At 42.8% G+C, this 121,896-nt stretch overlaps 3 protein-coding genes across 8 annotated transcripts in view; 1 reads left to right on the top strand and 2 right to left on the bottom strand.

Moving 5' to 3' along the window:
- Positions 1-8,082: 8,082 nt before the first annotated feature.
- Positions 8,083-65,703, bottom strand: immt (inner membrane protein, mitochondrial (mitofilin)). Of its 2 annotated transcripts, XM_080198300.1 has the most exons (14): positions 65,459-65,703; positions 58,492-58,565; positions 56,555-56,744; positions 52,826-52,937; positions 48,705-48,848; positions 40,407-40,532; positions 38,741-38,877; positions 35,119-35,222; positions 33,211-33,346; positions 32,078-32,207; positions 15,491-15,714; positions 11,503-11,634; positions 10,956-11,085; positions 8,083-8,922 (listed from the first exon to the last, which is right to left on the bottom strand). In XM_080198300.1, exons 1-14 carry the CDS (start codon positions 65,495-65,497, stop codon positions 8,315-8,317), a joined length of 2,286 nt encoding a protein of 761 aa, XP_080054426.1. In that variant the 5' UTR covers positions 65,498-65,703; the 3' UTR covers positions 8,083-8,314. The 2 variants fall into 2 exon arrangements, with proteins under 2 accessions (XP_080054426.1, XP_080054502.1); XM_080198376.1 differs by lacking the exon at positions 40,407-40,532 and having other exon boundaries at positions 65,459-65,702.
- Positions 65,704-74,928: 9,225 nt separating this feature from the next.
- Positions 74,929-91,042, top strand: mrpl35 (mitochondrial ribosomal protein L35). Its single transcript, XM_080197346.1, has 4 exons — positions 74,929-74,990; positions 79,201-79,393; positions 87,618-87,759; positions 90,640-91,042. The coding sequence occupies exons 1-4, from the start codon at positions 74,966-74,968 to the stop codon at positions 90,826-90,828; spliced, it is 549 nt and encodes a 182-aa protein (XP_080053472.1). The 5' UTR covers positions 74,929-74,965; the 3' UTR covers positions 90,829-91,042.
- Positions 91,043-101,828: 10,786 nt separating this feature from the next.
- The window catches only part of reep1 (receptor accessory protein 1), an 82,919-nt gene continuing 62,851 nt past the window's right edge, over positions 101,829-121,896 (bottom strand). For 2 of the 5 annotated variants that reach the window (XM_080197941.1, XM_080198085.1), the window contains 3 exons: positions 121,013-121,048; positions 107,216-107,361; positions 101,829-104,154 (listed from right to left, as the gene is read on the bottom strand). In XM_080197941.1, coding sequence (XP_080054067.1) covers positions 104,083-104,154; positions 107,216-107,361; positions 121,013-121,048 — 254 coding nt within the window. In that variant the 3' untranslated portion in view covers positions 101,829-104,082. The remainder of the gene's footprint in view (positions 104,155-107,215; positions 107,362-121,012; positions 121,049-121,896) is intronic. The other 3 variants (XM_080198013.1, XM_080198160.1, XM_080198190.1) reach the window with 2 other exon arrangements.

The following is a 121,896-nucleotide window of genomic DNA, read 5'->3' as shown; positions in this document are numbered from 1 at the left end:
AGATTTCCATTAGTTCAGTGCTTGATGTCAAAGTGGCCTGTTGCTTGAGCTATTTATACTTTAAGGATAGTCTGGAATGTTCTGTGATACTAAATGAGGAAAGAGAAATTATTCAGACTATTGACTTGCTTCATTAGTGTTTTGTGTTGCTTGGACCCTACTAAGTATCAATTCTATTACTCTAAAGAAATACCAGTCTGTGCCTAATAAAGTCTACTTATGTTATACTTTGAATGATAACAATTCAACAACATAATCTTTAGCTTTTGCCTGTAAGTCAGTTGAATGTACCACAAACTTATTGGGCCAGTTTCATGATGAAGCAATGAGGTGTTTAGTGGAAGTGTTTGTTGTGACTGTGACTTTTAAAGGTTAGTAATAATATCTGAAACTAATAACAGTACCAGGGACCTGGGTTTGATTCCCAGCTTGGTCACCATCTGTGTAGAGTCTGCACATTCCCTCCATGTCAGTGTGGGTTTCCTCCAAGCACACCGGTTTCCTCCCATAGCTCAAAAGACATGCTAGTTAGGTGCATTGGCTATGCTAAGTTCTCCCTCAGTGAATGCAAATAAGTGCCAGAGTGTGATGATGAGGGGATTTTCACAGTAACTTCATTGCAGTGTTAATGTAAGCCTATTTGTGACACTAATAAATAAATTTTAAAACTTTAAATTTAAACTCTTGATCAAAGTGAGTTATATGTCTTAGCTCAATGAAAGCTTATTGATATAGTGTCTTTAGTGTACTAAAATGTCCCAAGGTGCATTTAAAAGTGACCAAAGAGGTAAATGAGGGTAAAGCAGTTGATGTGGTGTATATGGATTTCAGTAAAGTGTTTGATAAGGTTCCCCATGGTAAGCTACTGCAGAAAATACAGATGCCTGGGATTGAGGGTGATTTAGTGGTTTGGATCAGGAATTGGCTAGCTGATAGAAGACAGAGGGTGGTGGTTGATGGGAAATATTCAACCTGGAGTTCAGTTACTAGTGATGTACCGCAGGGATCTGTTTTGAACAAAGAACAACACAGCACAGGAAACAGGCCCTTCGGCCCAACGAGCCCACGCAGCCATCTTAACATTGTGTTTTTCCTCCTCCACCCTTGACCCATGTCTATGCTTATGGTACCCCCAGTGGTTTTGGACCACTGCTGTTTGTCATTTTTATAAATGACCGAGATGAGGGTGTAGAAGGATGGATTAGTAAATTTGGGGATGACACTAAAGTCGGAGGAGTTGTGGACAGTGCGGTTGGATGTTGCAGTTTGCAGAGGGACATAGATAAGCTGCAGAGCTGGGCTGAGAGGCAAATGGAGTTTAATGCGGAAACGTGTGAGGTGATTCACTTTGGAAGGAGTAACAGGATTACAGAGTATTGGGCTAATGGAAAGACTGTTGGTAGCGTGGATGAGCAGAGAGATCTCGGTGTCCACGTGCATAGATCCCTGAAAGTTGGCACCCAGGTTGATAAGATTGTTAAGAAGGCGTACAGTGTGTTGACTTTTATTGGTAGAGGGATTGAGTTTTGGAGCCATGAGATCATGTTGCAGCTGTACAAAACTCTGGTGTGGCTGCACTTGGAGTATTGCGTACAGTTCTGGTTGCCGCATTATCGGAAAGATGTGGAAGCACTGGAAAGGGTGCAGAGGAGATTTACCAGGATGTTGCCTGGTATAGTGGGAAGGTCTTATGAGGAAAGGCTGAGGGACTTGAGGTTGTTTTCGTTAGAGAGAAGGTTAAGAGGTGACCTAATTGAGACATACAAGATGATCAGAGGATTAGATAGGGTGGACAGTGAGAGCCTTTTTCCTTGGATGGTGATGGCTAACACGAGGGGACATAGCTTTAAATTGAGGGGTGATAAATATAGGACAGATGTCAGAGGTACGTTCTTTACTCAGAGGGTAGTAAGGGCATGGAAGGCCCTGCCAACTTTAAGGGCATTCAAATTGTCATTGGTTAGACATATGGATAACATTGGAATAGTTTAGGTTAGAGGGTCATTAGATTGGTTCCACTGGTCGGCGCAACTTCGAGGGCCAAAGGGCCTGTACTGCACTATAATGTTCTATGTCCTATGTTCTAAAATTTGACACAGGAGTGGGTATTAGGCCAGAGAACCAAAAACATGGGCAATGTGGTAGATTTTAAGGAACAAAAAGAGATAGAGGGGAGGGAGTTAGAGCAGGAATTTCAGAGCTTAGGAAATTGAATGCATGGCCACCAATGCTGGAGCAAGTAAAATGGGAATGCTGAAAAAGTCAGAGATTCCCACTGAAGAGCTGGAGAAGGTTACAGAGATAGGAAGCAGCAAGGCCATTGAGCAATTTTAAAATAGGTATGAGACTTTTAAAATTAAGATATTGCTTAACTAGGAGCCAAATGTAGATCAGTAGGCATGGCAGGCCTTGGGGAGGTGGTGGCGTAGTGGCATTGTCACTCAATCTGGATTCAAATCCCACCACGGCAGAGGGTGAAATTTGAATTCAATAGAAATCAGGAATTAAGAACCTACTGATGACCATGAAACCGTTGTTTCAGAAAAACCTATTGTTTGTGGAACGTGGCTGTAGCTGCCTGAGCCAGCAATTATTGTCTATCTCAGAAGGTATTTTCAGAGTCAACCACATTGCTGTGGCGTCTGGAGTCACATGTAAGATGCATCTCGTGCATTGGCTAAGATAAGGTGGCAAAGGAAACTTAAGGGATTGAGTGGATAAACAATGCAAACATTTAAAGGATACATGGATGAACTTTAACAACTGTACATCTCTGTGTAGCGTAAGAGTAAATTGGGGAAGGTGGCTCATCCATGGCTTACAAGGGAAATCAGGGATAGCGTTAAAGCCAAAGAGGAGGCATATAAATTGGCCCAAAAAAGCAGCAAACCTGAGGACTGGGAGAATTTTTAAATCCAGTAGAGGAAAAAGGGTTTAATTCAGAAGGGGAAAATAGAATACAAGGGTAGGGTTGCAGGAAACATAAAAATTGACTGCAAAAGCTTCTATAGATATATGAAGAGAAAAAGACTGGTGAAGACAAACGTAGGACCCTTACAGATAGAATCAGGTGAATTCATAATGGGCAATAATGAGATGGCAGACCAGTTGAACAAATACTTTGTATCTATCTCCACTAAGGAGAACATAAATAACCTTTCAGAAATACTAGGGGACAGAGGGTCTAGCGTGAAGGAGGAACTAAAATGAAATCCTTATTAGTCAGGAAATTGTTTTGGAGGAAATTGCTGGGATCAAATTTCAATAGGACCCCAGGGCCTGATGCCCTGCATTCCAGAGTACCTGAGGAAGTGGCCCTAGGAATAGTGGATGCATTGGTGATCATTTTCCAGCATTCTACAGACTCTGAAACACAGTTCCAGTGGATTGGAGAGTGACCCCACTTCCTAAAAAAAGGAGAAAACCAAGAATTGTAGACCATTTAGCCTGACATCAGTGGTGGGGAAAACACTGGAGTCAATTATTAAGAATGCAGTAACTGAGTATTTAGATCGCAGTGACAGGATCGTCCAAGTCAACATGGATTCACTGAAGGAAAATTGTACTTGACAAATCTGGAATTTTTTTGAGGATGTGACCAGAGTGGACAAGGGTGAGCCAGTGGATGTTGTGCAACTGGACTTTCAAAAGGCTTTTGACAAGGTCCCACACAAGAGATTAGTGAGGAAAATTAAAGTTCATGGTACTGGGGGTAACATATTGATGTAGCTAGAGAACTGGTTGGCAGACAAGAAGCAGAGAGTGGGAATAAATGGGTCCTTCTCAAAATGGCAGGCAGTGACTAGTGGTGATGTGGATATGCCAGTGTTGGACTGGGGTGGGCACAATAATGTCTCACACACCAAGTTAAAGACCAACAAGTTTATTTGGTAGCATGAAGTTTTGGAGTGCTGCTGCTTCATCAGGTGAGCAGAGAGCTGGGTTCACAAACGGGGCATATATAGGCACAAACTCAATTGCAAAATAATGGTTGGAATGTGAGTGTTGGCAAGTAATCAAGTCTTTACTGGTACAGCCAATGCAAGTGGAGAAAGGGACGACGACAGGTTAAAGAGTTATGAATTGTCTCAAGCCAGAACAGTTAGTAGGATTTTGCAAGCCCAGGCCAAATGGTAGGGGTCACATATAGTGTGACACGAACCCACAATCCTGGTTGAGGCCGTCCTCATGTATGCAGAATTGTGGCTATCAGTTTCTGTTCAGCAATTCTGCGTTGTCATGTCTTGAAGGCCTTACATCAATTGACAGGTAAGGCTGACAACTTAGGATTGAGGATTGACAGGTGAGGCTGACAACTTAGGGCATGGATAGGTATGTGGGACTGAAACATGCTAAGAGACAAGATTGGCAGCTTAATGTTCCATGGTATAGGTGCTTTAGGTAGGACACAGGTGGAGGAAAGAGAGGAGGGGGATTAAGGGGAGCATCATGGCAGTAGTCAGATGAAATAACTGAGGGATCATCCAGCAAAGCTTTGTGGATAGATCTAAGAAATAGGAAGAGGATGGTGACCTTAATAGGATGGTACAATAGGCCCTCAAATAATCAATGGGAATTAGAAGAACAAACATGCAGGGAGATTTGGAGGAGTAATAGGGTTGCCGTAGCAGGGGATTTTAATTTTGCCATAGTGTTAAGGGCTTAGATGGGGTGGAATTTGTTAAATGTGTTCAGGAAATTTCCTTATGCAGTATGTAGAGGGTCCTACTCAGGAAAGGATAAAATTTGACCTACTCTTGGGAAATAGGGCAGGGCAAGTGAAGTGACTGATGTGACGGTGAGGGACCACTTTGGGACCAGTCACCATAGTTCTATTAATCTTAAAATAGTTACAGAAAGGGACAAAACTGGTTCACAGGTGCAAGTTCTAAATTTGGGCAAGGTGAGTTTTGATGTAATTAGACAGGAGTTGCAAAGGTTGATTGGAGTAGTTTGTTTGAGGGCAAAGGGACCTCTGGCAAGCGGGAAGCCTTTAGAAGTGAAATAGCTGGAGTTTAGGGTCTATATGTTCCTGTTAGGGTGAAGGGCAAAACTGGCAGGAGTAGGGAATCCTGGATGACAAAACATATTGAGGTTATGGCCAGGAACAATGAAGCATGACTCAGGTACAAGCAGCTGGAATCAGGGGATTCCCTGGAGATGAATTGGAGATATAGGAGTATACTTGAAAAAAAGTTAGGAGGGCAAAAAGGAGTATGAGGTAGATTTGGCTGAGAGGATTAAGGTGAATCCAAAGGGATTCTTTAAGTACGTAAAGGAAAAAGAATAACTCGAGAAAAAAGGATCCCTCAAGGACCAAAGCTGACATGTGTGGAACCACAGAAGATGGTCAAGGTTCTGAATGAATAGTTCTCCTCTATGTTTACCATGGAGAAAGACATGAAAACTTGGGAACTATTGGAGACAGTTCACATTACAGCAGAGGTGACAGATGTATTAAAATGTATGAAAGTGAATAAATTTCCTGGCCCTGACCAGGGATATCCGAGAATACTGAATGAGGCCAAAGAACAAATTGCGAGAGCTCTGACTAAGGTATTTGCATCAGTTAGCCTCAGGTAAGGTATTAGAAGACTGGAGAATAGAAGATGTTGTGCTCTTATTTAAGAAGGCTGCAAAGAAAAAACCTGGGAATTATAGACCAGTAAGCTTAACATCTGTGGTGGGTTAAGTTATGAAAGAATTCTGAGGGGTAAGATATACAGGCATTTGGAAAGACAAGGATTAAGAACATAAGAAATAGGAGTAGGCCATCTAGCCCTTCGAGCCTGCCCCGCCATTCAATAAGATCATGGCTGATCTGTCGTGGCTCAGTTCCACATTCCCGCCCTCTCCCCATAACCCTTAATCCCCTCTCTTATCAAAAACCCATCAACCCGCATCTTAAAAATATTTAGCGAGGTAGCCTCCACCACTTCAACGGGCAGAGAATTCTAGAGATTCACCACCCTTTGAGTGAAGAAGTTCCTCCTCAACTCCGTTCTAAACCGCCCCCCCCTTTATCTTGAGGCTGTGCCCCCTAGTCCTACTATCCTTTCTGAGCGAGAAGAGTCTCTCCACCTCTATCCTATCCATCCCATTCATCATCTTATACGTCTCAATGAGATCTCCCCTCATTCTTCTAAACTCTAACGAGTACAAGCCTAGTTTATTCAGCCTCTCCTCATAGCTCAACCCCCTCAACTCCGGCATCAGCCTAGTAAACCTCCTCTGCACTCCCTCCAAGGCCAAAATATCCTTGCGTAAGTACGACGCCCAAAACTGCACACAGTACTCCAGCTGCGGCCTCACCAATGCCCTATACAGCCGCAGCAAGATCTCTCTACTTTTATATTCGATCCCCCTCGCTATGAAGGCCAGCATCCCATTCACCTTCCTGACCACCTCTAGCTGGGTTTTTGCGACTCATGCACAAGGACCCCAAGGTCCCTCTGCACCGTCGCCTGCTGCAGTTTTTCGCCACATAAGTAATAATCCTTCCTACCATTATTCCTACCAAAGTGGACCACCTCGCACTTGCCAACATTAAATTCCATTTGCCATTTCCTGGCCCATTCGCCCAGCCTATCTAGATCCTTCTGTAGACTCTCCACACCCTCCGCACAATTTGCCGTTCCACCAATCTTGGTGTAGGCAGTATGGCTTTGTGCATAGGAGGTCATACCTTACAAAGTTCTTTGATGAAACGACCAGGAAGGTTGATGAGGGCAGGGTTATAGACGTAATCTATATAGACTTCAGTAAGGCTTTTGATAAAGTTCCACATGGTACGCTGCTCTGGAAGATTAGATCACATGAAATCCGGGGAGAGTTTGCACATTGAATATACAATTGGCTTGATGGTAGAAAGCAAAGGGTAATGGCGGAAGGATACTTGTCGGACTGGAGGCTTCTGATTAGTGGTGTGCCTCGGGGGGGTCAGTGCTGGGGCTACTGCTGTTATCGATATCAACGATTTAAATGAGAATGTACAAGGCATGATCAGTAAATTTTCAGATTTCACTGAAGTAGGTGGTATTGTAGACAGTGAGGAAGATTATCAAAAATTGCAGCAAGATCTTGATCAACTGGCGAAGTGGGCCAAGAAATGGCAAATGGAGTTCAATACAGATAAGTGTGAGGTGTTGCATTTTGGAAAGTCAGATCAAGGTAAGGACTTTCACAGTGAATAGTAGGATCTTAGGGAATATCATTAAACAGAGGGACCTTGGAGTTCAGGTGTGTGGAACTCTACAAAGGTGGGGTCATAGCTGGTTACGGCAGTGAAAGAGGCTTTTGGCATGCTGGCCTTCATCAGTCAGAGAAGTTATGCTGCAGTGGTACAGGATGCTGGTGAGACCACACCTGGAGAATTATGTTCAGTTTTAGTCACCTTGCTATAGGAAAGATGTATTAAACTGGAGAGAGTGCAGGAGAGATTTACAAGGCTGTTGCCAGGACTCAAGGAACTGAGTTATAGGGAGACATTGGACAGGCTAGGACTATTTTCTTTGGAGTATAGGAGACGGAGGGCTGATCTTATAAAGGTGTATAAGATCATGAGAGGCAAGGTTAAGGTGACTGCACTCAGTCTTTTTCCCAGGGTTGGGGAATTGAGAACTAGAGGGCATAGGTTTAAGTTGAGAGGGGAAAGATTTAATGGGAACCTAAGGAGCAACATTCTTCTTTTTAACACAAAGGGTGGTATGTATGTGGAATGAGCTGCCAGAGGAAGTGGCTGAGGCAGGAACATTGACATATTTAAAAGGCCATATTTAATTGGACAGAAATCTGGATAGGAAAAGTTTAGAGGGATAGGAGGCAAGTGCAGGCAAATGGGGTTAGCTTAGATGGGCATTCTGGTCAGTATGGACCAGTTTGGGCTGAAGGGCCTCTCTCTGTGCCATTAGATCCCATGAACAGATTTAGGTTGCTGCAAATAAAGGGGTCACTACAGCCTTGGTTGGTAGAGGGGAAAAAAGACAGAATCTAGGGACACACTATCTGATGATTCACTATCACTTGAACGAGTGTCATACTTCAATATTATGTTTTTTTTAAATACACAATATACAGTTTCCATTTATTTTTTAATTTTGTTTTATTGATATGTATCTGAAGGGAAAATCAACATACATGAGTTGAAATGATTATTTGGTTCAATTACAAAGTCCAATCCATAAAACTATTATACCAAATTACAAACACACAACTTACTTCATTTTACCATACAGTCTGTGAAGTCAGTAACATAATGCTTACAGCGTTGGACTCCATTTTTCTGTCGTGATGAGGAGGGCTGTTTTCTGTTGAATTATTGAACTTGTGTGGTACCCAAACCGACCGCATTGGCATAAGCTGAAAGGATTTCTATTACTTGCTTTGTTTCAAGGGTCACACGAGCTTCTGTCAGCCAGTCTCGTGCCACCCTTCTTGGTTCCCCACGCAGTTGGTTGACAAATTTAGCTGCCAGCTCTAGGTCGCCATGTTCAATGCAGAATGAAGCATACGATAACAGTCTAAATGTGTCCAGGTCGTCAGGGTTAAGTTCCTCGGGGGGCTTTAATACGCGGGGCTCCATTAATAGGAAGGACTGCAGGTAGGACAGGAAATATTGATAGAGGCTATTTCTCGTCTCATCTATCATGGCCACACGCCGTGCTATTTTCCGTACTGCATAAAACCGATGACGTAATGCCTCCTCACTGTATACACCACGGGAGAGACATTCTTGAGGAAGAAATTTAACTAAGGCCTGTGTAAACTCATCATTTCCACAGCTATTCGTAATAGCTTCTAGGGCCTTCTGTAGAGGTTCTGTTGGACTATCACCAGAGGCCGTTTTTAGTGTGTATTGCAGAGCTTCTATGGAGAGCCAAAGTTGATGTGCCTTTCTAGCCTCCTCCTCAGCAATTGCATGACCTAAAATGAAGCAACATTCATAGTCAACAAAAACACTAAGCTTTCAGTTGTGGATATATATGGAATATATTGTTTGAGAAAATGAGCAACAATGATACAGCTTGACTCCTATTTTCTAGTTCAGTGCTCTTTCATGTGATAAGTTCGGGAACACGTTTGATTGCTTACTCCTAATCATACAAACGTTCAACTTGCATAAATGCAAGAAAACATACCAAAGCACTTCACAGAAGCACTCCAAAGCAGTATATGACACCGACCCTTGTAAAGATATTGTCGGTCAGCTGACTAAAAAAAACCTACTTCTTTGACCAAGGTCAAGTAATGTCTTAAAAGGAAGTAAGGCAAGGAAAAGAGGTCTGGCGAGGCTATTTCATGGCTTGAGGCCCAAGCAATCGACGGCATGGTCACCTAATGGTGAAGTGATTAAAATCAGGAATACACAAGAGACTGGAATTAGGAGAAGGCAGATATCTCAAAGAATTGTGGGCTTGGAGGAGATTACAAAGATAGGGATAAGGTGATGGAAGGATTTGAGGACAAGGATAAGAATTTTAAAACCAACAACCCAAAGCCAATGTAGGTCAGAAAGGACAAGGTGACGAGCAATCTGAACTTGGTGCAAGTTAAAACCTAGACAGCAGAGTTTTGAATGACCTCAGGTCTAGAGGGGAGAATGTGGGAGACTGGTCTTGAATGCACTGGAATAGTCAAGTGTGGAGGTAACAAAGGAAGAAATCAGCTTCAGTAGTAGATGAGTTGAGACAGCGGTGAAGTTATGGTGTTGGCAAAAGGCAATCTTAGTGATTGCAATAATATGAGTTCAGAAGCTCATCTCAGGATCAAATGTGACCCCACAGTTTTAATCTCAGACTGCTGCCAGGGAGTAGGAAGAAGTCAGTACTCAGGGAACAGAGTTTGCAGAGGAGACTGAAAACAGTGGCTTCAGTCTTCACAATATTTAATTGGAAGAAATTTCTGCTCATCAGTACTGAGTGTCAGATAAACATTCTGATAATTTAACAACAGTGGGGGAATTGAGAAAAGAGTTGGTGAAATAGAGCTAAGAGTTGTCAACATTCATGTGAAAACTAACGTGTGGCTTTGGATGATGTTGCTAAGGAACAACAAATGGATGAGAAATAGAAGGGGGTCAAAGAGAAGCCATTGCAAGTGATTCACTGGCTAAGATCAGATGGATTAGAATGGAACCAGATGAGACCAGCCTCACATCTGTTGCACAGCTGGGTGAGAATGGTGTAGTCAACTATGTCAAAGGCTGTAGATAGGTCAAGAAGTCCGAGAAGAGAAAGTTTACCTGTATCACAGTCAAATGGGATGTCATTTATGATTTTGATAAGAGCTGTTTCAGTACTGTGACACAGGAGGAAACTTGATTGGAGGGATTCAAACAGAGTTCCGACAAGGTGGGGACAGATTTGGGAGATGAGAAGATGTTGAAGGATTTGGGAGAGGAAAGGGAGGTTGGAGATGATGATAATTTCTTTGTGCACAGCTCTTTCTCCAGCTTGCTGTTAAAAATTTAGAAAGTAATTGTGTATGTTTTCACTGCAACATTATTTTTGCTTTTTACTTATGATAGGGATTGGGCATCTTGAATCAGTGCATGACCAGCAAGGTAGTCCATATCTCTGTTGTCACTTGCCTTTTACTTCCGTCATACTCCTCAAACTCTGGAGCATTCTCTGATCCTCTGCTCTTCTGCTGCAGCTATTTACATATCCCCAGATATCCCCAATTTTGACTTGTGATTTTTTTTTCAACAAGAATACAATATATACCAATGACAATAATGCCATTACACCTGAGGCCATTTCCAGCAGTGGGTTGACAAATGCCAAACAGCCTATATGAAGTGGGTGCAGGGATTAAGTTTAAGAAACAAATTATCTGGGAAGAACTAAAATGGTGACTCTTCACCCATAATTTTTCTCAGAAAATGCTGAATGCATCTCAGCAAGTGTCTTGTAAAACTCAGGCAAAATATTTGCTAATGACAAGTGATCACTCACTTTCCATTGCTTGTTCAATACCCTTCAACCTGGAATAAGCTGCATTCATGTCCAGTGTGAAATTGTCCAGTTGCTCCTGAGCCAAGCGTCTGAATTCAATCTCGTAGTCAGATATCTTCTGTTGCAACTCCTGAAAATAAAAACAAATGCAATCAAGTAAACTAAAACTTAAAATTAGATATTAAAAATGCACTGAACTGCCCTTATCTCAACTTTAATTGGCCACAAACACATTATTTTACTCAAGGTTGGAGCACAAATGCAAAAAGAATCAGTGATATTCTTCCCAGAGTGAAATTGTGTTTTCCAGAGAATGAGAAATCTTTGATGTGATTGTCAAAAGTGAGAAATGTGCGTGTGGTCACACAAGCAATTTCTTACCCAAAGTTACTAAATACTGATATAGAAACCTTTCAGAGGAAATCAGGCCCCTTTTTTGTAACTTGGGAGCAACCAGACATAATATGAAGAGCAAGCTTTGGCTAGCTTTGAAGGTTTAATTATTTTATTTTGTCATAAGTGGTTTAATATTCAGTGTACATTTTACCTCCTGATATTTTCCTTTGATTTCCTGTTCCTGAACCTTCAGTACCTCCCTCAGATGATCAGTGTGAGCAGCAGCTTGTCTGCGTAACTGGGTCCGCATCTCAGCCTCCATCACTTCTCGTATTTCTTCTGCCTGAATTGGAAAGAAAATTGTGCTCAATTGAGTTTAGTTTGACATTTCTTGCCTTCACTGCCATCACCTTAAAAATAGAGTAGTCTATAACACAGCTGATATCAACGTTACTCAACAAAACATACAGCTGCAGCAGTGCAAAGGTGACCAGGTTAGTATTCTTTTCATTTAGAGGTTTAATTTTTCTTTTGCTATGACTCTGCAATTGTTGACTGCAGCAAAACCATTGTCTCACTTTTTCCTTTATCTTCCTCTGCTTCAAATGTGTATCGGCATGGTGGCATAGTGGTTAGCACTGCTGCCTCACAGCGCTAGGGATCTGGGTTTGATTTCCAGCTTGGGTCACTGTCTGTGCAGAATCTGCACATTCTCCTTGTGTTTGCGTAGGTTTTCTCCAGGTGTCATAGAGTCATAAAGGTTTACAGCAAGGAAACAGGCCCTTCGACCCAACTTGTCCTTTTTTAAAAAAACCTCTAAGCTAATCCCAATTGCCCACATTTAGCCCATATCATTCTATACCCATTTTACCCATGTAACTATCTGAATGCTTTTTAAAAGACAAAATTGTACCAGCCTCAACTACTACCTCTGGCAGCTTGTTCCAGACACTCACCACCCTCTGTGAGAAAAAACTGCCCCTCTGGACACTTTTGTATCTCTCCCTTCTCACCTTAAACCTATGCCCTCTAGGTTTTAGACTCCCCTACCTTTGGGAAAAGATATTGACTATCTAGCTGATATATGCCCCTATTATTTTATAGGCCTCTATAAGATCGCCCCTCAGCCTCCTACGCTCCAGAGAAAAAAGTCCCAGTCTATCCAGCCTCTCCTTATAACTCAATCCATCAACTCCTGGTAGCATCCTAGTAAATCTTTTCTGCACTCTTTCTAGTTTAATATTATTCTTTCAATAACAGGGTGACCAGAATTACACACAATATTCCAAGTGTGGCCTTACCAATGTCTTGTACAACTTCAACAAGACATCCCAACTCCTGTATTCAATGTTCTGACTGATGAAACCAAGCATGCCAAATGCCTTCTTTACCACTCTAGTTACTAGGGTGCTCCAGTTTCCTCCACAGTCTGAAATATGTACTGGTTAGGCAAACTGAGGGAGAATTTAGCACAGCCAATGTACCCAAACAGGTGCCAGAGTATGGCAACTAGGGGATTTTCACAGTAACTTCATTGCAGTGTTAGTGTGACACTAATAAATAAACTTTCAAACTAAACATATCCAAGCTCATTTCTCTTTCCAAAACTGAATCCAGTAAAACCAGTCATTCATTATTCAGCCTCTCAGTTTATGGTGAGATCTATTAATATAAAAACACATGGGCATAACTTATATCAATTTTTAAGTTTCAAATCTCCTTTTGGGCTCCACTATGTATCCTTTCAGCCTCTCCTCCATCCTGTCTTATACATTGAAATAAATGCTTCACATATCCAGGCTATTCCCTTCAATTATCTGTCTGTAAAAGATATAAACCTTCAAAGCAAAACAATAAAATGAGGAAATCACACTGTTTGGACAGTAGCGTGATCAGGATGGGAGCTGAAACATTGCTTAAATCTTCAAGTCACAAAAGTTTTTTAAAATACAAAACTATATTTTGCAAACTGCTCCTTTTTTCATTCATTCATGAAGCATGGGCATCACTGGCAAGGCCACCGGGAGGAGGGTGACTTACTCCTCCATCCAGCCTAATCTCCAATCAAAGAGAGACTCAAACAACAGTAAACCAAAGCACTCAAACTTGCACTCAGGCCCTGCAGCCAACAGGATACTACATCCCCAGGAGAACCAAGTCTCAAGGAGGAGTCGTCCAGAAGCCACCAGAAGGGGACATCTTGGGAGAGAGTGACCTACTCCCCCACCCAACATACCCTCCATTTGACCTGGATGAACACAGTTACCACTGCCTTAACCTACTCAATTAAGCTAAACTAGGAATAACAACACACCAGAATAAGGGCCAACAAGCCAAGGATACTTACATCACTCTTATGCATTGAACAAAGCAAACTGTCCTTGTCTCCAGGCACCCCAGAGGTGCTACTTAGGCCTCACCATTAGCGAGATTTTAACCATTTCCCCTCTTCAAAGAAAGCCTAACAACAGGATGATATACCCACCCTACATTCCATGAGCTAAGTAATCACCATACTACCTGCAAAAAACTAGCAAATATAGACGACCAACCCAAGAAAGGCTAAGTGTTCAAGGATTAGCCAAACACATCCAGGCATACACCAGTACATACTTCCCCCTACTCCAACACCATCAGAGGTGCCAATGACAGAAAAAAAAAAGTATTTTCCAGGATACATGGACCTTCAAAAGGAGACAAGTAAGGATCCCTTAATCCCAAAATAACCAAAGTACGAAAGAAAAACACGACATCAATAGTTCTTAAGGGGGTTTTCCTCATCCACAATGAGGTCTTAGAAGGCCATACTAACCGCTCCTATACCAATCCACCTATCTGCCACCTTGCTGTGGCACAATTCGTCTTATCTATAAATAAAGGGTACCAAAAATATACTCCCTCCGCAAATGCAAGGATTACAGCACAGAAAAACAGATAAACTGCACAATCCTCACATCGTACAACAAACTCAGCACGCCCCCTAATAGAAAGGAGACCTACAAACAATCCCCAAACAAGGAAATATCTCCATATGGAAAACATTGAGACGCAAGAATTAGAATTTGACATAAGGCTGAAGCATGGTAGCCAGACCCCCTTTACTCACCCTAATCCCCCGCTACCACACATCCAAACCAAGACTGAATGCAAACAGTAATGCACATTAAACTAAAGCCTGCCTCATTCCACCATTGGAGCACACCAGTGGATGAATACCAAAGAGAAAAACAATCCTGATTTTCATAGTGTAACAGGAAAAAACAGGCAACAAACATCTCCGTGCTCATATATCACACACCCATTTCAGGCTAAAAGACAATATCACAAAATCAGGAGTATATATCACAAGGGAACAAAGTTCAGGATTAATTACGAACTGCAAGATAAGACCCATGGAGATACAAAAAGCCAAAGCCACGATAGGATCATTAAGGAACATTCAGGATCCATCCAGAGTTTCATCAAAGCTTCTGTACCTCTGCCATATCACTATGCCAAAGCCGTGATAAAGAGAAACTTAGGCCCCAGGAGGTGGAGAAGACCAGTCTGGCTACCTCCACCCCTCTTGACAAATACTGAGGACACGACAATGAAAGACAGTGGCTTGAGTCTTCGAATGATGCCAGGTCTTGAAGACTGCATACGATGTGATCTATCAAACCCAAAATGCCCGAGGAGCTTACAGTACAGTACATAAAGAAGGGTTATTTGGCCTAGTTCTTTAGAAGAGCAGTCTTGCTTAGCTCCACAACCTGACTTTTTGTCAATACCTCTGCACATTCTTCGTGTTGTCTTTTAAAATTTATTTACAGTATTCCAGTCTCTGACAATTCAGTGAAGGAGTTGTTCCTCATCCCCCTTTTAGGTCTAGTGTCAATGATTTTGCATCACAACCACTAGTTCTCCAGAGTGAATTTTTTTTTCTTTATCTACTGTATGAAAATTGCGCATCTCAGAATCTTCCATTCTGTCGTCTCTTAACCTGCTCTCTTCAAAGGGGAAATCCTGTTGTTCCCACCTAGAACATGGTGCACTAGCAACAGGTCACCCCCGATGTGTCATAATAGTAATCTAAATTACTGCTGCTCTGACTATTACAATTCTCTGCAATACATTCTGAAAATTTAAGAAACTATACTTTATGATGTCTGCAGATTAGTGGCTAGTAAAACACATGCAGAACTGGGCTTGTGTCGTACCTTTTTGTCCCTTTCAAGGAGGATTTCTGATCGATAGTGCTCCAGGGCTTTTGACACTGCTGTTTCCAAATTTTTCTTGTGCTCCAGTTTCTGATGCTCAAGCGCAGTTTCAATGCGTTGCTGCTCCCGCACATTCCGTTCTGCTAACTCTCTGTTCAGCTGGTCAATGCGACGGTGGGCATGGGCAATCAATGAGTTAAGGTCATCAGTGGTCAGGTGGCCAGCTATAGTTTGGAAACACCATTAAACAAAGAGCATGTAACAAGTATACTCTGGAGAACAAACCATTCATTTGGGATATACAGAGTGTATACAGACAAAATGTTTTACAGATTTAAAATGTCAATTATACAATTGCATGCCAATTATTCCACATGCAGCAAGATATATGCATTTGCACAAATCTCGATGTAGCAGCTCACATTTGAAAACTCATACCTCAGGAAATGTTATTTACACATTAGCATTAAGGGGGAAAAAAAAGCATAAAATAAATATTTTCTGGGATCATGATATTTTAAAATATATTTTCACTAAAGTACTATCTAAATATATTAAGAGTAATTAGATTTTGTAAGTGAAAGCATTTTGTATATTTCCTTTGAGAAAACACTCTGGAAAAGCATGAGAACCTACATTTTGGCCAAGTATCACAGACTGTTAGAGTGCAGCAAGTGGTCATGTGCATCGTCTCTGCTTCAGCTCGCCGATTGAACAATTTCCCTTCTGCCTTCTTCCCATAGCCCAGTATACAATTTCCCTTCTGCCTTCTTCCCATAGCCCAGTATACACTTTCCTTTTCAGATAAGTCGTATTCCCGTTTGAATGCCTTGAATGAACCTGCCTCCATCACACCTTCAGACAGTGCATTCCAAGCCTTAATCACTCAGTGTGAAAAGGTTTTCATGTTTCTTTCGCCAATTACTTTAAATCTGTGCTCCCTCCGTCTTGATTCTTTCACAGTGCGAACAGTTTCTCCCCATCTACCTTCGTAATCTTGAACATCTCTAGCTAATCTTTCAAACCTTTGAGGAAAACAGTCCTAAGTTCTATCTACATAACTGGAGTTCCTCATTCCTGCATTCTCTCTAATGGCTTCAGATCTTTCCTAAAGTGCCGCTATCTAGAACTGGATGCAATACTTCAGCAAGACTGAACTAGTGTCTTATAAAAGTTCAAAATAGCCTCCTCGCTCTTGCTCCTTTTAATAAAGCCTAGGAAACCATATGATTTATTAACTGCTCTCTAAACCTGTCCTATCACCTTCAATGACAAATGTACACATACACCAAGGTCCCTCTGCACCTGCATCCTTTTAGAGTTGTACCTTTTATTTTATATTGTCTTTTCATGTTCTCCCTGGTAAAATGCATCACTTCAAACTTTTCTGCACTGAACTTCATACAAATGAGAGTTTATCTTTCCATTCCACCAATCTGAACATTTTATTTTGAAGTTCTACGCCAGCCTCTTCAGAGTTCACAATGCTTCCAAATTTCAGAAATTGTGAAATTGTGCTCTATACACCAAAGTTTGTCATTAATGTACATCAGGAATAGCAAGGATTCCAACACTGACTCCATTACAAACCTTCTCCAGTCCCCCAAAAAAATCCATTAACTACTGCCCTCTGGTCCCTGACACTCAGCCAATTTCACATCCATGTTTCTACTCCCCATTATTCCATGAGCCATAACTTTGTTCACACGTCTGTTGTGCAGCACGGTATCAAATGCATTTTTAAAGTCCATGCACACCACATTAACAATAATGCCCTCTGCCATTTCTTCAAAAAACTCCAGGAAATTAATTAAGCACAAACTTCCCTTAAAAAATCCATGCTGGCTTTTCTTAAGCAGAGTGGATATTTCTCCTTTTTGGGCATTCTAGAACAAGAGGCCATAGTTTTAGCCTAAGGGTTGGCAGATTTAAAACAGAAATGAGGAGCAATTACTTCACTCAAAGAATCATCATCTGTGAAATTCTCACCCCCCCACAATCCAAAGACGTGCAGGTTAGGTTGATTGGCGATGGTGTACTGCCCCTTAGTGACACGGGGACTAGCAAGGTAAATATATGGGATTATAGGGATAGAGCTTGGGTGGGAATATTCTCGGTGCAGACTCGATGGGCCAAATGGCCTCTTTCTGTATCGCAGGATTCTATCATGCTATTCTATGAAATTGCACTGAATGCTGAAACACTGAACCAATTTGAGGAGATAGGTAGGTTTTTAATTAGTAGGGGGCAAAGGGTTTTGGGGAGTGGGCAGGAAGGTGGAGATGAGGCTGAGATGGGATCAGCCACGATAGCATAAAATGGCTCAAGGGGCTGATTTGCCTACTCCTGCTCCTAGTTCTTAATTAACCCACATTTGCTCACATGATTATTAATTTTATCCCGGATTATTGCTTCTACAAGTTTCTCTGGCAAAGTTAAACTGACTGGCTTGTAGTTTAGCTCGTTTATTTATTAGTGTCACAAGTAGGCTTACATTAATACTGTAATGAAAATTCCCTAGTTGCCACGCTCCGGCGCCTGTTTAGGTACACTGAGGGAGAATTTAGCATGGCCAATGCACCTAACCAGCACATCTTTCTGACTGTGGGAGGAAACCCACATAGATACAGGGAGAACGTGCAGACTCCGCACTGACCCAAGGTCGAAACTGAATCCAGGTCACTGGTGCTGTGAGGCAGCAGTGCTAACCACCGTGCTGCCCTGGTAGTTGCTGGGCTTATCTTTTTGAACAAGGGTGTAACATTTGCCATTCTCCACTCTGACACCATTGCCAAAAATCTAAGTAAGACTTAAAAATTATACCAATGCCTCTACAGTTTCAACTCTGTTTTCAGTATCCTTGGATGCATCTCATCTGATGTTGGTGTTTCTTCAACTAAACTACAAACAACCAATGTAATACTGCCTCAATATCTATTTTAAAGCTTTTTAGTGTATTAACCATCGCCTCTTTCACCGTGGCTTGGGTAGCATCTTCTCCCTTGTTACAGATGTGTGGAAAGTATCCACTTAATACTTCAGCTGCCTTCTGCATAATCCCCTTTTGATGCCTAATTTGCCCCACTCCTGCCTTCATCACGCTTTTACTATTTATATTGTTATATATATATTTCTCAAGGGCAACTAGGGACGAAAAAAAAATGCTGGCCAGCCAATAATACCCATGTCCCACAAAATGAATAAAACAAAATACCCATTGAAGATTTTGGGATATTCTTCCTTTGCTTCTCTTATTTGCTTTCGCACTTCACTTCTGAACCTTCTATATTCCACTCAACAAATTTAAACCTTTTTTTGAGGATGTAACCAGTGGGATAGATAAAGGGGAACCAGAAGATGTCACATACTCAGCTCTCCAAAAAACAGTTGATAAATTGCCACACAAAAGGTTATTAGGCAAAATAAGGATTCATGGAGTTGGGGATAATATTTTAGTATAGTTGAAGGATTGGTTAACAGATAGAAAACAGAGAGTGGGTATGAATGGTGCTTTTTCAAGTTGGTAGACAGTAAGCAGTGGAATGCCACAAGGATAAATGTTGGAGCCTTGGCTATTTAAAATCCATATTAACGATCTTGAAAAGTCAAAGCAATATAACTAAGTTTGCTGATGAACATAGTTAGATGGAAACACAATCTGTGGGGAGAACACCAAGAAACTGACAGGTTAAGTGAGTGGATAACAAGATGACAAATGGAGTACGGAAGTGCAAAGTTATTCACTTTGTTTGCAAAAATAGAAAAGCAGAATTTTTTGTTTTAAAAGGTTTGAAATTTGTATTTATTGAAGTTGAAAGAGTCTTGGGTGTGTTTATGCAAGAATCATAGAATGTGAGCATGTAACTACAACAATCAATTAGGAATACAATAACGCCTTGGTCTTTATTGCAAGGATAAAGGCCATGTGCACAAGAATAAAGAAATCTTGCTACAATTGTACTGAGTTTTGGTGACGCCACATCTGGAATACCGTGTGCAGTTTTAGTGTCCACATTTAGGAAGGGATAAACTTGCATTAGAGACAGTACAGTGAAGGTTCACTAAATTGGTCTCTGGGATGAAGTGGTTATCCTATGATGAGGTTGAGTAAATTGGCCTACTTAGTCTAAAATTTAGAAGACTGCAAGGCAATCCCATTGAAGTATCAAAATTCTGAAGGGGCTCGATAGGACAGACACTGTGAGATCGTTTCCACTGGTCAGGGAATCTAAACACGGAAGCACAAAGGATTAATTATTTAGGACCGAGATAGGGAGAAATTACTTCAAAAGGGTTGAGAGTGTTTGGAATTCTTTACTTCAGGGGACTGTGGATGCCCCATTGTTGAATACATTTAAACCTGACAGAGATTTTTGGTCTCTCAGGGAATTAAGGGAAGCAAAGTTGAAGCCCAAGATCAAACAAAATTGTACTGAATTGAGGAGTAGACTCAAGGGGCCACATAGTCTACTCCTACTTCTTGTATTTGTTTATTAGCACACTTTTTCTTCATCTCTATCTCTTTTGTCATCCAGGAGCTCTGCACTTGTTAGTCCCACCTTTTCCCTTTGAAGGTATATACCTTGACTGTACCCAAATTGTCTCTTCTTTTAAAGATAGCCCTCATCTTCAGCCATCATCTTTCCTGCCAATTTTTAATTCTATTTCATCGGTCCAGATCCATTTTTGCCCCCATTAACAATAATCTATGGTAACTGCAGCAGCAAGATAGAAATCAGATGTGTATTATTCACCACACAAAGGCAACTAAAAATCATTTCAAGGTCACATTGGTTACAAAGCAAAACGGCATAAATTCAAATTGTTATTAACCTGAATATTAGACAAAAGTGACATGTGCACAAAAGACAACTTAAGACATTAGAAACGGGAATTGGATCCAAAATAGAATTCATATTAAGGTAGCTTTTCATTTTGGAAAATGTATTACTTTATAATCAGCAAAAGTGTGTTACTTTCCTTTGCACAGGACAATAAATGTAAAGATCATGATCCAAAGTCTGCAGGTTCAGTATAAAAACAGAAAATTCTGGAAATACTCAGGAGGCCAGACAGCATCTGTGGAGACCAACAGCATCATGTGCTGGATTTTCAGGGCTGGAAAGAGTCTATGGACCATTTGAAAAAAAGACAGATACAACACAATGTCAAGATTCCCACTCCCATTCCTGGCACCCCAGCCTTTCCTAACTCCCTGCACTTTACATGGAGTCTAGTCAGCTTCTCAAGGACTCATGGTTCATAACCCCTCAGAGGAAGCATAGTATGCATGTGGGGAACAGATCTTACTCATTCTCCCAAAATGCCAAATCATCTACCCTCACCCACCCCAATGGATACCCTCTATGTCGCTTGAGACACTTTCACCTGAGGACTTGCATTCAGCCAGGAAACTTAACAACTCCCAATGAATCACTTCTAAGATAGTAAACATAGGCATAGAAGATAAGAGCAGGAGGAGGCCATTTGGCTCTTCGAATATGCTCTGCCATTCATTACGATCATGGGTGATTATCCAACTGCATAATCCTGCTTTCTACCCATAACCTTTGATCCCATTCATCGCAATGATGAAAACCCAGCCCAATGTTTCTGGCCAGAGTTCTGATGAAGCCATCATCGACCTGAAACATTAACTCTGTTTCTCTCCAAAGATGCTGCCTGCCCTGCAGCAGCAAGATAGAAATCAGGTGTGTATTATTCATCACACAAAGGCATCTAAAAATCATTTCAAGGTCACATTGGTTACAAAGCAAAATGGCATAAATTCAAATTGTTATTAACCTGAACATTAGACAAAAGTGACGGTGCACAAAAGACAACTTAAGACATTAGAAACGGGAATTGGATCCAAAATAGAATTCATATTAAGGTAGCTTTCATTTTGGAAAATGTATTACTTTATAATCAGCAAAAGTGTGTTACTTTCCTTTGCATAGGACAATAAATGTAAAGATCATGATCCAAAGTCTGCAGGTTCGGTATAAAAACAGAAAATTCTGGAAATACTCAGGAGGCCAGACAGCATCTGTGGAGAGCTGAATATTTCCAGCTCTTTGATGTTTTTAGTTCAGATTTCCTTTAGGTATCCTGCTAGCTTGTCTGCCTAGTTAACAGGTCCTTCTAACACGATACATCATTTTGGATGCAATCTTACCAATATAATGGTATGCTAAGGAAAGTAACTTCACTGTGTATTGTGGATTAGAAGTATGAAGTGTCCTGAATTAATGCATGTCACTGTAATTCTGGATGCAAGAACTCCAAGCTATCAAGTCAACAGTTAAAGTAGCTTCTTTATTTGGCTCTCAGCAAAATTTTCAACAATAATGCCTAGGTTCCCAATTTTGTTGTCAGTGACAGCATCAAAAGCTGTTAATTCTTATAATAACCAGGGACTCTTACACCCATGGACCAGTTTCCTGGCCTGCAAGTTCCAGTCTACCACTGTTTCACAATAAACAGCACTTTCTTTACAAATTATAGAAATAGAGCAACTTTGAATAATAAAAACGTAAATATATTCAAAATACTTTGCCACCTCTTTCAATTTAATCTCACAAACATTTCAATACTTTCTATACATTTTTTAAAAAACTTTTTACAGTTTCCATAAATTCTCTATTTTTTTTTGGAAACCCAAACAGTTTCCTTGAGTCTAGTTGGATTGGAAGTGGAGGAGGATCACAATACTTCCCGATTTACAGTGACAAGGATTCAAAAGTCCCTCACTTTACTGCGAGTTCTTAACTATGTAGGGATTTCACATTCTGATAAAAATAGCTAAAATGCAGTTGGTTCATAAAGAGTATACAACAAACTAGCCAGACTCACCTAGATCAGATACTTCTGCAATGAAAAGGGTGGGAAGAATTAATACAGGTTGACAAGAGCACCACTATAAACTGTTACGATGTAAATGAGAGCACACACTAAACATTCACATCAATAAAAAGCACTTCATTTTTTTAAGAACATACAAAGCTTCCAAATTAGTTAAGAAAGGCAAGATATATTTAAAAATGAGATAAAGAGGAATGTTAACTCAAACTTAACAGAACAGGATACTAAAAGCTGCATAAATTAATATCCATCCATAGCTAGTTACCATTGTTTACACCAGCAAGGCCAACAAGAAATCTCCAACCAAGTTGCAAAACTTCAACTGCAATACACACTAAATTTAAAAGAGAATTCTCAGAATGCGAACTTTTTTATTTTCTATTTGTTCAAGGGATGCAGGCATCGTTGGCAAGGTCAGCATTTATTCTCCAACTCTAAATATCCTTGAGAAGGTGGTGGCAAATTTCTTTCCCAAAAGGACATTAAATGACTAGTTGAATTTTCTGGTGACTTTTACTGGTATCCATTTTTTATTTCTTTTCTTCTTCTAAATTGAACTCAATTCCTCAAATTATCCATTTGTATCTGAAACCACATCCTCCAGATTATTAGTCCAAATTACTGGGCCACTGGTAGCATGACCACTACATTACTGGGCCGAGGCCTACATATCTCATTTGTCTAAGCCTAGGCACAGATTGGTCAAGGCTTAGAGATCTCACTGTTCTATACAGTGTAAACAGAAATACTGCGCAGGTTTAACCAACTAAAGTCACATAGTTTATTAGTACCGGGTATGTGAAAGATTCTTCTCCGGCCACTGAGTTCCTACCAGTCAATGTAAGGGCTGAAGAGTTATTTGGACTGGAGTGAGAGGAACCCCAACATCATTGACAGATGACTAATTTCAGAATTCAACATGAGCTATGTTAGCTAGTCAACGATCCTGAAGTAATGCCAATCAGTCTAATACAAGCAGTTGATTACCAATTTTGCTCAGGGTCTACCCCAGTCTGATCTCTGATCAATGTCATGTCATCCAGAAGCTAAGAGCTACTGTTAACCGATACCATTCCATAGAGGAATGTAATTTGTTTATCATTAGGCAACTAACCATTAGGTGTTCCAGCCTTTCTCGGGGCAAGTCAATAGAAGTCCTGAACAACAGGGTTCACCACATAACCTGGGAGTGCATTACTGCCACCTTGAACCCAGCACCAGTTCAAGGTAAGCACTACAAATCAATAAAGGCAACACCAAATAATGGATAGATGAGCTTATATTAATTTACTAAACCTCTAAGTAACATCTCCAGAGTTGCCATTTCAGCTTATCGAATGGATGTTTGTCTTAAAGTGGAAATAGGACCAACATGGAGAATTTGCTTGTTGTCTTTGATATGCTACACATCCAAGTGGAATGCCACATATACAAGACACATTCAACTAAATAGGTCCTCATTTCTACAGGTCTATGGCAAAGTATGTGCCATCAAATAATTACTCCACTGTAAGACTGCCATGTAACAGGATTCAAGTTGACTTGAGATCTCCCTTCCTTAGTGGAATATGAAATGGAATATGAAATACGAAAGTAAGAAAATTAGTGCCTCAGCAATGCAGAGCTTAGGTCAGATTAACTGGGAATTGAAATATTGAACTTCTAGAAAGATTTACTGGTCTCAAGAGGAGGTATAGTAAGATACCAGGACTTTAGGGGTTAAATTAGTCACTCTCTCCAGTATTATTGTCCTACAACCAGAAAGATGGAAGATGAACTAGATAGATCTTGTTCATTTTACATCAAGCAATTCCTGTGTTTCTAACTGAAGGTAGAATGTAAGAACACAAGAAATAGGAGCAGGAGTAGGCCATCTAGCCCCTCAAGCCTGCCCTGCCATTCAATAAGATCATGGCTGATCTGAAGTGGATCAGTTCCACTTTCCCGCTTTCTCCCCATAACTCTTAATTCCCCTGTCTATCAGAAACCTATCAAGCCATGACTTAAATATATTTAGCGAGGTAGCCTCCACCACTTCAACGGGCAGAGAATTCTAGAGATTCACCACCCTTTGAGTGAAGAATTTCCTCCTCAACTCTGAACTAAACTGCGTCCTCTCCCCACTTATCTTGAGGATGTGTCCTCTAGTCCTGCTATCCTTTCTAAGCGGGAAGAATCTCTCTACCTCTACCCTATCCATCCCCTTCATTATCTTATACGTCTCTATAAAATCTCCCCTGATCCTTCTAAACTCCAACGAGGACAGACTCAGTCTATTTAGTCTCTCTTCATAGTCCAATCCCCTCATCTCCAGTATCAGCCTAGCGAACCTCCTCTGCACTCCCTCCAAGGCCAATATATCCTTGCGCAAGTACGGCAACCAAAACTGCACACAGTACTCCCAGCTGCGGCCTCACCAGTACCCTGTACAGTTGCAGCAAGACCTCCCTACTTTTATATTCTATCCCCCTCGCTATAAAGGCCAACATTCCACTCACCTCCTTGACTCCTTGCACCTGCAGACTGGGTTTTTGCGACTCATGCACAAGGACCCCCAGGTCCCTCTGCACCGTAGCATGCTGCAGCTTTTCGCCTTTTAAATAATAATCCCTCCTACTATTATTTCTGCCAAAGTGGATAACCTCACACTTGCTAATATTATACTCCATCTGCCAGGTCCTCGCCCACTTGCTCAGCCTACCCAGCTCTCTCTGCAGACTTTCCACACTCTCCACCAATTTGCTTTTCCACTCATCTTCGTGTCATCAGCAAATTTTCTCACTCTATACTCAGCCCCCTCCTCCAGATCATCTATATAAATGGTAAATAGCTGAGGCCCCAGCACCGATCCCTGGGGCACTCCACTAGTCACCAACTGCCAACCAGGATAGCACCCATTGATACCAACTCTCTGCCTCCTATTAGACAGCCAATCCTCTATCCACACTAACACCTTACCCCCAACTCCGCGCACCCTAACCTTCTGTAGCAACCTTTTGTGAGGCACCTTATCAAACGCCTTTTGGAAATATAAAAACACCACATCCACCGGTTCCCCTCTGTCTACCGCACAAGTCACATCCTCATAGAAATCCAATAAATTCGTCAAACATGACTTCCCCTTAACAAATCCGTGCTGCGTCTGCTCGATCAAACCATTCTTTTTTAGGTGCCTCGCTATTTCTTCTTTGATGACGGATTCTAGCATTTTTCCAACTACAGACGTTAAACTAACCGGCCTATAATTCCCTGCCTTTTGTCTGCTACCTTTTTAAACAGCGGCGTAACATTAGCCATTTTCCAATCTTCCGGCACTTCCCCGGAGTCCAGCGAATTTTAATAAATAATTACTAAGGCATCCACTGTCACCTCTGCCATCATCCTGATAACTGGATGCATAAACTTGGTTTATATTTCCAGCAGTTTAGAAGATTGAGGGGATGATTTAAAAGTCACTAAAGATCATGGATGCTGGATCAACCTAATTCATAGAGACTAAGATTGATATATCTTTGTTAGATAGGGACATCAAGGGATCTGAAGCAAAGTAAATAGAGTAAACAGACTACCCATGATCTAACAATGGTGGAGCTGCCACAAGTATGCTACTCTTGTTACCAAGTTTCTATATTATGAAATATTTCAACAGGCAAGTTTAACAGAAATCATGTTGCCCAATGCTATGCTTTCATTAAACAGAAAAACATTCATACCAACCACATCCAATATAAACAGCATGATTTATTTAGAAGAAATTTCTGCTTTAGATGTTCTAAAAAATTTCTTTGTAATTAAAATTCATATAGAATCCTAAATGATGAATTAATGCTGCAAAGTTAGCATTGGTGTAAGCCATTTTGGATTTGCATTGCATTAAACAGCTAACTATACACTAGATGTTAGGATCCAAATTAATTCCAAAATAGGATGAAATTTTTCCAAAAAGTCTCACTCCATTTTCAATGTCAAGTAGGGAGTCTAGACTCTGCGTTCAGGTTACATTGGCAACATAGAAATCTGCTTCAAACAGACTAGAGTTGCAGTGCCAATTCTATCCCAAGATGGATGCTGTCTATGCACATATGCAGTTCCAGTCCAGCAAATTTTGCCTTTTCATGCATGACTCGTAAATGACAGTGTCTGAATTTAGTTCAACAGACCCTGACAATTTTGAATTTTGGCCATTGACCACCCAGCTCAAAGAGTTATTGATAAACCATGTTCTCTCACACATTTAGTAACTGATAACAGCTATTAACAGAAATTTATATTCACATCCATGCATCGATTTATTTTTGTTACTGCCATTAACTTTTTCTCATCCCTATCTCGGGGGGATTCATACCAATGCATGGTGTCGCTGGTTTCAAAAGTCATAAATACATTTTAGTGACTTCTTTATGTGTGAATCTAGACAGCAACCGTCTTAAGATTTCTGATCTTCAGCCCACAAGTACATGTTCTGATGGGAACTTCTGGATATCAGTCAAGACTTGGAACCATGGCTGACTTTCACCATCCTAGCCTTTGCTGATCATCCCTAATTGCCCTTGAGAAGGCAGTGATGAGGTAGCTTCTTAAACTACTGCAACCCATCTGATGTAACTAGAGCAATACTGTTAGGTAGTGTATTCTGGGATTTTGACCCAATGACAGTGAAAGAATGGCAATAGAGTTCCAAGTCAAGATGGTGTTTGGCTCGAAGGGGATCTTGCAGGTGGTGTTCCCATGCCCTTGATGCCATTGTACTCTAGGTGGTAGGGGTCCTGGGTTTGGAAAGTAGCTTGGTGAATTGCTTCATTGCATTTTTTTAAAAAGGTGCACAGTGCTGCCATCACCCTTGAAGCCGGAGGAAGTGAATGTTTAACATAGTTGATGGGGTGCTGATTAAGCAGTCTCCTTTATCCTGAATGGTAGAGCTTCGCAAAGCATTGTTGGAGTTGCCAGTGGTAGATATTCAATCACACTCCTCACTTATGTCTTGTGAGAGGTGAACAGGCTTTGGGGAGTCAAATGGTGAGTTACCGCCTCAGAATTCCCAGCCTCTGATCTGCTATTGTAGCCAATGTACATGTATGGCTGGTCCAGTTAAGTTTCTGATTAAAAATTATCAAAAAAAACTAAGGGAGGGTGATTTTTTAAAGAAAATAAACAGGCTTATTAAGCCAGAGTGTATCAGATACTCAAGGTTATTTGACAAGTATGGCAGCAGCCATGCAGACCGTCTTCCGTATGTACACTGTGGTTGAATCTGTTTATTGTTCTGTGGTTAGGCTGATGCTAGGGGATCAGCAGTTTCTTATCTGTAATTCACAAGGTTCTGTTCTCTACTGTTCAACTCTCTTTTCAACCTGGTGTTAATGAAGAATATATCTCTTACTGTACTTTGTCAGCACTTTCTCAAACATACATCTGTATTAATGGCAACACTTCCTTCCTCACCCATTTTAAACTTAATTCACATGATAGATTAAAATTGTAAGAGTCTATTGTTTACATACAGTTAACTACTCCACCAGCTGTGTTTTCATGCACAAGTGGTTTGTCTTTGCATAGTAAGTATGTTTGGCTTTCAGACACTCTCTCTTGCCTGACTACATTTACTCCAGCCCCATTCCAATTAACCCTTCATACTTTCTACTCATGGCAAGTTATTCTAAGTTAGTTAACACCTTACTCACCCCCACAGATAGCACAAAGTATGTTTTTTAAGGGTCCAACATTTGCTGTTAACAGTAATATTTATCTTCGTGTTTCAGCATCATCAAGGCATGTTTCAAATTAACTAGAATTATTTTCTTTTTAAATTTGTTGATAATCTTTCCATATTTCATTAAGGGAAGCTCATGGGAATAAGATACAAAATATCACCAGGCGATCACTGGAGTTGTTCCAGTCACTGTCCATTTACCTCACCTGGCTTCCGTGGTCTTAAAAACTGTACAAGAGCACTGTTACTACACCAGTAGGAAATTTTCCACTTCTAAATCAGCTGGTGTTGCCTGGGGGCCATGCATTAGAGGTAGTACAGCAAAGCTTCTACTAGATTGTTCCTGAAATGAGGGGATTGTCCTATGGCCAGAGGCTGATAAATTGGGTCCTTCTGGGATTTAGAAGAATGAGAAATGACATAGTTGAAACATAAGATTGTGAAGGGATTTAGCAGGGGAGACACAGGAATTGTTTCCCATGATTGTGGAATCTTGATTTAGGGCCTCAGTCTCAGGATAAGTAGTTGATCATACCCATCATGTATGTGCCAGCTGTTTGCAAGAATAATCCAAAACTACCCTGTCACCATCCTGCTCTCTCCCTCTCCACATCCCTCTACCTTCCTCCACTTCATAAGAACATAAGAAATAGGAGCAGGAGTAGGCCACCCAGCCCTTCGAGCCTGCCCCGCCATTCAATAAGATCATGGCTGATCTGTCGTGGCTCAGTTCCACTTTCCCGCCCTCTCCCCATAACCCTTAATCCCCTCTCTTATCAAAAACCCATCAACCCACGTCTTAAAAATATTTAGCGAGGCAGCCTCCACCACTTCAACGGGCAGAGAATTCCAGAGATTCACCACCCTTTGAGTGAAGAAGTTCCTCCTCAACTCCGTTCTAAACCGCCCCCCTTTTATCTTGAGGCTGTGCCCCCTAGTCCTACTGTCTTTTTTGAGCGGGAAGAGTCTCTCCACCTCTATCCTATCCATCCCATTCATCATCTTATAAGTCTCAATGAGATCTCCCCTCATTCTTCTAAACTCTAACGAGTACAAGCCCAGTTTATTCAGCCTCTCCTCATAGCTCAACCCCCTCAACTCCGGTATCAGCCTAGTAAACCTCCTCTGCACTCCCTCCAAGGCCAAAATATCTTTGCGCAGGTGCGGCGCCCAAAACTGCACACAGTACTCCAGCTGCGGCCTCACCAATGCCCTATACAGCTGCAGCAAGACCTCCCTACTTTTATATTCAATCCCCCTCACTATGAAGGCCAGCATCCCATTCGCCTTCCTGACCACCTGCTGCACCTGCAAGCTGGGTTTTTGCGACTCATGCACAAGGACCCCGAGGTCCCTCTGCACCATCGCCTGCTGCAGTTTTTCGCCCCGTAAGTAATAGTCCTTCCTACCATTCTTCCTACCAAAGTGGACCACCTCACACTTGCCAACATTAAATTCCATTTGCCATTTCCTGGCCCATTCGCCCAGCCTATCTAGATCCTTCTGCAGACTCTCCACACCCTCCGCACAATTTGCCATTCCCCCTATCTTGGTGTCATCAGCAAATTTCGACACCCTACACTCAGTTCCCTCCTCCAGATCATCTATATAAATGGTAAAAAGCTGAGGCCCCAGCACCGACCCTATTTTAAAATGCAATAATTTCTGTAACAACTACTAATTCTGGCAAAGTAGTCCATGTTCCTTGTGACAAATTTCTCATGCTGTGACACCAATGAAGCAATGATAAATCATTCCTTTCCAAACCTTCATCAGGTTCTGTAAATGTTGGCAGATGAAATCAATGAATGAGCAATGAATACAAAGAGGACCAAGTTCTTGGGCTTTCAGAGCTGTACATGACTCCATGGATACAAGTTAGACAAGGGATCTGTTTTGGGGCCACTGCTGTTTGTCATTTTTATAAATGACCTAGATAAGGGTGTAGAAGGATGGGTTAGTAAATTTGCGGATGACACTAAAGTCGGAGGAGTTGTAGACAGTGAGGATGGATGTTACAGTTTGCAGAGGGACATAGATAAGCTGCAGAGCTGGGCTGAGTGGTGGCAAATGGGGTTTAATGTGGAAAAGTGTGAGGTGATTCACTTTGGAAAGAGTAACAGGATTACAGAATATTGGGCTAATAGAAGGACTCTTGGTAGTGTCGACGAGCAGAGAGATCTCGGTGTCCATGTGCATAGATCCCTGAAGGTTGGCACCCAGATTGATAAGATTGTTAAGAAGGCGTACAGTGTGTTAGCTTTTATTGGTAGAGGGATTGAATTTCGGAGCCGTGAGATCATGTTGCAGCTGTACAAAACTCTGGTGTGGCCACACTTGGAGTACTGCGTACAGTTCTGGTCGCCGCATTATAAGAAGGATGTGGAAGCATTGGAAAGGGTGCAGAGGAGGTTTACCAGGATGTTGCCTGGTATGGTGGGAAGGTCTTATGAGGAAAGGCTGAGGGACTTGAGGTTGTTTTTGTTAGAGATAAGGTTTAGAGGTGACCTAATTGAGGCATACAAGATGCTCAGAGGATTAGATAGGGTGGACAGCGAGAGCCTTTTTCCTCGGATGGTGATGACTAACATGAGGGGACATAGCTTTAAACTGAGGGGTGGTAATTATAGGACGGACGTCAGAGGTAGGGTCTTTACTCCGAGGGTAGTAAGGGCGTGGAATGCCCTGCCTGCAGCAGTTGTAGACTTTAAGGGCATTCAAATGGTCATTGGATAGACATATGGATAATATTGGAATAGTTTAGGTTAGAGGGTCATTAGATTGGTTTCACTGGTCGGCGCAACATCGAGGGCCGAAGGGCCTGTTCTGTGCTGTAATGTTCTATTTTAGTTTCTGGTCTTGCTCAAGACTTATTAATTCTACACTCACACTTTCAAGCTCAGTCCAAGTTAAGTAACCTGATTGTGTATCCAATTCTTCAAGGAAGTCTTAATTATGTTCCCACCCCACACCCTCTTAAATTGTTTCCTAAATAAACATAAGTTCAATTCCCAACATTAAAACTGAAATTTACACTTTATTAGCTCATGGAAAGCATGAGAAAATAAATTAAAAGTTTCACAAACCTGGCTGTACATGCCGCAGAAACAAAGGTTAATGTTATTAATAGACTCTTTTACTGCTTCTTACTACAGATAAAAACACCTTGCTTTGTTGCTGCTTTGATTATGTGTAAACTTCTTTTGATGCAAATACTTTCATTAAAGCAAATACAGCTGTAAAAATTTTCTACTGATCTTCAAAGAAACAACGGCAACTTGACTGAAACCTTTAGCGTCTTAAGGGGTCTTGACAATGTGGATGTGGTAAGGATGCTTCCTCTTGTTGGGGAAGCTAGAACCAGATTATTAGAAATAAGGGTCACTCATTTAAGACAGAGATATGGGGGCAGAATTTTCAGATTTTTTTGGGTCAACTTGGGTGGGACAAGCAAGCCACCGCCAGCTGTCCCCGTCACACGATCATGATGTTGGTCCCACAACATCATGCTAGTGGGGCGGGTAACTCCAGTGCTCATCCCCTACTCCATCCCCAGAGTCCAGAGCACCTTCCCCATGGAATCCCTTGCTCCCCAGCACTGCCCACGGGCCGTGCCTAGTACCTGGGCATCATCCCCTTCCTCAGGGACTGTACTCACCTCCACCCTCTCTGCCATGATCCACGGGGATAAAGAATCCATCCATCCATTCCTCCCCACCCCACCCCCACATCGGAGTATTTCTTTGTCCCTCTTTGGAACTACATTCCTCAAAAGGCAGTAGAAGCAGAGTCTTAGAATATTTTTAAGGCAGCAGTCGATACATTCTGGATAAACAAGCAGGAAAACGGTTATCAGGAATAGGCCAGGATCATACTGAATGGCAGAGCAGGCTCGAGGGGCCAAGTACCCTAGTCTTCCTCCTAACGCCCTAATTCAAAACAACATATAATTCTCTCTCATGTTAATATGGGTCACTGTAAAAGGAAAAGAAATGTATAAATACTGTACTTACTGAGATTTTTCCAACCAGGCTTTACATCTGGCGTGATGCTCTCCAGTTCCTTCCTGAATTCATCCCTAGCCATAGCCACCAGTTCACTGTACTGAACGACTATTTTGGCTTCTGACTGAGCTGCCTGCACCTAAACAAAAAGCAGATATTTCAACAAAAACAAACCAGAATTACTCAAATATGGAAGACAACACTGCCAGAGAATATTGGTTTTAAAGGATAAGACCGTCATCAGAATTCTAAGTGTCATTCAATTCTGGGGCTCCAACTAGTTAAATCATAGAGTTACAGAGCTTTGCAGCATAGAAAAGGCCCTTCGGCCCATCATGTTTGCACCACATCAAGCACCTATCTATTCTTATCCCATTTTCCAGCACTGGGTCCGTTGCCTAATGTGCGATAGAGTTTTAAGTGCTCATCTGGATTTTTGTGATTTGTTTCACACGATACTTCAGTCAAAGTTAAGTTAGAAGCTAAAGTTTATTTATTATTCACAAGTAGCATTATTCACACGTTAACATTGCAAAGTTACTTTGAAAATCCCCTAGTCGTCACACTCTGGCGCCTGTTCGGGTAACGGAGGGAGAATTTAGCGTGCCCAATGCACCTAACCCACACGTTGCTCGGACTGTGGGAGGAAACCGGAACACCCGGAGGAAACCGACGCAGACACAAGGAAACGTGCAGACTCCGTACAGACTGTCACCCAAGCCACGAATAAAACCTGGGTCCCTGGTGCTGTGAGGCAGCAGTGCTAACCACTGTGCCATCGAACCTGACAAAAAAAAAATCAAACAGTTGACCTAGTTACTCAAGTGCGCAAGCGGGTCTGGTATTACTGTTCACTCTACTAATTAGTTGATTGAGATTAAGACTGTAAAACGTAGGAACAGATGTAGGCCTCTCGGCCCACTTAGTCTCCTCTGCCATTCAATGAGATAATGACTTATCAGATGTGATAATCCTCAACTCCACTTTTCTGCTTTACCCCAAAATCCTTGATTCCCTTACTGATTAAAAATCTGTCTATCTCAGCCTTGAAAGTATTTAACAATCCAGCCTCTACAGTCCTCTATGGTGAAAAATACCATGTATGCACTATTCAACTTTAAAAAATGCACATTGCTTATTACCTTCCTTTCCATGTGATCCAGATCCACCAACATGTGGTTGAGATTCTCCTCTGCAGCCAGGAGTTGTGGTCTAACAGAAGAAATCTGACTCTGTCTGGCTTCTTCAATTGTGCTCCGAAGATTGTCTAACTCTTCTCTGAAATTAAACAAAAGGAAATGAAGGACATATGCCAAAACACAAAAGGCATGGCACATTTTGGTTAGTCATGCTGAGGCATGACTGTCATCAGCTAGTCAATACATCTAGCTGCATGTAAGTTCCCACTTACCAAGAAAGGTTAGTATTCTTGCTCATTCCATTGTAAAATTTCCTTTGACAACACAATGCTTTGGACTCATTTTAGCATCACGTTATGGATTAATCAATTTAGCAGATGCATGGTCAAACAGTAACATTTCAGTATACATCTTCCATTTGCTCTTCACATGTAGCATTTTTGATTCCCTGGATTCTACAAATATTGTTTTGAACCCATCATTGAGAGGACCGCACTTGGACCAACTCCTTCACTAGGAGACACCTAGCCATTACTCAGTGGCTGCGCATAGAAGTTTAATTACCTAGAAAATTATCTTTTCCGTATCCTGATTGTGCTAGTTTGTTGACACTGCTCTTTTCTGCACTTCTCTTTTCATTGGTCAGTGGATCAACAATGCTTAGTGTTAAAGATCACCAATATCAGTTCAGATTCTTTTACGAAATTCAAGGGTTATTAGGACGTGCAATTTTGCAGATTTAGGTTTATATTATCTTTCTAACAAAATGGATAAATATTAGAAGAATAAAAGAAAGGCACGTGGGAAAGGGGATTTTGTGAGGACCAGTATAAAGCATGAGGGGCTAAATTGCCTCCTTGTGTATCATAAATTTCATAATTCTTTAATCCAAACTGCTTTATAAGTGCTTTTCCTGGCATTTACTGACTTCTGTTCATGCTCATCCAAATTTATATTGGAAGATTTATCCATAATGACCTACAAAGATAAAGCAGAAGATTTGTACAACATTAAAGAAAACTTTAACCCCAATCTGCTTCACTTGATTTAGTTAGTTTACCCATCTTGAAACCTTACACACTTAGTGCTAAATATTGGTTGCCAATATCATGATTTTGCTGTAAAGTATTTAAATTTAAATTCCAAGGTATTTACTAAAAGGCACAAAACCCAAAGCTTTGAACATATAGAACTTTTACTACATAAAAATCAGCAAACAGTCAACACTATCTATCTTATGGAATTTGGAGATGGTGGGGTCTCTACCTCAGTTTACCGTAAGTCTATCTTTACTGGTCAGTATACACATTGAGGTTCTTACAGTTCCACATGTTGTAAGGTAGGCCACCATGCAAACTTGATGCTGAAATGAGGCACACCAAAGACATCCCATAGGATAATGCTACCCTGGTCAAATCATTTTGCGCAGTATGTTGCGTAAACTCACGAACAGGCCTAAGGCTGTCACTTTCAGCTCTGAAAAGTGCCCAGTCCACCTCGGGTTACCCTGTATGGGCAATGCATCACAAAAGCTTACGTGGTTTCATGCCGCTACAATACAGTAGCAAAACGAGTGGTATTCACTACTAACAGGATGCTACCATCAAGCCAAAAATATGTTCTGTCTATCACACAAATAAAGAATATATGTCATATGAATTTCAGTTCCTTGTTCTTTGCAGACAGAAAGAACATGTACACACACTGGCAATTTACTGCGGATGCCGGAAATCTGAAGTAAAAATAGAAATTGCTGGAAAAAACACAGATTAGCCAATATCTGTGGAGAGGGAAACAGTGTTAACATGGAGTCTGTATGTCTCTTCAGAAAAAAATGATAAAAGATAACTATCATTCTAATACAAAAAGAACTTGAGTTTTTAAAACAAAAAATAGAAAACTCAAACTTACTTGGCTTTCATCATTGCTTCATTGGCTCTGTTTACAATCTTGCTGCGGACATTCAGAGCAGTTTCCAAGGCTCGCCATTGTTCTGACTTTCGTTCAGTAGCATTCTGGTAAGAACATATTTAATCACTAAAAGAAAAATATTTTCTGCATCATATACAGCAAATCTGAAAGGTGACTTTTTATGTTTCAGACACTTACTACGTACTGCTCAATGCTGCTGCACAATTATTTTTATTAATTGGGGCACAAGGAAGTTATGTTAAACTTGTATAGAACACTGGTTTAACCTCAACTGGAGTACTGCATCCAGTTTTGGGTGTCACACTTTAGGAAAATGTGAAGGATTCAGAATGAATGTAGAACAGATTAGTTCCAGGGATCAGGAATTTTAGTTACATAGATAGATTGGGGAAGTTGGTTCTGTTTTTCTAGAAGGAATTTGATAGAAGTATTCAAATTTATGGACAGAGTAGATGAGAAAAAACTGTTCCATTTGGCAGAAGGGTCAAGGACAAGATGACACAGATATAAGGTAATTGGCAAAAGAAGTAACGGCAACATGAAAATCTTTTCACTCAGGAAGTGGTTAGGATCTGGAATGTACTACTTGATAATGTAATGGACACAGATTCTATTGAGGGATTCAATAAGGAATTGGTTTGCTATATGAAAAGAGAAGTGTGTGTGCACAGGGCTACAGGGAGAACGCATGGAAGCAGCAAAAGGGAAACTGCCTCGACAGAGGTCTGTGCTGTAACAATTCTGTAAACACTGGAAGGGCTTTAGTGACACATTTTTCCAGTATCCACTGTGCAAGTACACAAGAAACTAACAAGATGGACTTGATTATAAGAAATCCATATGAATATATGACTACTTGGCCCCTTAAGTTTGCTCCACCATTCAGTAACATTATGGCTGATCTGATTACGTCTTCAACTCCACATTTTGCCTATCCTTGATAGCTCCCCTGTTAATTAAGAAACTATCTACCTCTGTCTTAAAAATATTCATTGGCTTTGTTTCCACTGCTCACTGGGGAAGAGAGTACTAAAGCTCCAATTCATATAGGAGCTTTGAAATAAATGGCAGAACCATCAGGCGCATAGACAGAGATCTGGGAGTACAGGTCCATGGGTCCTTAAAAGTGGCAGCACAGGTGGGAAAGATGATGAAGAAAGCATATGGCATGCTTACCTTCATTGGCTGGGGCAGAGTATAAAAGTTGCATTAAATCTTGGTTAGGTCACATTTGGAATACTGCGTCCAATTCTGGTCTCCACACTACCAAAAGGATGTGGAGGCTTTGGAGGGATTACAGAAAAGGTTTACCAGAACGTTGCCTGGTATGCAGGGTATTAGCTACGAGGAGAGATTGAATAAACTGGGATTGTTCTCCATGGAAAGATGGGGTCTAATGAGCAATCCGAAAGAAGTTTATAAAATTATGAGGGGCATAGATAAGGTGAACAATTGGCAGCTTTATCCCAGGGCAGAAATAACAAATCACAAGGGGGCACAAGTTCAAGGTAAGGGGAAGAAAGGTTCAATACGGATGTACAGGAGGAGTTTTTTAAAACAGATTTGTTTTTTAAACAAAATGGTGGGGCCTGGAATGCACTGCCAAGTGAGGAGGTTGAGGCAGATATGTTAGCGACATTTAAGACTTATCTGGATAGACACACAAACAGGCAGGGAATAGAGGGATACAGGCAGTTGGTCTAGATAGGACAACATGATTGGCGCAGGCTTTTTGGGCCGAAGGGCCTGTTCCTGTGTTGTATGTTCTTCGACTCACGACGTTCAGGGAAATTTCCTCATCTCCATCTTAAACGGTTAATCCCTTATTTTTAAAACTATATTCCCTAATTCTAGTCTCTCCCAAAAGGGGAAGGTTTCAGCATCCACCCTATCTAGTCCCCTTAGTGTGTTTAACTAAGAATGAGTTCCTTTAAAGAGCAATACAGGCCCAGCTTGTCCAACCTTTCCTCACCAGATAATCTCCATCCACTCCCCTCCCTCCAAGGTACCAATCAAGTGAACCTTCTCTGTATTGTTTCTAATACATAAATATATATTCCCTTAAATAAGATGACCAAAACTGTGCACAGTACACCAAATGTGGTCTCACTAACACCCTGTACAGCTGTACCAAACCATCCCTACATTTATATTCTATTCACCCTGCAATAAACAACAACATTCCATTTGCCTTCCTAATCATTTGCTGCACCTGCATGCTATCTTTTGGCGATTCTTGTACCACGACACTCAGATCCCTCTGTACTTCACGGCTCCGGGATCTCACTCCATTTAAGTAATATGCTCCTTTTCTATTCTTCTTGCCAGAGTGGACATGTTCATATTTTCCCACATTACACTATATCTGACAACATTTTGCTCATTTTCTAAACCTATATATGTCTCTTTGCACTTCTTGGGGGCGATCCTATTGTTGCAGCCCACTGGCTAATGGGTGGAGCAAGCCAGTAAGATCATGTGAGATCCAAGAGATAAGGTTCGCATCCGATTTCTCGCCCCTTGAGATCTTACCTGCATATGATTACCAGTGAGGTCAGCCTCACGCTTATTTATGGCGTAAAGCTAAATAAGTTATTTAAGTTTAATTTGCATAGATTTATCATGCGATTAGCGAGCCCAGGAAGCTACAGTCTGGGCTCACTTACCTCTGTAGCCTCCCCAGGAGAGCTTCTCTCCAGCAAGAATCACAGCTGGTCTCCAGTAAAGTGGACCAGTCACGGTGGCCTCGCCGGTAGAACTGGAGGCTACTGGGGACCCCCACAGAGGTCAGGGGCAAGCGGGGGATGCCCCTTGGGCAGGCTAGGATGACAAGGGGATGGGGCCTACTGGGGGCCACTGTGCACTCTGCAGTTGTGCTATGTATGGGGAGGGAGGGTGAGGGTGGAGAGTGCCATCATTCTGCAGGTGAATGGGGGGGGGGGGGGAAGCGTTGAGGCCGGCTGCAGCAGCAGAGACCTGACAGATATTTTTCTCAGACCTGTCAGGCCTCTGCTGGTTGTGGCTGCACATGTGCAGCCACGGTGGTGTGCACATGCACAATGGCACGCTCTGCTGCTACAGCAGGCCTGCTGGTGATTTAAGTCCCATCCCCTCCCCTACAGGCAAGGAATGGTTTAGCCTATTTCTTTCCTGCACTCAGTGGATAAGATGCTGGATTTAAACTTGCCCAAAAAAGGAGTAAGGAACTCTCTCGTTTCCCATCTGTCCTGGAATTCGAATTCCTTTGGTAAGTTTCCCCCTTATGTCCTCTTCACAACCTACTTTACTATCTAACTTTGTGTCATTCAGCAAATTTAACAATATACATTCGGTCCCTTCATCTAAGTCATTCATATAAACAGTAAATATTTGAGGCCCCATCACTGATCCCTAAGCAAAATCAAAAATGACCCATTTATGGCTAGTGTCTATTTCCTGTTAGGTAATCAATCCTGTTAATATGTTACCTCCTACACCATGAGCTCTTATTTTTCGTAGTAATCTTTGATGCGGCACCTTATAAAATGCCTTTCTGAAACCTTAAGAATTCCTTACGATATCATCTCAAATTAAAAATTCACATTCTTCTTCAATGGTTTACCTCAGAATCATCCATTGCTTCCTTTAACCTCTGGGCATGCGACGTAATGGCTTCTATTGCTGAATCCTGAGCTTCGATTGCCTTGAGTGTCACTTGGGCACTTCTCCCAAGGGCATCCTCCAAGATTGATGTTATTTCTGCACAGGAGTAATGTTTACAAACACAGCATTACAATAAAATTTTCGTAAACACTTAATAAAATTACTAGTTTATCTCCAAGCACCACCTGCAGTCATTAATAATAGGGTATTCAGTGAAGCAGAGTGGGTTCACTGGTTTATCTATGAAGTTTAATGTCTTTGGAACTCTGCCTCAGGAGGCAGTGAAGGAGGGATTATTGAATATTTTTATTTATGGCAGAGGTAGCAATAATTTTAGGCAAAGGAATCAAAGGTTATCAGGACTCGATTGGAAATGTAGAACCTGAAACATAAACAGATTAGGCATGATCTTACCAAGTGGCAAAAGTGGCTCAAGGGACCAAATTTTCTATTTTGTATATTTGTATGCAAGTGGTGCTTCTTCCTGCAAGTCTTGGGGATAGAGAAGTGGCAGAGCTTTTGACTGTGGAGCATCACTGTTAAGTCTCAGCTTGTCCTTAATCAACTCTTACACATGCATTTTCTATCAGGAGTTAATGGAAAGCAGTCACAATCAAACCAAGGCAAAATTAGTAAAAGCATAGTTAAAAGTTTATTTATTAGTGTCACAAGTAGGCTTACATTAACACTGCAATTAAGTTACTGTGAAAATCCCCTAGACCAGGATTGAACATGGGAGATTCACGCTTAATACCACTCCACTGATGGTGTAAAAGTCAAATACTGTGGATGGTGGAATCTGGAACAAAAACAGAAAATGCTGGAAAATCTCAGCAGGTCTGACAGAGCCCTATTCTGGCAAAGGGTAATCTAGACTCGAAACACTGACTCTATTCTCTCCCCACAGCTGCTGTCAGACCTGCTGAGATTTTCCAGCATTTTCTGTCCACAGATGATGTATTTACCAAAGTGAAACATCAAGGGAGGTAGGTTCTAAGTTTCAAATACAGAAAAAGTCCCTGGAAGCACAGGAATCTAATTTTATCACTCAGGCAAAACAAAAATAAACATCAGCAGTTTGTGAAATGAATTTTGTGTGCATTATCAAAACTGCCTGCCCTTACAGGTGGACATAAAAGATTCCACGGCACCATTTTGAAAGATAGCAGGAGAATTCTTCTACTGGCCCAACTATGTTTATCATTCAACCAATATAACTAAAAAAGATTATCTGGTTCAAAATCACACTGCTGTTTGGGGGACCTTTCTATGCACAAGTTAGCTGCTGGTGTTTCCTACAATATAACAGTGGTTGCACTTGACAAGTATTTCTTTGGCTGTGAAGTATTTTGGGTTACCCCGAGTTCATAAAAAGCATGACATACATGCAATTCTTTCTCTCTTATTTAAAGGAGGCAGTAGCGAGTTGCAAGAGGCTGTAGAATCCTAATCCTATGAGTTGCCACCTTCAGAGGTGGATGGGAAAAAAAAATTAAGAAAACAGCCACCAATGAAACAATGCAGGTGGTAAACTATCACTATCGCAACTGGGGAATGATATGGATGGCTCATGTTAGTCGCAAAATCTGTTAGAAGTAAAGCAATTTGAAATTGATTTTATTTACCAACAACTTTGATGTTTTGCTCTCTATCTTGCTGAGCTAGGTGTTTTTCAACCTCCTGAGGTGGACGTTCTTCTATTGCGATGTGTTGCCCCTGCAAGGCTTCATTTTCACAACTACAGCTTTCACCTTTTAAGAGCACAAGGACATCACATTTATGACCAGAAGGTCACTTTGCACCATAAATGTGTCCTTTCTTTAAAAATTATGTTACCTCCTCAAGATCTTGCACATATTTTCTCTCTCCAGAAAAATTATCTACTTGTTTTGCACTTTTACAAGTTATGCTTTACCAAAGTAGCCTTCAACTTAAAATGCTTACATTTAACTGAGGATATTTTCGCTAGAAATGGCAGTAAACTTGCTGGGTGATAGACCTCCAAGTGTACATCTTGATCTAAAAAACTGTCTCTACTGCTCAGTTTCCAATTTTGCAGTTCTTCTCCCTCGTTTAATGAAGTTATATAGATGTCAGTTAGGAGCTCTCATCTTCTAGAAAAGATGGTGATGCCAGCTACTCCTCAAGGACTTTGCTTATTCCAAAAGTATCTATTTATGAAAACCACATCATAACCACTTATTAATTTTATAACATCCAGCTAGTCCTTTGATTTTCTTTATTGGAAATCGATTTCTTAATTTAAAGAACTTCAAATCAGTGAAGTATTAGCTCTCTTTCATTTTTCTCCAAAATCTAGGTCCTAATACAATTCCCAATGCTTACAAAGGGCATATTGGGATTAACATGATTTTCCAAATATGAGTGAATGGCAGAGTCAAATCTGCACTGCTGTAATTCTTGTGGGCTTTGCTAATCACTAAAACACGAGCTAATGATGAATGTAGCTTACATCCAGATCCTGCACTGAAGTGCCATTAGAAATTGATGCCAGTAAAGAGCAAATTGTGGGAAGGTCACATGGCAGCACTCAGATTTCCTAGATTCCTTGTCAGGGCTTGAATATCCTACATTGTTAAATTCTGAACTGAAGATTAACAAAATAGCCAACACATTTAATAAGCAGTGTCTTTCTAATTAACTCTTATGGTAATGGAAAACGATTAGTGCTTTTGTCCAATATATGTGATTGCCTATGATCAGCATGGCATGGACAAGAGGTGAGGACCATATCTTTTAAATACAGCAATATTATCCTTAGTTCACACAAAAACATATACAATAAGTTACATGTATTATAGCACAATTAACATAGAAAATCACCCAAAAGGTGCTTCAAAAGACTGTTATCAAACAAAATTTGACACTGAACTGTGTAAAGGGATTAGGATAGCTGACAAAAAGCTTAGTTAAAGAAGTAGGATTAAAGTTGCATTTCAGAGAGGAAAGGGGCAAGGACACAGTGATTTAGGAGGATCTTAAGGCCTAAGTAGCTGAAGGCACAGTGATCAATGGTGGAGTAATGAAAATTGAAAATCCACAAGATACATGTTCATTTTGCACACATAAGCAAGCAGATTCTAAACTTGAATAATGAGGATATGAAAGTAGAGCGAAACTGAACTGGCAAATATGCTCGAGGGATAGATCAACAAGTGTTCAGTGGCACACATTTAAAAAGGTATTTCAGAATACATAGAATAGACACATTTCAACTAGAAAGAAAAATTCCGAGGGGGGCTCATCATTTCTGGTTAACTAAAAAAGTTAAATGGAAAAGAAAAGCATATATTTACACATAAACAAATGGCAGGTCAGATGATTTTACAGAATATAAAAAACACCAAAGAATGACAAAGAAATTGAAGTCTCACAACACCAGGTTAAAGTCCAATAGCTTTATTTGGAATCATGAGTGATTCACCTGGGGAAGGAACAACACTCCGAAAGTTTGTGATTCCAAATAAACCTGTTGAACTTTAACCTGGTGTTGTGAGACTTCTTACTGTGCCCACCCCAGTCCAATGCTGGCATCTTCACATCAAAAAATTGAAAAGGAAGTAAAGTTAGAGTACAAAAGAAAGCTAGCTGGTAATATAAAGATAGACAGTAAGTATACCTATTGATACTATTTATTGATACTTAGATAAGAGTTAACAAAGTGACCACTGGTCCTGTAGAAAGTAGGTCTGTGGCTTTGGCAGATGAATTGTACAGGTAGTTTGCACCTGTCTTCACTGCAGAGGATATAGGTAAGATCCCAGAAGTAGCTGTAAATTAAGAAATGGAAGGGAACAACGCAGGAAAATTCAATCATCAAAGAGATATTGAGCAAATTGTTGGTCTGTGGGCTGACAAATCCCTGGGTCTCACAGGAATGATTAATGAGATAGTTGATGCATTGATTTTAATTTTCCAAAAATCTCTATATTTGGGGGAAGGTTTCATTAGATTCAATTAGATCTAGGTCCTACTACAGTTCCCACTGCTTACAAAGGGCATACTGGGATTAACATGATTTTCCAAACATGAGTGGTGAATGGCAGAATCAATCTGCACTGCCGTAAGTCTTTGCTAATCACTAAAACACAAGCTAGTGATGGATGTAGCTTACATCCAGATCCTGCACTGAATTGCCATCAAAAATTGATGCCAGCAAAGAGCAAATTATGGGAAGGACACATGGCAGCACTCAGATCTCCTGGATTCCTTGTCAGGGCTTAAATATCATAGAAACATACAACAGCACAGCACAGTACAAGCCGTCAACCCTCGATGTTGTGCCATGCTTTGTCCAAACTCAAGATCAAGCTTTCCCATACCCTGTCATTCTGGTGTGCTTTAAGTGCCTATCCAATAACCGCTTGAAAGTTCCTAAAGTGTCTGACTCCACTATCACAGCAGGCAGTCTATTCCACACCCCAAACACTCTCTGAGTAAAGAACCTACCTCGGACATCCCACCAAATCTCCCACCACGAACCTTATAGTTATGCCCCCTAGTAACAGCTACAACCACCTGAGGAAACAGTCTCTGCATGTCCACTCTAACCACCCCCCTCATCATCTTATAAACCTCTATTAAGTCGCCTCTCAACCTGCCCCACTCTAAAGAGAAAAGCTCCAACTCCCTTAACCTTTCCTCATAAGACCTACCCTTTAAACCAGGCAGCATCTGGTAAATCTCCTCTGCACTCTCTCCAGTGCTTCCATATCCTTCTTATTGCAACGAGACCAGAACTGCAGACAATATTCCAAATGTGGTCTCACCAAGGTCCGGTGTAGTTGCAGCATAACCCCATGGCTCATAAATTCAAATCCCCTATTAATAAACGCTAACACATTATAAGCCTTCTTCACGGCTCTATCCACTTGAGTGGTAACCTTCAGAGATCTGTGGCTGTGAACCCCAATATCTCTCTGTTCCTCCACATTCCTCAGAACCCTGCCGTTGACCCTGTAATCCGCATTCAAGTTTCTCCTACCAAAATGAATCACCTCGCACTTATCAGGATTAAACTCCATCTGCCACTTTTCGGTCGAGCTCTGCATCCTACGAATGTCTCTTTGCAGCCTGCAAGAGCCCTCCACCTCATCCACTACTCCACCGATCTTGGTGTCATCAGCAAATTTACTAACCTACCCTTTAACCCCCCCTCTTCTAAGTCATTGATAAAAATCACAAACAGCAGAGGACCCAGCACTGAACCCTGTGGTACACTGCTGGTAATTGGCCTCCGGTCTGAAAATTTTCCTTCCACCACCACCCTCTGTCTTCTATGAGACAGCCAGTCACTTATCCAATCAGCCAAATTTCCTTCTATCTCACACATCCTTACCTTCTTCATGAGCCTACCATGGGGAACCTTATCAAATGCCTTACTAAAATCCATGTATACGATATCAACTGCACTAACTTCGTCTACACACTTAGATCCTCAAAGAATTCAATCAAATTTGTCAGGCAGGACTTAGCTCTCATGAAACCATGCTGACTATCCCAAATTAAACTTCCAAATGGTCATAAATCCTATCTCTCAGGACCCTTTCCATTAACTTACCAACCACTGAAGACAGACTAGCTGGCCTATAATTACCAGGGTCATTCCTATTTCCTTTCTTGACGAGAAGAACAACATTCGCCACTCTCCAGTCCTCTGGCACAATCCCTGTGGACAACGAGGACCCAAAGATCAAAGCTAAAGGCTCCGCAATCTCATCCCTTACCTCCCAAAGTATCCTAGGATATATCCCATCTGGCCCAGGGGACTTACCGACCCTCAGGCTTTTCAAAATTACTCTAGCTGTGGCCTCACCAAAGTTCTACACAACTCCAAAACATGCTCTCTGCTTTTGTAATCTATGCTTTGATTGATAAAATCAAGTGTCCCATATACCATTTTCACCACCCTACATACCCTTAGGCTTTCTCACTTCTCTGGACAAACATACCAAGATTCCTTTGTTCCACAGAACTTCTGAGTGTCCTACCATTCATTGAGTACTTTCTTGTCAAATTACTCCTTCCAAAGTTTGTCATCTCACACTTTTCAGGATTAAATTCCATCTGCCACTTATCTACCCATTTGACCATCTCATCTATACCTTCCTGTAACCCAAGACACTCAACTTCACTGTTAATCACCCAACCAATCTTACTGATCCTATACCCCACATTTATGTCATTTATATAAATGATGAACAGGTGGCCCAGCACAGATCCTTGTGATGCACCACTGGTCACTGGCCTCCAGTCACTAAAGCAGCTGTCTGTCACCACCCTGTCTTCTACCACTAAGTTAGTTATGAATCCATCTTATCAGATCATCCTGTATCCCACGTGGGACTTTGTCAAAGGCTTTGCTAAAATCCTTTACTATATCAGCTGCACTATCCTCATCCACACACTTGGTTACATGCACAAAAAATTCAATCAAATTTGTTAAGCATGTCCCCCCTCTGACAAAATCATGCTGACTAACCCTGGTCAAATTTTGCCTCTCCAAACGGAGATAAATTCTCTCCTTCAGAATCTTTTCCAGTACTTTTCCAACCACAGATGCGAGACTCACTGGTCTGTAGTTCCCTGGCTTGTCTCTACATCCGTTCTTAAATACTGGGACCACATTAGCTGTTCTCCAGTCCTCTGGCACCTTCCCAGTGGCCAGAGAGGAATTAAAAAGTTGGAGATTTGTCCACTTTTAAGTCCGCCAATACCTTGTCCCTCCCTATGACAATTTGCTCTAGAACCTCACAGTCTGTCTCTGAGTTTCATAACTACCTCCTCACTGCTCTGGGTAAAGACAGATGTGAAATATTCATTTAATACCCTATCAATGTTCTCTGTCTCAAAATCAAATCAAAAGATTGAGTTTGTGGATATTAAGGTGGAGGATGTGTTAGAACTTTTGAATTCTATCAAGATAGATAAGTCGCCGGGACCAGATGGGATATACCCCAGGATACTGTGGGAGGCGAGGGAAGTGATTGCAGAGCCCCTGGCGATGATCTTTGCGTCGTCAATGGAGACGGGAGAGGTTCCGGAAGATTGGAGGATTGCGGATGTAGTCCCTATTTTCAAGAAAGGGAACAGAGATAGCCCGGGAAATTACCGACCCGTGAGTCTGACCTCAGTGGTTGGTAAGCTGATGGAGAGGCTTCTGAGGGACAAGATTTATGAGCATTTGGAGAGGTTTGACATGATCAGGAATAGTCAGCATGGATTTGTCAAGGGCAGGTCGTGCCTTACAAGCCTAGTTGAGTTCTTCGATAATGTGACTGAACACATTGACGAAGGAAGTGCCGTGGACATGGTGTACATGGACTTCAGCAAGGCGTTTGATAAGGTCCCCCATGCAAGACTTCTTGAGAAGGTGAGAGGGCATGGGATCCAAGGGCCTTTGGCCTTGTGGATCCAGAACTGGCTTGCCTGCAGAAGGCAGAGAGTGGTTGTGGATGGGTCTTTTTCGGCATGGAGGTCAGTCACCAGTGGAATGCCCCAGGGATCTGTTCTAGGACCCTTGCTGTTTGTCATTTTCATAAATGACCTGGATGAGGAAGTAGAGGGATGGGTAAGTAAGTTCGCTGATGACACGAAGGTCGGTGGTGCTGTGGATGGTTTGGAAGGATGTCAAAAGTTGCAGCAGGACATAAATAGGATGCAGGACTGGGCGGAGAAGTGGCAGATGGACTTCAACGCGGATAAATGCGTAGTCGTCCATTTTGGCAGAACCAACGGGATGAACGAGTACACTATCAAGGGCAGGAGTCTTAGTAGTGTTGAAGAGCAGAAGGATCTTGGGGTCCGGGTCCACAGGACTCTTAAATCGGCCTCGCAGGTGGAAGAGGTGGTCAAGAAGGCGTATGGTGTACTGGCCTTCATTAATCGAGGGATTGAGTTTAGGAGTCGGGAGGTAATGCTGCAACTTTATAAGACCCTTGTCAGGCCTCATTTGGAGTACTGTGCGCAGTTCTGGTCGCCTCACTATAGGAAAGACGTAGAAGATATTGAAAGGGTACAGAGGAGATTTACAAGGATGTTGCCTGGACTGGGAGGCATGCCTTATGAAGTTAGGTTGAGGGAGCTGGGTCTCTTTTCCCTGGAGAGACGAAGGTTGAGAGGCGACCTGATAGAGGTTTATAAAATGTTGAGAGGATTGGATAGGGTGGATTCTCAGAGGCTATTTCCCCGGGTTGAAATGGTCGCTACGAGAGGACACAGATTTAAGGTGCGGGGAGGAAAGTACAGAAGTGATGTTAGGGGTAAGTTTTTCACTCAGAGGGTGGTGAGTGAGTGGAATCGGCTGCCGTCAGTGGTGGTGGAGGCGAACTCGCTGGGGTCTTTTAAAAGACTTCTGGATGAGTATATGGGGTTTTATGGGATTGGGGGTTATAGATAGGTGTTGATGTGATCGGCGCAACTCGTGGGCCGAAGGGCCTGTTTGTGCTGTAGTGTTTATGTTCTATGTCTCCACCTACAGATTTCCTCCATGGTCCTTAATGAGCCCTATTCTTTCCCTGGTTATTTTCTTCCCATTGATATACTTATAGAATATTTTAGGATTTTCCCTACTCTTATCAGCCAGAGCTTTCTTATATCCCATTTTTGCTTTCCTGATTGATTTCTTCAGCTCCATCCTGCACTTTCTGTACTCCACTAATGCCTCTGCAGACTTACTCCCCTTACACTTGTTAAAAGTCTCTCTTTTCCTTCTCATTGTATCCTGAATGTCTCCAGTCATCCATGGTTCTCTGTGTATGTCACACCTTCCTATTACCCTAGAGGGAGATGTGGGCCTCTATCCTCCCCATTTCATCTTTGAATGACCACACTGCTCTTCTGTAGATTTCCTCACAGGTATCTCATTCCAGTCTACCTTGGCCAGATCCTGCCTTATTTTGTTAAAATCTATTCTCCCTCAATTCAAAATCTTTTTCTGCAACTTGTCTATTTCTGAATCCATAACAAATTTGAATTGAACCATGTTGTGGTCGCCATCACCAAAATGCTCTCCCACCAACAGATCAACCATCTGTCCGGCTTAATTCCCCAGAATTAAGTCCAGCACTGCGCCATCCCTTGTTGGATCCTCTGCATACTGACCTAAAAAGATTTCCTGTATACACTTTAAGAACTCTACTCTATCTAAGCCCCTAACACGATGGCTATTCCAATTAACTTTGGGGAAGTTGAAATCACGTAATATAATTACCCTCTTATTATTTTTACACCCCTCTGCAAATTGCACACATATTTGCTCTTCAATTTTCCACTGACTATAGTGAACACCTAGTAACATAGCGGTTCTTTTTTTATTCCTAAGCTCTCCCCACAAAACTTCATTTGATACCCTCTCCAAGATATCATCTCTGCTCCTTAATTAATAATGCAATGCCTCCTCCTCTTTTACCGCCTCTTCTGTCTTGTCTGAAGATCCTATATCCCGGGACGTTGAACTAGAGCACAAAACGTAAAACGTTTTACATTTTACATGCTGCTTCCCTTGTAGCAGCAAGTATTTCAATCTACCCATTTTGTTTCACATGCTAAATCATCATGACTATAACTGGCACATTAGTGATCTTTCTCTCCATTTAGAACTAGCTTATTGCTGACATGACACATGTATTCCCTTTCTCGGTTTAATACTACAAGCAGAAATCCTCAGATCTCAGGGTCCAGGTGATAGATCATCAGATTTGTGTGACTACATGACAATATGCAAAGAAGTATTTTTTATATTAGTTTCTTCACCAGCAATTGTAAAGAAAGATAGAATAGCCAAGGTAATCAAAATAGGCTTTAGAATTAGTTGCCTGGTGAAACTGTTCTTTAATTGACTAAGACATAACGTCTGATGAATCAGCAGGACTTTCTATCGATAAATATGTCTCTTTACTTACCACTTGGATCACGTTTTTCTTCCATTTTATGCTCTGGTTCACGCTCCTGAGGTAGGGTAACAGGTTCATCTTGGACGACAGGAGCAGGGACTGTTGGAGCATCACCAACAGCAGAAATAATTGCAGCTGCATCTTTGGAGGAACCTGAAAGTAGGGTGGGTTGGAGATGGGCAAAAGGGTTAAATAGCTTTAATATTATGCTCTGTATAAAACATCTCAAAGAAATGCAGTCAAGTACTCAACTCACTTCTATGCTAACTGATTTCAGGTTTGACACTAATTACTAGGTATTATACCTTTTAAGACTATCTTTAAGACACTTCCCACATTGCACAAGTGATTGTTCAAAGAAACCTGAATACCACAATGCACTCTTCCACTCAGCTTAATTGTCTTCCTGCAGATGCATTTTTCCATAACATTTTTGTCCAGTTTCTCTTCCTCTAAGAAAACTTATTTTCTTTCAGATTTTGACTCTTCCCTTCTATGTCCTTCTCATTCTCTTTTCAGTACCCTGTTTTTCCCGTTCCATTCCATAGCTGTCCACACCATCATTTTTCATAGTGATCTAACTCTCCATTGCACAGGATTTCATTAAAAAAAACTGGTTTACTTTAATCTCTTATGCTCTTTGTCCTCCTTCTTTGCTTTGTTTTCCTTTATTCTTCATGTAACCTGTACTCAAACCTTGAAGTTTCATCCTCAACTTTCAAAAGCTTATGGTATCCTAAACCAAAGAAAGATTTTATCTGAGCCCTGCGCTGATGCTAGAAAATGGAACAGAAGTTCCTTCTCCAACCTACACTCACCACCACAAAGACTGGGAAAGAACAACACTTGTGTTAAGCACCTCAAGTGTCAGTTCTCATCTCAAACACATGGTCCAAATCAACTTCTTAAAATCAATCAATCAATCCCTTTCAGGTTTGTTTCCCATCAGTTGACCCACAAACACTTAAGATCAAACATGAGCAAGTTATAGCTCTATTAGACATATTTCCTGCCGGGAGCAAAAGGCACATTGGAGAAAAGGATGAAGCAGGAAGAGGAATCACAGAAGCACCAAATACTTGCAGTTACTTGGTAGTAGGGAACTTGAGTATTGCCCAAAAAAAAAGCAACATATTGTGCAAGCTTTTCACCTCACACTACGGGAAAGCAATGGTCTAGTAGTTTAATCCAGAAACTCAGCTAATGTTCTGGGGACCTGGGTTCTCACCGTGTTGGAAAGGGGAATTTAAATTCAACTTAAAAAAAACGGAAATAAAAATTTACTGATGACCATGAATCCATTGTCAATTGTCAGAAAACCCATCTGGTTCACCCATGTCCTTTAGGGAAGGAAATCTGCCATCCTTACCTAGTCTGGCCTACATGCAACTCCAAAGCCTCAGCAATGTGGTTCACTCTCAACTGTCCTCTAATGGCCCAGCAAGCCATTCAGTTCAAGGGCAACAAGGATGGGCAAGAAATGCTGGCCAGGCAGCAACGCCCATGTCCCACAAATGAATTTTAAAAAGGACAGATACAAGAACACCAAATTTCAAAGAGAACAATAATTTTTACTGCATGGAGAAGTGCTGATTGGTTGGCAAGTGGTTTCTGATGGATTGAGGTTTGCTATGGAAATGCAACAAAGAACAGTTATCCCCCAAGCATTTTTTAAATTCCAAAAAGGCAAGTCAACTCTAGATTGAAGTCAGCTTTCTTTTTTTTTTGAAAGGGGGAGACAGGGCAAACTAAAGGAAAATAGCACTGCTCTCGACTGTTGGTAAAGTCCTAGATGGGTTAGTTCTTAATTATTCTCGCCAGTTACTGAGAATCCCAGTGTGGCTTTTGAACCACCATTGAAACTGACATGATCTTCACAACAGGAAAAGTGCAGAGAGTAGACCTCGCTTTCTACATGGCTTTCTTTGATCTCTCAGAAGTTTTTGACCTGGTGAATTGGATGGCCCTTTGGCAAGTGCTAAAGCGATTAAGGATGCTCAGCTAAGTTCACAAACATCATCAGTTCCATATTTCCCTACATGACAATTTGCAATTGAAAATATGGTGCAGTGACTCCAAAGACTCTACACTGTCAAGGCAGCGTCAACCATGGCGTGTCTCTGCACAAACACCATTCTCAAATCTTTTTGTAAGAACTTATTACTGATATTGCTACACCTGGCTGGAATCCAACTTAAAGTGCACTAATGGTAAGCTCTTCAACCTCTACTGACCAAAGAACAAAACCATATCAACCACTTCTGTAAAATGTTACGATGCAGAGATTGATCCCCTTTTGAGAAGCCATGCCAAATCCTCCAAAAAGGAATCCCTCACTTTGTAATCTGCTAGAAGTGTTTGGGAAGGTATGTGAACTATTCTTCATTAACGTTTAGAGGCTGGCAGGAAGCCACTCTTTCCCTCTCTGGGTCTTGAGAGATGGCAGCCCTTCAGCTGAACGCCAGGCAGGCAGTTGAGTTCCTCTTTATAACTCTCAATGACCTATCAATTTTCCTACACCAAGATTGGTCTGATGCTGTCAGCAACAACAAATTCAAATTTGATAGGTTCCTGATAGCTGAGTGTCTTCTTTAAACTGATAGGCTGCCAAAGATCAAAGCCTGTCACTAAGGCAACCCTGACGCTTAGTCCTCGTTACAAATGTTGTAATCTGTGTACCCTGTAGACATCTGCATTATACACATCCAAGCACTAAACACAAAACCTATTTTTAAAGGGACCATACTTTGCAACAAATAGAACTGAAGTATTCTGATATCACACTAAGAATGCTCACCCTGAAGAACTACAATAGATAGTTGATGAATTCACAGAGCATACAATAGCATGAGACTTGCCCAGAAAACTAAGACGGTCAATGTTCTATACCAACCCACACCAAATGTATCAAATTCAATGCCTTCATCTGCAATTCCTGGTGAAGTGTTGGAAGTTGTCTCTCACTTCCCATATCTCAGAAGCTATTTATCCCAAAGAGTTGATATTGGTAAAGTAGGACACTGCTGAATCTAATGTGCTAGCTCAGCCTTACTTAAGTTACATATTCAAGTCTGAGAGTCATGATATCTGACCCAGCTCTATACCCAAGTCTATCAGACAGTAGTTTTCCCCATGCTTTGTTTGGTGCTGACCAATTTATAAATGGCATAACTAGGCCCTAGAATATCAATGCTGTCTTAGAAGGATCATGCAAATCAAGTGGGAGGATATAAGCACAGACATGAGCTTCCTCAAAGATGCAGACATGACAAGCATAGAGGCCATGATAATCTCACATCAACTGAGATGAACCAACTCATGATTTCCTAAACAGGTGACCTACTCAGAGCTTTGGCAGGATACCAATTCACATGGTGCCAAAAGAAGTATTTCAAAGAAAATCTCAACACTACCATGAAGGTCTGCTCTATTAACAACAACAGATGGGCAGCAGACAACCAATTGTGACCAATATGGTTACTCATCATCAAGAATGGTGTCAAGACCTTTCAATCAACAAGAGTAGTCACTGAATGAGAACAGAGAGAGAGAAAGGGCAGCTACTCAAATCAATAATCTGTTATCACCTCTACCAGCCAACAACCGACGTCCATACTGTGGGAGAGCCTAAAGCCTATGTTAGGGCTTACAAGCCATCTGTGAACATATGAGCGACACGTCACTTCAACCCAGCCATCTGCAAGGTGAATCACTTTCAATATGAGGGTTTGCCAACGATAGGATTAAATGATGTAGAATAACAAGAGACATACGTGAAGCATAAACACCAGATGGACAAATGCCCTGATCTCTCAGTAATTCTTTGTAAAGATCAATTATTAAGAATGTTTGCAAGGATCAAAAATTAGCATTAAAGCACCAAATTTTCTGAGATCCATATATTCAAGACAGTCAACATCAATGAAGCATAAACTGACTGATATGTTCCTCATATGTTTACACCATACTCTGATCAAACCTATTACCAAAATCACAATTCAAATCTGAACATTTTAGATAACAATACTCAATAATTTATTACCAAGTAGCTCTGTGCATTTAGCGTATATTTTCTGGCAATGCTAAGTAATAATATGTGTTGAAATCATTACTACTTGGTTCAGAATTACCTTCTATGGTTGCTTCAAGGGGTGAAGCTTCATTATCTTGCATGGATTTCGGCAGTGTGGATTCTTTCAATATTTCAGAGGACGTTGATACTTTCAGTGGATCTTCCTTGTCCTTAAAACAGTAATTTAAATGAAGCATTAAACGCTGACACTCTACACACTTCAAAACATAGGGTGGGAGGAGGAGCTGGGCAAGATGCTCTTTTGGAGAGTCACTGTAGACACAATGCACTGAATGGCTACTTTCTGCACTGTAGGGATTCTTTGGTTCTAAGACCTATATAACCAAAAAAATCTTGATCCTAAGTATATATTGGAGATGGCCACTCATATTATAATTTGTAAAACAAGCTCAACTTGTGTGTTTGTCAAAAATACTAAGCAACACCAGACCCACAAACTACATTTTGGCAGAATAAATTCTAGAATTCTAGCTTTGATAAATAATGAATCTTCAAATAGTTATCCACATTCTTGGATCTTGCAGGGGCTGAGGAACAAGACAAGAAAACACAAATGTGCACAGACAGCTTTTTGGGAAGTGCCAGAATAAGACCTATTTCAGTCCACAGGTCGTTTGCCCTTCTATGTAATGTCTAACTCTGCAAATTTGTTTCCGAAGGATTCTGCCAATTAATAATATTTTCTTCACATATTAGAGGGCTGACACACTTTTCACATAAAAACATCTATGGATCAGAAGAGAGACAAATGTGAAACAATAAAAGGTGAGGACATCAAGGTGAGGAATTGGATCTGTGCCCCATCTCAAACATGTGTAAGTACGTCCCACATTCATGAGACATGTGGAGCCTATAAGCCTTTAACAAGCCAAGTCATGAAGCCTAGACAGCACAGAGCTACTCGTGCTTATCGAGTTTTTGTATGCACGTATGACTATTGAGAGGAGTTCCCCAGCATCACAAATGTCAGTTTTCAGCCAATTCGACTCATTCCACATGATATCAAGAAACAGCTGGTGGCACTGGATATTGCAATCCTGACAATATTCTGGCAATAATACTGAAGACTTGTGCTTCAGAACTTGCCACGTCCCTAGCTGAGCTGTTCCAAAATAGCCACAACATTGGCATGTAGCCGGCAATGTGGAAAATTGCCCAGGTATGTCCTAACAAATCCCAAATCCCAACCTGGCCAATTACCACCCCATCAGTCTACTCTTGATCATCAGCAGTGTGATGGAAGGGGTCATCAAGTGGCACTTACTCAGCACTAATCTGTTCATGGACAGTCAGTTTGGATTTTGCCAGGGTCATTCAGCTCCTGATCTCATTACAGCCTTGGTTCAGACATGGTCAAAAGAGCAGAGGTAGGGTGAGTGACTGTCATTGACATCAGGCAGCATTTAACAGAGTATGGCATCAAGGAGGCCTAGCAAAACTAAAATCCATGGGAATCAGGGGAAAACTCTCCACTGGAGTCATATTTGGCACAAAGGAATATGCTTATGGTGGTTGGAGGTCAATCATTACAGCCCCAAAGCATCTCCACAAATCACAAGGTAGGAGTGAAATGGAATACTCTTTACTTGCCTGGATGGGTGCAGCTCCAAAAAAGCTCAACACCATCTAGGACAGAGCAGCCCGCATGATTGCTACCTCTTCCACAAACATTCAATCCCTCCACCAAACAGTGGCAGCCATGTGCACCATCTACAAAATGCACTTCTGAATCTCACCATAGTTCCCTAGGCAGCACCTTCCAAACCCACTGCTACTACCATCTAGAGCAACAGATATTTGGGAACATCACCACTTGAAAATTCTCCTTTAAGCCTGACTTAAAAATATATCACCGTTCCTTCACTGTTGCTGTTTCAAAATTGTGGAAATCCCTCCCTAACAGTGCTGTGGGTGAACCTACATCTCAGAGACTGCAGTGGTTCAAGAAGGCAACTCAACACCACCCTCTGAAGGGCTACTTAGGACAGGCAATAAATGCTGGATTACTCAGCGATACCTCACATCCTGTAAATGAACAAATAAAAAGCATAACCTCACCTGCAGTATTACATATAATTCTTTGATTTGATTTGTCACAAGTATGAGTATACAATGAAAAGTACTATTTCTTGCACTCTATACAGACAAAGCATACAGTAATAGAAAAGGACAGAGTGCAGAATGTAGTGTTACAGTCATAGCTACCATGAGGTTCATTCAGAAGTCTGATGGCAGCAGGGAAAAAGCTATTCTTGAGTCGGTTGGTACGTGTCCTCAGACTTCTGTATCTTTTTCACGATGGAAAAAGGTGGAAGACAGTAACTCCGGGATGTGTGGGTTCTTTGACTATGCTGGCTATTTTTCTGAAGCAATGGGAAGAGTAGACAGTGTCAACGAGTGCGAGGCTGGTGTGAGCGATGGACTGGACTTTGTTCAAGACCCTTTGTAGTTTCTTGAGGTCTTGGATAGAGCAAGAGCTGTACCAAGCTGTGATACAACCAGGAAGAATGCTTTCTATGGTGCATCTGTAAAAGTTGGTGAGAGTCATAGCAGACATACCAAATTTCCTTAGTCTCCTGAGAAAGCAGAGTCGTTGGCAGGCTTGGTGGGTTATAGCGCCTGCATGGAGGGACCAGGACAGGTTGTTGGTGATCCAGACACCTAAAAACATGAGTCTCCATTGATGTAGACAGGGGCATGTCCTCCAACATGGTTCCTGAAGTCGATGACTATCTCCTTCATTTTGTTGAAATTGAGGGACAGAATATTATTGTCGCACGAGTTCACCAGATTCTCTATTGCTTTCCTGTACTCCGTTTCGTCATTGTTTGAGATTTGACCCACTACTGTTATCAGCAAACTTGAAAATCAAGTTGGACGGGAATTTGGCCACACAGTCAATAGTGTAGAAGGAGTATAGTAAGGGGCTGAGGACACAGTCTTGTGGGGCACCAGTGTTAAGGATGTTCATGGAGCGATTATAGTTAAGGATAGACTAGAGAAACTGAAATTTTTACCAACAGCTAAGAAGGCCAAGAGGAGATTTGGACTGCGAAGGTTTTAGTTAGATTAAATAAGGTGAAACTGTTCTCAATGGCTGAAGGGATTTGATAACTAGATGGTCTAGATTTAAGATGTTTAGCAGAGAAACCAGAACCATTACAAAGAAAACATTTTAAAAAAACAGAACACTTAGGATTTTGAATGCACTACCAAACGTGGTGGTGGATACATAGAATCCTACTGTGCAGAAGGCAGCTAATCAGCCCATCGAGTCTGCACCGACCACAATCCCATCCAGACCTTATCCCCAGAGCCCCATGCATTTACCCTAGCTAGTCTCCCCGACACTAAGGGGCAATTTAACATAGCCAATTCACCTAACCCACCTATCTTTGGACTGTGGGAGAAAACCAGAGAACCTGGAGGAAACCCACGCAGGCACGGTAAGAATGTGCAAACTGTACGCAGACAGTGACCCAAGCCAGGAACTGGGTCCCTGGCACTGTGAGGTAACAGTGCCCCTTACTTCACAACAGATTCCATAATAGCCTTCAAAAGGATTGAATAAATACTTGAAGGAAAAATAATGTAGGAATTTCAAGAAAGATTAGAGGTATGGGACTAAGAGGGCTGCTCTCCAAAAGAGTCAGTGAAGACTTGCACAACCTCCGTCAATACTGTGTCATTCTATGATTCTATGAAGTCAACCGGAATAAACAATTGCAGAAATTTAAATTTCAATAGCTTATGCAAGCATACATACCTGTTTCTTTAATACAGGGAGGTTATATGGTGCAGGACCAAGAGCCAACTCAAATACTTTATCAGAGTACGGGACGGTTTTCTCTATATTCTTTCGAAATTTGGGGTCCCACTTTGCATACAATATTGTACCACCGAGGCCACCTCCAATAAACAGGACACTTCCTCCTACTACTTTGCCTGCTGAAGTACTGTTAAAGACAAAAAAAGGAAACAGACAAATGCAAAGTAATACATTTGAAAAAACTGCTTAGTTACTAACTTATTTACATAGACGATCTGGAGGAGGGGGCCGAGTGTAGGGTAATGAAATTTGCTGATGACACGAAGATGAGTGGAAAAGCAAATTGCGTGGAAGGCACGGGAAGTCTGCAGAGAGATCTGGACAGGCAGAGTGAGCAGGCGAGGACCTGGCAGATGGAGTATAACGTTAGCAAATGTGAGGTTATCCACTTTGGTAGAAATAATAGTAGGAGGGATTAATATTTAAAGGGCGAAAAGCTGCAGCATGCTACGGTGCAGAGGGACCTGGGGGTCCTTGTGCAAGAATCGCAAAAACCCAGTCTGCAGGTGCAGCAGGTAATCAAGAAGGCAAATGGAATGTTGGCCTTTATAGCGAGGGGGATAGAATATAAAAGCAGGGAGGTCTTGCTGCAACTGTACAGGGCACTGGTGAGGCCACAACCGGAGTACTGTGTGCAGTTTTGGTCACCATGTTTGCGAAAGGATATATTGGCCTTGGAGGGAGTACAGAGAAGGTTCACCAGGCTGACACCAGAGATGAAGGGGTTAGCCTATGAAGAGAGATTGAATAGACTGGGTCTGTACTCGTCAGAGTTTAGAAGGCTGAGGGGGCATTTTATAGAGACATATAAGATAATGAAGGAGCTAGATAGGGTAGAGGTAGAGAGATTCTTCCTGCTTAGAAAGGATAGCAGAACTAGACAGCACAGCCTCCAAATAAGATGGGGGGGCTGCAGTTTAGATCAGAGTTGAGGAGGAACTTCTTCACTCAAAGGGTGGTGAGTCTCTGCCCATTGAAGTGGTGGAGGCTACCTCGCTGAATATATTTAAGTCACGGCTTGATAGGTTTCTGATAAACAAGGGAATTAAGGGTTATGGGGAGAAAGCAGGAAAGTGGAACTGATCCACTTCAGATCAGCCATGATCTTGTTGAATGGCGGGGCAGGCTCGAAGGGCTAGATGGCCTACTCCTGCTCCTATTTCTTATGTTCTTATGTATTGTAATATTCATTGATAATGGGAGCCGATTTCTGTCTAATTTTACACATTATTAGATACAGGTAGCAGAAAACGTCAATTGGCAAGGGCTAGCTATAGGTTTGTCACAAAATACAAAGCAATGCATCTGCCGAAAGACACTCAAATAAATCAATTTGAACAACAAACTGGATTTACTTTCATGTTGAAGTGCACACTTTTAAAGTGCATTCTGTAAAATTACACCAAATGGTTAACTGATCTCGTTTTTGTATTGCTGGCATTTATCCAGGGATGCATATTTTTCTGTCTTTGCAAATATAAGTGGAATTTGCTTTCTTAAAAAATTTTGAGAATTAATATGCCTTGTAATGCTTAATCTTAGAATTAGAGTTCTATAATTCAATACAGAAACAACAACTACAACGATCAAAAAAATAGCAGCACTGCTCCAATGTTCTCAAGGGCCAATATTGTACCTAAATTATACCGTCTCTTTAATACCATGCAGAGTGAGCCTGGGTCTTTCCTCCACAATACCAAAAGAGCCAAAAGGAAGAGGAAAGAAATCATCAGACTGATATTTCACTCCTGCACTTCACAAAATACCAACAGGAAAGGTCCAAGATCGGATGACTGATCTACCACACATTAAAGGAACAGGGAGTAAATACTCCACCTTAAAAAAATTTTTCATTATTAATAATGTATACATACCCAGCACTACTTCCAGTTGTATACCCACGGCATTGTCGCAAGGGACGGAGCTGTGATTTTCCACAAAGGCACTTCTGTGGGAGAAGGGAAGAGGAAACAGTTTTATAAAATTAGAGAAAGTCTCCAGTTGAAAATTGAACCTTGTTGTTCCTCAAAGTATTGTATTTAAAAGGTTTCATTTTGCAATATAGTGTAAATTGAGTTTGAGTGATTGGTTTGCACAAGTCTGCACAGAACATCACACCATTAATTCAGCCAATATAGGAAACATTCAGAATAAGTAGCAGCATGGTAATAGAACCAGAAACAGATATCATTCTGGTAAATCACTGCTGAATTCGCGCCAGGGCTTGATTACCTATCTACCTAATTAACCAATTCTGTACCCAGGTTATCATTGGCTCTTTAATATTATATGCCTCTATTTTCTGTCATAGTCCATTATGAGGTTCTTATCAAATGCCTGCTGCAAGTCTACGTCTACATGCTTTGCAAAATGCCTCAGAACTCCTCTACATGTAGTGTATTTGGCCATTATTATCCCACCCTCTCCCACTTCTGAATTCATTTAAGCTTTCCACATTATCATTTGCATAAATGCTCACCTGTCATTAGTCCATTTACTCCCCACAGACTAACTCTATTCGGATTAAAATGTCCTAGGCCTTGATTCCCCATGTGCAATACCACAAGTGATTGATTGGCATTTTAAACAATACTCCTTTCCTTTGTTTATCATTCCTTCTACTGATTTAAGTACAAATAAATTGATATTTTGCTTCAGAAAAACAAAGTATAACAACTTTCAACTTGTTTCTCCGGCTGAAGTTGCAGATAAATCTGCTATGAATCTTTTTAGAATGTTAATTTTTTCATTAAAAATTCCTTTAAAAAAGTGGCCACTTGGGAGTTTTATTAATACAGGAGAAAATGGGTTTATCACAAAAATAAGCATTTTCCATCAAGCTGCCCACTTAAATAATCCCATTTTGAATAACTATTCAGAAGCATTTGCTAGTTATTGTATAATGCAGTTTTAAGTTATTTATTAGTGTCACAAGTATGCTTACATTAACACTGCAATGAAGTTACAGCAAAAATCCCCTAGTCACCATGCTCCAGCACCTGTTCGGGTACCCTGAGGGAGAATTCGGCATAGCCAACGCATCTAACTAGCACATCTTTCGGACTGTGGGAGGAAACCGGAGCACCTGGAAGAAACCCACACAGACACAGGGAGAACGTGCAGACTCCGCAAAGATAGTGACCCAAGCCAGGAATCAAACCTGGGTCCCTGGCACCGTGAGGCAACAGTGCTAAGTACATTAGTAATTAAAATTAAAAGCTTTTAAATTCTTCTCAAAGACCAACAAATTGGTGCAAGTAGCAGAAATCCACGTATGACCCCTGCTCTGACCAACGCCACAAGAAACTACAAAGGATCGTGAATGAAGCCCAGTCTATCATGGAAACCAGCCTCCTATCCAGCGACTCCGTCTAAACTTCCCACTGCCTCGGAAAAGCAGCCAGCATAATCAAGGACCTCAAGCAGCCCGGACAAACTTCAACCTTCTGCTGTTGGGAAAACGATACCAAAGTCTGAGCTCACGTACCAACCGACTCAAGAACAGCTTCGTCCCCCAGCCATCACACTTTTGAATGGGCCTATCATATATTAAGCTCATCTTTCTCTAAATCCTAGCGATGACCGTGAAGTGGGGAAAATAAATAAATGGTTACCTGGCACACAAAATGGTTGCCTGGGAAGAGACATCAAACAGGCACTAGCTTTTAGCACAGTCACTTAACATTAAAACATGCAGTAACCGAAATGCTGCAGGAAGCTAGTCAGAGCTTGGGCACTTTAAAGATAAGGGCATACCCAGAACAACAGAGACTGATAATAGGATCAGCCCTAGATGGGAACATAAATACATAAATGCAACATAAACCAATCACTGAATGTATAGATCAAGACCAGTCATTGATAGAGGAAATGTATCCATTCTATGAACAATATTATGTTAACTGCCCATGTCTGTGCCTGTCTGATTGTAACTACGTGTTAACTATCGATACCATGATCTGTCTACTCCACCATAACGATGTGTTAAACAGCTAATGTCTAGACTACCTATTGTCTGAAAAGGTATGAAAATAATCAACTGCTATTGTACGATTGAGAAGGTAGCTGCCAAGTACCGCAGAGTACTAGTGCTTTCTCCTGAAGCCTCGTGTCCAAAATAGAACTGTCTTATTGAACCTCCAGTCAAACTCTGTGGTAAATTTCCCACAACAACTGTAACACTATTTTCTACATATTCTCCTTTCCTTCTTCCCAATGTACTCTATGAATGGTATGTTTTGTCTGTATAGTGCGCAAGAAACAATATTTTGCACTTCATACCAATACATGTGACAATATCAATTAATTTGATCTGGGCGGGCCAGTTTTGGGGCAGGACTGGCACAGTGGTTAGCAATGCTGCCTCACAGCGCCAAGGCCCAGGTTCAATTCTGGCCTCAAGTCACTGTGTGTGGAGTTTGCACACTCTCCCCATGTTTACGTGGGTTTCCTCTGGGTGCTCTGGTTTCATTCCACATTCCAAAAATGCAAGGGGTTAGGTTGATTGGCCCTGTTAAATTGCCCTTTAGTGTCGGGGGACTGACGGGGCAGTAATTCGTCCTGCTTTTTGGGGACTTGGGAAATATTCCACAACATCAGCTAGTTGCCACTGTTGTAGTTGTAGTCTAACAGCTTGGTTAAAGGCGTAGCTAGTCCGGAGCACAGGTCTTCAGCATTACAGTCTGGATGTTACTAGGGCCTGTAGTCTTTGTGGTTTCCACCACCTTCAACCATTTCTGATGCCACATGGAGTTAAATTGAATGGACTGAAGATTGGCATTTCTTTTTCCATTCGGGGATGTGATTTTGGTATTGAACTGAGTGATTTGCAAGGCCATTTAAGTGTCGACCACATTGGGTCTGGAGTCAGATGTAGGTCAGACCAGGTAACGATGGCAGATTTCTTTCCTTAAAGAGCGTTAGCAAACCAGAGAGGTTTTTTACAATAATTGACAATGGTTTCATAGTCATCATTAGAAATTCAGAAATTAATTCCAGAAATTTTACTGAATTCAAAATTTCACCATCTGTTGTGGTGGGATTCAAACTCAGGCACCCAGAGCAATAACTGCGTATCTAGGTTACTCATCCAGTGACAATGCCACTATGTCACTGCCTTTTCACGTGATGCTGAAAACCACAACAGATCATGATACAATGATTCAGTGCTAATGCTTCAGCTTTTGAATTGATTTCATTTGATTTATTATTGTCACGTGTTTCTTGCATGCTTTCAGTGAGAGCATGTCCTCCATCCCGGAAACCTCAGACAAACCTGTATCCGAGGCCACCATGGGATGCTGGCCTTCATAGCGAGGGGGAGTGAATATAAAAGTAGGGAGGTCTTGCTGCAGCTGTATAGGGCATTGGTGAGGCTGCAGCTGGAGTACTGTGTGCAGTTTTGGTCGCCGCACTTACGCAAGGATATTTTGGCCTTGGAGGGAGTGCAGAGGAGGTTTACTAGGCTGATACCGGAGTTGAGGGGGTTGAGCTATGAGGAGAGGCTGAATAAACTAGGCTTGTACTCGTTAGAGTTTAGAAGAATGAGGGGAGATCTCATTGAGACATATAAGATGATGAATGGGATGGATAGGATAGAGGTGGAGAGACTCTTCCCGCTCAGAAAGGACAGTAGGACTAGGGGGCACAGCCTCAAGATAAAGGGGGGACGGTTTAGAACGGAGTTGAGGAGGAACTTCTTCATTCAAAGGGTGGTGAATCTCTGGAATTCTCTGCCCGTTGAAGTGGTGGAGGCTGCCTCGCTAAATATTTTTAAGACGCGGGTTGATGGGTCTTTGATAAGCGAGGGGATTAAGGGTTATGGGGAGAGGGCGGGAATGTGGAACTGAGCAGCGACAGATCAGCCATGATCTTATTGAATGGCGGGGCAGGCTCGAAGGGCTAGATGGCCTAATCCTGATCCTATTTCTTATGTTCTTATGTCAGAGCAGCCTTCTCAAAAGTGAACCCATGGAAAGCAATGGCCTGCATGGGGCACTGGACGAGCACTCAGGTCCTGTGCTGACCAGCCCCACCCAGCGGGGGGTATTTGCTGACATCTTTAACCTCTCTTTACACCAAACTGAGATCCCTACCTGCTTCAAAAAGACTACTGTCATCCCAGTACCAAAGAAAAGTCAGGCAGCGTGCCTTAATGACTATCATCCAGTGACTCTGACATTCATCATTTTGAAGTGCTTTGAAAGATTAGGCATGGCACGAATCAATTCCAGCCTCCTGGAGTACCTGGATCCATTTCAGTTCACCTGTCACCACAACAGATTCACAGCAGACCCTACAGCTCAGCTTTCAACATTATTTCTATGGGACTCCATCTCCAAACTTCATAGTCTGGGCTTCAGTTCCTCTCTCTGCAACCGGATCCTAGATTTCCTAACCTACAGATCGCAGTCAGTAAAGATAGGCAATAGCCTATCTTTAGCCTCCAAGATCATCCTCAACACCGGTGCTCTGCAAGGCTGAGTCCTCAGCCCTTTACTATACTCCTTACACATGTATGACCGTGTGGCCAAATTCCCCACCAACTCGATTTTCAAGTTGACTGATGACATCACCGTAGTGGGTTGGATCTCAAACAATGACAAGACATAGTACAGGAAAAAGAAAAAGAATATGGTATGACAACAACAATAATCTCTCCCTCAATGGAGAGGAAATGAAGATTGTCGGTGACTTCAGGAAGCGTAGTGGAGTACATAATCCTATCTACATCAATGAGGATGAAGTAGCAACGGTCGAGAGCTTCAAGTTTTTAGGTCCAGGTCACCAACAACCTGGCCTGGTCCCTCTATGTGGACATTATAGTTAAGAAAGTCCACCACATCTCTATTTTCTCAGGAGACTAAGGAAATTTCACATGTCTGCTACAGCTCTCATTAACTTCTACAGATACACCATAAAAAGCATTCTTTCTGGTTGTATCACAACTTGGTATGGCTCCTGCTCTGCCCAAGACCACAAGAAACAATAAAGGATCATGAATGAAGCCCAGCCAATCACTCAAACCAGCCTCTCAACCACTGATACTATCTGCACTTCCCACTGCATCAGAAAAGCAGCCAGCATAATTAAGGATCCCATGCATCCCAGACATTCTCTCTTCTGTCAGGAAAAAGATACAGAAGTCTGAGATCATGTACCAAACGACTCAAAAACAGCTTCTTCCCTGCCATAGCATCTATAGTGGAGAACATGCCATCGGACTTTTGAATAGACCTACCTCGCATAAAGCTGATCTTTCTCTACACCCTAGCTATGACTGTAACACTACATTCTCCATTCTCTCCTTTCCTATGTATAGTATGCTTTGTTTGTATGTGCACAAGAAACAACACTTTTCACTGTATACCAATACACGTGACAATAATAAATCAAATACAGACAAAACACACAATTCAGACTACATGGTGGAGAAGGAAAGGAGAGGGTGCAGAATATACTGCTGCAGTTAGGTTTGATTTATGTCACATGTATTAACATAGTGAAACGTATTGTTTCTTGTATGTTATACAGACACAACATACATTCATAGAGAAGGAAACAAGAGAGTGCAGAAAGTAATGTTAGAGTGTAGAGAAAAGTTAACTTAATGCAAAGTAAGTCCATTTAAACATCTGATGGCAGCAGGGAAGAAGACGTTCTTGAGGTGGTTGGTATGTGACCTCAGACTTTTGTATCTTTTTCCCACCAGAAGAGAGAATGTCTGGATTGCATGGGGTCCTTAATTATGCTGGCTACTTTGCTGAGGCAGCAGCAATTGTAGACAGAGTCATAGCGTTAAGAGTAGGGTGGAGATAAAGATCAGCTTAATAACAACAGGTCTGTTCAGAAGTCTGATGGCAGCAGGGAAGAGGCTGTTCTTCAGTCAATTGGTACGTGTCCTCAGACTTTTGTATCTTTTTCCCAAAGGAAGAAAGTGGGGGAGAGAGAGAGAAAAAAAACAGAAAAATCCTAGAAAATCTCAGCAGGTCTGACAACATCTGTGGAGAGAGAATAGAGCCAATGTTTCAAGTCGGGGTGGCCCTTTGGACCATCCAAACTCTCTCCACAGATGTTGTCAGACCTGCTGAGATTTCCCAGCATTTTTCAGTTTTTCTGTCTGATTACAGCACCGGCAATAGGTTGCCTTTATCAAGGTGGAACAAAGTATATCTGGGGTGCGTGAGGGAGAATTCAGGATTGTTGAAAAGAAATGCAAGAACTCAAAAAAAAGCTAATAAACCACATGGCTCATTGACTCTTCCTGGCCAATGTGTACAAAGTTGCCAACATTCACCTACAAGGTCACGCCGTTTTCTCTCCGCGAATGTAATGGTTAAAAATGTACGCCTCCCTAAATTGAGTGGGTGGGAGGATGATAATTCTGTAACAGCAAGATGTCAAGAGTTGTTACCTTGAGTTAAATATCAAGTCTCTACCTCCCTCCTCCCCAAACCCATTCCAATTGCATTTCCTACTCTTGTCATTGCCGCTCAACCTAGCCTGATTAACCCCTCCTCACTGGCCCCGCCTACCCATGGAAGGGACCCGCCTCCTACTCGCGGCGATTGGCGGGCGCTCTCGCCGCGCAACGCGGCCGCCGCCTCCGATTGGTGCAGAGCCGCGTCAATCAACGCCTGACTCAGGTCAGCCAAGTTAGGTTGAAGCTGACGGCCTGGCTCAAGCCTCCTCCCGCGGTGCGGCCCGGCTTCAAACGCTCAGAGGAGAGGACAACAAGGACGCTCCAGAGAATTAGCGGAGCAGGAACAGGCAGAGAGCTCTCAGCCCCCGTTTTAATCAGAATCGGACATTTCTCCACCCACCGCCGACTCTCTCTCCTACCTTTAACGGCGGGGTCACTTTCCATGAAGCCCTCAACATTTTTTTTCGGAAGCCGCCGCCAACGATTTATTTTCTTGAAATGAAATAAATTGTTCCGCCGCACGTGAGATTAGAACATGTTTCAGTTTCGAGGGAGGAGGAAAAGCAGCGGCTATAAGCGTTGGAGCAGGCGGCCTCGCTCCGGGACTCTCTCTGAGGCGGGACTCTCCGCTTCGACCGAGCCTGCGCCACCCCCAACACGCATGCGCGCCAACTACCCCGCCCTCCTCAACCTAACCTGGACCGGCTGCCTCTCTGCAACCAAACCTCATGGTGGCTGGAAGCTGAAAATGCTGGAAAATCTCAGCAGGCCTGGCAGCATATGTGGAAAGAGAAACAAACCTCTTTTTTTTAAAAAAAGAACTTATTAAAATAAATTATTGCGGATGCTGGAATCTGAAACCAAAAGAGAAAATGCTGGAAAAGGCGCAGCAGGTGTGGAGAGAAAAACAAACCTTTTCAAAAAAAAACTTATAAAAGCAAACTACTGTGGACGCTGGAATCTGAAGTGAAAAGAGGGCAGCACGGTAGCACTGTGGGTTAGCACTGCTGCTTCACAGCTCCAGAGACCTGGATTCCATTCCCAGCTTGGGTGACTGTCTGTGTGGAATTTGCACATTCTCACTGTATCTGTGTGGGTTTCCTCCAGGTGCTGCGGTTTCCTCCCACAGTCCAAAGATGTGCAGGTTAGGTTGACTGGCTGTACTAAAATTGTCCCTTAGTGTCCTAAGTAGGTTAGAGGAATTAGTGGGTAAATATGTAGGGATATGAGGGTAGGTCCTGAATGGGATTGTGGTTGGTGAAGACTCGATGGGCCAAATGGCCTCTTTCTCCACTGTAAGGTTTCTATGAGGAAAATGCTGGAAAGTCTCAGCAGGTTCGGCAGCATCTGTAAGTGACTCTTTGGGTCATCTGGACTCAAAATGACAGCTCTTTTCTTTCCTTACAGTTGCTGCCAGATCTGAGATTTTCCAGCATTTTCTGTTTTGGTTTTTAAAAATTTATTAGTGTCTGTGTGGAGTTTGCACAATCTCCCTGTGTCTGTGTGGGTTTCCTCCCATAGTCTAAAGTTTATTTATTAGTCACAAATAGATTTACATTAACACTGCAATGAAGTTACTGTGAAAATCCCCTGGTTGCCACACTCTGACGCCTGTTCGGGTTCAGGTAGATGTGCAGGTTAGATGGACTGGCCATTGCTAAATTGCTGTTTAGTGTGAGGGGGACTAGTAGGGTAAATCCATGGGGATAGGGCCTGGATAGGATTATCGTTGGTGCAGATTCAATGGGCTGAATGGTCTCCTTCTACGTTGTAAGATTGTATAACGTTGCAATGAAGTTACTGTGAAAATCCCCTAGTTGCCACACTCCAGTGCCTGTTCGGGTACACTGAGGGAGAATTTAGCATAGCCAATGCACCTAACCAGCACGTCTTTCAAACTGTGGGAGGAAACTGGAGCACCCGGAGGAAACACGAGGAGAACATGCAGAGTCCGTACAGACAGTCACCCAAGCTGGGAATCAAACCCAGGTCCCTGGCATTGTGAGGCAGCAGTGCCAACTAGGTGCCACCCTCTTAATGTTTTTGAGCCCCTCTGACTTTTCCAGCATTTTCTGTTTTTTATTTCAGATTTCCAGCATTCTTAGAATTTTATATTGGGAGAGGTTGGGTGGGTGGTGATTGTTTCTCTGCAATGCTGCACACCAGTAGTTTTGTTAGGGTCCCCAACAGCTCATCCCAGAATTGGACTGGAGTCTCCAGGAATTGAAGATCAATCTCCAGGATGTGCATGCAATTCTGGAGAAAAGTCACCCAGACTTTTTTTTTAAAAGGTTCTTTTTGGCATTTTGTTTGAGCGTTCCTCTAATTGAAAATGGGAGAAGATTATGTTTGCCTGACACTCGTCATCGTCCAAAAGGGTAATGGGTCTTTTGGCTTCCTAATTTGGCATGGGGGGGCAGTACATCACAAGAACTGATGTGTTCATAGAATCTTTACATTGCAGGACACCATTCGGCCCATCGAGTTAGCACCAACTCTCTGACAGAGTTGACCAACAAATGGCTAGAGCATAGATGCAATGAAACTCTGGCCTCTTTTAAGGTCAAACCAAATAAACAAGCTCAAGTTAAATCAGGACAAAGTAAAAGGGACAGCTCCCTAAAGGAAGGGGAACAGCCCAAACAAAATCAAAATACAAAGGAAACTTTAAAAGTCAAATTAAAATGTGATTATTAGGGTCAGTAATGCCCCCCAGCCCTGCGGTGCCCAACAGGCAACGATTAAACTCTGGGAATACATTTAATCACAGTTGGCAGCCATGGATTTTGCTTCAGGAGGAAATCATCACCCAGTCCCTTTGCATACATTGGTACACTTAGACATACCATTCCCCCTCATTTTCTCTCTACCCCCGTAGAGATTTACTTTTCAAATATTGGGTTGCTATGGGTCACATTTTGTACCATAACACTCCCATAAGGCATCTTACGAACTGCTAATATATTAAGGGCACTGCATAAATATGGGTTGTCCTTGTTCTGGTAGTATATTTCATTAACTGCGATAAATTATCCCTCCTCCTCTTTCTGGAGCTGTCTGCGGCTTTTGACACAGTTGATCACATCATTCATAATTGAATTAATAATTGGCTTAGCGGAGGGAGACAGACGATGGTGACAAATGGCTGCTTTAGTGAATGGAGGCCAGTAACCAGTTTGTACCACAGGGATCCATGCTGGGTCCCCTATTGTTCGTCATTTATATAAATGACACAGATGACTTTTGTGGGGGGTGGGGGGTGGGGGGGGGGGGCGGTAGGATCAGTAAGTTTGCTGATGACAGAAAGATTGGCCAGGTGATTAACAGTGGGTTGAGTGTCTTGGGTTGCAGGAAGATATAGACAAGATGGTTAAATGGATGGATAACTGGCAGTTGGAATTTAACCCTGAAAAGTGAGGTGATGCACTTTGGAAGGAGTAATTTGACAAGGAAGTATACTATAAAAATCTGACACTGGGAAGTTCTGAAGGGACCTTGGCGTGTTTGTCCATAGATTGCTGAAAGCGGAAAGGCAGGTTAATAGGCTGGTGAAAAAGGTATATGGCACACTCGCCTTTTTCAATCGGAGGATAGATTGCAAAAGCAGAGAGGTCATGATGGAGTTGTATTGAACTTTGGTGAGGCCACAGCTGGAGCATTGTGTGCAGTTCTGGTCGCCACATTATAGGAAGGATATGAACGCCATGGAGGGGATGCAGAGGTGATTCACCAGGATGTTGCCTGGGATGGAACATTTAAGTTATAAAGAGAGGTTGGAGAGGCTTGGGTTGTTTTCTCTGGAGCAGAGAAGACTGAGGGGCGACCTGATTGAGATGTTCAAGATTATGAGGAGCGTGGACAGTGTAGATAAGGAGCAGAGCTGTTCCCCTTAGTTGAAGGGTCAGTTACAAGGAGACACAAGTTAAAAGTGAGGGGCAGGAAGTTTAGGGGGGGATTTTGAGGAAAAACATTTTTACCCAGAGGGTGGTGATGATCTGGAATGCATTGCCTGGGAAGATGGTGATGGCAGGATGCCTCACTTCCTTTAAAATGAGTACTTGGCATGCCATAACATTCAAGGCTGTGGGCCAAGTGCTGGCAAATGGGATTAGTTGGGCAGGTCAGGGCATCTCATGTGTCGGTGCAGACTCAATCGGCTGACGGGCCTCTTCTGTATTGTAGTATTCTATGATTTTGTGAACTTTCATTGTCATCCATTGCCTAGTTCCATTCTTAACTATCTAGTCATGGACAGAAAATTCTTTGCAATGGCTTCTCTCCCCACTCTTAAACTGTTATTTCTGGAGTCCCCTAAGGATCTATTCTTGTGCCATTCCTATCTCTCAACTACTGCTTCCCTCAGCGACATGGTTTGAAAACACAATGTCAGGCTATACACATAGGCTGACTTCACCCAGCTCCACCTCATCAACAGTATTCCCTCTTACCTCCATTTGCTGTGTGTGGCTGGCCTGTCACACTGCTTTATGACTCTGTGACTTGCATGTGCAAATTGTAAAAGGAATGTTGCTTATTCCTGGCCTCTTTGTTTCCTCCGTGGAACATGCATTCTTGATTTCTGAGCATCTGCGCAGCTTAGAAGAAAAATTGCTCCCGTCACACCTCTCAAATGCTTCAGTATCACTAAATTGTCACACTGCTTGTTGGATAACCAGTTCAGCATGAGCAGTAATTTCATAGAACAGTACAGCACAGTACAGGCCCTTCGGCCCTTGATGTTGTGCCGAGATGTTTTATTTCCTCCAACAAAAATTTGAAAGAACAAAATTGTTGTCTTTTATTTCCACTCAATTTCTTTTTTCTAGCCACTATCTTCAGCCTTCTCTCTGCTTACTGTTTGAGGCTGAATTAGACCTTTCGTAACTTTGGCATCCCATGATCCAAAGATGAACTTCCAAGTACTCATTTGCTCCACCAACATCCAATTACTTCTACCTCTGTAAAGTCACCTATTTATGCCCAGGGCTCAGTGCATCTGCTGCTGAAAACTTCATTCTCGTCTTTGGTCATCTCCAGACTTGACCATTCAATGCTCTTCTGTCCGGCCTCTCATCTTGCACCCTCTGTATATTTGAATTCATCCAAAACTCTGCTGTCCACTCACCTGATGAAGGGACAATGCCTGTTAGACTTTAACCTGGTATTGTGAGACTACTTACTGTGCCGACCCATCCAATGCCGGTAACTCCATGTCATGTCCATATTTAAAGTTAGTTTATCTATTAGTCACAAGTAGGCTTACATTAACACTGCAATGAAGTTACTGTGAAAATCCCCTAGTCACCACACTCTGGCGTCTGTTTGGGCACACTGAGGGAGAATGTAGTTTGGCCAATACACTTAACCTGCACATCTTTGGACTGTGGGAGAAAACCAGAGCATCTGAAGGAAACTCACGCAGACATGGGGAGAACGTGCAGACTCCACATAGGCAATGACCCAAGCCGGGAATTGAACCTGGGTCCTTGACACTGTGAGGCTGTAGTGCTAACAACTGTACTACCCATTCTAACTCTCAGCAGTTCATCTATCATCAACTACGTGCTCACTGACCTACATTGGCCCTTGATCCGACCAACAATGCCTCAATTTTAACGTTCTCATCCTAGTTTTCAAAGTCCTCTGAGGCCTCATCACTCTCTGTAACCTCCTCCAGCCCTACTAACCTCCAAGATTTCTGCACTCCTCTAAATCCAGTCTCTTTACTGCACATCTGTGATTTTAATTATTCCACTATTGGTGCCAGTGCTTTTACTGCCAGGACCCTGAGCTCTGGAATTCCCTCCCTCAGGCTGTATAATTCTCTCTCCTCCTTCAAAATGCTCCTTAACATCTATAATTTTGATCAAAGTTCTCCTAATACTAACATCTTACATGGCTCAATGTCAATATTCCTGTGGCGTGACCTGTACCTTTTTATTATGTTAAAGATGCTATTTAATGGAAGTTGTTCCACTGTTGAAAAAATGTGGTACCATTAGCCAAAGTCACTCATAGTGTTCTAATAATGCATACCTTTTACAGTTAGCTTTCCCACTTTTGCTGGGCCACATTAGGTCAGTTAAAGATGAAAACCTCAAACCTTTTCTGAATCTACATTTCCCCAAAATAATGAATGAATATTATCCCTGACATGGAACTGCAACTGAGGTCATCAGGTAAATAAAAATCTTTGAATATTACTGTAGATTTCTCATCCAATCCTTGAAATCTTTACTCAAATTCTTCTGTGAAATGATTGGCAAACAAGAATGATTTTAATTTAAAAGGCCCAGAAATTAAGGAGGATCAAATAAATGACACCATCTGTCTAATCTGTGATGATGTTTAAACAACGCTGTAACACAGGCCTTTTATATGTATGATCTATTCTCAACAAGCTGGAAGATTTGCAGCCAGGCCATGGAGATCACAGTCTGTGGTTTTTATCATGTGTGCCACTGTTGATTGCCAACATTCCTGAAACCTCCAACAAGTGGCTCAGAATCCAGAGCATTAGAAACCCCTTGTTAACAGGCGCACTAGTTTGCTAAATCAAGCCTTCAATGCAAGCTGCCCAAAGTTCAAAATGGCCTTTTGCTTTTTCTGCAGCAGATGCTCAGAAATGTTTGTGAAACATTACAAATGATAAAGCTGTGAAGTTCTTCTGGAGCAACAAAATAAAAAGTGAACATATTCTTTGTTCCCTCCTTCCTCTCTTGAAGGTGTTAATATACCGCCCCCCAGATTCTCTCATACTTCTACCAGTGCATAACAGAAAGCATCTTGTCGAACTGCATTGCGAGGTGGAACAGCAGTTGCTCCATTTCTGACCAGAAAGCTTTGCAGCATGTAGTCAAAACTACCCAATACATCAGCTACCAGCTGGACATGCAGGACATTTATCACAAATGCTGTTGCGGCGATCTCTCAGCATTGCTAGGGATCCCACCCATCCCAGTCACAGACTGTTTGCGCCTTACGCCCCTATTATTGGGGAGGCCCTCAGGATGCATTCATGCCCATATGACCAGGCTCAGGAATTGCTTCTTCCCCAGAGCTGTTACCCAGCTGAACTCCAGCTTTTAACATATTCCCAGGTGATGGGTATTGTGCAATATGTGTACAAATTTTAATGTTAGAATCACCCATCTATATGGCAGAGTCATCTTCCATTAAACATAACTCATTGAGAGTTTTAAAAAAATGTCTTCATACCATTTATTAGCTTGCTGTCTGATTCTAACATTACAATTTACTACATATTGCACTAATATGGCATGATTGCATGTATGTATAGACTTAATGACCATTGGCACTACTTTATAATGACTACTTGCATTTGCTTTTTTCTTTGTGTCTTGGAAACCTGCAAGGTCACTTTTCATTGTATTTGTATTTATGCACTATACAATGACAATAAAATTGAATTGAATTATGGTTCCTCTGGTATAGGGTAATGAAACGATTCTGTACTAATGCTATTCTGAACGGTTCAATAAAACCTTTGTTCTCTGGATGTGGGTGATAGTGGCAAGTTCTTTACTCCATATCTTTTTAAAATATAGCAGCACTCAAAGGAAATAGGGCTAAGTTCCTCTGATTTTATTACCATTGTGAAATCAGAGTGTTTGTTGTTCCTTTTCAGTTGTTTGTTAGGGAAGAACACCCAAGGATAAGTGTGTTGGGTGACGCAATCTCGGTCGGTTATGAAAGTGCCAAGAATGTTCAACAAGTTGAGTCTCACCTCAGATAGAGGGAAAGAGAGAGGAGGGAACAGGAAAGCAGGCTTTATATAAATTTATATTAAATTCCTTTTTAAAGAAAGGTTTGAATCAGCATGGAGTAATATTTTTCCATTGAACATAAATTGTCAAGAGTTTTTAAAAAATGTTGAAGGCTTTGTGGAAAATGGCTTCTGACCATTTGTTGGCATGATGTCTGATTCTAAAATTTACTGATTAAAATTTTGGTTATTGAAGTAAAAGTTATATAAAGGTGAAATCTTCTCCTTTGGTTGTTTCACTGGGCTCATTCCGTAAATTCAATTCCTCGGTTCTTGTCACTTTCAGATCCAACCGAGACTGTGCCACCTAACACGCTTACCCCTTGATGCTATTAACAAATGTTTCACTTTTGTAGCTCACAAGACTATGTAGTACAACATCTCTCTGCACCAACCAGCAAACCTCAATTTTAAAATTATGGAAGCAGACAGATTAACCAGATGAGATCAGATGGTTATTTCAAAATAAGATTAAGCAGTGCTGGTGATGGCAGCCCTCCATCTCATAGAGTCGTAGAGATTTACAGTATGGAATCAGGCCCTTCAGCCCAACTTGTCCATGTCATAAAGATAATGGTATGTGCCGCAGTGGTCAACTGTTGGCCTGTTGTGCCTCTGGACCCCACTCTGGCCAGACCGTCTCTGCTTCATTTCCTGCATTCCTTCATTAGCACTGCTGCCTCACAGTGCCTCAGATCTGGGTTCAATAACGACCTTGGGTCACTGTCTGTGTGGAGTTCGCACATTCTCCCCATGTCTGCTTGGGTTTTCTCCAGGTGCTCTGGTTTCCTCCCACAGTCCAAAGATGTTTGCGGGTTAGGTTGATTGGCCATCCTCGATTGCCCCTTAGTGTCAGGAGACCGGCACGCTAAATACCTGGGGTTACTAGGGTAGGGCTTGGGTGGGATTTTTGTAGGTTCTCGGTGGGCCATATGGCCTCTTTTTGCACTGGAATTCTGTGATTCTAAAAAGACAGTGAGCTGAGAAGGCACACAATTCACTGGCCTCAGTTTCCTCTGGGCCCTCTTCTGGGTCAGATGTGCTTTTTGTTTCTGCTCACCCCTTCCAACGCCCTTCCAAACAGTCAGCTTCCGGAGGTGATGGCTGTCAGTAACTGACTCCGAGTTGTCAGTTTCACACTAAATTGATCTTTCTCTACAACTTGCTTTGACTGTAACATTACATTCTGCACACTCTCGTTTCCTTCTCTATGAACAGGATGTTTTCTCTGCAAGAAACTGTACTTTTCACTGTATGTTAATATATGTAACAATAATAAATCAAATCAGATAATAAAATCAAATCAAATCCAATCAGTTCCTTCCCACCACATGCTGAAAAAAGCGGAAGTACACACAATGGGCTATGCACCAAATTGCATGAACATAATCTGTGTTTCATTGTTCACACAAACCATTATACACTGTTATACAGCTAAGTGCTTTTGTAACATACGTCTGTATATAGTTTTCACTGTACACTTGCACCTCATACCACAAGGGGCTCAATCTAATCAGGGTGTAATAGGAGCATGCCAGACTTTACTGGGACCTTGGGCAGAGCACAAGTGTTTTCTGAGAGCTGCAGAGTTAGATAATGAACTTACTGTTACTACAGCCCTTGTTGCAGTCAGTGTTACTGTGAACCACAGTAAACTGCACTGTCACTTTCTCAAGGGCAATTAGATATGGGCAATAAATGCTGGTCTATCGTCAGCTAAATCCACATTCCATGAATAAACAAAAGAAGATTGGCTGAAGGAGTAATTTAATCCATACTTTGCAAGCTTCTAGATTTAAAGATGTGGAAAAGTCAGTAATTACCAGTATTGTATTATCTGGTTCAGAAACATAAATTTTCATGATTCATATACTATAGCTCAGAAGGCACACCAAAACAGTTCATTTCAAAATGAAGGTTGATTATATCCTGCACTCTCCTTTTACACAATAAAATAGTTTAGGACAGATTGAAGAGGCATTTTATGGAAATAATGACAAGTTATAAATATAGGTTCAATGAATCCTCTAATGAATCTGTTTAAACCAGAGGGAGTGAGTGAGGGAGGAGCTGGTGCAGGGTTTTGAGTTTGGCGGCTCTGAGCTCTGACGGCGCGGCCACCGTACATTGGGGGCTGAAGATGGCGGCGCTGAGGAGTGCGGCAGGTGAGTGCAGCCGGCAGGGAGGAGAGGCAACCGAGGAGGGAGTCGGGGAGGGTGCAGCCAGGACTGGGTGGCGACTCATAGCCTGTCCAGGGGACCGGAAAACTCTCCCCGCGGCCGCTCCTCCTCCGTGGAGGCGGTTGTCTGATGCAGCCTGAGCTTGACATTGACAGTTGGGTGAATTAGTCCTGCAGAAAGCCAGCACAGGCACAATGGGCCGAACGGTCACGCAGAATATTCACAGTGTACACCGGCAGTGCAGAAGGAGGCCATTCGGTGCATCGAGTCTGCACTGACCACAATCCCACCCAAGCTCTAGCCCCTATTCGCCTCTGGGTGCTGCAACGATTAAAAATAGAACATGCTGGAAAAATCTCAGCAGGTTTGACAGCTTCTGTGGAGAGAGAATAAGAGCTAACAGGTGGAATTTTCCTATCCTGCCCACCCATCATGAGTTGTACCAACTGCAGATAGACGATGCAAAAGTCGTTGACCTCGGGCAGGATTTACCGGCCTTGGGATGAGCGCAGCCAGACATTCCCGCCCAACATTTTGATTCAGGATGAGATCAAGAGTTTTGAGATCTGATTTGATTTGATTTATTATTGTCACACATATTAGTATATAGTGAAAAGTATTTTTTTTGTGCGCTATGAGGCAAAGCATACCATTCATAGAGAGGGAAAGGAGAGAGTGCAGAATGTAGTGTTACAGTTATAGCTAGGATGAAGAGAAACATCAGCTTAATGTAGGGTAGGTCCATTCAGAAGTCTGATGGTAGTAGGGAAGAAGCTGTTGTTGAGTCAGTTGGTACATGACTTTAAACTTTTGTATCTTTTTCCTGATGGAAGAAGGTGGAAGAGCGAATGTACTTGGGTCCTTAAGTATGCTGGCTGCATTGCCGAGGCAATGGGAAGTGGAGACAGTGTCAATGGATGGAAAGTTAGATTGCCTGATGGATTGGGCTGCATTCACGACCTTTTGTAGTTTGTTGCGGTTTTGGACAGAACAGGAGTCATACCAAGCTTTGATACAGCCCGAAAGAATGCTTTTTATGGTGGATCTGTAAGATTGGTGAGAGTTACGGCTAACATGCCAAATTTCCTTAGTCTTCTGAGAAAGTTGGTGGGTTTCTTAATTATAGTGTCAACATGGGGGGGACCAGGACAGGTTACTGGTAATCTGGACACCTAAAAACTTGAAGCCTCACAGCACCAGCTTAAAGTCCAACCTGTTGGACTTCGAGCAGAAACTTGCCAGTGTTGTTACATCTACGAGGTGTTGATTAGGAAGCAGACCCCACCTCGCTAGCCTTGTCTGAGACCCCTGTATGGTCCTTGACCTCAGGTACGTGACCTCAGACAGATGAGACTTGAAACATTGGCTCTATTCTCTCTCCACAGATGCGTCAGCAATGCTGAGATTTCTGTTTTTGTTTCAAATTCCAGCATCCGCAGCATTTTTGCTTTTAATTCTCTGTGGTACTTCAATGAAGGAATGACCATGTCCAACAAGAGGCAATCCAACCATCGCCCAGTTACATTCAATGTCATTACCATCGCTGAACCCCTCACTATCAAGTCCAGGGTATTATCATTGACCAGAACCTGAACTGGACTAGCCATATAAAACCTGTGGCTTTCAAAGCCACTCTGCTCCTGACTCCCCAAAGCCTATCTACAAGGCACAATTCAGGAGTGTGATGGAATACACTCCATGTACCTGGATGAGCTCAGCTTCCAGTAACATTCAAGAAACTCAATGCCATCCAGGACAAATCAATCCATTCTCAAACATTTATTTGCTCCATCCCTGGAGTGTGGCAGCAGTGTGTACCATCTACAAGATGTGGTGCAGGAACTCACTAGGGTTCCTTAGACAGCACTGTCATGAGGTGAGTTACTTTCTTCAGAATTCTTGGCCTCTGCCCTGCTCTTGTAGCGATGATATTCATATGGCTAGTCCAGTTCAGTTTCTGATCAATGGTAACTCCCAGGATGTTGATAGTGGACACCAAGGGGCCATTTAGCATGGCCATTCTGCCTAACCATTCTGCCTTGGACACGAGAAGACTTTGGCTGATAGGATTAAGGAGAATCCTAAAGCTTTCTTTAGATATGTTAAGAATAGAAGATTGGTTAGGGCAAGATTAGGGCCAGTCAGAGACAGCAGTGGGAAGTTGTGTGTGGAGCCGGAAGAGATTGGAGAGGCACTGAACAAATATTTCTCTTCGGTATTCACGCAGGGAGACGTAAATGTAGTTGTGGAGAACACTGGGTTACAGGGTTGTAAACTGGATAGTATTGAAGTAGGTAAGGAGGATGTGCTAGATATTCTTGAGGGTTTGAAAATAGATAAGTCTCCTGGGCCGGACGGGATTTACCCTAGGATTCTCTGGGAGGCAAGAGAGGCGATTGCAGAGCCTCTGGCTCTGATCTTCAGGTCGTCGTTGGTCACAGGTATAGTGCTAGAAGACTGGAGGATAGCGAATGTTGCCCCATTGTTTAAGAAGGGGAACAGAGACTTTCCCGGGAATTATAGACCGGTGAGTCTTACTTCTCTTGTGGGCAAAGTATTAGAAAAAATTATTAGGGATAGGATTTATAGTTATTTAGAGAGTAATGAATTGATTGGAGATAGTCAGCATGGTTTTGTGAAGGGTAGGTCGTGCCTTACTAACCTTATTGAGTTTGTTGAAAAAGTGACCAAAGAGGTGGATGGGGGTAAGGCAGTTGACGTGGTATATATGGACTTTAGTAAGGCGTTTGATAAGGTTCCCCATGGAAGGCTTCTGCAGAAAATGCAGATGTATGGGATTGAGGGTGATTTAGTTAATTGGATCAGGAATTGGCTAGCTGATAGAAGACAGAGGGTGGTGGTTGATGGAAAGTATTCGTCACGGAGTTCGGTTACAAGTGGTGTGCCTCAGGGATCTGTTTTGGGGCCACTGCTGTTTGTAATTTTTATAAATGATCAGGATGAGGGTATAGAAGGATGGATTAGTAAATTTGCTGATGACACCAAAGTTGGAGGAGTGGTAGATAGTGAAGAGGGGTGTCATAGTTTACAGAGAGACTTGGACAAGTTGCAGAGCTGGGCCGAGAGGTGGCAAATGGAGTTTAATGCGGAAAAGTGTGAGATAATTCACTTTGGCAGGAATAACAAATGTGTAGAGTATAGGGCTAATGGTAGGACTCTGAATAGTGTTGACGAACAGAGGGATCCAGGTGTATATGTGCATAGATCCTGAAAGTTGGAAATCAAGTCGATAAGGTGGTTAGGAAGGCATACGGTGTCTTGGTGTCTTGGCGTTTATTGGTAGGGGGATTGAATTTCGGAGCCACAACATCATGTTGCAACTGTACAAAACTCTGGTACGGCCGCACTTGGAGTATTGTGTACAGTTCTGGTCCCCACATTATAAGAAAGATGTGGAGGCATTGGAGAGGGTGCAGAGGAGGTTTACCAGGATGTTGCCTGGTATGGAGGGAAGGTCCTATGAGGAGAGGCTGAGGGATTTGAGGTTGTTTTCGTTAGAAAGAAGGCGGCTAAGAGGAGACCTTATTGAAACATACAAGATGATTAGAGGTTTAGATAGGGTGGACAGTGATAGCCTTTTTCCTCGGATGGAGAAAGCTAGCACGAGGGGACATAGCTTTAAATTAAGGGGTGGTAGTTATAGGACGGATGTCAGAGGTAGGTTCTTTACCCAGAGGGTGGTAAGGGTATGGAATGCCCTGCCTGCTGCAGTTGTAGATGCGCCAAGTTTGGGGGCGTATAAAAGGTCCGTGGATAGGTTTATGGATGGAAAGGGAATGGTTTAGGTTAGAGGGTCATTGCTTTTTTCTTAGTGGTCGGCGCAACATCGAGGGCCGAAGGGCCTGTTCTGCGCTGTAACGTTCTATGTTCTATGTTCTATAACCTGCAGCCAGGGCTTGTTGTATCAGTACGTTCAAGATGAAATGCTCAGCCACCTAGAGAGAAACATGATGGTGAGATATGAGATATTGTGGGCAATGATGCTTCCTTAACACAGGGACATTAGTGTTAAAGACCATGTGAAACTATTTCAATCGCTTATTTCATCATTCTTCCAGCATTTAATCATTCTAAACTAACTTATACCTATGGATGAAAATGCTAATTCTGTAAGAAAAATAACTAAAGTATTATTTTTAAAACTAAGAACACATTTTCTCTTTTGTATTGTAAGGGACGTTGAAGTATTTCCTTCCTTTGGTCCAGAGAAATGCTTCACGAGGTTTCCCTGTTACACAGCTGGTCTCCAGGTTTGCTACCCTCAACCTCCGACATGTTCAGTCTCCAACAATTTCCACAGTAACCAAACTGGGATCATCCGTGGACACCAGCATTATTTGTACACATAAACTCTCTGCTCTCAAAGGGTGAGTTTCAAAATAGAGATTTCATTTTGGGGATAGAAAGATCATTTTGCTGTAGTTTAACAGCTCAAATGGACAATTCTCCCTTATGACTTAAAAATCCAGAGCCTGCATTTTTCGCCCATTGGGTGTGTGCACGCTCAGTAGGTCTGAAATGCGCTTCTGACCGCATTCAGCCCTGGAGAAGAATTTCACACTGTCTAGCCAGTGTGAAACACACACTCTGAAAGGCTGAATGTTGCCAAGGAGCATGGATGCTGAGAGAAGTGACAGTGCGGGAGGGCATTTCCAACAAGCTCTCAAAAGGCTGCAGCAACGAAGAAACTAGACTATAAAAACCATAAACTAGATTGTGTACTTGCCTAAGAGTTTTATTCCAATGACATTATCAGGAAAAAAACTATAGCAAACTCTCACTATCATGCCGAATCAAGCAATCGGCAGCATAACATGTAACAAATAGGCAGTACGATGGCACAGTGGCTAGCACTGCTGCCTCACAGCACCAGAGACTTGAGTTCAATTTCCGGCTTGGGTCACTGTGCGGAGTCTGCACATTCTCCCCGTGTCTGCGTGGGTTTCCTCCGAGTGCACTGGTTTCCTCCTACAGTCCGAAAGATGTGCTGGTTAGGTGCATTGGCCATGCTGAATTCTCCCTCAGTGCACCTGAACAGGCACTAGAGTGTGGCAACTAGGGGATTTTCACGGTAACTTCATTGCAGTGTTAATGTAAGCCTACTTGTGACAAATAAATAAACTTTAACTTTACTGTAAACCTCAACCCTCAAACATTTTCTTTTATTTCATCCTGGACATTTTATCCCACCTTGATGTGGAATGGTGAAAAAAAATCGTGAACGCTGCCTGTCCGATTGACCTGTGCAGCGAGTGTGAAAGTGCCTGGGCCATGAGAATTGGGCAGCATGGTAGCACAGTGGTTAGCACTGCTGCCTCACAGCCTCAGGGACTCCAGTTCGATTCCCGCCTTCAGTCACTGTCTGGGTGGAGTCTGCACGTTCTCCTTGTGTCTGCATGGGTTTTCCCCAGGTACTCAGTTTCCTTCAATGTTCTGAAAGACCTGCTGGTTAGGTAGATTGGCTATGCTAAATTCTCCCTCTGTGTACTGCAACAGGTGCAGGAGTGTGGAGACCAGGGGATTTTCACGGTAACTTCATTGCAGTGTTAATGTAAGCCTGCTTCCGACACTAGTAAACTTTAACTAAAAGTAGGACCAGTTGCACACTTTCGAATGTTGGCATCGTCTTGTACGATTTCACATGAGTTCAGGTCTGGCTTGTGGCTGCTGAAGCTCTGTAAAATTTTGACCCCCAAGTCTATTTGTTTATCACATGAGTTTGTGTCCAATGTATATGGATTCAGATGACTTTTTAATTCTTTCATGGGAATGGGTGTTGCTAGCTGGGCTAGCATTTATTGCCCATTCTTAATTGCCCTTGAGAAGGTGGTCATGAGCCACCTTGAACCACTGCAGTCCATGTGGTCTAGATGCATCCACAATGCTGTTAAGGAGGGAGTTCCAGGATTTTAAAGCATCAGTGATTAGATTTCCAAGTCAGGATGTTGAATGGCTGGAAGAGGAATTACCAGCTAATAATTCTTTACCGTTGGTGACAGAGGAATGAACCTTTCAGTCTTCAGATAACTCGTCCAACTACTTTGATTTTCATATTTCTGTATTTTTCTACCACTGAGCAATGGCCACATGAACCAGAAGTGTCCAGTGTGACCCAATTACAGTAACCCAGTCCAATGTGGGTTTGTAGTTTTAGATTGTTCTCCTTTTGTGGTGCACTAGTCAAAGCAGAATTTAGTTAGTGCAGTACAGTCCCATTTTCTATGATTATGGGGATTATGTATAAAAATTGTAGTAAAGCGCTGTTTGTATCCTGGTGGATTAAAGAAATTCTGCTGTTCAAAGGTGCACACTATTTTGAAACACGTTTTTTAAAAAAAATTGAGACGATTGATTCTCCCCAAAGATTATAAACATTGAGCCATTTGTTGGTTTGTTCCTTCCAAGCTAACGATCATGTGATATTGGTGATCCTTCAGTTCTGGCCTGTGAACTATCTCTATTTTATTGCTCCACCATAGATGGCTGTGGAATTCCCTCCCATAAAACCATATGACATAGGAGCAGAATTAGGCCATTCAGCCCATTGAGTCTGTTCCATCATTCAATCGTGGCTGTTTTTTTTTATCTCAATTCTCCTGTCTTTTCCCCATAACCCCTGATTCCCCTTATTAATCAAGATCCTATTTATCTCTGTCTTAAAGACACTCAGTGACCTGGCCTCCACAGTCTTCTGCAGCAAAGAGTTCCACAGATTCACCACACTCTGGCTGAAGAAACTCCTCCTCATCTCTGTTTTAAAGGATTGTCTCTTTAGCCCAAGGTTGTGCCCTCTGGTTCTAGTTTTTCCTACCAGTGGAAACATTCTCTCCATGTCCATCCACCCAGGTCTTGCAGTATCCTTGCAATTTCAATAAGATCCTCCTCATCTTTCTAAACTCCACGAGTACAGTCCCAGAGTTCTCAACCGTGCCTCATACGACAAGCTCTTCATTTCAGGGATCATTCTTGTGAACCTCTTCTGGATCCTTCCCAAGGCCAGTACATCCTTCTTTAGATACAGGGCCCAAAACTGCTCACAATACTCCAAATGGAGTCTGACCAGAGCCTTATATAGTCTCAGAAGTACATCCCTGCTCTTGTATTCCAGCCCTCTCAGCTTGAATTCTAACATTGCATTTGCCTTCCTAACTCCGACTGAACCTGCACATTAATCTTAAGAGAATCTGAACAAGGATTCCCTAGTCCCTTTGTATTTCTGATTTCCTAAGCATTTTCCCATTTAGAAAATAGTTAATGCTTCCATTCCTCCTTCCAAAGTGCATAACCTCCCACTTTTCCACATTGTATTCCATCTGCCATTTCTTTGCCTACTCTCCTAACCTGTCCAAGTTCTTCTGCAGCTCCCCTTCTTCTTCCTTAATACTACCTGTCCCTCTACATATCTTTGTATCATCTGCAAAGTTAGCAACAGTGCCTTCAGTTCCTTCTGTATATGTATATTGTGAAAAGTTGTGGTCCCAACACTGACCACTGGCTGCCATCCTGAAAAAGACCCCTTTATCCCCACTCTCTGTCTTCTGCCAGTCAACCAATCCTCTAACCATGCCAGGATCTTACCATCAACACCATGGGCTCTTAACTTATTTAACAGTCTCCAATGTGACACCTTGTTAAAGGCCTTTTGGAAATCTAGATAAATCGTGTCTACTGGCTCTCCTTTATCTAATTTCCTTGTTATCTCCTCAAAGAACTCTAATAGATTTGTCAGATATGACCTCCCCTTGACGTAGCCGTGCTGACTCAGTCCTACTTTATCATGCACTTCCGAGAACTCTAATAATGGACTCTCAAATCTTGCCAATGACTGAAGTCAGGCTAACCGGCCTATAATTTCTCATCTGCTGTCTCCCTTCCTTCTTAAACTTTAGCTACTTTTCCAGTCCATTGGGACCCTCCCTGCCTCCAATGATTGCTGAAAGATCACCACCAATGCCTCCACAATTTCCTCAGCTATCTCTTTTAGAACCCGGGTGTATTCCATCTGGTCCAGGTGACTTATCCACCTTCAGTTTCCTTCTCCTTAGTGATGGCCACTACACTCACCTGTGCCTCCTGATTCTGTTGGAGCTCTGGCATCCCACTGGTGTCTTCCGCCTTGAAGACAGATACAAAGTAACTGTTCAGTTCCTCTGTCATTGCTTTATTTTCTATTATTACTTCTCCAGCTTCATTTTCCAGTGGTCCAATGTCTATTTTTGCCTCTCTCTTACCTCTTATATATTGAAAACAAAACTCTTCCTATCTGCTTTTATATTACTAACTAGCTTACATTCATATTTCATTTTCTCCTCCCCCCCCCATTGCTTTTTCAGTTGTTCTCTGCTTACTTTTAAAGGCTTCCCAATCTGGCTTCCCACTAATCCTTGCCACTTTGCATACTTTTTCTTTTGCTTTTATGCTGTCCTTGACTTCCCTCATCAGCCATGGATGCCTCACCCTCCCCTCACCATGTTTCTTTCTTCCTTGGGATGAATTTCTGTTGTGCCTCCCAAATAACCCCCAAAAACTCATGCCATTGCTGTTCCACAGTCTTCCCTGCTAGGCTCCCATTCCAATCAGCTCTGATCAGCTCCTCCCTCATGTCTTTGTAGTTACTTTTATTTAATTGTAATACTGTTACATCTGATTCCAGCTTCTTGATCTCAAACTGCAGGGTAAATTCTATCATATTGTGGTCACTGCCCCTAAGGGTTCCTTCACCTTAAATTCCCTTCATTACACATCACCAAATACAGTATTGTCTGTTCCCTTGTAGGCTCTGTCACAAGCTGCTCCAAAAAAACCATCTCTTAGCCATTCCACAAATTCTTTTCCTTGAGATCCACTACCTACCTGATTTTCCCAGTCCACCTGCATATTGAAGTCCCCCATAATTATTGTAATATTGCCTTTTTATATGCATTTTCTGCTCCACATCCTGACGACTGCTAGGGGGCCTGTACATAACTCCCATCAGGATCTTTTTACCTTTGCAATTCCATAACCCTACCCACAGAGATTCTATGCCTTCTGATCCTATATTACTTCTTGCTATAGATTTAACTTCATTCCTTACTAACAGTGCAAACCTGGCCCCTTTGCCCAATTTCATATCTTTCCGATAGGACAATATCCTAAATATCCAAGGATATCTAATTATCCTTGGATATTTAGATCCCAGCCCTGATCCCCTTGCAGCCATGTCTCTGTGATGCCCATAACATCATACTGGCCAATTTCAGTGTCTGCAACAAGTTCATTTATCTTGTTCCAATATATTGTGCGCATTTGGGTACAACACCCTCAGTCCTGCTGTCTCATACTTGTCACCTTTTTTGCTCTGCCTGAGGTTAGATTTGTACCACCTTCTATACTCTTTGTTCTATTACGTGGTCTTGAAGCTTTACTAACCTCTCCTGAGCCCTCCTTTAATTCGACATTTACCTGCACTTCTACCCTCTTCTTTAACTTTGATTTTGTAATTCATCATACAACTGAACCCCCCCCACTATTTAGTTCAAAGCCTTATCTACAGCCTTAGTTATATGATCCGCCAGGACTCTGGTCCCAGCTTAATTCAGTTGAAGACCGTCCCATCGGAACAGGTCCCCTCTTCCCAATACTGGTGTCAATATCCCATGAAGTCAAACCCATTCCTCCCACACCAATCTCCCACCTTTATGAAACTCCATAAAGCGAGCTTCTTTGATTGCATTTTTGTTCATTAGCTCTAATCAGTGTTCCCACTATGCTGCGTCTATGCTCGACTACGGAGCTGCCTGCAAGGAACCATGCAGGCCTTGCTTTGTGATAAATAACTTGTTTGTACGATTGTGCTAACAAACCTAAAGAGGCTGTGCTTAGCAACTTTATTTTAAAGGGATCATTGATCCTAATAGCTCCTTATCAAAGAATCCCTATAGAACAAAAGGAGGCCATTCGACCCATCAAGCCTGCACTGACAGCAATCCCACCCAGGCTCTATTCCCGTAAACCTATATATTTACCCTACTAATCCCCCGATACAAATGGGCAATTTAACACGGCCAGTCAACCTAACCCACACATTTTTGAACTGTGGCAGGAAACCGGAGCACTCAGAGGAAACCCACGCAGACGTGGGGAGAATGTGCAAACTCCACACAGACAGTGATCCGAGTCTGGAATTGAACCTAGGTCCCTGGTGCTGTGAAGCAGCAGTGCTATCCACTGTGCCACCGTGCAGAGTTTATATGGCTTGGTGTCAAACTTTGTTTAATGCTTCTGGGAAGTGGCATGTACATAAATATAAATTGTTATTGTAATGAGGCTAATTTGCTCCTTAGTGTCCTAAGAAGTGCTGGTTAGGTGGATTGGCCATGGTAAATATATGGGGATGGGGCGGAGGGGAGGGCCTGCATGGGATGCTCTGTCAAGAGAGTTGATGCATACTCAATGGGCCGATTGACCTCTTTCTGCACTGATGGATTTTTATGGTTCTAATCAAGTAAAACATCTCCCATTGAGGTGAGCCAGCTGGCCCCAGGCACTTGACCAGATGGGCTTGACAGGTCTTCCTTTTATGGCTATGAACAAAGCGATATTAAAAATCAGAGGCAGTGAAGTTCTACAATGAGGTAAATTTTAAAAACATGAAGTTGCTTGGAGAATCTCGTGCCTGGCTGAGAAGGAGAACATACTAATGAATTGTTATTTTGTATAAGACAGGAATGTGGAGTTGAGATTACAGTCAGATCAGCCATGATCTTATTGAATGGTGGAACAGGCTCACAGGATGGTCTGCTCCTGCCCCGAATTTGTATGTTAGTGTAAGTTAAGGGAAATGGAACTTTGCTTTCCATTGTTAAACAGAGGCACGTGTAATGATTGAGCTAAAGGAATCTAACTGTAAATGTGTGAACTCAATGAGAAAGAGAAGTCCAATGATTGGTATCTGAATTTACCTCATCAACTTGGTCCAACTCTCCAGAAATTAATGAAACATCCATACAGAAGTTACAAATATCTATTTTGGGTCATAAGGAGATAATGTTGCTGAACCCTGAATTATGTTGTTTAAATGAACATTGGGCAATGAGAGACAACAGAAGACACATGGGATCTTTTTATGGTAGCAACTGATGCCACCGATCTCGCAGTTAAGTTTATTTATTAGTATCACAAGTAGCCTTACATTAACACTGCAATGAAGTTACTGTGAAAATCCCCTAGTTGCCACACTCTAGTGCCTGTTCAGGTGCACTGAGGGCGAATTTAGCATGGCCAATGCACCTAACCAGCACATCTTTCGGACTGTAGGAGGAAACCACACAGACATGGAGAGAATGTGCAGACTCCGCACACACAGTGACCCAAGCCAGAAATCAAATCTAGGTCTCTGGAGCTGTGAGGCAGCAATGTTAACCACTGGGCCACCATGCCACCCAAATGTTGAGGGTCCCTCCTCTACCACCCTTTCAGGCAGAGCTCCAGGTTCACACCACTTCTGAGTGAAAAAGATTTTCCTCAAATTCTCTCTAAGTCTCTTGCTCCTTATCATAAATCTCCTGCCCTCTGGTTATTGACCCTGGATCCCTGGCACCAAGAGGCACTAGGGCTAACCACTGTGCCACCCTAACTGTGAATAAACTTAAAATCACCTAAATCAGTAATTCAGTATTATTTTTCTATAATTCAGAACAGCACTGTAACACTGAAAAAGGACAACAATTAGTATTTGCATCAAAACGTAGCTGATGTCTTTTGCCTTTGCCTCTCTTTTTAAAACCTGTCGATCCCCAGGCAGCTGGTGCTGGGTCCAATCTCCACTCCAGTGTGCTCCCGGTAGCAGAGTTATGGTGAGAAACTAAGGGGATCAGAGATGAGCCTTTCTGTGGCATTGTTCACCATTCACTTGCAACCAAATTTCCATGACTGGAAGTCCAAGAGAATCAACAAATATGGAGATGTAAATATATCTGTCAGTCTGCTCCCCAGTGATAGCCAATTATGCTGTCAACCTGTCACGTACTATATATCTATACAATGTTCCTAAATCTGGCCTAGCTCAAGTCAGTACAGATGTTGTAGCCATGTCAAATTTTTAATACACAAAACACATGTATCTGGTTATATCTATTCTTTCTCTCTGTGCCTTTTACTGAGTTGACATAAAATCACTGTTTTTGAAGATGAATTTCTTGAAACTGTATATTAACAAAAGATGAAAACATATGTGGCGAAGGGATGGCACAGCGGTTAGCACTGCTGTCTCACAATGCGAGGGACCTGGCTTTGATTCCCAGCTTGGCTCTCTGTGTAGAGTCTGCATGATGTCTGCATGGTTCCACCAGATGCTCCGGTTTCTTTACACAGTCTGAAAGATGTGCTGGTTAGGTGCATTGGCCATGCTAAATTCTCCCTCTGTGTACCCGAACAGGCGCCGGAGTGTGGCGACTAGGTGATTTTCACAGTAACTTCTTTGCAGCGTTAATGTAAGCCTACTTGTAGTTTCTCCAACCTCTCTTCATAGCTAAAAAACTAATGTGTATAAAGAGTGACACTGTTTTGTAAATATTGTATTATTCTGACGATTAATTCTGTTGTGTACAGCTTGCCTCATCATGGTCTTGGTTTTCAACAACCAGTGAGATCCCTGACTTATTGCAGTCTGCGTAAAGGAAAACGGAAGACCGTGAAATCTGTTGTCAAAAGGTTCCTACGACTGCACTGTGGTCTCTGGGTGCGGAGAAAGGTTCGTGTTTCCACCATTCTGCATTGGAAGGGATACAATTTATTTTTTAAAGAGGTATCACAACATGAGTTAATGACACAATGTAGGAGGTGTTTTAGGGCAGCGAAGAATGTAGAAAGTGAAGCAGTTTGGACAGACAATTCCCAAGGGACAAAAGTTCATATTCCAGGTGGTGGAGCAAAGAACAAACAGAAATTCAAGGTTCCAGAAGCAGATGGACTGCTGGACCTAGAACTAACAAAGATTCCCAAACAGGGTGGAGGAATTTGAAGGTGAGGGATCTGAAATCCATTCAATGGAATCTCAGAGGAGTAGAACTGGGATGTGTTTTAACATGCCCCCCCACCCCCAACCCCAACCACACAGTGCAGCTCAGGTTTATTTGTTTTCTGCCTGTCTCGCTTTGAACAAAGAACAAATAAAATTACAGCACAGGGACAGGCCCTTAGGCCCTTCAAGCCTGCACCAATCATGCTGCCCGACTGAACTAAAACCCTCTATCCTTCCAGGGACCTTACCCTCTATTCCCATCTTATTCATGTATTTGTCCAGATGCCCCTTAAAACTCACTATCGTATCTGCTTTCACTACCTCCCCCGGCAGCTAGTTTCAGGCACCCACCATCCTTTGTGTAAAAAAAAAAATTGCCTCGTAAATCTCCTTTAAACCTTGCCCATCGCACCTTAAACCTATGCCCCCTAGTAATTGACTCTACCACCCTGGGAGAAAGTTTCTGACTACCCACTCTGTCCATGCCCCTCATAATCTTGTAGACTTCTATCAGGTCTCCCTTCAATCTCCGTCGTTCCAGTGAGAACAAACCAAGCTTCTCCACCCTCTCCTCATAGCTAATGCCCTCCATACCAGGCAACATCCTAGTAAATCTTTTCTGTAGCTTTGTTCTTTGGAACTATACAAATTTACATTAACCCATTCAGGAAATCTGTTTTTGTTTTGTTTCCCGATTTGAGAAATTACCTCGATAAACTGGGTTAGATCATAAGATACAGAAGGAAAAAGTGGCATTCATGTAATTTAATACACTTATGAACGCTCCAAGATTATCTTCGATTACAAGGTAACTATTTAAATTGTTCCATTATTCGCACCTAGGCCTTCAGCCGCTTGAGCCTCCAGCTATCCTCTCCATCAAAATTAAAATTTTCCCAACAAGTATTTCTATGGGGAAAGGTGTCTGTGAAGCCGATGACTTTCTCACAGCTTTTCTCACCTGATCCGGTCTACGCTGTATGTAATTTTGGGAAAATTGCACCCTACAATTTTGCCTTTGAGACTGTTGCCCTGTGTCACGATAACTGGTCAGTGACTGTACATTGGTCTGTTCTTCTCTGTTCCTCTCACCTAATTAAGCGGCACTCTGCAATTGCAAAGTGCCAGCGAAGACCGGGGCCTAAACACACCAACAACAACAACAGCCACTTCATAGGCAGTGGGCCCACAAATCCCCGATACAGGCACAACCCCATCCTCCCAAACAAGCAATAAGCATGGACTCCCCGGAAGAGCCCTCTACTGGCACTGCTAGGGGGGCGTGTGGAGTGGAGAGGATATAAAGTGGGCAGATACTATGGCATGAAGCCGGAAAATTGTATGATGTATTAAAATTTATGGAAATCGCCTCTATGCTCACAAAACTGGTGAGGGATGGGGAAGAGAGATCAGAGACTGAAATCTCACCAGAGCAAGTTCCATTTTTGGCCATTCACGATTTTGGCAGCCATTACAGGGTTTGCACCTAAGGCTAATGGGGCAGCTAGTTCATGGCAATAGTGATTAAGTAAACCTATGGAATACATGTAAGCATGTGACACTAATATTCTGTAATAGAGTCATTGAGCTTTACAATATAAAATGAGGCCTTCAGCCCATTGTATCTGTGCTGGCCATAAACTGCCTATCTGTTCTAATCCCATTATCCAGTACATGTTCCATATCTTTGTATGCTATGGCATTTCAAGCATTCACTAAATGCTTTTTAAATGTTCCTGCCCCCCGCCACTCTTTCAGGCAGAGCTCCAGGTTCACACCACGTTCTGGGTGAAAAAGATTTTCCTCAAATCCCCTCTAAATCTCCTGGCCCTTATCATAAATCTCCTGCCCCCTGTTTATTGACCCCTCTATTAAAGGGAAAAGTTTCTATCTACCCCATCCATTTCCTATACAATTTTGTACATCCCCACCCCCACTGACAAGCCTTCTCTGCTTTTAAGAAAAACAACTCCAACCTAACCAGCCTCTCTTCATAGCTGAAACATTCCAGTCCAGGCAACATCCTGGTGAATCTCCTCTGCACTCTTTTCTAGTGCAGTCACATCATTCCTATAATGTAGCGACCAGAACTGCACTCAATTGTGGCTTAAGGTACCCCATTTCCTAATCCTATTACCCTAATATATCAGTTTGCATTTTCTAACAGATACAAAAGACTAAGGATGAGACACAAGTGAATTTGAGAAATACTCTTTCAACCAAGCCTACTAGCCAATGAAAGTGACCATCTTGCTCCTTTCTTAGCAGTCATTGAGATAGAGCTATTTGTTCAATCAGGTTTTGAATTAGCTGAGAGAGAAGGGATACTAAAGTGTCCAGAGGGTCAATTGTTTCACACAGAGGATGATGAGTGTCTGGAACAAGCTTCCAGTGGTAGTAGTAGAGACAGTTACATGGGTAAGATAGGTATAGAAGGATGTGGGCCAAATGCGAGCAATTGGCACTAGTTAGAGGTTTACAATAAAAGGGTGGCATGGACAAGTTGGGCGAAGGGCCTGTTTCCATGCTGTAAGCCTCTGTAATTATATCAGGAATTGTATGAGCGTCATGTTGCTTAGATCCTCAACAAATGCTCCCTTTTGCTTTCAGGCAGGCTACAAGAAAAAACTTTGGAAGAAAAGAGCCGCAAGAAAATATCGACTCCGACAACACGTTTTTTGCAACAAGACCCAAAGCAAAATGCTGGACAAAATGACGACGGATTTCTGGAAAAGGCGGAACTGGTATGTGAATGATCCATACCAGATGTACCATGATCGAACAAACCTGAAGGTTTAAAGCTCTGTGACAATATTGACACAGTCTGCAGTTGTTCACTGTATCAATGCAGCAACAGAAGAAACACCAAATATGTTTGGACTTTAACGCTGGCCGACATTATTCCATACTGGGGAAGCTGGGAGATGTAGGTCTTGGCCTGTCATGTTTCTGCTCACATACGCCTGTACCCTTTAATGTTCCGTAATAAAGTTTCCAATCTCTGTAACTAAAAGTAATGCTTTTGAATTTTTGTGTTTTGTTTCAGTTTTTTATTTTGGGAAAGCACTTTTTGAACTCTATGTTGGCTGGCATTCCCTGTCAAAGATGACGGATTTCATCTGAGGTCATGGCAATGGCACTGTTGATCTGGCTGCATAATAGCAATACAAAATGAGAGCCTAAACATGTGCCTTTAGCTATCTAGGTTCCCTCAACATCTCCCTGTCCTTTTTAAGATCCTCCTTAAAACTTCTTTGCCCAAACTTTTTGCTCTGCCTTTGGCTTCTTTTCAATTTTTTTGTTTGCTTCCCTGGATTTGATTTATTATTGTCACGTGTTAGTATACAGTGAAAAGTATTGTTTCTTGTGCGCATGATACAGACAAAGCATTACATACTTGGAAGGAAAGAAGAGAATTTGTTAGCGTTTATTAACAGGGTGTTTGAGTTTAAGAGCCGTGGGGTTATGCTGGTGAGACCACATTTGGAATATTGTGTTCAGTTCTGGTCACCTCACTATAAGAAGGATGTGGAAGCATTGGAGAGAGTGCAGAGGAGATTTAGCCTGGTTTGGAGGGTAGGTCTTATGAGGAAAGGTTGAGGGAGTTGGGGCTTTTCTCTTTAGAGCGGAGGAGGTTGAGAGGCGACTTAATAGATGTTTATAAGATGATGAGGGGGATTGATAGAGTGGACGTGCAGAGACTATTTCCTCGGGTGGCTGTAGCTGTTACTAGGGGGCATAACTATGAGGTTCATGGTTGGAGATATAACATAGAGCATAGAACATTACAGCGCAGAACAGGCCCTTCGGCCCACGATGTTGCGCCGACCAGTTAAAAAACAATGACCCTCTAACCTAAACCAATCCCTTTTCATCCATAAACCTATCCACGGATCTCTTAAACGCCCCCAAACTAGGCGCATTTACAACTGCAGCAGGCAGGGCATTCCAATCCCTCACCACCCTCTGGGTAAAGAACTTACCCCTGACATCCGTCCTATAACTACCCCCCCTTAATTTAAAGCCATGCCCCCTCGTGCTAGCTTTCTCCATCCGAGGAAAAAGGCTATCACTATCCACCCTATCTAAACCTCATCATCTTATATGTTTCAATAAGATCCCCTCTTAGCTGCCTTCTTTCTAGCGAAAACAACCCCAAATCCCTCAGTCTCTCCTCATAGGACCTCCCCTCCATTCCAGGCAACATCCTGGTAAACCTCCTCTGCACCCTCTCCAAAGCCTCCACATCCTTCCTATAACGCGGGGACCAGAACTGCACACAATACTCCAAGTGTGGCCGCACCAGAGTTGTGTACAGTTGCAACATGACGCTGCGACTCCTAAATTCAATCCCCCTACCAATAAATGCCAAGACACCGTATGCCTTCTTAACAACCTTATCTACTTGATTCCCTACTTTCAGGGATCTATGTACACATGCACCTAGATCCCTCTGTTCATCCACACTAATCAGAGTCCTCCCGTTAGCCCTATACTCGACACATCTGTTATTCCTACCAAAGTGAATTACCTCACACTGCTCCGCATTAAACTCCATCCGCCACCTCTCGGCCCAGCTCTGCAACCTGTCTACGTCACCCTGCAAACTACGACACCCTTCCTCACAATCTACCACACCTCCGACTTTGGTGTCATCAGCAAATTTACTAATCCACCCAACTATACCCTCATCCAGATCATTAATAAAAATTACAAACAGCAGTGGCCCCAAAACAGATCCCTGAGGCACACCACTCGTAACTGAACTCCATGACGAATATTTACCATCAACCACCACCCTCTGTCTCCTATCTGCTAGCCAATTCCTGATCCAATTTCCTAGATTACCCTCAATCCCATACATCTGCATTTTCTGCAGAAGCCTACCATGGTGAACCTTATCAAACCTTATATAGGAGGGATGTCCGAGGTAGATTCTTCACTCAGAGAGTGGTTGGGGTGTGGAATACACTGCCTGCTGTAGTGGTGGAGTCGGACACTCTAGGAACTTTCATGCAGTTATTGGATAGGCACATGGGGCACACCAGAATAATAGGGAGTGGGATAGCTTGATCTTGGGTTTGGACATAGCTCAGCACAACATTGAGGGCCAAAGGGCCTGTACTGTGCTGTACTGTACATTTTGCATTACATAGAAACATAGAAGTGTTACAGTTATACCTAGGGTGTAGAGAAAGAGTGCCTGGGACATTTTATTATGCATAAAATGCAAGTCTTTCAGTAAAGACACCATATGAGGGTGAGCGTGCAGGAAGGTTTTTTGTCTCAGTATGTAGACAGGCCAACTAGAGGTGAGGCTATATTGGATTTGGTGCTGGGAAATGAGCCAGACCAGGTGCTAGACTTGGAAGTTGGTGTGCATTTTGGTGATAGTGACCACAATTCGGTTACGTTCACCTTAGTGATGGGAAGAGATAGGCATGAACCTCGGGTCAGCAATTTTAGCTGGGGTAAGGGCGATTATGAGGCTATCAGGAGTGAATTAGGAAGCATGGATTGGATTAGGGGATTACAGGGACTGGGAACGTCTGAAATGTGGAGTTTTTTCAAGGAGCAGCTACTGCGAGTCCTTGATAGGTATGTCCCTGTCAGGCATGGTGGATTTGGTAGATCTAGGGAACCGTGGTGCACTAAAAGAGTTGAGTCGATGGTTAAAAAGAAAAAGGAGGCTTATGTTCGGATGAGATTGGAGGGCTCAGATAGTGCACTAGAAAGCTTTAGATTGGCTAGGAGGGAGTTGAAGAGTGAGTTGAGAAGGGCTAAAAGAGGACATGAGAAGACTTTGGCTGATAGGATTAAGGAGAATCCTAAGGCGTTCTATAGGTATGTCAAGAACAGAAGGTTGGTCAGGGCAAGATTAGGGCCAGTTACAGACAGCAGGGGGAAGTTGTGTGTGGAACCGGAGGAGATTGGAGAAGTATTGAACCAATATTTCTCTTCGGTGTTCACGCAGGGGGACATGAATATAGCTGAGGAGGACATTGGGTTGCAGGGGTGTAAAATAGACAGTATTACGGTTGATAAAGGAGATGTGCTGGAAATTCTTGAGGGGCTGAAAATAGATAAGTCCCCTGGTCCGGATGGGATCTACCCTAGGATTCTCTGGGAGGCTAGAGAGGTGATTGCAGAGCCTCTGGCTCAGATCTTCAGGTCGTCATTGGTCTCTGGTGTAGTCCCGGAGGATTGGAGGATAGCGAATGTTGTCCCATTGTTTAAGAAGGGGAACAGAGACTTTGCCGGGAATTATAGACCGGTGAGTCTTACTTCTGTTGTGGGCAAGGTTTTAGAAAAAATTATTAGGGATAGGATTTATAGTTATTTGGAGTGTAATGAATTGATTAGAAATAGTCAGCATGGTTTTGTAGCGGGTAGGTCGTGCCTTACTAACCTTATTGAGTTTTTTGAGAAGGTGACCAAAGAGGTGGATGGGGGCAAGGCAGTTGACGTGGTATACATGGATTTTAGTAAGGCGTTCGATAAGGTTCACCATGGTAGGCTTCTGCAGAAAATGCAGATGTATGGGATTGTGGGTAATCTAGGAAGTTGGATCAGGAATTGGCTATCAGATAGGAGACAGAGGGTGGTGGTGGATGGTAAATATTCATCATGGAGTACAGTTACGAGTGGTGTGCCTCAGGGATCTGTTTTGGGGCCACTGTTGTTTGTAATTTTTATTAATGATCTGGATGAGGGTATAGTTGGGTGGATTAGTAAATTTGCTGATGACACCAAAATTGGAGGTGTGGTAGATTGTGAGGAAGGGTGTCATAGTCTGCAGGGAGACTTAGATAGGTTGCAGAGCTGGGCCGAGAGGTGGCGGATGGAATTTAATGCGGAGAAGTGTGAGGTAATTCACTTTGGTAGGAGCAACAGATGTGTCGAGTATAGGGCTAACGGGAGGACTTTGAATAGTGTGGATGAACAGAGGGATCTAGGTGTGTGTGTACATAGATCCCTGAAAGTTGGGAATCAAGTAGATAAGGTTGTTAAGAAGGCGTACGGTGTCTTGGCGTTTATTGGTAGGGGGATTGAATTTAGGAGTCGCAGTGTAATGTTGCAACTGTACACTACTCTAGTGCGGCCGCACTTGGAGTACTGTGTGCAGTTCTGGTCCCCGCATTACAAGAAGGATGTGGAGGCGTTGGAGAGGGTGCAGAGGAGGTTTACTAGGATGTTGCCTGGTATGGTGGGGAGGTCCTACGAGGAGAGACTGAGGGATTTAGGGTTGTTTTCGTTGGAAAGAAGGCGGCTAAGAGGGGATCTTATTGAAACATATAAGATGATTAGAGGTTTAGATAGGGTGGATAGTGATAGCCTTTTTCCTCGGATGGAGAAAGCTAGCACGAGGGGGCATGGCTTTAAATTAAGGGGGGGTAGCTACAGGACGGATGTCAGGGGTAGGTTCTTTACCCAGCGGGTGGTGAGGGATTGGAATGCCCTGCCTGCTGCGGTTGTAAATGCGTCTAGTTTGGGGGCGTTTAAGAGATCTCTGGATAGGTTTATGGACGAAAAGGGATTGGTATAGGCTAGTGGGTCATTGTTTTTGTAGCTGGTCGGCGCAACATCGTGGGCCGAAGGGCCTGTTCTGCGCTGTAATGTTCTATGTTCTATGTTCTATGTTCTATATAATTTGAGTTGTTATTGTTGCCTATTCGGAAAATCGAAGAGCAGCCTGATAAAAACTCTTAACTTCACCCTCCCCTTCCTGAGGAAAATATCATGCCCATGTTTAGTGCCTCTACACTGAGTAGGCTTAGTGGGTTTGGACATTACGTGAACACATGTCTCAATCTAATCAACTTTGCAGCAGAGATCTAATGAACTGTGCTTTTAAAAAACAGTAGCTGTGCATTGTGTATATGTTCCCAAAGCAAGAAACTGCAGCCATTTCTGTTATAATCTTTCAGTCTTTTATTACAATGGCAAGAGTTCTGTGACAAATGTATATAAGACAACAATCCTTTAATTCATGCAGCACTCTGAATGCAACCAGTGTAACAGCAACAACAGATGCTCTATATACAGTTAACTGTTGTAGTCAGGGCACACAAACGTGAATGAATACAACTGTAAAGTGCTCTGGCCTGCCAGATCTGCAGTTATTTGTTGCAACTTTAAAGAAACAAAGAAGATTTTTGCACACCAGAAGGAAAGAAAAACACAGTAGAAATTAAGACGATCACCATCTAACCTCATTAGCCTGTCATTCATTAAAGATATTAAAACCAGTGCATCTTGCAAACAAATTCTTTTAAATACGCGCCAATGAAAAGTACAAGTACATATTTCAACATGTACATCATTCTTTTACAGATGTACAGTGTCGTGTAGCACAGTTAAGTCAATATAATTGTTACAAAAACATGAAATTCTTTTTACATTCGCACTCAATGTGTCTGTGTGTGAACAAGCTAGCACAGTGATATTGTACTCAGAGATAAGGCAGCACATGTCCATACTGTTGCCCACTACTGCAGTGCAAAATCAGATTAGTTAATAGTTGTGCGCTCAACATTTAACGCCAGTGTATAGCTTCTAACTTATCTACCCATTCAATTTTTTTCTTTTTTTAAATTATTGTCCAGCCTTTTACGTGAAGAATGTTTTGAGACTGTAACTGTGATATTAGCACGCAAAAGAGTTGGCATCCCTTAGGAATTCTATTCACTGCTGCTGTCAAGCGATAGGAGGCAAATTATAGTTACAACTATATTTTGTTTATGAAGCAACCTAGTTGACAGGAGTTTAATGGGATTATCAGAAACTTAGCAATTTGCTGTAGTGAAGGCTGCTATACGGCCACATGGCTGGCCTAGGTCAAGTGCCTTATAGAATCTCTTCATACAGAAGGAAGCCATTCTGCCTGTACTAGCTACCCAGCTAATTGTATTCACCCGTTCCTTCTTTACAGCCTGACATTTTTTAACCTTATTCCAACTCTAGTTCCAATTGAATTATTTTTCCTATTACAAAAACAGAAAGATGCTGGAAAATCTCAGCAGGTCTGACAGCATCTATGGAGAGAAAATAGAGCCAACATTTTGAGTCTAGACAATCCTTCATCAAAACCCTGAAGGATCATCTGGACTCAAAACGTTGGCTCTACTCTCTCTCCATAGATGCTGTCAGACTTGCTGAGATTTTCCAGCATTTTGCGTTCTTATATCAGATTCCAGCATCCGCAGTCAGTATTTTGCATTTGTCCCATGCCTATTGATTCTGCTTCCGCCACCCTTCCGGGCAATGCATTCCGGGTTGTGTTCTGTAATAAGATTCAGGTTTCTAGAAACAAAACATGGGGGGAATAATCCTATTCCATATAACAACAAAAGTGCGGATGTTTTCTGTTTTGTCGCAAGAACTTGGGTTTGTTTAGCGGGGTGGTGAGGAGGGAGAGTTTTGAATGTGCGGAGGTCTGGAGTCAGGGATTTAGAAATCTGAGGAGTGGGGGTGGTTACAGAGATGGGGAAAAAGCCATGAAGGGATCTGAACACTGTGAATGTTAAACAGTTTCCCAGAACTTGCCCAATCCTCAAGGAGCCAACAAAACTTGAAAAATTTCTGAAATCTCTCCAACACTCTGTATTATTGAATTATTGTCTACAGCTGTTGTTTAATTCCAAGCAAATACCCTGAAACTTTTGATGGCGCTTTAGCCGATGGACTGCAAATGCCATTTTTTTTTTGTTTGATTTTTACCAACTCGGAATCTGAAGTACAAAGTTACTTAGAGTGAAATGAGGAAACCTTGCGACATTTCCTGCCTGATCACAAATTGATCAGGATGAGGATATCTGTTCAGCTCATCAATTCAGGAGAAAAACCTTGCATCCTTCCCGATCACACCATCCTGCTATATTTTAAAAGCCCACAGCACTCTATTTCAAAATCTATTATATGTGTTGAGTGCTATTTTCATAACAAACTTCCAGACACCTTTCTGACATTCACTTTGAATCTGTGTTCTCTTGCTGTACAGCCAGGATTCAGCCTGGTGAGGGCTCCTGGTCCTTGTCTGTATTGATTCAGGTCTAGTAAAACTCCACATGGTTGCTGTATGTTGACCCAGCCCCTCCCTCCGGAGATAGTCTGACAATAGTGAAATCAGTGTTTTCAATTTAATCTACATAACCCACAGAATATGAATTCAAATCCCCCCCCTGACAGGTTAGGAAATTGAATTTGTTTTTCTGGATTAAAAAAAACACAGTATCAGAAAGAGCAAATGTGAAAGTGTCTGTCATAAAAACCCAGCTGGTTCCTTAATGCCCCGTAGTGAAAGAAACCTACTTCTCTGGTCTGATGTATCATCCATTAACATTGCCAGGGAGATGGCAGCATACCTAAAAATCTTCTGTATTGGGGGGTAGCCACATGAGCTGTGGGACACCCAAGCCTCCTCTTCAAGTATGTTTGCAAGCGTGACATGAAGGCCCTAAACTCCAAATATCATTCCCTTGGAGTCACTAGCTGGCAAAGGAGGGAAACAATGACATCTCCTGTGACCTGATGTGCACCATCATGACAACCAGTGGCTTCAGCAGCTTGGCACCAGGTGCCAATGTCTAAAGCAACAACCTACAACACGTGGCAGCTTCATGAGCAGTGCCCATCTCTCAAGTATTGGCTTTCAAACCATCAGCAGAGGTGGACCAAATATAGAGACCACACCTTGTTTGCTGTGTGTCTGTTGTCTCTTCTAGATGGAAGGATGTGAACCACATTAAAATCATAGTGCCAAAAAGATAGCACAACACTGACTAGTCTGATTCTATTCCACCTAAAATAAAGCACACTAATTTAAAAATGCTAGGTTAAAGTCCGACAAGTTTATCTGGTAGTATGAACTTTTGGAGCGTTGCCCTTTCATCAGGTGAGTGAAGAGTTCAGTTCACAGACAGGGCATATATAGACACAAACTCAATTACAAGATAATGGTTGGAATGCGAGTCTTAACGGGTATTCAAGTCTTTTCAGGTGCAGACAATGCGAGTGGAGAGAGGATTAAGCACAGGTTAAAGAGCTGTGAATTGTCTCCAGCCAGGACAGTTAGTGAGATTTTGCAGACCCAGGCAAGTCATGGGAGTTACAGATAGTGTGACATGAACCCAAGATCCCGGTCGAGGCTGTCTTAGGTGTACGGAACTTGGCTATCAGTTTCTGCTCAGTGATTCTATGTTGTCCAAGCCACGACTTGCCTGGGGTTGCAAAATCTGTCTTGCCTGGACACAATTCACGCCTCTTTAACCTGTGCTTAACCCTCTCTCCAATTGCACTGTCTGCATCTGTAAAGACTTGGTTATCTGTTAAGACTCGCATTCCAACCATAACCGTATAATTGAGTTTGTGTCTATATATGTCCTATTCGTAAACTGAATTCTTCATGCACTTGATGAAGGGACAGTGCTCCAAAAGTTTATGCACCAAATAAACCTGTTGGACTTTAACCTTACGTTGATATTCTACTTACTGTGCCCACCTTAATCCAACACCGGCATCTCCACATCAAAATTTTAAAACAGTAGGAGACCATTTTGACTCATGGTGATAATTGTTTGATTTATGTTGGAGCGATCAACTCTTACCTGCTCTTCCCCAATACACTTCATAGAAATTGTTCAAAGTTTTGACTATTTAGCTTATAATACTGACCAGAACAGAGAATTAATTTACTTCAGTCCTCCAGTCTCTTCGTCCTAGCATGCCTTTGCAAGTACTATCTGTGTTTGGGAGGCTAAGGAATTGGGGCCAGGTATGTCTGCTGAGGGCTCATGTCTGCTGGGGAAGGGGAAGTCAGGTCCTAAGAGGCCCCCAAGTCATATTCAGAATATCGATCCACTGTGTATATTAAAACCCAAGTAAACTCAGTTTATTCACGCAAGTCTTGGAAAAGATCTGTAAGACACTTTGTGGTTGCATTAGCGTGAAATGATCTTTGTGAAAGATGACATACTATGACATTCTAGTTAAAGTACATGTTCGTTCTGCACATTTTACCTTCAAAACCTAACTCTACTTGCATGCACGCATGCAGTTTCAAAGCCAAATGAAAGTCATTTTCCAATGTTTTTTGCTTCTGTGCTAATCAGGGCACAATTAAATCATAGGCTGGTGAGACCACAAAGCCCTCATGTCCTGTGGCTAAGCATTTTTGGAACCATCAAATTAGCCCAATAGGAACAGGTAAGACTTCCTGACACTTACATTCATGTTCACCAGTTTGTGATCACAGTTACAAAGGAGGAACTATCACTACTGAACAGTCACATCCCCCATGAGATTGGGTGGAAAGTTACAGAGAAGGAAACCATAGCTAAGTTGAACAATTTCAGAAAGGAACAATATTAAGTCAGTTATTACAAGAGTCCCTATATTGGGTTACATATTAAGAGATCTCCCTACCCCCAGCCAGTTAGGCCTACATTGCTGTTGGGTTGGAACACACTGCTTCTTTCAATGTATTTAAGTCATAGCATCCTCAGCGGCACAAAGCGATTGACATATTGTTCTGTCATACTGGCAGCATTAATTGGAAAAGCTTACTTAATGCAAAGGGAGAGGAGAGGGGGTTATATACAAGGCTATTTGACAAGGACATCAGAGGAAACCCAAACTTGTAACTATCAAGCTACAGCTTTATGATTCACCTCATCTCCCCTGCTCCTTTCAACCTCAGTCTCAGCCCTTCATCTAGATTTCCCAACCAGAGAAAAAAAAAACAGCCATGTTAGAACTCATGCAAATCATCCAGCACGCTTTTAGTGTATTTGGCTTTCTAATTGTGCTGTTCAACTCTACAACAATGGACAAAAATGCCCTTGGTATTTGCAGGTAAGAAAAATATTAATAGCTGGCCAAGAGCAACAAGGTTCCAAGAGACTTGACGCATTTACCAATTTGGCCTGGAAAATAAAGAAAGGCTTGTGTTTACATTGTGGCTTTCTCATCCTCCAGAGGTCCAAAAGAATCTTTACAATCAATCGAGTCCTTTTATGAAGTGTGCTCACTGTAGGAAATATAGCAGCCAATTTGTTCCCACAAACAGCAATGTGATAAAGACCAGATATTTGGTTTTCAGGCGTAGCTTGATGGATAAATATTGGCCAGGACACCAGGGTGAACTCTCCTGCTCTATTTCTAAACCATGCCATGAGAACTTTTACATCCACCTGGGCAGACCCATGGGGTGTCAGTTTAAAATTGTAACTGAAGACATCAGCCTGTCTAAAAGCTAAATAAATGTGGCAGTAATGAGTCACTGAAGTGACAAGCTAAGGAATACTAAAGTACACACAATTAACCACAAGCAAGCAGACCAGTGAGATTCCAGTCCACATATTAAAGAGAAACTCTCATCTAAACACATTCTCTATACTGTATGCCTGCTACAGTTTAATGCATGCCTCAGCAATTCCGTGACCGTAAACGCACCCTCAAATATTCTTCGGCAATACACAAATTCACGAGGCCCTTCTGGAATCGAACACCTGGATGACAGTTTGCATCAAAATAAGCCAAAAAAGTAACTTGTGGATCACGCGCTTGTTCCCTATACTACCTGCAACTAAATCTCCAGCATCAGGAATTTACAGCATGGAGGTACTGTAGAGGCTTTGCACTGATGATCTGCTGTATTTCAGCTGAGTATGGGGGCTCGGTAATCCCCGCAGCCACAGCCTCCCCTCAGCGGTGAGCTCTGGGGATAGAACTGTCATGGAGCAGGGATTAATCCAGAAACTTCCTGCGAAGTTAAGAATTGCTAGCTAAAACAGCAAAGATCCAAGAACAGAATTTATATGGCACCTTTTTCATGTGACCCAAAGCATTTTACAGCAAATTCATCATGTTAGATATGTAATCACTGTAGCCAATTACCCCATAAGATCCCGCTCTGTGTCTCTGTCCTTATCCAAAAGGCAGCATGTCTGACAGTGCAGCACTCCCTCAGTATTCCATTGGAGTTTCAGCCAAGATGTTGTGCTCAAATCCTTGATGCAAGGTGTGAACCTACAACCTTCTAACTCAGAGTGACACCATCTGAGCCACAGTTGACCACTGCCCCTTGGCCACACTTAGAGAATATTGCAAAGCACAGGGGAAGGGGGGAAATCCTACATAACTGGACAGAAAAATACATTTTCTTAAGTAGTCAGGAAATTTATAAATTATTCATTTCATATTAAATGGTATATGTCAGGTGATATTAGTGGAAGGAACATTTGTTGTACATGTATTAAATTCTCCTGTCTGCTATTTATTTTCAGAAGTCCTAACCTGTTTAATATAGAGATGATGGACATTTGTACATAATTATGTTTGATACAATTTTTAGGCTGTAATTATAATGACATTTCTTTCTTAGTCCCTGTCAACATATCCTATTCAGACCACGGTTGACACTATTGACAGGGGCTCTTACACCATGAGATTTTATAGAGAAAAGTCACGTTACGCAGACATGGTTATTGTGGGATAATCATATCTGGCTCACCCCTTTCCCTGCAATCACATTCAATTACCTTCACCATTTGAGACAAACAGCAACTTCTGCTACAGTTGTTTTTAATGACTTGAAAGCAAAACTGTATTTAAAAATATTCAGATAAAAATATGAGAACTTTGACACTCAAAATAAAATTGACCTGTATCATTCCATGAATTTAGTGTTTGTGCAATAATGTCCCCATCAGACTCCTTCAGCTCGACTGAGAGTTTAATCTTGAGCATTATCAGCTCAGGTCTTGGTTTTCAAGGGAAGGAGTACGTTAAGTTTCAAAACTGTAATTGAGAGATGGAGCATTGGCAGGTAAACGGAGTTGAGGTACAGATCAGCCATGGTCTAGCTGAATGGTAGAACAGACATGAGGGACTGAATGGCCTGCTCCTATGTTCCTCTATTATTATCATTCCTAATTCACTTCTTCCTCTCCGACTCAAAATTAAAGCACATAACCCTCTTAATAGATGAATCCTTACGTAGTAAATGCCACGTAGGCTAAACACTATTCAGAGTACAGAGAGGAGGTCGATCTTTTGGTTCCTGAATGGACTCTGTTGTGCTGGAAAATTCTACAGCCATGAACAGGGAGTCATAAAACAATTATTGAATCTCAATGTTCCATAAAAATAAACATAAAAGCTGCTCGGCTTTGTGTTTTGATGCAGAAATAAAATCTCTTCTGTCGTCATCAATGGTGCGAGAGTCACAGAGTGTTTCTCTTCCTCAAAAGAAAAATAATCCTGATAAGCATTGTCAGTTTTATCGACTTAATTTTGCGCACAATGTGCTTATGAGTCTCAACTTATACATCAAACACATCAAACTACAAATACAACAGATATACCAGTGTACGTACCATACAGCATATCTACCTGCAGACAGTACAAAAGATATACCTGTGTACAATGCAACAGATACACTGCACACAATACATCAGGTATACCATACACAATTCATTATAGATGCCTGTGAACAGTGCAACATATATAAACATGTACAGTACATCGAATACACTTCTGTGCAGCATAACACATGTCTGCCTGCAGTGTAATAGACATATCTGTAAGCAGACTAGCACACATGCCCATACACTGATAGATAGGCCTGTGTATGGTATAACAGCAGGGCAGATATCCCAGTTTACATAAACGATAGCTCAAAAGTTTTGAACCTGTTTTTTTTCTAGATTGTTCCAAAGCAAAGGAACTAATTCTGACGGTCAAGTACTACAGACGTGCTGGAATGTTCTTGCACAAAAGAAAATGAAGGTTTACAAACATGCTGATTATTTCAGCATGGCTCTGAATTTAGTTTCACCACAGTCGTGTAAAGCAAACAAAGAGAAAACATGTTTTGATGCGGATTATACTTATAGATCGCCGCTGGAGGCATCTGCAGGTACTGGTGAAGCACGTTCCAGCCGGTGGTTTCTTAGCGGTTCCCAGTGTGTCACATGGTGCTTGGCTCGTGAAGGCAGGACAGTAAAACAAGAGGTCTAGTCCGGGCGGCTGTAGTCCAGTGGCTCCACAACATCACATGGATTCACCGTTACTGGCAGTGGTGCTTCTCTTTCTGGGAGGCGGCTTAGGGTGTCTTACCTCTACCTGAGAAAAGGAAACATATGTGTAGGTTCATGGAAGGTTTATAGCAGAGGAAGAGGCCATTTGGCTTGTAAAGACCATGTCAGCTGAAGCAGCTCAGTTCGTCCTGCCACCCCAGCCTATCCCTGCAGCTCTGCACATTCTTTTTCTCCTCAGGTGTTTATATAGGTAATAGTCCCAGATGTCAGCCCTTTGATAGGGAGAGCTGACTGGTGGAAGTTTTAACTGTTTTAAGTATTAGAATCATAGAATTCATAGAATCCCTACAGTGCAAAAGGAGGCCATTTGGCCCATTAAACATAGAACATTACAGCGCAGTACAGGCCCTTTGGCCCTCAATGTCACGCCAACCTGTGAAACCAACCTAAAGCCCATCAAACCTACACTATTCCAATATCATCCATATGTTTATCCAATGACCATTTAAATCCATTTAATATTGGCGAGTCCACTACTGTTGCAGGCAGGGTATTCTATGCTCTTACTACTCTCTGAGTAAAGAATCTATCTTTGACACCTGTCCTATATCTATCACCGATCAATTTAAAGCTATGTCCTCTGCTAGCCATCACCATCTGAGGAAAAAGGCTCTCTCTGTCCACTCTATCTAATCCTGTAATCATCTTTTATGCCTCTATTAAGTCACCTCTTAACTTTCTTCTCTCTAATGAAAACAGCTTCAAGTCCCTCAGCCTTTCCTCATAAGACCTTCCCACCATACCAGGCAACATCCTGGTAAACCTCCTCTGCACCCTTTCCAATGTTTCCACATCTTTCCTATAATGCGGCGACCAGAACTGTACGCAATACTCCAAGTGCAGCCACATCAGAGTTTTGTACAGCTGCAACATTAGCTCATGGCTCTGAAACTCAATCCCTCTACTAATAAAAGGTAACACACCGTACGCCTTCTTAACAACCCTATCAACCTGGGTGCCAACTTTCAGGGATCTATGCACATGGACACCGAGATCTCTCTGCTCATCCACGCCACCAAGTATCTTACCATTAGCCCAGTACTCTGTATTTCTGTTACTCCTTCCATTGAGCTCGCAGCGACAACAATCCCACCCAAGCCATATCCTGTAACCCCAAGTATTGACCCTACTAATCCTCCTAACACTAACGGGCAATTTACCACAGCCAATCCACCTAGCCTGCACATCTTTGGAGTGTGGGAGGAAACCCATGCAGACATGGGGAGAATGTGCAGACTCCGCACAGACAGTCACCTAGATTGGGAATTGAACCCAGGTTCCTGGAGCTATGAGACAGCAGTGTTAACCACCGTGCTGGCCATATTAGTGTCACAAATAGACTTACTGCAAGTAAACTCTTAAGCAGGGGCCATCGCGATCCCCGTCCATTGCAATGAAGTTACTGTGAAAACCCCCTAGTCGCCCCAGTCTGAGACCTGTTCGAATACATCAATCCACCTAACCAGCACGTCTTTCAGACTGTGGAAGGAAACCGGAGCACCCAGAAGAAACCCACCCACACACAGGGAGAACATGCAGATTCTGCACAGAGAATGAAGCAAGCTGGGAATCGAATTCATTGTGAAGTAGCAGTGCTAACCACTGTGCTGCCATGCCACCCCCAGGGGTTAAGGGTGAAGGTTGAAAAAGCAGGCCTTCAAGAATAATCTGCTTATATAATTCCCTTTACAAAGCCATGATTGAATCTGTCTCTGCCACATTCTCAGGCAGTGCATTCCAGATTCTCACCACTTGCTGTGTAAATCAGCACTGATCTTTTAGCAGGTAAGCAGTTGCCCTGTCCATGAATTAGTGAAGAAACCTAATGGAGGGCTGAGTTATAGGAAGCGCTCAGGTTAAGTCCGCAGATTGTCTTGATGTTGGCCAGCATGCTACAGCTGGCTCGGAGTGTGAAAAAAAGGCTGAGATCATTCTCCTGATCAGCGTCAACACATATGGATAGAGACTGTACCTCAGTTTGTCTCATCCAGCCCACAAATTCTGGGCTGGGTTTTGGGCCCTGGGTCCCACACGCCGCTGTCAGGATGGAACCTAGCTCTGGAATAATAAAATGCCAGCTGTGGGATCCAGATGTTTCTGAGGAGGCAGCCTCTTTAGCGGGGGCCACCGTGATCCCTGTCCATTTCTAGACAATGGGCAGATTCCAGAGTCAGGAGGGCCAGAGGCTGCGACCTTGCTGGGAGGGCTGAGCGCTGTTGTTGATGGTGGTGGGAGAGGGCATTCAGCCAATGTGTCATTCTGAAAGAGAATAGTGCTCGAATAAGGAGAGAATTGAAGGAGGAATCATAAATAAATATTCACTTTCTAGCTTATGACCGTTCCAGTTCCAAATAAGTCCCATTCATGCATAGCTCCAAACCATTTTCAAATAAATATAGTTCACAAACCCAGGCATACTTGCTATACATTGTGTTTAACAGTCTTGAAGCTCTCAGAGAGAGATTTTGTAGAGAGAGAGTGAATTCTGAGGAACAGCAGGCACATGCCTCTGACTTCAAACAATTCTGAGCTAAAACTGACTGTTTTCTGCAAAAACTTTTTCCTCTCCGCTACAGACCCAGCTCTGCACGTAAACCACATCATCACATGACCCTGTCAATCACTCTAATCAGAAATCCTAGGAGAACTTAAATAAACAAAATCCATTAACGCTACTTAACATAACCACTTGCAATGTTGAAACGAATAATTATCCTGCTCTCCCAAAATCTGAGCTACATTCCTTCCAGACATACCAACTGTCTGTAAGGTAAAGCTGAATTTTTAAGTATTCCCCTCAAACACACAAGAAAATGCATTATGATTGTCACACTTCCATTTCACCTGACAAAGAACAAACAATACCTTCAGGCTTGATCATTTTGACAAAACCTTTAGGTCAGAACTTTGTTTCTACATTTGGCAGAATTCAGTTTACTGCGTAAAGTTGACAGTGCAAGGAAGCAGCTTGACACAAAATTGCGATTTATGAAAGCACTTAAGAGATGGACCTTGATTGACTAGACAGTCCACGTCTTTAACTCACTCAAGAGACAACTCCACATGTAGCAGGTCCAGTGTCATACCTCGGGACGTTGCATCTTTTTTCTAAGTGGTTTATGGGGATGTTTGAGCACGGCTCCTGTCATCTCATCATCAGAATCCTCTACTGCTTGAGTCTTATACAGCTCTTCATCTGACCTTGGACCCTGATCAATATTTACTTCATCACCTTTCAGTGTCCGGTTAATAAGCTAAGAGGTGAAGAAAAGTAATGCAAAAATAAAACAAATAAAACATTGACGGATTTAATAATGGGGATGCTAATAACACAAAAGCCAGGCATGCTTAGTTAGTGTCACCTTGAAAAGGCAAAAGTTGCAAGCTTATCACATGAAAACTGACCAATCTCTGGAGTGCCATTCCGTGTAAGGTAGTGGAGGCAAAAATTCTGAAGTTGGTTAAATGTTGTGACGCAACAATTTTTAAATTTGACAAAATGTATAAGGGCATTGTGGATGGGTTATGGCTGGTGATGCCAGTGATATCCATATCCCAACAATTTAAAGAAATCCTATTTATTTAGATGAATCAAGACACTGGCATTGATCAATTAGGTCGAATGGTCGCTTTCTGTGCTGTAAACTCTACGTAACGGCAAATGAAATTTTAATAAAGTTTAAATGGATAATCTAATCCTACAGTATAGGAGGAGGTCATTTGGCCCATTCTGTCCGTGCCAACTTGAGCATCGCAATTAAATCTCCCTTTAAAAACATTTCCAATTTCTTCTCCAGTCTCTCCAAAAAATTGAAGTTCTCATCTTTTGATTTATTATTGTCATGTGCAGGAATACAATGAAGAGTATTGTTTCTTGAACGCCACAAAACATACTGTACATGGGATGAAGGAGAGGAGAGAATGCATAATTGTTGCAGTTACAGGTAGGGTGAAGAGAAAGATCAGCTCAGTATATGGTAGGTCCAACCAAAAGCCTGACGATAGCAGGGGAGAAGCTGTTCTTATGTGTTATAATTAAAGTAAATGTCCTCTGCACCCTGAATGTCTCTCTTATCTCTGGTCCATCTTTGTTGCATCCAGTTTCTGCCACTTTGTGTCAACTGAATACCCAATGACTTTACACCTGCATTACATTAGATAGTCTACTGTATGAATTAACCCACCTGATGGTCATATATCATTTTGCAACTTGACTCAGCTAATTAAAAGAGAAGCCACCATGTTGAAAAGGATGGGAGGTAAATTTGATTTGATTTGATTTATTATATCACATATGTTATTATACAGTGAAAAGTATTGTTTCTTGTGTGCTAGATTATACAAAGCATACCATACATCAGGAAGCAGAGAGTGCAGAATGTTGTGTTGAAGTATTAGCTAGGGTGTGAAAACGATCAACTTAATGTGAGGTAGGTTCCATTAAAGTCTGATGGCAGCAGGGAAGAAACTGTTTTTGAGTTGATTGGTATGTGACCTCAGGCTTTTGTATTTTTTTCCGATGGAAGAAGGTGCAAGAGAGTACGTCTGGGATGTGTGCAGTCCTTGATTTTGTTGGCTGTTTTACTGAGGCAGCGGGAATTGTAGACAGTGTCAATGGATGGGATGGATGGTTTGAGTAATGGACTGGGCTTCATTCACAACTTTTTATAGTTTCTTGTGGTCTTGGACAGAGCAGAAGCCATACCAAGCTGTGATACAACCGGAAAGAATGCTTTCTCTGGTGCAGCTGTAAAAGTTGGTGAGAGTTGAAGCGGACATGCCAAATTGCCTTAGCTTCCTGAGAAAGTAGAGGTGTTTGTGGGCTTTCTTAACTAAAGCATTTGCATGGAGGGACCAGGACAGGTTGTTGATGATCTAGACATGAAGCTCTTGACCATTTCTGCTTCATCCCCACTGATGTGGACAGAGGCATGTCCTCCACTACTGTTCCTGAAGTTGATGATTATCTCCTTTGTTTTTACGACATTGAGGGAGAGATTATTGTCGTCGCACCAATTCACCAGATTCTCTATCTCTTTCCTGTACTGTGTCTCGTCATTGTTTGAGATTCGACCCACGACAGTGGTGTCATCAGCAAACTTGAAAATTGAATTGGAGGGGAATTTGGCCGCACAGTCATAGGTGTATAAGTATAGTAAGAGGCTGAGAACACAGCCTTGCGGGGCACCGATGTTGAGGATGATCATTGTTGCCCATCCTTACTGACTGCGGTCTGTGGGTTAGGAAGTCCAGATGAGGAGGCAGGAGCTGAGCCCCAGGCCATGAAGTTTAGATATGAGTCTCTTAGAAATAATGGTGTTGAAGGCTGTGCTGCAGTCTATGAATAGGAGTCTGACATAGGTGTCTTTGTTATCTAGGTGTTCCAGGGCTGAGTGCAGGGCCAGGGAGATGGCATCTGCTGTGGACCTGTTGCGGCGATAGGTGAACTGTAGTGGATCCAGGCAATCTAGTAGGCCAGAATTGATTGGTGCCATGAATAACCTTTCCAAGCACTCCATAATGATGGCAATGTGAAAATGGCATAAGATGACCAAGAAGAGGAAGAGAGATACAGCAGTCACTAGGAATGTTATTGAAAAACAATAAACTTACTGTCGAGGAGGGATGGACACTGACGACCAAATGCGAAACTAATCAAATATTGCCTCGGTTGCAGTTGTAAAACTGTCACTCTGCTCTCAGGGGAGTGCCTGTTAGCATTACCCAAATTTACCCAAACAGCATTACCCAGGGGCAGAGAAGACTTCAGCCTATTTGCGTATACATCCATGGCGACACTGAGCACGGGTACAGCAGCATGACAAAGGCAAGCCTATTCTGCAGCACACACTGTTGTTGAAGGAGCATTTTTTTAAAAGATGGAATCTAAATATATTTGTTAATAAAGTTCAAAGGTATAACCTAATCCTACAGCACAAATTCTATTTGTGCCAACTTGAGCATCTCAAATAAATCCCCCTTTAAAATCTTTTCCAATTTCTTTAAGTGATTAGTTGCACTTGAGGTGTTTGGTCTGCCAATGGGTTTCCACAAAATGGGTAGCCCGGTGGCACAGTGGTTAGCACTGCTCCCTCACAGGGACCTGGGTTCAATTCCGGCCTTGGGTCTCTGTGCGGAGTCTGCACATTCTCCCCGTGCCTGCGTGGGTTTCCTCCAGGTGCTCTGGTTTCCTCCCACAGTCCAAAGATGTGCAAGTTAGGTGGACTGGCCATGCTAAATTGCCCCTTAGTGTCCCAAAATGTGTAGGTTAGGGGGATTAGCAGGGTAAATACATGGGATAGGGCCTGTGTGGGATGTTTTGTCGGAGAGTCGGCACAGCCTTGATGGGCTGAATGACCTCCTTCTACATTGTAGGGATTCTATGAATATGATTTAACTATTGAGATTGTTACAAACACCGATAAAAAGCTCGAAGCTGTGCTGGACAACCTACCTCAGTGCCCATGAGCAAGGAAATTAAAACTAAATTATTATTTTAGCATTTCATAAGCATAGCACTACTGCAATGACTGTGCACTACCATACAGCAACAGCACCCTGGCAAAAGCCACTCAACTCGGCAATGAAGGAATGTATTCATTATAGCCAACAGGAAGACGCACTATAATTGTTTAATAACTAAATGCAGTTCATGCAGATGAAACTTACACAGGCGTTCCAGATTGTTGATGGAGAATGGAGATGGGAAGGGAGACGGAAGAAGAAAGCAAAGATGTAACACGATGACGTTACATTACAACAAACATTCCACACCTTGAATGCACTGACACCTTGCCAGGGTTATGCTTTCATCTGTCTGATGGCCTTATTTTGTCTGAGCCATGTGATTATTGTGCAAATGTCAGCCTGGAGAGCAGGCTTATTTGTCTCTGCTTAGCCCAGGCTGTGTGACACCCAGGCATCAGCAGGAGTCACTCAGTTGTAACAAGTGTTTGATACACCCATCCATCACCCTGGGGTGCCAAAGTCAATTGTAATGCCCTGAGTGACACCTTAGACTGAGTAGACTGGGGCTATACTCACTGGGATTCAGAAAAACAAAGGGAGATCTTATAGAAACATATAAGATTATGAAGGGAATAGACAAGATAGAAGCAGGGAGGTTATTTTCACAGGCAGGTGAAACTAGGACTAGGGGGCATAGCCTCAAAATAAGGGGGGGCAGATTTAGGACTGAGTTGAGGAGGAACTTCTTCACCCAAAGGGTTGTGAATCTGTGGAATTCCCTGCCCAGTGAAGCAGTTGAGGCTGCCTCACTGAAAGTTTTTAAGGCAAGGATAGATAAATTTTTGAACAGTAAAGGAATTAAGGGTTATAGTGAGCGGGCGGGTAAGTGGAGCTGAGCCCACGAAAAGATCAGCCATGATCTTATTGAATGGAGGAGCAGGCTCAAGGGGCCAAATGGCCTACTCCTGCTCCTAGTTCTTACGTTCTTTATCAGCTGCCTCAGTACAAGGCAGGGTACCAATTCTGGGTCCGTCATGGGTCTGTAAATCTTGTGAATTAATTTGTCCCAATTGCTGGGGCGTCAGGAGAGACAAGGTGCAGCCTTCAGGATACATTTCACACAATAAGTTCCTCACTTTTAACAAAAAAACTAAAAGGCTAGTTTTAAAAAGTCAACAGAAATGAACAATGCACTGAATAATTCCTTTCATTTGTTAACATCAAATTAATACTCACCGATGAAAGGTGAAAAACCATAACTTGAATTCTACCAATTCATGGATCCCTGTGTATGTGATCTCCTAAACACTAATAACCAGGCCTAGCAGCTTTTCTTCAATAAAACTGTTGAAAAAAACTATTTGAAGCTGTAATTGGGAAGCTGTCACCACACCACTGCCACCCCGATGTGTTAGACAAAATGGAAATGGGGATGCTGTATGTGTATTTGGAAAGACAGGATTGCAAAAAGAGACAGGAAGCTGTATCAGGAAAGAACAGGGAGGAGAACTGTCGAAAATTCAGGTCCATAATTTCAGTCAGACATCGACATGCTCGAGAGTGCACAAACTGCAGCAATTAGGTCAAAGATAAAGTCGCCATGGTGACCATAGGCTGCCCTCTCCTTTGAGGGGGAGAGCTGACTGGTGGGTCATCACACCTCAGGTGAGGGGCAAAGTTGAGAAGGCGGGGCCTTCATGAATAACTTCAGCCGATACGGGAATTGAACCCACGCTGCTGGCATTGCTCTGCATCACCAACTATCCAGCCATCTGAGCCAACCAACCCTCTCAGCGGCTGCACTGACAATCAGTGTAGGTTTGGTATACTTTTTGGCCTAATACAAATTATGAATGAGGAGATTATCCTCTGAATATCATTAGATTGTTTTAAATTGTCTGAGAAGCAAATCTTCAATCCACTGTCACTGGTTTAGTCTTGACACTCTTCGGCCAGTGGGTTTGAGTATTGGAGGGAATGTACCCACCTACCCACCTGCCCCTGACCTGTCTAAAATCATACGGGATCTGGGGAAGGCATTTAGTGTCCTGTCCATCCTTGAGCTTACTGAGATCCTTATGTGGCCACCTTGATATGTGGTGGTGGGAGGCCCACATCAAGAGGGAGGAGTGGCAGCTTCAGCTGTGCAGACTGGTGTTGGACAAGAAAGTTGGAGGTGCAGTGGAACCTTCTGTGCAAGGGTCATGGGCCCATCAGAACCCCTGCCTCACCCCTCTGCTCCCCTCCAAAGATCATCATCCTCCTTAACCCTTTCCCAAGCCTTTTAATACCGCCCCCCTCCCCCCTTCCCATCCTCTGTCTCCATCAACCACTTCCCCCTGACTCGGCATGGCACAGTGGTTAGCACTGCTGCCTCTCAGTGCTAGGGACTTAGGTTCGATTCCTGGCTTCGGTGACAGTCTGTGTGGAGTTTCCACATTCTCCCCGTGCCTGTGCGGGTTTCCTTCGGGTGCTCCGGTTTCCTCCCAGAATCCAAAGATGTGTGGGTTAGGTTGATTAGCCATGATAAATGGCCCCTTAGTGTTGGAAGGATTTCAGTTATTAGTAGGGTAAATATGTGAAGTTACAGGGATGGGGCCAGGTTGGGATTGTTGTCGGTGCAGACTCGAAGGGCTGAATGGCCCCCTTCTGCACCGTAAGTATTCTATGAGTCACCCTTGCCGAGATCCCTGGGCCTGGATTTACCAAGCTTCTCGACTACCTGTAGTCCCAGGAGTGGCCACCGCTCCCAGCTGGCACTGTTGGGTCTACAGAGCTGCCAGCCATCCGATTGGCCACCAGCCCTCCAGAAAGAGAAAGAAGTCTGGCCTAAAAGTAATTAACACTGCTCCCAGCACTAAACTGTTGCCTAAATTCCAGCCATCCGGGTCCGGGAAGGGTGGGACCGGAAAGAATGTGAGCAAACATGTTAAGGTATTTCACTTGACAAAATATTTATCAATGCAAACAAATGCCATCAGGTGGTGCCATTTTCGGCGACTCAAGTATTTGTTAGTGTCCGTATGGCAGGTGCATGACAATAAATACCACACAATTATTTTCAATCCCTGGCAGAGAACAGTTGCTAAATCCAAGTCAAGCAGATTCATGCTTGTGTGACGCCTGCCCTCCTAGCCCATGTCCCCATCATCCCCTTCTCCCTCAGTCACCTTGCTGACTGGCGGTGGATAAAAGATTACCTTCCTGCTTAAGCCTGGAGTGTGAGGTCTAGAGATTAGATCACAGCGAGTCTGTTCATTGGGCAAGACGTGGGCACTGACAACGCCAGTGGGGCATTTGCAGCATAGGCACCTTTCGCGACGTATGGAGCGCCAACTTAGTTAGGGTGCCCTGGAATGGCCCAGGACACTCAACAGGAACCAGCATCAGGCTTATTCCCGATGCCCAATCAAAGATCCGATGCCAGTTTCAGGGACCGTTCACCAAAGTGACTGGATCTTGCTGCAGCGTGGACTGTGCAGCTGTCGGCTTCTTACAGACATAGACCCAAAACTGGGTCCTTACAGGGGCTGCTGGGGGCAGCTACATAAACACAAGTTTAAAACAAGGGTTCTCCTCCTGGCTCTACTTTCAGGCTGCAGCTTGTTGTAGCTAAGTTCCAGGGGCAACCCCACCATCAGCTGTAGCTGTATTTTTTTATACAGAAGGTGGTGGGCGCCTGGAACTCACTGCCGGGGGAGGTAGTGGAAGCAGATACTATAGTGACTTTTAAGGGGCACCTTGACAAACACATGAATAGGATGGGAATAGAGGAATATTGTCCCCGGGTGTTTTAATGAAGTCAGGCAGCATGGCTGGTGCAGGCTTGAAGGGCCGCAGAGCCTGTTACTATACTGTAATTTTCCTTGCTCTATATTCCCGGGGTACCCCTGCGACCCTCCCCCTCACTGTCCCATAAAATCTCAACACACACTCTTGAATGTGGACACAATCCAAATTGATTGTGATTAACCTGAGTGTGACTAAGGTATTTATCTGCATAGAGTACAGCGTTGTTACCCCTAAATCTACCCCTATCTGCCCCCTTTGATGTTTAGGAGTTTTCTTAGTGCAGGAGATGAGGCCAATTATAGTGACCAGATTGCTGTGTTGGTGAAAAGTGGGAGGAATCGCTTTGGGGAGCAGGCAGGAAAGTAGAGCTGAGACTAGGATAAGCTCCTGGTGGCACGGTGGCACAGTGGTTAGCACTGCCGCCTCACAGTACCAGGAACCTGGGTTCAATACTTAAGTCAAATTGAGTCACTGTCTGTGCAGCGACTGCATGTTCTCCCCGTGCCTGTGTGGGTTGCCTCTGGGTGCTCCGGTTTCCTCCCACTTTCCAAAAGACGTGTTGGTTAGCTGCATTGGCTGTGCTAAATTCTCCCCCAGTGTACCCCAACAGGTGCCGCACAGTGGCAATAAGGGGATTTTCACAGTAACTTCATTGCAGTGTTAATGTAAGCCAACCTGTGACACCAATAAAAAAAAACTTTAAAATTTGAAGGGTTGAATTGCCTCCTCCTGCTCCTAATTCTATGTTTCTCAACAGAAATCAATGAATGCAGCAATTACTGGCTTCTTAACCAAATCCTTTTTCTTAATTTAGCCGCGTGTCCAATCACCAGGAATTCTCCAGCTGTGATTCAGTGTGAATGATTCCCCTTTCCTTTCAGTTTAGGAGTTAAAATGTGCCTGTACATCCCACAGAATTTAATTCATTGCGATTTAATTCATTGCAAACATTGTCAAGAAAGGGAACGACTGCTTTCTGCCAACACCTTCTGCCTTTGTGCTGGCCCTTCTCCCGAGACAGTGCACTGCTCTAAAAAAAGGCTGAGGGTTTCTGAAACTCTCGCAAAAAACAGGATCAGTTAAATCACACAAATTTCTGCAGAAGGAGGGAAGCAAGCAGCGTGCGGGCTTCATGGTGTTTACACGTTGACTCAGCCCTTCTATATTCAGCATTGTTTGTGCATTAGCCTTTCACCAGCACTCCCACTTTATAAAAACCTCCTCTCCGACAATATAGGACGCAACTTTCAACCATGAATCAGAGCTCCTACTTGACTGAAAGTACATGTTTGTTTTTAAAAAGACATTTGTCATGAGTTATTTTCAATGTCTGACAAAAGGCAGTGGCTGGCCTACTCTTGTGAATCTTATTGTAGAGCCTCTTGACTTGAGAGAGAGGGAGAGAGACTGAGAGAGGGAGAAAGCTAGGCTTCACTGCCCTGTGAAATGAAGCAGCAAGCAGCTCCTCCCTCAGTGATAGTCAGCCGGTATGGAAATTGGTCTGCCCTGAAGTGGCAATGTTACTCTCTGTATATCAGCTGGTAAAAGATATGCTTAAGTTCACTCTTCTGCCATTAAACACAGGCTTGTGCCAGCTCTGGGCCCTTGGCAGTTATCCCAAAGCCAAGTTACACTTCACAGTGTTCAATAGTCCAGCACCAAAAGTCCCACTTATAGAATCCCTACAGTGCAGAGGGAGGCCATTCAGCCCATCGAGTCTGCACCGATAGTAATCCAACCCAGCCACTATCCCTATAACCCCATGTATTTACCCTGCCAATTTCCCGAACATACATGTCTTGGGATACTAAGGGGCAATTTAGCATGGCCAATCAACCTAACCCAACCTAATCTTTGGATGGGAGAAAACCGGAGCACCCGGAGGAAACCCATGCAGACTCGGGGAGAACAATAAACAAAGAACAACACAGCATGGGAAACAGGCCCTTCGGCCCAACGAGCCCGCGCTGCCATCTTAACAATGTATTTTTCCTACATCTCCCTTGACCCGTGTCTATGCTTATTCTACACAGTCACCCGAGGTCGGAATTGACCCCGGGTCCCTGGTGCTGTGAGACAGCAGTGCTAACCACTGTGCTGCCCATAGAAGAAAATCATAGAACCCTACAGCACAGATGGAGGCCATTCGGCCAATCTAGCTAGCAATGACAACAATCCCACCCAAGTCTTATCCCCGTATCCCCACGTTTTTACCCTGCTAGTTCCCCTGACACTAAGGATCAATTTAGCTAATCAACCTAACTTGCAGATCTTCGATCTGTGGGAGGAAACCGGAATACCCGGAGGAAACCCACGCAGACATGGGGAGAATGTGCCAACTCCACACAGTCACCCAAGGCCGGATTTGAACCCAGGTCCCTGGCTCTGTGAGGCAGCAGTGCTAACCACTGTGCCATCCATTATTTACAGCACTATACCATTGCCTTTTGCTCCTTCAGTTACTCCCTCCCTACGATCCTGCATGGCAGTGTCAGCTAGGGCTCAGTTGTTAAGGCTCTCACCTCTGAGTCAGATGGTCATAAATTTAATATAAGGGTTGCCCACTTAAGACAGAGATGAGGAGGAATTTCTTCATTCAGAGGGCAGTGAATCTTTGGAACTCTTTACCACAGGGGGCTGTGGAAGCTGAGTCATTAAGTACGTTCAAGGCTGAGATAGGCAGATTTTTAATCAGTAAGGGAACTGAAGGTTTTCTGGAAAAGGCAGGAAAGTGGAGTTGGGGATTATCGTATCAGATTAGTCATGCCCTCACTGAATGGCGATGCAAAGTCGATGGGCCAAATGGTCTATGTCTGCTCCCACATCTTATGGTCTTGTGCATAAAAATCCAGATCATTAATCCAGTGCAGAGCTGAGGGAGTGCTTCGCTGTTAGAGGTGCTGTCCGTGTCCTGTTTGCATATACGCTGAAAAAGAGCAGGCTCAATGGGCCGAGTGGCCTCCTTCTGCACTGTAGGGATTCTGTGATCTTATTGAATGGTGGAGCAGGCTCGATGGGCCGAGTGGTCTAGATCTATCCTCATTTGTATGTTTGCATGTAAGTTCGTAATAGGCTACCATGTTTTCTACATTTGTCGATGTTTAAGAAGTGTACAGCACTTTGGGACATACTGTGAAACACGCAGCAGCAATGTAAAACATTCTTTCTTGAAAGCATTTACAGTGGCTGAGGTTCTGTCTCATCGGCATCAGCCACTTTCTGGTATGTTGCCTGAGTATCCGTTCCCACGTCTGAATGGAAGTCAGTTTTGCTTGGTTATCTGGGGTGGGGGACGTGGGAGCTTCTCAGTCTCATCCTCACTTAGGACTGGATTTTACAATCCCTTAAATGGCAGCGCACGGATGAAAGAAAAGGCAACAGAGTGGCACAGGTGGAAGTCTCGCACATTTTTCCACCGGCAGTCATTCTGCAGTGGCAGGAAAGGGCACTGAATAGTGTCCCTGCCCGTCTGTCCCTGCCCGCCTGTCCCTGCCCACCTGTCTCTGCCTGCCTGTCCCTGCCAACCTGTCCCTGCCTGCCTGTCCCTGCCCGCCTGTCCCTGCCTGCCTGTCCCTGCCCGCCTGTTCCTGCCTGTCTGTCCCTGCCAACCTGTCCCTGCCTGTCTGTCCCTGCCCGCCTGTCCCTGCCCACCTGTCCCTGCCCACCTGCCTCTGCTTGCCTATCTCTGCCCGCCTGTCTCTGCCCGTCTGTCCCTGCCCGCCTGTCTCTTCCTGCCTGTCTCTGCCCGCCTGTCCCTGCCCACCTGCCTCTGCTTGCCTATCTCTGCCCGCCTGTCTCTGCCCGTCTGTCCCTGCCCGTCTGTCTCTGCCTGCCTGTCTCTGCCTGCCTGTCCCTGCCCGCCTGTCTCTGCTCGCCTGTCTCTGCCCGTCTGTCTCTGCCCGCCTGTCTCTGCCTGCCTGTCCCTGCCCGCCTGTCCCTGCCTGCCTGTCTCTGCCCGTCTGTCTCTGCCCGCCTGTCTCTGCCTGCCTGTCCCTGCCCGCCTGTCTCTGCCCGTCTGTCCCTGCCCGCCTGTCCCTGCCCGCCTGTCCCTGTCCGCCTGTCCCTGTCCGCCTGTGTACGCTAGGCCACAAAACTGCTTGAAAGGCAGGTGAGAGAATCTTTAAGGGCTTCAGGGCAACATTGGAGGCATGTTCATGTTGAGGAAGTTCAGTTCAGGAGGGGGACAGCTCCATACAAAAAGGCCAAATTTTGGACTGGTATCATTTTTGATGAGCCCTGTCTCAAAGGGCCTACAAGGCTCATATCTGCATGTTTAAGTGACAGCTATGTATCAAATTTGTTGTCAACACTTAGAAGTAGATGCATGGTGGCACAGTGGTTAGCACAGCTGCTTCACAGCGCCAGGGACCTGGGTTCGATTCCAGCCTCGGGTCACTGTTTGTGTGGAGTTTACACATTCTCCCTGTGTCTGTATGGGTTTCCTCCGGGTGCTCTGGTTTCCTCCCACAGTCCAAACATCTGTGGGTTAGGTAGATTGGCCGAGCTAAATTGCCCCTTAGTGTCAGGGGAACTAGCAAGGTTAAGTACACAGGATTATAGGAATAGGGCCTGGGTGGGATTGAGGTTGGGTGCAGGCCATCAAATCTGTAGAGATTCTATGATCATTAGAACTCTTCAATTTATTTATGTTTTCTGGGAGCGGGAGTGTTCTGGAGCAGTGGAAGAGACTTTACCGAAAGGGTGTTACTGTTACCAAGCTCCAGGTAGTTAGGGCTCAAACAAGCTCTGGGAGCCATCGACTGGGCTGAGGATTACAGTTCGGACCTCCTGTGGTTTGCAGCATACAGACTTGGGAACCGTTCCGTGTAGCCCGGAGAAGTGCTGGGTATTTACGGCTTGGTATAACCAGGGGACTGGAATTTAGAGAAACCCAGGGGCAGTGCCAGCTTAGTGAAATTAGTGGCCTACAAAAGAGTTGTAAGGGTTCATAGAAGAATCACAGAATCCCTACAGTGTAGAAGGAGGACATTCAGCCCATCGAGCCTATACTGACCACAATCCCATCCAGGTCTATTCCCGCAATCCTACACACCAACCCTGCTAGTCCCCCTAACACTAGGGTCAACTTAGCATGGTTAATCAACCCAATTGTACATCTTTGGACTGTGGGAGGAAACCGGAGGAAACCCACGCAGACATGGGGAGAATGTGCAAACTCCACACAGACAGTGACCCATAGCCGTGAATCAAGCCTGGGTCCCTGGCACTGTGAGGCAGCAGTGATAACCACTGTGCCACCGGTTCTGGTAATTAGGGGAGGGAATGCAGCTCTGCAACTCGTTTGGAGCACCGTCTCAGGAGTACAGACTGAATCATCTGAAGGCATGCAGTGATTGAGGTAGTGTAAGTTGGAGTGATGTTTGAGGAAATTCAAAGGCTAGCTCTTTGAGAATGAATAGTTGAGGGAGATAGAGTTTTAACTGGATATTGTTACACACAATGGCCATCGATGTCTGGATGGTTGGCTGAGAAATCCATCAGAACTGATTTGGTTGCAAATACTATTTACTGTATAGCTTGGTGTGTTCAGATACAGCTTTCTGTTTAATTCATATCTACCTCATATTAATTCTGCATGCTAGAGTATAAGATAGATCATTAAATTGTTCTACTTTGTATAATAAAGTTAACTTTGTTTCTTGAAGACAGTGGAATCTTGTGCTTTTATTCTCCTGGTGGATAACTGGGATTTCAAACTTTGGCTACTTGAAAGATAAAACTGTTGTCTTCAACTGGATCATAACAACTTGGGAACAAAAAAATCATAACAATGAGGAAAGGGCAGTGGATTAAGGCCAATTGGGGCAGCACGGTGGCACGGGGAGTGGATAGGAGCACAGGGGCACAATGGTTAGCACTGTCTTCACCTCACTGGGAACCTGGTTAGATTCCAACCTTGGGTGACTGTGCAGAGTTTGCATGTTCTCCCCATGAATATGGGTTTCCTCTGGGTGCTCCGGTCTCCTCCCACACTCCAAAGATGTGCGGGTTAGGTCATGGATTGGCCATGCTAAATTGTCCCTTTATGTCCCAAGATGTCTAGGTTGGGGAGATTAGTGGGGAAATGTGCAGAGTTGTAGGGGGTGGGCCTGCGTAAGATGCTCTGTTGTGCAGACTCGAGGGGTTGAATGGCCTCGTTCTGCACTGTAGGCATTCTATGATACTTCTTTCAAGGACCAGGGGCTGAATAGCCTCCTTCTTGCCCGTACGAATCCTTGAGTGAATGGAGAATAGGAATCAAATCCCAGAGGCAGGTAAAGGCAGATGTAGCAACTTATTATTACCCACCGTTCATAGAAAACTCAATACAGATCAGGAAGCAGGCTTAGCACTTCCCTTGCCCTCATAACATTAGCATGTGTTAGCAAGCGGGCTTACATTTTCCAATTGAGCCATTGGGAGAGTCATTCCATCAGACAGTTATAGAACAGCACTGGAAAGATCCCAGCCCATGTTAGTGAATTTGGTTTTAACACAGCAATCCACCCTTCAATCCAACCAATATTATTCTAGCCAGCGGGTTAGTCAGCACAACCACGAGCTCAAACAGTGTGAGCCCAAGACGGATTCCACAGCTTCATTCCCAAACGATTATGACTTACCTGTTATGATATTGAATATGATGCCATTTCTAAAAACTGAGGGAGGGAAAAGCATTTACCAACCAAAATTAAACAATTGACAGATCAGCAAAAGAGCGCAGATCAGCATCAGGGTGTGTAAATACGAGAAACAAAATATTCTGACAGAGGTGAAATCTTGTCTTGGTCAACAGTGTCCTTTAAGAAGAGATTAACTGGCTGGTCATCTCATTGTTGTATGTGAGGATCTTGGAATGGAAAATGGCTGCAGTTTGGCTTTCCCTACAATACTAAATACACTTTGAAGATAATTCATGTCATTGAATGCCCTTTCTCAAAGACATGACATGATGCCTTACAAAAGCATGTCTTCCTCTCACACAAGCTTGTGACCTGGGGTGTGAACGAAAAGTTGGAGAACTTCAAATCAAGATGGCAGCTATTTAACTTCAAATTAATAACGTCCTCTCTATTGACATCGAGTCCAAGCTAGTCTCACACAATTTCACGGAAAGTAAAGAAATGGGGTTTTGGCCTGGGTGATGCCTTGAGGGCTTGGTATTTCTCAGTGAAATCTATTTTGCTGAAAACAATGTTTTACTGGTATCACACAGGGAAGCTGTGAGGCACACTCAGAGTCTTACAGTGCAGAAAAGGCCCTTTGGCCCGTCGAGCCTGCACCAGCAATATCTACCACTGAAGGCACACTAATCCCATTTTCCTGCACTTGTCCCATATCCTCGAATGTTATGATATTTGAATTGCTCATCCAAATATTTTTTAACATTTGTAAGGTTTCCAGCCTCCACTACCTTCTCAGTTCATGATACATGTTAATAGTTAATTATGGGGAAGTGCTGTGGAATTTGAGAGATGCATTATCAATTAGATTAAAGGGGAGTTTA

This window comes from Carcharhinus amblyrhynchos, chromosome 1, assembly GCF_965287045.1.
Source record: "Carcharhinus amblyrhynchos chromosome 1, sCarAmb.v2.hapA, whole genome shotgun sequence".
NCBI lineage: Eukaryota > Metazoa > Chordata > Chondrichthyes > Carcharhiniformes > Carcharhinidae > Carcharhinus > Carcharhinus amblyrhynchos.
The sequence above is the reverse complement of the archived record's forward strand: the minus strand, read 5'-3'. Positions and strand labels throughout refer to the sequence as shown.

Bases quoted from the DNA above. Each gene is read 5' to 3' on its own strand.
- immt (XM_080198300.1), bottom strand. From the start codon at position 65,497: ATGTTGAGGGCTTCATGGAAAGTGACCCCGCCGTTAAAG. The intron at 52,938-56,554 runs GTATGTATGCTT...TACTGTTTTAAG, and splicing joins TCCCTGTATTAAAGAAACAG to GACAAGGAAGATCCACTGAA. The intron at 40,533-48,704 runs GTAAGTAAAGAG...TGCTCTTAAAAG, and splicing joins AGAAAAACGTGATCCAAGTG to GTGAAAGCTGTAGTTGTGAA.
- mrpl35 (XM_080197346.1), top strand. From the start codon at position 74,966: ATGGCGGCGCTGAGGAGTGCGGCAG. The intron at 79,394-87,617 runs GTGAGTTTCAAA...TGTTGTGTACAG, and splicing joins AAACTCTCTGCTCTCAAAGG to CTTGCCTCATCATGGTCTTG. The intron at 87,760-90,639 runs GTTCGTGTTTCC...TTTTGCTTTCAG, and splicing joins GTCTCTGGGTGCGGAGAAAG to GCAGGCTACAAGAAAAAACT.